Source organism: Eschrichtius robustus, chromosome 10, assembly GCF_028021215.1.
Source record: "Eschrichtius robustus isolate mEscRob2 chromosome 10, mEscRob2.pri, whole genome shotgun sequence".
Taxonomy (NCBI): domain Eukaryota; kingdom Metazoa; phylum Chordata; class Mammalia; order Artiodactyla; family Eschrichtiidae; genus Eschrichtius; species Eschrichtius robustus.
The window spans coordinates 13,364,647-13,471,925 of NC_090833.1; the positions used below are offsets into that span (position 1 = coordinate 13,364,647).

Consider the following 107,279-nt stretch of genomic DNA (forward strand, 5'->3'; position numbering starts at 1 on the left):
TCCTGTGTGACTGGGGGCTGGAGAACCGGCAACATGGGGGCAGAGGGAGTGATGGCAAATGAGGATAGAGAGGCGGGCTGGAGCCCCGGGAGCTGAAAGGCATGAATGTCTGGGCAAGGGACTTGCAATTTTTCCTGCCGTTAATGAGGAGCCATGGGGGTTTTTTGAAGTGACGTGGCCAGTTTCCAGATGTTCTTCCCCTCCCTAACGTTCTTGATTCCTATGATTATATGTTTATTATGACCCAAGCCCCAGGCTGGGTCCTGGGAGAGAAACAGAGAGGGTAAGACATGGGTCTTGCCCCCCAGGGGCTCATAGGTACATAAGAGTTATTTCTCTCACTTGAAGAAGGACTTCAAGGCAAAGAGTGGTCAGAACAACAGGAGGAGAGCTGGCAAGATAGTGCATTTCCTCAGCTAGAATATGACTTTCTTAGACCGCATTTCTGCTGTACTTCCCCTTCCAGGGTTGACTAAATAGCAGTTGCTTCTTGGATTGACTTGAAAACTGCTGGTTCTCTCTTTATCAGAAGGAGACAAAAAAAAAAAAAAAGTCTTAGGGGTTTATACTTAACAAACAGAGGTTTCAAAAATTGTCTTTTCTTTCCTTGTTTTCATTTACCTAAAAGTGTGGGTGAATCTGGTTATTAACAGGGGATGGGACAGGGAGACCATCAGCCCTGTGTGCTGGGGGTCCTGACCGATCAGAGCTGGGATTCAGACACCTTAGTACGTGTGCCCACTTAGGCAACACCCTCCATCCAGCCTCATGCTATTGTACCCACTGATTTACACAGGGTTGAGGAGCAACCTGGGAGGGATATCTGTGTTCACAATCAGGGTTCAGACGTGTACGGGTATGTGTGGCAGAACGGGGTGGAGGAGGGAGGGACCGGCTGGCAAGGCCCTCAAGGGCAAGGGATCTGGTGTGCTGTAGCCGACTCAGCCCCAAGGCCAGGGAGGGGGACACAGGGGATTTAGTGGCTGCTGTTGGAAACTGCCCTCATCCTAGTGGTCCTGGTGGGAATGTAGGAGCTGCCTCTCTAAACTCTGTAACACGTGAGGGCCCAAGCAGCCCTGCTGTGGGTCTCTGAGACAGTGTGCAGCCCAGAGAGGAAAGAGCCTTCTCTGTTACAGCCACGTGACCAGCTGTGGTGGCACTGTGAGGTCTGTGAGTGTGGGCGGCAGTGCTACAGGCTGACTCGTGGTGGCAGAGCCCTGGAGAGGATAGGGGTGGCTGTGTCAGAGGATGTCTTCCGCTCAGCTAGTGGCAGTGTCACCATCGGCATTAGTCACTTTCTACCTCCGAGAGCCTTGGCCGTGGCGGTGACATGGAGTGGCAGCCAGGACTAACTCTTAGGTGACTGTATCACACTCCTTGGGACTGGAGTTCCTGTGTGAGCAGGTAGAAGGCTTCCAACTTGCAGAATTGAAGGTTAACTGTTAGTGGGACATTGCTCATACCCAGAGTTGGCAAGATCTGGGAACATTGGGTTACACTAAAATAAGGACGGAGGTGGTGAAAGGATAGCAATCAGATGGGGAGAGAACTGGAACTCACGTCTTGGGTGCAGGAGGAGGAGGTAGGATATGGTGGCCCCTGGGGAGGGGAAGCAGATACATAGGTTGGGGTAGGGGTGGGGGAGAACCATGACTCTCTTGGTATAGAAGGTGCAGACATTCTACAGCACCCAGCGGGTGGGGAGGAGTTGGAACCAATGGGAAAAAGCCATGGGGAGGCAGATTCTCCTTCAACTCAAGGAAGAACTTTCGAGAGCCCAGATGCCTTCAGGTTATAGTGGGTACCTGGCCCCACAGGATTCTAGCAGAGGTGGGACGACTGAATGATGAGGACGCTGAGGACCCGCAGACCCAAGCTCCGGGTCTCATAAAATTCAAAACATTATTCTTGGTATCAACATAAGTTTAACACCAAACAAGGGGGGAAGAACATACACATAGGTTTTCCCAGGAGAAGATTTATCAATCATATACCAAGGAGGGAAAAAAACAAAACGGAAGAAAACATAACTTATGTATCCAGTTTCTGTTCCCACAGTGGACTATCATAAAGCAGTGAATATGAAGGAATTACAACTGGAAACAGTAGCGTGGATGAGCCTTAGAAACATAATATCAAAGGGGAAAGAAGAATCACAGAAGGCATACAACATGATACCATGTGTATAAAAGTTTCAACATGAAGCAAAACCAAAGAATATATTGTTTAGGGATGGACACATCTGTGGGAAAGCTATTTTTGAAAAGCAAAGGTATGAGAAACACAACTTCAGGTAGTGGTTACAGGAGGGTGGGGAGGAAGCCGGGGGCTGGGATGGGGGAGCACACAGGTGGCACTGACAGTATCAGCAACTTCTAGGGTCTAATGCACGTGGTTGAAGGACAGACATTTGCTTTGTTGCAATGCTTCATGACTTCATAATGTGACATATGTTTTCGTCTGTGTAACATGTGCAATGCAAATTAGAAAAAAAACAAAAACAAAGGATATATGCAGAATTACACAGAAATGAGTATATGTATTTTTAAACTTTTTTTTGGTATTTTCATGTTTGGTAGTTTTTTTGGTAGTAACGATTTTAAAGAATTGTTTTAGACACAAAATTCTTTCCACTTGGGCATTGACATTGACAGTGACACAGAAACAAAGGTTGAATGTCCAACTTGTTCTAGAACTTCTACTTTTGTCAGTCCTTTTCATCAATTCAGTGTCCCGTGGGTATGCAGATGCCCTTTTGCTCACTTGTGCAAACGCAGGAAATTGAGGAACCATAGCTCTGGCTGGCAGAGCTGGCAGGAAGGGGGCCACAGGGCTGGCTGGGGACGCTGTGCAAGGCGAAAATGTGAACCCAATTTGAAATTTGGAAACCATGGTGGTGGAAAGGAAGAGAGCGGTGAGGAAGGGGCAAGGGGAGGGGAATGCTAAATGACCTTCAGGGAGGTGCTCTTAGACCCGGGGCAGATTCCATACTGTGTGCTGGCTCTCCTCCAGCTGTGCCCTCTCTGTGGGGTGAGGAGTCCCTGAGGCCAAGGGGACACACCCTCTCAGAGCTTGCATCGTCCTCTTCTTGGAAACATATCCTGGGTACCTGGAACCCTGGAATTCTCTGCCCAGTGGTCCCCCTGAGGGCAGACCACACTAGCCCATGTGCCAGCGTGCACAGGCCTAGGCCCGCGGTGGCTGTGCAGGGAGCAGGTGCGGACGCGGCTGAGACCAACTGAGGACGCACGTGCAGGTAGGCAAGGCCCCTGTCGTGGTAGGGATGGAGCCATAGGTAGGGAGAGGAGGAGGGGCGAGGGCTGGGGACCTTCATTGGTATTCCTGGCCCAGCTCCACAGCTCTTAGGAGTGGGCTTGTCCAAAACTGTCTCAACTTCTAATATTGTCCCCATGTCTGGGAGCCAGTCCCAATAACTGAAGGCAGGAGGTTGGATTGAGAGATCGCTCAGGCCAACATGCCCATGTCAGAAGCTTCAGGGGGCAGAGATTGGGATGTTCCACGTGCCTGTGTTTTCTCCTGTCCACAGCACAGGACAACTTAGGTGTGAGATGCTCTGTAGGTCCCAGCCAGACGTGGGTCAAGGGCCCTGAGCTCTGGGTTCTCCCTGACTCTGCCACCACCAAGCTTGGACAAGTCAGTTGCCTTCTCTATACAATGAAGGTGTAAGAGGCGGGTGTACACCCCTCCGCAGCCACCCCTCTCTCGCTCGGGTCTGCCCTGTCGCCTTCCAAGATGGCTGCCCCCAGCGAGCTGAGCCCATTGCCCTCTTTACACCCCGTCTCAGCTCCATCCCGAAGAAATATTTCAGCAGCAACGATTAGATGGCTGTAGCAGACAGCCTCTAAGATGACCCCCAAGAATTCCCACCTCTAGTATCCATTTCCTCATGTAATCCTCCCTCTGAGTGTGAGCTGCACCTAGGAACTCGCTTCTAGTGACCAGAATATGGAAAAAGTGATGGATGTTCATCTGAGATTAGATTTCAAAACACCTGTGGCTTCCATCGCTCTCCCAGTAGGGACGGCAGCCCCAGCCAACACCTCGATTCCAGCCTCCAGAGAGATCTGAGCCAGAGGCACCAGTTAAGCTGCTCCTGGCTTTCTGAGTCTAGAAACTGTGAGATAATTAATGTTTGTCATTTTAAGCCACTAAATGTTGGGATAATTTTTAAGCAACAATAGATAACCAATCCAATGGCTTTTTCTGTTCCTTTCCAACACTGATGGCCCTTGGTCTTCTACTTTGCTTGCCGTCATCAGAGCAGTTCTCTAGCCATCTGTCCCTCTATTTTCTGGGCTCTTCTGGGGCAGGGTCAGAACCCGTCTATCCAACATGGTCTGTCTCTGCCAGCCTCTGATTCTGGGGCATCCTACTTTGATGGAGGGTGACAGCCCAGCCCAGAGTTGGGTGGTGGGAGGGTGCTAATTCTGAAAACCTCTGCAGGTTTGCTGTGTAGTGCTGGGTGCCCTCCATCCAGCTCCCTCCCTCTGGGTGGCAGGATTGCCTGACCGCTCTCTCGTTATCGTTGCAACAGAGAGCACACTAGTGTCCACAGCTTCTCCCTGGTTCACTGGTCTCCTGGGCCACCAGCTTCCACTCTTGCCACGGAAAGCAAGGATTATCAAGGGAAGCTCAGGGAAGTAGCCAAGTTGTGGGGCGTGGGGATGATACGGCCAGAAGCCAGCCTCCTCTTTTTACCTGCAAAGCTAAGTGCCTGTTCCTCATTTCCTCAGAAATGCTCCTCTGAGACCACCTCTGCCTCATTTCTCTACCACCCTCTTCACTGTTCCTAGTGCAGGGTCTACCTCAGAGTAGAAGGACCTTTGGAAAGAAAGGAGGGAAGATATTAGAAGAAAAGGACCCTGGATTTAGAGTCAGAACTGGGTTCAAATCCCAACTCTGCTATTCCCTAGCTGTGTGATACTGGGCAAGTCAATCAATCTCTTTGAGCCTCAGCTTCCTCATCTGTAAAATGGGGTGAATCATCTCTGCTTTAGGGTATTTAAATTTTTGTATCGTGGTAAAATATATGTAACACAAATTTACCATTTTAGCCATTTTTAAGTGTACAATTCATTGACATTTGTACATTCACACTGTTGTACAACCATCTCTATCCTCTATCTCTGGAACTTTTTCATCATCCCAAACTCTGTACCCATTAAATAATAATTCTCATTGCCCCTTCCTGTCACCCCCTGGTAACCACCATTCTACTTTCTCCCTCTGTGAATTTGACTCCTCTGGGTACTTTATGTAAGTAGAATCATACAATATTTGTCCTCTGCATCTAGCTTATTTCACTTAACTCCTTTAGGGTGTTTTGAGGGATCATTGAAAACTATGTGTGTGGGACTTCGCTGGTGGCACAGTGGTTAAGACTCCACGCTCCCAACGCAGGGGGCCTGGGTTCGATCCTTGGTCAGGGAACTAGATCCCACATGCATGCCGCAACTAAGAGGTCTCATGCCGCAACTAAGAGATTGCATGCCACAACTAAGACCCAGCACAACCAGATAAATAAATAAATAAATAAATAAATAAATAAATAAATAAATATTTAGGGGGGGAAAAAAGAATAAAACTGGCTAATTAGCTTTAAAAGGAAAAAGAAAACGTGTATGTGACAACTCCGACTGGGGGTCAGCACATTATAAGTGCTTAGAGACATTTGTGGATGAATAACTGTTGGGACTGTCACATCTGTCTCCTGTGTCTCCAGGCAGAAGGAAGAGGGAGGAGCCCACCCTACATGTGGGGAATCCAAGTCCCGGGAAGGGAAGCCCAGCTGCCCAGGGATGGTCCTGTCCCAAGGAGGCCATGTGGTTGATGACGAAACCAGGGAGGTCTCTCATGCATTCGGCTCCACTGCCTGATATTCTGCCATTAGGACTTCATTGTTCTGGGTCTTAATGGGGTTTGAGTCCCAGCTTGTTCACATCTGTTTCTCCTCCTGCCTAGAAGCTCTTCAAAAGCTGGGGCCCTCGCTTCTTCACCACCGTGTCTCTGAAATCTTCGGGGCAATGCCGTGATCAGTACCTACCAGCATTAACCGGTGTGGACATTGCCCTTACAGGATGCAAGTACTCCTGGGACAGGCCTATGTCCATTCGGGGCCCCTAGAGCAGTGCCTCTTCAAAACCAGAGACCTCTTTCACCAATACTTCCCCTGCCTGGGCTGGAGAGGTGTATTCCTACAGCCAAGCTGGGCTGGGAACTGCACTGCACCAGCGTTATCAGGGCTCTTGTGGGTTTGTTTTCTACTGCTGCTGAAACAATCACCAAACACTGGCTTAAAACACACACATCTATTATCCTATGGTCCTGATGTCCAATATCTGACGCAGGTCTCACTGGGTTAAGATCAAGGCATCGGCAAGACTGTGTTACTTTCCAGAAGCTCTAGGGGACAATCTGTTTCCTTGCCTTTTCCAGTTCCAGAGGTTGCCGGCATCCCTTGGCTTGTGGCCTCTTTCCACCCTCAGATCAGAGATGAGGGTTTGAATCCTTGCATCTCATCACCCCAACCTCTGCTTCCTCCTCAGTTTCCTCTTCTGCCTCTGTCTTCCACTTTTAAATACTCTTGTCTTGGGCTCACCCAGATAGTCCAGAATTTTTACATTTTATTTTTAAGATCAGCTGATTAGCAACCCTAATTCCATTCACTACCTCCGTTCCCCCTTTTCTTTTCTTTTTTTTTTTTTTTTGGTGTGATAGAATTTTATTGAAATTTTGCTTGAGACAAACGGAATTACTCTGCTAGGAACCTAATTAGAAATAAACTTCGAGAGAGTCAAAGATTATAGATAGATTTATACTTTAAAAAATGCCCATCTCCCCAAATAAAATTATTACATTGTCTTACTAAGAAAATATAATCTTTACATAAACCCTTATGTGACATTTCCCAGAAATCAGAAGGAAAAAAGTTGTTAAGCCACAAGAAGTGAGTTGAGGATCTGCTGTGAAAGCTGAAAATGAGACTGTAAAAATAAATGAAAATTTTCTATAAATCTAAAACTAGGTTGTAAAAGATCTTAAATGATAAACCCATGCAGATTGGCTTTCCTTTACTTTTATTCTTAGAGTTTTTGTTTGTTTGTTTCTTTCTTTCTTTGTCAGATATGTTGCATGCATTTGAGGGGGGTCTGTTTTCATTTTATAGTGAATTTATGATTTTCAAATTATTTTTGCCAAATCATATTTATTTTTACAAACTGTATTCCTTTGCCATGTGATGTAACACACTCACAGCTTCGGGGCTTAGGACGTGGATGTCGTCAGGGGCCGGGATTCTGCTTCCACACCTTGTTGCATTGCAGACTCCTGGGCCCGGCTGCAGACATGTGTGGAATCACAGGCTCAGGAGTCTGTGTTTTACACCCAGGCAGTGGGAAGGCAGGAGGGGGATGTGGGAGAAAGCAGAGCAGGTGGAGCTGATGTGAGGGTTTTCCTGGTTCCATTAGTGTCCAGTGGGCCTCCTTCCCCCGTGGCCTCAGCAGCCGTGTCCTCCTCCCCCAGAGACGGGCCAGGGCAGGCCACGTGGTGGGTCAATTAAAACCCAGGCCTTCTGTGTGTCTATGCTTTCACATGGGAGGTGGGTCATGGAGAGACAGACAGGGCGCCCAAGAGGAGAACCCCAGGCTTCTCAGGTGGGTTCTTCTGACTCCCGGAAACTTGCTTTTGTGTTCCCAGGCCCTGCATCACCCTGGTCTCCTTCAGGCTGTTGAAGAGACCCTGGCCTTTGATGCAGCTTATGGTGGCAACAGTCATTTCTAGGTGTGTCTCTCTGAGATCTCGAAATGCCTGTGCTCTGAGTCATGCAGGGGTGGTGAGGAGAGCCTGCAAGGGGCCTGCCGGAGCTGGTGGAGGAATCCCGGTGGTAGAGGGGATGTCGCAACCAGGTGGAAAGGAGTCCTTTTCTCATGAGAAGAATTGGAGGACGAGACTGATGATCTGAATGAGGAGGGCCCTGCCTAAAACCCTCAGGCCTCCTCTGCTCTCAGGGCCACACCCCACCCCCATCTTCCGACCCATCACATTGTCTCCCTTTCAGGCCACTGGTGTGCCATTCTTCTTTCCTGCCCACCACTGGCCTTTGCCTATGCTGCTCCCTCCTTCTTTAACACTTTTCCCTCTCTCATCCCCTTGTTACACTTTCTACTCATCCTTCAGAATCCAGCTGGGGGTCATCACATCCTCAGGAAAGCATTCCCTGTCCTCCCGACGCACATCTGGATTTCCCCACTATGAAGCCCTCAAGGGCACCCCGGACCCTCTCTCACACCCTGTACCTCTGTTCCCACACCTTGTAGGGTTGCAGTGTTTATCCCTGCAGTTGTTTCTCCTTGGTTTTCTCTCCCGCCGGTCCATAAGCTCCATGAGGACAGGAACGGAGCTGGCTTTAGCTCATCCCTGCATCCTCAGTGCTTTGCATAGTGCCTGGCACACAGTAGGTGCTTAAAGAATATTTGCTGAGGTACTTCCCTGGTGGCGCAGTGGTTAAGACTCCATGCTCCCAATGCAGGCGGCCCGGGTTTGATCCCTGGTCAGGGAACTAGATCCCACATGCATGCCACAACTAAGGAGCCAGTGAGCTGCAACTAAGGAGCCTGCCTGCCGCAACTAAGGAGCCCACGTGCCACAACTAGCCTGCTGCAACTAAGACTCGGGGCAACCAAATAAATTTTTTTTTTTTTTTTAAAGAATGTTTGCTGGATGAAGGAAAGGAGATGAATAGTTGCACCCTCTAAAAGCAGAAGATGCTTCTTTGGAGGGAGTGAGCTCTCCAACATCAGGAGCATTCAAATACAACTGGACGTTTGCCTGGAGAGAACATTTGTGTAGAGAGGAGTCAAGCATGAGATGCATGTCCCAGATGAGCTTTCAGGTCCCCTTTGATCCCAAGAAGCTTGAGGGCTGGGGAACCTGCGATGGAGCGGCACGCTGGCTGTTGTCTGAGAGGCCCGCATTGACAACTAGCTCAAGAGACATTTGTGGATGTCACTCTAAGCACTTTTCCCCTCCATTATTTCATTTTTTCCTCCATCAGCTTTCATCTTCTCATCTTAAAACTAGGATGATACTAAGCATGCCCCAAACATTGGGGTGATTGTGTGTAAAAATGCTTTCATACTGTCCTCAGCTAGGTTTCCTACAAGCAGAGCCTGGGATGGGCTTCTTGTGAAAGTGATTTATTAGGGGCATGTTCTCAGGAAAAGGGGGTTGAAGGACACAGGTGGGGCAGAGAAAGAAAGTGATGGAAGAGTATGGTCTTGACTGGTGATTATCTTAACCTGTTCCCTTTGGGGACCTCTAGAGAGTGAATTGTATCATGGAGCTGGTTGCATCTTGAGACAAGAGGACTAACTTTCTGTAGCTCATAGGAGTCAGGAGTCATTGGGTGCTGGGTGCTCTGAGGGGCATGTGACCTCCCAGGCAAGCAGCTTGCATTTGGCCGAGGACAAGAAGAGGGCAGCTGAGACTTAGAAGCCAGTACTCACAGAGGCTGGGGACAGGTGCACCAGCGGAAGGAGATCTGGGTGGGCTCCGGAAGCCTCCACTCTACATATTCATGGTCACTGGGACCAGAAGGGGTCAACCTTGATGTCAGGTGTCCCATTGTGCCATCAAGGAAGTGGAAGCTTGGAGACTTTCAGCGACTTGTCCAAAGCCTCCCAGTTCAGCCAAGGGTGGAAGCTGAACTTGAACCCAGGTTGTCTGCCTCCAAATCTCTTGCCCTGTTCAATCCTGCTCCGGATGCTGAGGCTCCCCTGGCGGGGGGAGGGACTGGTCAGCAGGGGGATCTGGGAGTGCCATGGGATGGGGCAGAACAGGGGCTCCCTCCTTGGGGCAAGAGCCATGGTGTTTCCTCCAGACCCTCAGCATCAGGGTGTCAACCAGCCTCAGTGGAGCTCTTGCAAGCTCACCCCTTCTGGTTCCCACAAAGGAAGTCCAAACAGGCAGGTGAGTGAGCTGCTAAGAGGCTACCCTGAGCCCCCACTGAAATGAAAAGGGAACCGACTGATGGTACAAACCACAGGCGTTTCCTGACTGGGGGGAGGGAAATCAAGCCCAGGGCTACCAGGCTCCCTGTACATGTGGGTGCCTAGGTGCACACCCCCTCACAGCACACACGCATGCACATGCACGCGCAGCCATACACCAAGACGCTTGCTCAGGCACCACCCTTGCAGGCAAGCTCAGGACTGCACACAAGCACACACTCCCTGACACTCAGCCCTGCAGCCACACACACTGAAACACACACTCACCCTTCAAAGGCACGCACACAATTATGCGTGCAGACACACAGTTACAACACACATCCAGACACCAATATGCATCCCTGCCTCACCTCCATCACAGGCACGAACAGGCACGTTCAGAAGGACATACAAGAATGCACATGCAGCCACACGCGCCTGACTATCAGAGTCACTCAAGGAGTCACACATGTATTCTCGTGCATATTTGTTCAATGATCAGAACCAGAGAGCAGTTAACGTGTGCCCGGCACTGCCTAGGCATGCGGAGACACAGACTCACAGACACACGTGCAAACGTATCCGTGCACATACACATGCATACTCAAGCATACACACAGTCTCAAAGACAGACACTTATGTGCACACTCACACACACGGAGACAACAAATACACACAACTGCTCTCCAGGCACACAACCAGGTTTTTTTTTTCCCCAGCTTTATTGAGATATAATTGGCCACACACAGTTTGATTTCTCAGTGAGTGAAAATAACAAGGGGTGTTGTTTCTTGAGATGTCTTGCCTTGGTGGCCTCTTCCTGCCGCCCCTTCCCTCATCCTTTCTCCCTTTCCTGCTCTCCCTTCCCCTTTCATGCCTCCTCTCCTTCCTTCTTCTCCCCAAGTCTGTCTCCTATTTTAGTCAGGAGATGGGTGGCTACACCCGTTACAGTTATAAGAAATTCAACCTGAAAATCTGTCGGCTTGGATCTCTTTCTTCCCTTGCGTTGCTCCAACACTTTTTCTTTCTTTTTTTTACTGAAGTATAGTTGATTTACAATACTGTGTTAGTTTCAGGTGTACAGCAAAGTGATTCAGTTATACATACATTTTTTTCAGATTCTTTTGCATTTTAGGTTATAACAAGATATTGAATATAGTTCCCTGTGCTATACAGTAGGTCCTAGTTGATTATCTATTTTGTATATAGTAATGTTTATATGTTAACCCTAAACTCCTGATCTATCTCTCCCCCTCCCTCTCCCCTTTGGTAACTGTAAGTTTGTTTTCTATGTCTGTGAGTCTGTTTCTGTTCTGTAAATAAATTCATTTGTATCATTTTTTAGAGCCCACGTACAAGTGATACCATATATTTGTCTTTCTCTGTCTGACCCACTTCACAATCTAGACAATCTTCACAATGACAACCTCTAGGTCCATCCACGCTGCTACAAATAGCAATATTTCATTCTTTTTTATGGCTGAGTAATATTCCATCACACACACACACACACACACACACACACACACACACTCTACATCTTCTTTATCCATTAGTCTGTTGGTAGACACTTTGCCAAACCTTTTTTTTGTTCAGATCAACCTGACTGCTTTTAGCTGAGGGTAGGGCCAGATACTGATGACATCCCGGGAAAAAAAAAAAAAAAAAAAAAGTAATATCTGTCCTGGAACCCAAAGTTTGAAGAATTTGGTTGGAAAGCTAGAAGGACGAGAAAAGGATCTAATCTTTGGCCACAGGGTACACCCTTTGCCCCAACTATCAGACCCAATCCCCTCACCTTAGGAAGAAAGGATTGAGGCTGTGGAAGATGCTGAAACTTTGCTTAAGCAAGGGCTTGTACCCAGGTGTCTCTGTATCCTGTTCTGAGCAATTTTCCTCACACCAGGCATACCAACCAACAGTCTAATGAGGCTGGATGATGAGGATGATGGTGGTGTTGGTGATGATGGTGATGTTGATAATGGTGATGTTGATGATGGTGATGTTGATGCTAGTGATGCTGATAATGGTGATGGTGATGATGGTGATAATGATGATGATGGTATTAGTGGTGGTGATGTGGGTATCAACTCACATATAGTATCTACTTCATGCCGGGCTCTGTTCTACACTCTTTAGTAAATTATTACTCACATTTTGCAGATGAGGCAGCTGAGGCACAGAGGTGACATCACTTGCTCAAGATCACATAACTGGTAATAATGGCTGCCAAATTCAGAGAAGGCATTGCCTTGACCCATAAATGCTCCATAGGCAGGACGCTAGAGCAGAGAGGGCCTGGGGAGACTGTCCCAATCCATGGGGTCACTGTACAGACCGGGCATCTGGAGTCTAGGGGAAGGGACTTCCTCAGGTCACACAGTAAGACAGCAGCAGAGTCTCTTTCAGGGAGAGTTCCAGTGCTGACATTCAACAAAGCCAGGACTCTCCAAGATGGAGAGTCCCACTTTACAGAAAGAAGAAAGCCATAGTTATAGTCAACTCCAGGCTGGACGAAAGCGTTGACATCCTCTAGAAATGATCCATGGTCAAGGCAGCCGTTCAGTTTTGTCCAGGACCCCAGCAAGTGCAGGGTACAGCATGGGGAGAGACCAGTTGCCATAGTGAGCATTCAAAATGAGGGACTTCCCTGGTGGTCCAGGGGTTAAGACTCCACGCTTCACTGCAGGGGGCGCCGGTATGATCCCATGTGTTGCAAAGCTCGGCCAGAAAAAAAAATGGAGGTCATCCCCCCACCTTCTGTGCAAAAAGAGACACAGGACTGGATTCTTGGGTACCTTGGTTTTGCCTACAGTTATGATTTGAGATGACCCAAGAATGCCCATCCACCCCTTGTATCTTCCCAATCGCCCCTTCTAATTCCTGACATTCCACGATTTAAGGTTCATTCCTCTGTGTCCTGATAACCATCACAGCCATCATACACTGCCGGGTGTCTCACATACCTCATCTCATTGGATCCTGGGGGGGAGGATTCCTCATTACACAAATACAGAGACTGAGGCCCTGAAAAGGGCTGCATCTTGACCAAAGACCCCAGCTAGTAATGGTCAAGCCAAGATGGGGGCCCAGGTTTGTTAGAATTCAGGAGTTTCTCTCTTTACTGGGGCAGCCAGTGGTAACTTGGGGTCTTCCTGGGTATGACTTCTGCCTCTAGAAGTAGGGTGGCATGGAACATTCATGTGGGATGCCTCCAGGTGTGTGTGGGTCTGGGGGCATGAAGACTGGTAAGACAGAAGGTGAAGCACGGGAGGAACTAGGAAGCTGCCTAATGGGGACATACAGAACCAGGCACAGAGCCTCAGGGCAGGGACCTCCTGACAGGGTTGCAAATCAGAAAAACAAACCAGGTTCCCAGTGCGTCTTTCTTTGACAGCCATAGATCAAAAGCCAGGACCAATGGAGACAGATTTTAATCAACTTTTATAGCTAAAGAAGGGTTTGTGTTTGTTTTTTTTTTTTTTTTTTTTTTTAAATATTTTCTTCATTCATTCTTTTTTTTTTTTTAAATTTATTTTATTTATTTTTTTATGGCTGTGTTGGGTCTTCGTTTCTGTGTGAGGGCTTTCTCTAGTTGCGGCAAGTGGGGGCCACTCTTCATCGCGGTGCGCGGGCCTCTCACTGTCGCGGCCCCTCCCGTTGCGGGGCACAGGCTCCAGACGCGCAGGCTCAGTAACTGTGGCTCACGGGCCTAGTTGCTCCGCGGCACGTGGGATCTTCCCAGACCAGGGCTCGAACCCGTGTCCCCTGCATGGGCAGGCAGATTCTCAACCACTGCGCCACCAGGGAAGCCCTGTGTTTGGTTTTTAATAAAAAAAAAAATCGCAGAAGTACACGCTTACAATAAGCAGTGAAGTGACTGTGGGTGGGGGGAGCATCCCAGGCAGAGGGAACAGCAGGTGCAAAGGCCCAGGTATGGATCGTACTTGACCTGTTTGAGGAACAGCACAGAGGAGATTGTGGCTGGAGCCTAGGGGGCCCAAGAAGAGTGGTGGGAGGTGAGGGACCAGGCAGCCAGGTTGTGCCCGAGCTGAGATCTACAGGGTGAGGAGGGGTTAACAAGGTGCAGAGGGAATAGCATGACCGGGGAGGGGGTGGAGGGACCTCATTCCTACTGGGTTTAGTGATCCAAGAATTCAAAGAAAAACTTTATATAATTGAAGATAGGAGCTCACATTTCTTTGGTGCCTTATTATATTTCGAACCTCTTTTGCAAGAACACACTTTATCTCATTTTTTATCTTAACATACCCCTGGGAGGTAGAGATAATTATCCCCATTTTATAGATAAGATAACTGAGGCTCAGGAAGTTTAAGTGATTTTTTTTTTTCCCCTCAAGGTCACCTGGCTTGTGGAATTGCAGGAACAAAGCTTGAACCTGAGCTGATCCCAGGCTTGTTCTACTACAAATTTTATTTTTTAATTTATTTTGGCTGCTCTGGGTCTTAGTTGCAGCATGCGGGATCTAATTCCCTGACCAGGGATCGAACCCAGGCCCCCTGCATTGGGAGCGCGGAGTCTTAGCCACTGGACCACCAGGGAAGTCCCTACAAATTTTATTTCTAACGCCCAGAAGATAACACTCAAACCCTTGAGAAGACCCAGGACATTAGCTTCTTTAAGTTGTGTTTTTATTTCATTTATGTGCTTAATTTTTAAAAATAGAGGAGAATTCCCTGGTAGTCCAGCGGTTAGGAATCTGTGCTCCCACTGCAGGGGGCACGGGTTCTATCTTTGGTTGGGGAACTAAGATCCTGCATGCCATGGTGTGCCAAAAAAATAAAAAAATTAAAAAAATTTTTTTCTTAATAAAATAAACTATTAAAAAAATTAAAAAATAGATAAGACATTCCCAGGGAATAACAATCCAGAAGTATAAAAGGGTTTACAGTAAAAGTGTCCTCCCACCCCCAGCCCTTCGCTCAAGTGGATTATTTCTTTGATCTTTTTCGAAGGTTGAGAGGAACACACTTTTAACACTGGTGGAACGTAGCTTTATAAGTTTTGGTTGCAAAGGTAAAATTTTATTTCAACTGGTAGAATTCTTTGGCCCTGGAAGCACTAACAGTTTTCCAAAATGAACCCAAGAGACTTAAAATATTTGGCTTTCTCCCTGTTTCTGCCTTTTGAAATTAGATGTATGTAAATGCCAGAGGTGGAATTTAATATCGTTAGAAAACAAATGACTTCCAAGTACAAAACGAAGGAAAAAGGATATTTCCACTCCTGGAGATGATGATTTTTAATAGTATTTCCTTGGATCAATAAAGGATGGAGAAGCTGATGGGCCTGTAAGGAGCCAAGTCAGCCTCTGCTCTCCTGGGCTTGTCAATTCCTCCCACCTTATTTATTGTCAATTCCTCCCATCTTATTTATTGTCAAACTGGAAGGAAAGCAATTATCTGATGCCAGTCCCAAGTCAGAAAGCCTTTCTTTCCTTCCCTCTCTCCCTCCCTCCTCCCTCCCCCGCCCCCTTCCTTCCCTCAGTAGGGGAGAAAAACACTTTTCCTTTACCCTCTTATGAGCTGTTAGTACAGCCTGCAAATTAAACTGACAAAGACAGATTAACAGGAGAAAAAGGCATATGTTCTTTCATTGATGCTAATATTTTTACGTGTGTGGGGGCTTCACAGGAAAAAAAGTGAAAACCCAAAGAGGTGGTTAGACTTGGGGGGCTTATCCACCATTTTAACACAGGGCAATAAATGGTGGTGAAGTGACTAGACAAAAGAAAAGGAGTTGGGGCTACTAAGGGCGGTAAACTTCGGGAAGGTAAATATCCAATATCTGGGAGAAGTTAACAGAAGGTAAGGGTAATTTCAATCAGGTTTGTTTATGCAGACTCACCTTGATCTCTGCTGATAAAGCTTGTTCTCCTCCTCCTGGTATGAGTGGGAGGTGGGGAGGTGGGGTACCTCACAAGGAGAATTCATGTCACCTTTAGGAAGGGAAATTTATGCCCTGCTTTTAGGCAGAAAGGTAAGGGGGGAGGTGGTGGCAGAGAGTTCTTCCTGTGTCTGCTGCTTCTCACTTGCCTTCAGCTCAAAATAATCTTTATTGCCAAAGTGGCATATTTTTGAGGGTGGCGTATTCTGATTACCTTAACTAACTTCCTTCCTTCCTTCCTTTTTCCTTCCCTCCCTCCCTCCCTTCCACCCTTCCTTCCTTCCTCCCTTCCTTCCTTCCTTCCTCCCTTCCTTCCCTCCTTCCTTTCTGGCTCCCGCTCTCTCCTTCCTTCCCTTGTGACCTTATTTTTCAGTGACTGTGACAGCACTGGTGGGACTGTCCCTTCAGACTCAACCTCCATCATGCCACCTCCCTTCCCAGGGACACTCCAGAGGCTGCCTTCTAAGGAAAGGATAAAAGGCGAATCCCTGGTCTTCCCCTTCCAAGCTCCTCTGCTTCGGTTCCTCAGCCCCAGGCTGGTGGCCCCTTGGCCCCCAGGGAAGACCTTGCCTGTCCCGCCCTCTGACCTTTGCACGAGCCGCTCTCCTCCCAGCTGCCGGCCCGCATCCCCGCTTCCTCCGTGCTCAGAGTCACCTACTTCTCCTGACCAGCTCAACCACTTCTGCAAGCTGCTTTAAAACATTTTCCCCCTCTGGCCCTGGGAGTTTCCCCTCCTGTCGGGCTGAGGAGCATGTGAGAGAATTAGGAATGTAACCCAGCTCTGAAAAGTTCTACTTAGTGATTTTGAGGAAGTCGCTCCCCCATCTGAATCTCATTTCCTCATCTGTAAATTGAGGGGTGTGACTGGCCATCTCCTGGGGCGCCAGGGCCCTGGGTGTCTCTGGTTCTGAGGAAACTTCACATTTCCTTGAGCCAGGATTCCTGTGGGAAGGGCTCACCAAACTGCGGACCCTGGTCCTCCCCACCAGACCACCCTCGCTGATAGGCTCGTCCCCACAAACCCTTCAAGGAGGCAATTTTCCTTCCACCGAGAACCTTCTGGATTCACATTCCAAACCCTGCCTGCCAGAGGTCACCTCACCTCAGTGTTTCTGACATGGAGAATCTGAGGAAGAAAGGGACCTTGGTAAGAGGGGAGGCCAGGGTGACAGAAGGGAGGCTTGCTGACCTGACCGTGTGGATGAGGCAGCGTATGAAGACTCTAGTTAAGTGTTCTTCATCCATCTGGGCACCTGTCTCTCCACTCAGTCAGCACGTGCCCATCACACGTGTCTTGTGCGCCAGGTATGTGCTGGGGGTACGATGTCACAGGATAGATGTGGCCAGGGACGGATGGGGCATGCAGCCAAATGGAAAGTTCTGTCCATCCAGTGATGATAAGTGCCACGAAGGGGACACCTGGGAACACTGACCCAGTGACATTTCACTCAGGACCTTAACCAGGTGTAAAAATTGAAGAAGAAGATGTGTCTTTTCCTGTTTATTTGCGGGGGTTCCTTGTAGACTCTGGATACCAATCCTTTTTCGTTTTCTATGTTGCAAACGTCTTCTCCCAGTCTCTGGTTTGCCCATTAATTCATTGTGGTATCTTTCCTGTATGTTTTGTATTTTAATGTACTCATGTATCCATATTATACTTTAAGGTCAGCACACTGTGTGTGTGTGTGTGTGTGTGTGTGTGTTTAAATAAACTCTTACCTATCTGAGGTAATAATGATACTTTCCTCTAAAAGTTTTAAAGTTTCTCTTTTCTTTTAGATGAGTTACCCATCTGTTAGGTGGCGTGTGTGTGCGTGTGTGTGTGTGTGTGTGTTAGGAATCTGATTTTATTTGACTTTTTGTATTCATAGCCAGTTGCTCAGAAACACTTTTTAAAATTGTGATAAAATTTATACAACATAAAATTCACATTTAAAATGGGTAAGCCATGTTTACATGCTCAGGTCAGTGGCATTTAATGCATTCACCGTGTTGAATTCGCCACCTTCACTACTATCTAGTTTCAGAGTCCAGGAGGAAACCAGTACTCATTCAGCAGTCACTCCCACTCTCCCTCCCCAGCTCCCGGCAACCACTTACTTGCCTTCTGTCTCTGTGAATTTGCCTCTTTTGGATATTTCCTATAAACTGTGTCACACAATATATGGCCCTTTGTGTCTGGCTTCTTTCACTTAGCATAATGTTTTCAAGGTTCATCCATGTGGTAGTGTGAATCAGTATTTCATTCCTTTTTATGCCGAATAATATTCCATTGCATGGATGTACCACATTTTATTTATCCAGTCATTGCTTGAAGGACACTTGGGTTGTTTCCACTTTTCTGCTACTGTAAATAGCGATGCTATGAACATTCCTGTACAAATTTTTGTTTGCACACCTGTTTCCAATTCTTTTGGGTCCAGCAACACTTTCTGAAGTATGTTCTTCCCCTGCTGATCTGCAGCCCCACTTCTGGTCGACACTGAGTTTCCACATGTGTGTGGGTCTCTTTCTGTGCTCCTTATGCTGTTCCCTTGGTCCAATAATCCATCCTGGCACCAACCCTATACTGTTAGAGTTTCATGGTATGTCTTGATATCTGGTCAAGCAAGAGCCCTTCTCTCCCCTCCCTGCATTGCCAAGACTGTCTTGGTTACACTTGGACCTTTGCTCTTCCATTCAGATTTTAAGAGCTGCTCCTCGTCAAGTTCCACAAAAACCCTGTTGGTATTTGTTTTGAGTGTATAGGTTGATTTTCGGAGAATGGCTTATCTTTGTGATGCTGAAGCTTTCCAGCACATACTCATGGCTCTTTTTCCTCCCACCTAAAGACTTTTTGCACATGGCTCTGCTTGGGTCACTCTCCCCCAGGTCTTCACCTAGTGAACTCCTCCTTCTCCTGGTCTCAGGGTCCTCTGCACCCTGTATTTATCCCTCAGAGCCCTGAGCACAATGGTCCTGAAATCATTGATTGGGTGGGTCTTGGTTTTATGTCTGGGCTGCAGACTCCTCCAGGGCTATAATGCTGTCTCGCTTGTTTGCCTGGGTGTCCTCAGCTTGAAGAACAGGGGCTGAACAGATAGTAGGGTCCCAATAAGTATCTGTTAAAAGAATGAAGGAGGTAAGGGAGGAAGGTCTTCTGGCCCCAGAGCACTTTGGTCATACCTGGAGAGAAGGTTGAACAAAATTACTTAACTTGCCTGTGCCTCGGCTTTCTTCCCTGGAAAATGGGGATGTGATTAGGGTGTGCAGAGGATGAAGTGAGCTCAGGTGTGTTCGAGGCGCTTGGAGCAAAGCCTAGCAAGTGATCAGAGCTACCTGTGTTTACCTGCCCCGCCATTCCCCTCCGTGAACTCCTCGAACTCCTGTGATGATCCTGTAGGCTCTAAAGCCTTTTCTCCAACAGTTATCCCATTTTGATTTTGCCCCTCCCATGAACTAGTCATCTTATTCCCGTTCAGTATATGATGCAAAGGAGTCTCAGACGGGAAGAATGACTCATCTAAGGCCTGAAACCTAGAAGTCCTGATCCCAAAGCTAACGTATGTAATCTTGAAGGTGTTTTCCAGCTCAGCGATCCAGTCAGTGGAATTGCCAGTTAGATTTTGAGAACTATGTATAGCTCCTCCCAAAACAAAACAAGACCAAACAACAACAACAGCAACAACAAAAAACCCTTCCAGATCCGTAGTATTGACTTAAATTATTTTTATTTTATTGTTACTGAAATAGGTATAAACCTAAAATTAAGCAGGAAGTCCTCATGCTCAGAGCTCTATAAACAAACCATGAAACCAAAACAAAATTTCTTAGTAGATACAAACACAACCTCAAGACCAATAAAATCCAAACTAACAGCAATTAAATTAATGTGACTGATGATGTGTTGCCGAAATCAAATCTCTTGCATCGAGTTTAATGGTAGCATCAACATCTTCAGTGGAGTATAATTGCTTTACATTGTTGTGTTAGTTGCTGCTGTATAACAAAGTGAATCAGCTATACGTATACATATATCCCCGTATCCCCTCCCTCTTGCATCTCCCTCCCACCCTCCCTATCCCACCCCTCTAGGTGGTCACAAAGCACCGAGCTGATCTCCCTGTGCCATGCGGCTGCTTCCCACTAGCTACCTATTTTACCTTTGGCAGTGTATATATGTCCATGCCACTCTCTCACTTCGTCCCAGCTTACCCTTCCCCCTCACCATGTCCTCAAATCCATTCTCTACATCTGCGTCTTTATTCCTGTCCTAGGTTCTTCAGAACCTTTTTTTTTTTTTTTTTTAGATTCCATATATATGTGTTAGCATACGATATTTGTTTTTCTCTTTCTAACTTACTTCACTCTGTATGACAGTCTTCACTCTGTATGACAGTCTCTAGGTCCATCCACGTCACTACAAATAACTCAATTTCGTTTCTTTTTATGGCTGAGTAATATTCCACTGTATATATGTGCCACATCTTCTTTATCCATTCATCTGTCGATGGACACTTAGGTTGCTTCCATGTCCTGGCTATTGTAAATAGTGCTCCAATGAACATTGTGGTACATGACTTGTTGAATTATGGTTTTCTCAGGGTATATGCCCAGTAGTGGGATTGCGGGTCATATGGTACTTCTATTTTTAGTTTTCTAAGGAACCTCCAAACTGTTCTCCATAGTGGCTGTATCAATTTACATTCCCACCAACAGTGCAAGAGGGTTCCCTTTTCTCCACACCCTCTCCAGCATTTATTGTTTGCAGATTTTTTGATGATGGCCATTCAGACCAGTGTGAGGTGATACCTCATTGTAGTTTTGATTTGCATTTCTCTAATGATCAGTGATGTTGAGCATCCTTTCATGTGTTTGTTGGCAATCTGTATATCTTCTTCGGAGAAATGTCTATTTAGGTCTTCTGCCCATTTTTGGATTGGGTTGTTTGTTTTTTTGATATTGAGCTGCATGAGCTGCTTGTAAATTTTGGAGATTAAACCTTCATCAGTTGCTTCGTTGGCAAATATTTTCTCCCATTCTGAGAGTTGTCTTTTTGTCTTGTTTATGGTTTCCTCTGCTGTGCAAAAGATTTTAAGTTTCATTAGGTCCCATTTGTTTATTTGTGTTTTTATTTCCATTTCTCTAGGAGGTGGGTCAAAAAGGATTGTGCTGTGATTTATGTCATAGAGTGTTCTGCCTAAGTTTTCCTCTAAGAGTCTTATAGTGTCTGGCCTTACATTTAGGTCTTTAATCCATTTTGAGTTTATTTTTGTGCCTGGTGTTAGGGAGTGCTCTAATTTCATTCTTTTACATGTAGCTGTCCAGTTTTCCCAGCACCACTTATTGAAGAGGCTGTCTTTTCTCCATTGTATATTCTTGCCTCCTTTATCAAAGATAAGTTGACCATATGTGCGTAGTTTTATCTCTGGGCTTTCTATCCTGTTCCATTGATATATATTTCTGTTTTTGTGCCAGTACCGTACTCTCTTGATTACTGTAGCCTTGTAGTATAGTCTGAAGTCAGGGAGCCTGATTCCTCCAGCTCTGTTTTTCTTTTTCAAGATTGCTTTGGCTGTTCAGGGTCTTTTGTGTTTCCATACAAATTGTGAAATTTTTTGCTCTAGTTCTGTGAAAAATGCCATTGGTAGTTTGATAGGGATTACATTGAATCTGTAGATTGCTTTGGGTAGTAGAGTCATTTTCACAATGTTGATTCTTCCGATCCAAGAACATGATATATCTCTCCAGCTGTTTGTATCATCTTTAATTTCTTTCATCAGTGTCTTATAGTTTTCTGCATACAGGTCTTTCGTGTCCTTCGGTAGGTTTATTCCTAGGTATTTCATTCTTTTTGTTGCAATGGTAAATGGGAGTGTTTCCTTAATTTCTCTTTCAGATTTTTCATCATTAGTGTATAGGAATGCAAGAGATTTCTGTGCATTAATTTTGTATCCTGCTACTTTACCAAATTCATTGATTAGCTCTAGTAGTTTTCTGGTAGCATCTTCTTTAGGATTAGAATTACTGTCATAGTTTTCTTTAAAACAAAAACACAAAAACTCATTTATTATCCAGTTTGATGGGCTGAGCGATTTAGACAATGCATCCTCAAATGCAATAATGAAAATTGGGAAATAATGCGCTTGGTATAACATCACTCATTGTATATTTACTGTGATACTCACCACTAATGAACTATTACAAGTGACTTCTCCAAAGACAATAATGGAGCATTTTGTGCTTTTGCAAAGTATTTATTGTACTGATTGTCGTGGAACTCCTCCTTCCTGAGCCACTGTGTGGGGTTGAAGATTCAATTCTCCCACTGTTTACTCCACTGAGCCCATCAGGAAACTTTGTTCTCCCAAGCTCCAAGACCTCACCTGGCCCCCTGCAGCCTCTGTGTATCCTTCAAGTATTCAATCAGGCCTCTGTTCTTTTCTCATTAGCACAAAACAATTAAAATTATACATCACACCCAGGCTCTGTGCCATTTTCATGGTGTCAAATCATAGTTCCAATGCATTAAAATACTTGAGAAGCTAATTTCTTAGTCTCTGAAACTGAAGTTCAATGGCAAATGACCCTGGCAAAAGAAAATTTTGAGTTTTGCACCAGCAAAATAGATGGTCTGGGATCCCAAGAAGTGAGGTGACAGTCATGGTTACCAGTGTAGGACTAAGTGAGCCGATGTACCTGCATCAACTCACCAAAGTGAATCGTTGTCATACTGGCCACAGAAGCACAAACTCTGAAATCGATTTTTTTTTCTTTATTTCCCTTCTAAAATAATTCTAGTAGAGAACCCCAGGGCGTGTGTAGAGTTCTGTTTGAGAAACTCTGGGCCCAAAGACCACTAAGTCTTCGAACAAACCCGGGCAGGGGCCGCGCTAGGTGCCCAGTGACCAGCCCCTCCAGTCCGGAGCTCAGGACTTGGAGGACTTGGGTCGGGGGAAGCTCAGAACTTGGCTGGGGGGGTGGGGGGCTCCCGCGAGAGCAGCTCCAGCCCGCAGGCCTGTCGCTGTCTACCTCTGCGCCCTTCCTTCCCCAGGAAACAAATGGTGGATCAGACCTCCCAGGCTCTCCGCTCCCCACGTGTTTGGCCGGGCGCCAGGGCACCGGGGCCCCTCCCTGCGGTACGGGGAGACAGACCCCGCCCCGCCCCCCGATGCTCCGGGTCCCCGCCACCCCTCCCCCACCACATGCAAGCCCGGGAAGGCAAAGAGGCCCAGCCACCGTCACCAGGGATTTTCTTTTCTTTTTTTGCTGGTTTCAGGCTTTTTTCTGCCTGAGTGAAAATGAAACAAACACCCCCTGCGCCTCCCCGCCACCAGACACACACGCACACCGGCAGTCGCGCACTCGCGCGCCCGGCCTCCCAGCCGCGGTGTCCGGGGCGGGACCCTCTCTGCACAAACAGCCGCGGGCCGGGCCGAGCGGGGAGCGCCCCGCCCGCTGCCCAGCGCCCACCCGCTTCCTCGCGCCCCTGCCCGCCGCGCGCTGCCCGCCGCCCCGGAGGAGCGCCCGGCGGCCGGCTGGCCCGAGCGCAGGCGGCACACCCCGCCCCGGCACGCCCAGCCGGGCTCGGGCAGAGGCAGCGCGCCGACTGTTCGGGCAGCCGAGGACGACGCCGGGGCCGGGAGCCGAGGCTCAGGCCAGCCCCGAGCGCGCCCAGCTTCTGCGGATCAGGTGGGTCCCGCGGGGCGCCGCCCGAGCCCCCCAGAGGCCGCGAGCCCGGCCCGGCCCGGGGCGGCGGGCGCCGAGTGAGGGCGGCGCGGGGAGAGGACGGACCACCGCGCCGGCCCTGCCCTGTTGCTGCCCTGCCTGTGTCCCCGCTTTTGTTCTTGTCGCTACCACTGCGCCCAACTCCGACCCCGTCTCTGTTCCCATCCTGTCCCTGTCGCTGCCTCTGCCCAGCCTTCCAGACTCCGGGCGGAAGGGCCGCGGGGTGGGCTTCCGACGGGGTTCGCGAGGTGGAGGCGGGAGAGGGCAGGCTCAGGGGGCTCGGGGCTGGACCACCGAGGAAGTCTCGAAAAGAGAGAGGGTTCTGCCCCCGTGTATGGAGCAGGATGGGGGAAGGGCGCCATAGCCCAGGACCAGATGGGAAGACGGCGCCTCCGGGGAGGGGGAGCCTGGGAGGGTGAAGTGAGGGGCGCAGGAACCCCCGAGAGCCGGGGCACGGAGCGGGAGAGGTCGGGGAGCTCAGAGAGACGAGGATCAACCCAACGCCCAGCACTGGGAAAGTTTCAAACGTTGTAACTTTGACAGCTACGAGGCCTGCTGCATCGGGGTGATGGGAGGCGAAGGGGGCCCTTCAGGTCTTCAAACCACCACGTTCCCACTCAAAGGGACACCACTCCGCGTTTGAAAATGGCAGAAAAACAGCTAAACAGAATGATTGCACAAACTCTTGAAAGGCGTCCAAGAAACAGTAAAGTGGAAAAAAATGTCAGCGCGCGAAGAGAGAAAGCAGAGCGACTTGAGATTCCCCAGTCTTCCCGCGGGCCAGGGAGGGAGGGAGGCGCGTAGGCTGTCAGCGAGCGCGCTCCTCCCCCAGGAGAGACCCGAGACCCCGGCGGCTGCGTTTGTAGCTCTGCTTGTCGTTTGCGTTCCTTCTGGCCGCTGAGCAGGCCTTGCTGCCTCCTTCATTTACTTAGAAATAGGTGGGTCTCAGGGGACAGGAAGTACGGGGTGAGGGTTGGGGGAGCCCTGGCCTCGCTGCCTCCTAGCTGGGAAACCATTTCCCAGGGAGAGCCTCAGTTTCCATAACCACGAAATAGAGATACTGCAGTGAGTAAGGAAATGCCAAGTGGCAAGGGGCTGTGTATGTGCGTGTGTGTGGGCGCGCGCGTGTGTACGTAGGGGAAGGATGTGGATATTCTGTTGTACTTCTGCGCTTCTTTGGCTACACTCAGCACTTTCTACCTTGCTCGGAGTGAATTCTGGGTGTACCTTGCCTCCCCTACCAGGCTGGGGGGCCGGTGCAGATTCCCAGTTATTGTTACATGTAACAGGTGCGCAATGACTGAATAAGACAGAGCTGAAAAAGTCCCTAGGGTTTACCTGGTCAGGGAGATTTCAAACTTTGCTCCTGAGAAGCCTAGGGTCCTGGCTCAAGGGGCACCATGGTGGGGGAGGGGAGCCTAGGCGGCAGGGCTCTGGTCCTTCCCTTCCCTCTTTCAGACAGAACCGGTTCAGTTCTGCCTTTGCCTCTTCTATATATTAGGAAACCCCAGAGGCTGTTTTTGGTATCAGATTCTTCAGATCCAGTCTGATCTGGCCATCTTTGGTGGAGAAACTAAATCTAGAGGTGTGCAGAGTGATTTGGGCAAGATCCGACAGTGGCCACGCCTAGCCAGGAAACCTGTCCCCTTAGTCCTAGGTCAGCAACGCCTTTTCCTGGCCCTGGTGGCTCTGAGCCACCGGCTCACCTCTTAGCACCAACCAGCCTAGACCCTCACTCCAGGGCCCCGGGGCCGCCTCCCTACCCTTGAGGGAGAAGAAGCCCAGGAGTCTCATCCTCTGAGCTTTTCCAGGCCTTCAGTGGGCCTTTCACATGCAAGTTGGTTTCACAGGCTGAGGTCAAAAGAATTAGGTTCCCCAGAAACTAATCAGCACACTGCCCCTTTCTTAGCCCAGCCCAACAAGTATCGTCAACCTCCTTTATAGTTGGGGAAATGAAGGTGCAGAGAGGCCAAGTAACTTGCTCGTGGGCACTCAGCTCCTCAATTGCAGCCGGGATTTGAAAGCAGCTCTGTCTGGCTCGAAGGCTTCTGCTCTTTGCATTACATCATCTCTCATGATGGCTAGAAAACGGCTAATGGACAGATGTCATTGAGATGCGGGCAACAGTGAGGGGAGAATGGCTGAAAGGGGGGCTGGGTTAAGGGGGAGGCTGGACATTAATGTAAGTGCATTCACAACGTAAATATAATTATTGATATATTTGAACTGAATGTGTTTTCTGCCCTGTACATGGTCTTTATTTTAGCTTTTATTTTCTAGACACTTTAGAATTATTCTTTTCCTAATTTTTTATTTTTTTAATTTTTTATTTATTTGTTTATTTATTTATTTTTGGCTGTGTTGGGTCTTCGTTTCTGTGCGAGGGCTTCCTCTAGTTGCAGCGAACGAGGGCCACTCTTCATCGCGGTGCACGGGCCTCTCACTATGGCGGCCTCTCTTGTTGAGGAGCACAGGCTCCAGACGCGCAGGCTCAGTAGTTGTGGCTCACGGGCCCAGTTGCTCCGCGGCATGTGGGATCTTCCCAGACCAGGGCTCGAACCCATGTCCCCTGCATTGGCAGGCAGATTCTCAACCACTGCGCCACCAGGGAAGCCCTCTTTTCCTAATTTTTAACTGAAGTATAATTTCCATATGATAAAATCCACAGATGGTAAGTATTGGGTTCAACAAGTTTTGAAAGTTGTTTGCACCTATGTAACCACCACCCAAAATGAGATATGAAATATTTGCATCATCTTAGAAAGTTCCCATTTCCAATGAATTTTCCTTCTGCCCTTCCAAGCAACCATCTTCTGATTTTCCTCACCATTGATTAATTTTGCCTGCTCCTGGACTTCACATAAATGGAATCATACTATGTGTCTCTTTCACGTCTGGCTTATTTCACTCAACGTGATGTTTGTTAAATTCACCTGTGTTATTGTGTATATGAGTAGTTTGTTCTTTTTTAGTGCTGAGTAGTATTCCATTTTATGGATATACTATCATTTGCATATTTATTCTCCTGTTGATGAATATTTGGGTTATATCCAACCTGGGCTATTATTTCTTTCTTTCTTTCTTTTTTGTTTTTGGCTGCACTGGGTCTTCGTTGCTGCGTGCAGGCTTTCTCTAGTTTTGTCGAGCAGGGACTACTCTTCATTGAGGCTTCTCGCTGCAGTGTCTTCTCTTGTTGCGGAGCACGGGCTCTAGACACGCGGGGTCAGTAGTCGTAGCGCATGGGCTTAGTTGCTCCGCGGCATGTGGGATCTTCCCAGACCAGGGATCAAACCCGTGTCCCCTGCACTGGCAGGCGGATTCTTAACCACTGTGCCACCAGGGAAGTCCCTGGGCTATTATTTCTCGTAGAAATCTTTTGTGGTCATTTGTTATCACTTAGAAGTGAAATTGTTGGGTCATAGAGTATACCATTTTACATCCCCACAGCAATGTATAATATATAATTATTCCACATCCTTGACAATATTTGGTATTGTCTGTCTTTTTTGTTTTAGCCATTTTAGTGCCTGGTTAATGGTGTCTTATACCTTCTGTTTTTATGATGGAATTATAAGAGTTCTTGAGGAACACAACATGATCGGGGCAAAGAATATGAAAAAAGATGGTGGTGTGGAGGCCACAATGACCATGACTCCGGAGGGAAGGAACCAAATGGTGGCTGGAGTTGTGACCTTAGGAACAGGAATTTATGAGCTCGGGAGAGCTCTCTATATATCAACTGAGATCTAAAGATCTGGTTCTTGTACTCTATAAATACACAAGCTGACTCATGCTCATGGCTTTAAATGCTACCTGTATAGCAATCATCTTTATCTCCAGTTCAGATCTCTGTTGTAGGCTCCCAAGTCACATGTTTTAACTGCCTTTTGGGTATCTCTTCTTGGGTGTCTCAAAGGCACTGCAGACTGGACAAATCCAGAACAGAATTCATTATCTCCTGTTGGCTTTTTGTCGTGGGTCATTGGATGGTGCCACTAGCTGAGAGAATATGGAAAGAGGAATGTCTGAGGTTGGGCAGGGAGATACTGAATTTAGTTCCAAGCTAAAGGGTGTGGAGCAGTCTAGGAAGATAAGGACTGGATTGCACTGGGCAATTAGGAGATTACTGAAATATACTGCGAGTGGTTTTGGTGGAGTGGAGGGCAGGTAAGATAGGTTGCTGGTAGGTGAAAGAGAAAGAACTGGAGATGGTGAGTAGAGTCAACTCTTTGAAGAAGTTTGTTTGAGAAAGTCAGAGGTGGGATTGAGCTATAGTTGGAGGAAGACAGTGAAGAAAAGGATTTTAGGATGGAAAAGATAAGTGAGATATAGGCTCAGGTGAAGGATTTAGTCCAGGAGAGGGAAGGGGTGGCCAATACAGCAAGGTGCTGGGAGGAGTAGGAGGGAGTGGGGAGGGTTGGCTTTGAAAAAAGATGGAGAAGCTTCATCAACTACAAAATTCTCTGTTGACCCTCCATGTGGACAACTCCTAATCATGAGGTGTGAGGTTCTTCACCACCTGCTTCCTTCTCATCTCATATATATAGTGTATATCAGTTAGCTTTTGCTGTATAACAAACATCCCCCCAACTCGTAGTTTATGACCAAAAAGGTTTATTTATTACTCACACTACACATCAACTGGAGGGCAGTTGCAACTGCATGGTTTTGTAGATCTGCTCTGGGTGTCAGCCAGACAGAATATCTGCTCCCTGTATCTTCTCCTCCCAGGACCCAGGCTGAAGCTGCTGCTTCTACCTGGTATATGTTATTTTATGGTGAGAGCTGGAGGAAGAAAGAGATGATGTGATGCTTCTTAAAGTCTCTGAACTGGCTCATGATCACTTCTACCCATATTCCTTTGGTCAAAGCCAGTCATATGACCAAGTCCAAAGTCAATGGGACAGAGATATATGTCCTCTACCTATTGGCCTGGAGTGGATACTTGGGAACAGCAATCCAGTTGACCACATATATTTGTTAGAAACTCCCTCACACAGGTCCCCACCTATCTTTATCTCTCCAAACTAATCCCCATCACACTGCTCTTTGGTACCATTGTTCCCCTTTTCTCAAGCATGGCAATGGCCTTTCAAGTCTCTATATCCCTCTAAGCATCGTCATCCCCCCCGCCCCCAACCCAACTGCCCCTGCTGAGTTGGCGTGCAGCTCTTTCAACCCGGACCCTGCTGCTGTGTGCTCCCTGTTCTCTGCTCCAGACTTGCACCCTCCTGCACACCCTCTCCCTGCAGCCCAAGTCCACTTTCTAGACACCAAATTGATTGGCATTTTCCATCTTTCCAAGGCTCCCCTCTGCTCTCAGGATAAAGCACATATCCCTTTAGGTGACATCCAAGGTCTTTGAAATTCTCATCCCTCACCACCCCACCCCTTGGAACTTCTGCTCCAGCCTGAGGGAACCACTGCAATTCCTGAAACCCGCTCTGGGCTTTTCCCCATGCTGCTCCCTCTGCTTAGAACACCCTCCCCGCCTCCCCCGCAAGCCCACTCACAGACTCCTACTCATCCTTCAAGAGCCCCACAAACCTACTCACAGACTCCCACTCATCCCTCAAGACCCAGCTTAACCATCACCCTCTCTGAGATGGCAATCTCTTCATCCTGCCCCCCATGAATTAGGCATTCCCCTTCCTCCCCCCAGGTCTCTGGGCATCCTGCAGTACACACCCCAGATACCTTCTGTCGCATGTCATCATTCCTCCGCTCCTTGACTATAAGCTGCTGGAGCACACCGTGCACATGACCACAGTGCTCTTTACCTGACCCACGCTGCCGGCTAAGAGTGGCCTCTGGAGGCCCACTGCCTGAGTTTGCACCCTTAATGCCTGTCAGACCCAGGGCAAAATACCTCCCCTCTCAGCCTGGGCTGAAAGGTCTGCTGATAAAAGCTTCACCCTCAGTCCTGTGAGAGGGAGGACATGTAGGCCAGTCTGGGAAATCAAAAAGTAATGTACATTTGGACTGTGGACTGACGGCAAAGGGGTCATCATTTAGTATACTTAACTCAGAATTATTTATAAAAGTCCTTGCAGGGACTTCCCTGGCAGTCCAGTGGTTAAGACTTCGCCTTCCAATGCAGAGGGTGCGGGTTTGATCCCTGGTTGGGGAGCTAAGATCCCACATGCCTCACGGCCAAAAAACCAAAACATAAAACAGAAGCAATAAGAAGGAAAAAAAAAGAAAACAGAAGCAATACTGTAACAAATTCAATAAAGACTTTGAAAATGGTCCACATCAAAAAAATCTAAATAAATAAAAGTCCTTGCCGTTCTAAAAAGGGGAAGTAAAAATATGTCATCGAAATCTCCAGCCAAGGAACTAATCTGCTCACCTTGTCTCAACCCTGGCGTGGAGGCCACAGACCTCAGCTGCCTACGGTCAGGCTGCAGCTCTTGCCAGGACTTGGGCTCTGGCTTTATTGCCAAACAGAGTCTCCTAAAGGAGAGGTGGCGAGGGCAGCAGGGTGGGGACCCGAGGCAGTGTGCTTATGTTTTGTGTCCCGGGGGAAACCGCACCCAGGCGTTCTCCAGGGAGCTGGTACTGTAGGGCCTGTCCTTCCTGCAGTGCCTGTCTTAGGCCGTGTGTGGTGGGCAGATGTGAAGGGCAGGAGAAAGCATGGGGCTGCTGCTTGGGCCAGGTCCTAACTGAAGAGTGAGTGATCTGAGACAGAAGGAGCACATCTGGGAAGGCAGAGGGAGAAAGGATTTCTAGAAGGATGTGGTCAAGAGGGTTGCATGGCTGAGAGGTTGGATAGAGGAGTGGGCCCTGGAAGAGGTCGGCTGGCTGTGGGTTTATCGCAAGACCCTGGAGGGAACGGAAAAATACTGTAGAGTTGTTCTTACTAGAGGTCCCTACACTAGTGGACAGTTAGACAAGTGAGATCGTATATCCACCTTGCTTGAGGCTCACAGAAGCCCTGTGAAATCGGCAAAGCAGGAATTATTCCCCATTTTACATGTGGGGGAACTGAGGCTTAGAGTTTTGATCTTTCGGCCAAAGTCTCTCAAGAACGAAGTGGCAGAACTGAGGCATGAAAGCCCAATCTTGACTCCAAACCTAGTTTGGCTTGGAGACTCTGGTGGGCTGCGGGCAGGGGGAGTGAAGGTGATTCTGAAGGGGGGCCAGGGTGCTGGAGTACAGATCCATGCCCAGCCCAGCTGAGGGCTCCTGCCTGGCTCAGCCCGAAATTAGCCAGAGAGAGTGAAAAGTAGCAGCTGCAAGAGGTTGGAGAGCGGTAAGGTCTTGTAATTAGTTTTATTTATTTATTTATTTGGCTGTGCCGGGTCTTAGCTGTGGCATGCAGACTTTTAGTGGCAGCGTGCGAAGTCTTAGCTGCGGCATGCGTGTGGGATCTAGTTCCCCGACCAGGGATCGAACCCGGGCCCCCTGCATTGGGAGCGCGGAGTCTGGACCACCAGGGAAGTCCCTTATGATTAGTTCTTTTTTTTTTTTTTTTTTTTAAATTATTAGCACCTTTAATTATTATTTATTTATTTATTTATTTGGCTGTGTTGGGTCTTCGTTTCTGTGCGAGGGCTTCCTCTAGTTGTGGCAAACGGGGGCCACTCTTCATCGCCGTGCGCGGGCCTCTCACCATCGTGGCCTCTCTTGGTGCGGAGCACAGGCTCCAGACGCGCAGGCTCAGCAGTTGCGGCTCACGGGCCCAGCTGCTCCGTGGCATGCGGGATCCTCCCAGACCAGGGCTCGAACCCTTTTCCCCTGCATTGGCAGGCAGACTCTCAACCACCGCGCCACCAGGGAAGCCCTACGATTAGTTCTTAATAAAAGTTTCAAACTCCATCCCAGTCTGGGTGTTCTTGTCTTCTGTAGACTTGCTTCACGTGCCCTGGACTTGGCCCCATATGGGGGGGTGGGAGGGACACTAAAAAGAGCTTTGGGCTGAAGGTGAGCTGGTCTCGCCCCACTGAAGCTGGTGCTGCCAGCAGCAGGAGCTGTCGGAGCCTCAGTTTCTCTGTCAACAAAATGATACAAGGCTATGATCTGGCAAACTTCTCTCTGAGCAATATCTGCTGTTAAACAAAACGCAGACAAGTCCAAACCGACAGGAAATGAACATTCAAACTAAAAATGTGCGAGGGAGAAGCAGCTGCTTTGGGCAGAGGGATCAAGTTTTGAGCCCCCATTTGTGAGTTTGGGTACCAGGAACTGTGGTTCTAAAAGATACGCCTCTTGCCAAGACTCGTGCTTTGAATCACATATTCATTCAACATTCATTGAGCTGCCAGAACTTCATTCACTCATTGTTAAGGCATCCAGAATTTATTGAGCGTCTGCTATGTGCCCTGCTAGACACCTGAGATTAGCAGTGAACAGAGAGGGACAATCCCTGCCTGTGCAGAGGTAGAATTTAGCTTGGGAGACAGTCATTAAACAACCAAGTGCACAGAGAGAGCCAAGAAGGAGAAGTACAGGGTGGAGGGTCACAGGGGCCTGTAGCTGTCGGGGCAAGTAGTCAGGAAGGGCTTCCCTGAGGAAGTGACCTTCAAACTGCAGCCTGCAGGAGTTAGAGGCTGAAGAGGGAAGAGTATTTCAGGCACAGGGAAGAGGCTCTGAGAAGCAATCATCCTGATCTTCCCCATGGCTGTTCCAGAATCCAGATGGCCCTGGTGTCTGGAGCGACACCGAGGAGGGAGCGAGCCTGGGGCAATGGGTCAGCTGCCCAGCGGGGTGAGGTTGTGTTTGGTCACATCTGCGTGCAGAAGCGCAGCTGTCCTTTCTCCTCCGTCAGGGAAACCACGAGCCCTCAAGGGGCCGGCCAGCTGTCTCTGAGAGGAACTTGCCTGGCATCCGTGGGGAACGACAAGACACTTTGCAAAATCAAGGGCGGGGTTTTCTTTAAGGGGAATATGGCTCCCGGAGAGCAGGGACTGGGTCTGGATTTGCTCTCGGTTGATCGATGTTTGTCTGTAGATTGGTATTTTTATCGTAAACTCTATTTTCATATGTTAACCAGAGCTGTGCAGAGGAAGGGGGAATTAACATTCTCATGTGCAAATTGAGTGCTTAGGAATTCATTCCCTGGCATGAAAAGGCTTAGTAAATGTTTGCGGCTGGTATGTTAAGAAGCACCTGAGAAGAGGTACCGGTCAGAAGTCATGGCTGCAAGCAGCCAAGGGAGATTATAGCTCACTGAGGCAGAGGAGGCATGCATGGGAAGAATTTTTTGTTGTTGCTCACAGTATCCCTGGGGAAGCTGGAAAAGCAAGCTGCGCAGAACCAGTAGAGGTTGGACATCAGACAGCACAGTGAGGGTCTCCCAACAGGAGCTAATTGTAGCTTTTGCTGCCACTGGAGCTGCTGTAACATTTCACTGCCATCTGAACCTTAGCGCTACTTCTTTATGACGCAAAGCTGCTAAGTGACCAGGCCTGGGTCACTCTCCTGCATTCCAGGTGCAGATGAATGACCAGGGCGAGTGTTTGGTTCGTTCTCCTCTGGTGGTGGAAGAGGGTTCCTGACGCTAAGCTGAGAAGTCACAAAATCCTCCAAAGTCACCAGAGATAGGGGGTCCAGTAGTGTCACAGAATCCTGCAGGTCTAAGGAGAGTCACAGGACCACAGCTATGGGAGGGAAAAGTGTTCTGGGGAACTTCCAGAGGGGCAGCCTGGCCTTAGTCAAGTTATTGAACCCCTGAACCTCAACATTCTCATGTGTAAAATGGGTTGGTGTGGATGTAAGAGATAACCTGTGTCTAGTGCCTGACATGGTGCTAGTAAATGGCAGCTACTGTTATCATTATTATTGGTAGAACAGTAACTTCACTCCGCCGTTATCAGAACAGTTATGTTCTCGAAGGAAGAAACCCAACGTACGAAAATCTAGAGGAATTCAGAAGTGACCACACACATTTACACAAACAGATTCTCTGCAGGGTGTTCCTTTAAATTTTTACCTCCCCAGTATACTTAGGATAGGATTTAACTTATCAAAAATAAACCAGAGGAATGAATCACCATCTTACAGACCCTCGTTAAATACTGTTGAAGAGAGCAGTTCTTTTGCAGGAATTGACAGATCTGTTTAGAGATCCCAGACTTGCTTCCTCGCTGTGGAAGCCTTAAAAAAGGAAGAGGGACGTTCATGGCCACAGGACTGTAGCCACCGCGCTCACACACAGCCCCAGGAGGGTTGGGCTGTACCACCATACACTCTCTCCAGAAAAACAGACTCCCACAAACACAGGAGGCCTGGATTAGAGCTGGAGCCCGTGGTATGCTGGTAAATGTTTCATGACCAGCCCAGGGACTTCCCTGGTGGTCCCGTGGTTAGGACTCTACGCTTCCACTGCAGGGGGCACAGGTTTGATCCCTGGTCAGGGAACTAAGATTCCTGCAAGCCGCATGGCCAGGCCAAAAAAAGAAAAAAAAAGAAAAAAGAAAGCCCTGATACATGGTATTTGCCAATTCCCATAGTATGAATATTTCCACTGTGACCAGTTTCAAGCTACCACTGGAGGAACTGGGAGTGTGCTGCTGTAGAGTACTTTCCACTATGTCTAGATACAGCAGACGTAAATAACCTCAAGGGTACAGCATGTAGTAAAACAATTAGGAAGTGATGAGTTTTGATGATTACCTTTGATCTTACTGTAACTCACTTAGTTGTGAGTTTACAGAATTTAATTTTTAATAATGGCTGTGTTTAACAACTTGCTCGCCAAGTTCCTGAAAATTTAACAACTGGCTCTTGCAAGCCAGCATGAGCCAGCTCCAGGATGCAACTGGCTTGGGAGGTCCTTGGGGACCCCAGAGGACCCAGTGAAAGTAGGCCATCTCCCCAAACAGCAGCTTCCCCTACCCTCAGGCAGCCTCTAACATGCCAGCCTTTTTATTGGCTTTATTACCCTTTTCCCCACCTGAAATTATGTCTTTAATGACTTGTTAATTATAATTATTGATTTTGTGTATTTGTTTACCAACTGGAATGTGAGTTCTGTGAGAACAGAAGACTTTCCTGGGTGGTTCGTCGCCAGATCCCCAGTGCTTAGAACACTGCATGTGTGTAGTTGACCCTCAATAACCATGGATCAACTGCACGAGCAGAGATAGGGCTAGGACCCTTTGAGGGTTCAAATCCTGCCTCTGCTATGAAGTGCATCTTTTTTTTTTTTTAATTGAAGTATAGTTGATTTACAATTGTGTTAGTTTCAGGGGTACAGCAAAGTGATTCAGATATATATGTATATGTTCTTTTTCCTTATAAGTTGTTGAAAGATATTGCATATAGTTCCCTGTGCTGTTCAGCAGGTCCTTGTCGGTTTTCTGTTTTACATACAGCAGTGTGTGTATGTTAATCCCAAAAGGGTGCATGTTTCCTTGAGCCTCTTCATCTGTAAAAGAAAAGAGTTTGAGCAGAGACCCCTAGGGTTCCCTTCAGCTATAAAAAGTCTCTGTGCCTGATAAAGGCATCCCTTCCCCACAGTGCAGCCAAACAGGGATTCTCAACTGAGCATCCTCAAGGGGAAAAGCCAGTGCACTGGTTGTTAGGACCGTCGGTTTTATTCTTTTCCTCCAAGGACAGCTTTCAACACTGAGTGCAACATGGCTTCCCTTCAGCTGCCATGACTGGCCCCATCCAGCCCAGCCTTCTGGGCTGTGCAGAGAGAGAACCAGGCCTTGCCTGTTCAGGGGCAGCAGATATTTTGAGGCCTGTGGCATTTGCAGCTGGGTGAAATGCTCTAGGGTGAAGGAGGGAAGTCTGTCTGGGTGAGTCGTTCCAGCAGGATGGGCGCCCATAGCTCCACCTGGAACACAGAGCCCACTGGAGCCAAGTGGGGCAGCCCTAAGAGGGAGGCAGAACAGGGACCCTACGTGTCTCCTGCATCACGTTTTACATCTTAGGACAGTGAGGTAAAAGACCGGTCCCTTCTTTCTTCCTTTATTTCTGGTCTCCCGTGGACCGGTCCTTTGGTAAAATACCGTAAACGTGAATTACTCTCAATTTCTGTCCCTCTTGTGGAGGAACAAACAGCATCTGTCTGCAGCCCCACTTTGAGACTCACAGCGGCTGGTGGAAACAGGTGTTGGAGTCTCCTCCCTTTGCAGGTGAGAACACTGAGGCCAGGCGGGGTTCCGGACCCTCCCTGGGTCCCTGAGGAGTGGAGGGAGATGGTGAGGCCCACACCTCCATGTCCCCAAGGGGAGAGGCCACCAGCGCTGCGCTGTCCGAGGGAGTCATCCTCACCCCTTCCCTGTTCCCTGTTCCCCTTGAGGCTGAGATGACTGAACCCAGCCTCCTCTTCCCTGGGAGGTTCCGGGCAGAAGTAGGAACAGATAAACCCAATCCGCATCTTCTTCTGCATCTCACTGCCCTCCTCCACAAGGTCGTCCCCCTCCAGGGCAAGGTGGAGATGGGCCGGGACCCTCCCTCCACTACTGACCCTGGGTGCCGCTGGAGGCCTTCTCTGGTGCCCAGCGACCCCAGGGAGCAGCCAGTGCCCCCAGTCCATCTGCTTTGGGGCAGACTCTGGGTGCCGCTGGAGGCCTTCTCTGGTGCCCAGCGACCCCAGGGAGCAGCCAGTGCCCCCAGTCCATCTGCTTTGGGGCAGACTCTGGGTGCCGCTGGAGGCCTTCTCTGGTGCCCAGCGACCCCAGGGAGCAGCCAGTGCCCCCAGTCCATCTGCTTTGGGGCAGACTCTGGGTGCCGCTGGAGGCCTTCTCTGGTGCCCAGCGACCCCAGGGAGCAGCCAGTGCCCCCAGTCCATCTGCTTTGGGGCAGACTCTGGGTGCCGCTGGAGGCCTTCTCTGGTGCCCAGCGACCCCAGGGAGCAGCCAGTGCCCCCAGTCCATCTGCTTTGGGGCAGACTCTGGGTGCCGCTGGAGGCCTTCTCTGGTGCCCAGCGACCCCAGGGAGCAGCCAGTGCCCCCAGTCCATCTGCTTTGGGGCAGACTCTGGGTGCCGCTGGAGGCCTTCTCTGGTGCCCAGCGACCCCAGGGAGCAGCCAGTGCCCCCAGTCGTAGGTTTTTCTGCCTTTCCCTGCAGAGTTCCCTGTTCCTACGGTGCTTGGCTCACACTGAGATTCAGATTTGCTTTCCCTGAGGGATGGGGCTTGGACGTGGACTGCCACTCCGGGCAAGTAGGGCTCTCTGGGTTCTGCCTGCCCCTCCTACAGTCGGCAAACTGGGAAGGGGAACGATTCAGAAACCAGAGATTTCATCAAACAGGGACAACTCACGCTTACTGGGCACTTACTCCAGACGCTGTTCTAGTAGCTTCACAGGAGCCCTGCCTTTTCATCACCCAGAAAGCCGTTCTGTAAATGAGGCAAGGAAGCACAGAAAGATTTAGCAATTTCCCAGGGCCACATGGTAGGGGAGAGATCTGGGACTCAGATACGGGTGAGATCATGGGGCCCTTCATCAGGGCCGCGCACTGCCTTCATAAAGAAGATGTCAGAGCAAGCAGGGAGCTGGCATAGCCCCCAATCCAGCCCTCTCCCTCAATGGATGGGGAAACCCAGGCCCAGAGAGGGGTGGGGACTTCCCTAAGGTCACACAGGGCCTGCGCTGGAGCCCAGGAGTCCTACACGCCACCTTCGGCTCTGTCCTGAGGTTTTACCACCTTGGGTCAAGCATCAGAGTAACAATTACAAGGTAACATCGCCAAGAGGGCTCATCTGCTGGTTCTGTGCTGCAGGGGCCCCCTGTGGATACGCCGGGGCGGGGAGGGCATGGGAGGCCCAGCCAGACCCCAACAGTGCCCTCTGCCTACACTGCTTGAGAAAGGTCTTGGGCATGGAGTCCCGGCGTCAGTTGGAAAAGTTCAGAGACTCTTTGCTCCCCCGCCAGCCCCCCATGCTGTAGAGAAACAAGCGGCCCATCCGCTCCTGGATGTCACATTTCCTGTTTGTGAGCCTGGACTGAGGTAGAGTCCATGGTGAAGGGCAAGGGGAGGGCGGGGCCTTCCTTTCGGGAATTAGAATAGTTGGAGGTGGAAGGAGCTGGAAGATTTTGCCTAAATGCTTCATTTTGTAGATAGGGACACTGAGGCCCCCCAGATGTAAGAACCTGGCCTAGGTCATAGAGGATGCTGGAATCACCCTGGCTTTTGGTTTTTGGTTTTAGGGTTTGGTTTGGCTTAGGTTTTTTTGTTTTGTTTTGTTTTTTCTTTTTGAGACAATGCAATCATAGAATGTGTGAGCTGAGCTGGCAGAGATCTATTTAGTCGGTGCCCCAGTTCACCTCTCCAGGTTGCTTAGGTGAGAACGTGAGACTGGGGTGGAGGTGGGCGGGGATGGAAGAGTACTTTCTTTTTTTTTTCTTAACTGTGTAATGCTTTATTGGATAAATGTTTTCATAATATATTTAGTAATTACTTTATTGTTGAAAATTTGGGCCACTTAAGAAACTATTGGGTTGGCCAAAAGGTTCGTTTGGGTTTTTCCATAACATCTTACAGAAAAACACAAATGAACTTTTTGGGCAATCAAATATAATTTTTTAAATTAATTTTTATTGGATTACAGTTGATTTACAATGTTGTGTTTCTGCTGTACAGCAAAGTGACTCAGTTATACATATATAATACATATATCCCCTCTTTTTAGAGTACTTTCTTAAGATCCTAGAGCTGGCTGCTGGCAGAGCCCTGAGGAGAACTGTTTTTTGAATCAACGTACAATAAATACCATTGAATGCCACCTCTCAGCCTGATGCTGATTAACAAGGAACTTTCCATCTGGTGGGGAGGTGGATATTAATCAAATAATCATGCATATATGTCCAAAGAGTGTTCACTGCCCTCAAGGAAAAGAACGGGAAGCTACAAGGAGAATAAGACTCTTCCCTTAGGAAGTGACATTGGAGCTGAGACTTAAAGGACAGGGAGGGAAGGGGTAAACGGGTGTGAGGGGGGTGGGAAAAGGTGTCCCAGGCAGAGGGAAGAGCACGTACAAAGGTCCCGAGGCAGGAAGTGCCTCATTTTATAAATGAAAAAACCGAAGCCCAGAGATTGGAGACGGACCTAGGTTAGTGCCCCAGAGAATCTTTCTCTTCCCCCACCCCCAAGTTCTTTAAAACTTTTTTAAAGGAAAGAGACAGAAGATAAACAACTAACTAAACAAGTGAGTCAGTGACAGAGCTGAAAGTACTGGGACCCACCCCCCTCTGCTTTCACACCAAGGGAATTTTAGAAAACCCTCAGACTGGCTGTTTACGAACTGTGGGACCTTGACTAAGACAGTTAGCCTCTTTGAGCCCCTGTTTCTCCATTTGTAATATGGAGCCCACCTACCTGCTCTGTGGACCCCACACAGACTTCTTGTGAAAGGGCTCCGTGCTGGCCAGTCAATGTGGGAGGGAGACCCAGGACAGCGGACTGCTGGTTCCCCTCCTGTGTCTCCAGGGCCGGCCCTGGGCCCCAGGTCTGAAGGAGCCTCTCTCCACCCCATCATTTGACTGTAATCCTATAATCCACCAGTCAGCATTAATCACATATGGTACCAATGCCCCACCAAGACACATATGTGTCTTGGACAGTGAACTTATAGGAAATAAAGGAGGAAGCTTGGGAACACCTGTTGTGCCTCCAGCATATCAGTAGACACTCCACACAAGCAGCACTGCTTAACCCTCCCAGCAACCCTGCAAGGTGGGTGCCCTTCTGCCCATTGGCTGGGGAAGGACACTGCCTAAGGTCACATAGCCAGGGAAGGGCCACTCCAGGGGCAGCCCCAGCCTGCTCATCTTGGAGGCTACCTTCTGGTCTGTCTGCCCTTGAGCCAGCCCGGAGCAGAGGGCCCAGGCACCAGGAAGGTGGACCCACGCGGCCCAGGGCAGAGGGCACCCTGGCCGGCAGACACATTGGCTGCCCTTCAAACCAATAGTCTTTATATCTTTGTTCGACATTTATCTGGGGTGAGAGGTGCTGGAGGAAGTGGATTTGCAGTGAATGCAGATGGTGAGCTTCTCCTGGATTCTGAATTCATTCTACACGAGAACGTTTTCCAGAAGCAGAAGGGATAGAAATTCACTGACAAAGTCACTTTCCCAGCTGCAGTGAGTTAATGTCCTAAAAAAACCCCAGCTGTTCCCCATTTTTCTTTCTCTCTTCAGTTTGCGTTTGAGCTTTTCCAAGCCAGACAGCTTCTTGGGAGGCTCGTTAGAGGATTTGTTTTGGTTCCTTTTTTATTTGAAATTTATTTAAATATAGACAAGAACAACTAGCCTTAGAAAGGGGGACTGCTGTGCCTGTCGTTTATTTTGACTGAGCAGCTTGGTGTATTCTTTAGATGGCATCCTTGAACTTGGCTGCTTTTATTAATTAAGTACAGAAAGTCTTGCTTACATTTACATAAAAGACAACAATGCATCTTGGGAAAGTACCAGAGAACCGCTAGTTTTATTTAATTAAATCGCTCTTCATCTGGCTTTGTTTTTGGTTTTTTATGGGGGGCCTCACCGCTCGGCATGCAGGATCTTAGTTCCCCGGGCAGGGTTCCGCCAGGGATCGAACCCGTCCCCTCTGCAGTGGAAGCGTGGAGTCTTAACCAGTGGACTGCCAGGGAAATCCCCGCTCTTTGTCTGGTTTTAAAAGTAACGTATTCTCATTGTAGAACATTTGAAAAATGCAGAGAAGTGGAAAGAATAAAGTAATCACTTTGCCGCAATCTCATTGCACAGAATTCACCGCTTTTACCACGTGAAGCTAGGTTTTGTTTTTGTGGTAAAATAGAACATAAACCATTTTAACACTTTTTGAGTGTACAATTCAGTAGCACTGAGTACATTTACAAGTGGGACAACCATCACCAGTGTCCATCTCCAGAACTTTTCCATCATCTCAAACCAATTAAGCAAATAATTTTCCCAATTCCCACTCCTTACAGCCCCTGGTAACTGCTATTCTACTTTCTGTCTCTATGAATTCAACTACTCTAGGTACCTCATCTAAGTAAAATCATAGAATATTTGTCCTTTTGTGTCTGGCTTATTTCACTTAGCATAATGTTTTCAAGTTTTGTCCATGTTGAAGCGTGTGTCAGAATTTCATCCCTTTTTAAGGCCAGATAACATTCCACTCTGTGTCTAGACCACATTTGTTTATCCATTCACTCATGGATGGACATTTGAGTCGTTTCCATCCTTTTGGCTATTGTGAATAATGCTGCTTGAACATCGGTGTACAGGTATCTCTTTGAGTCCCTGCTTTCAGTTCTTTTGGTATATAACCAGAAGTAGGACTGCTGAGTCATATGGTAACTCTGTGTTTAATTTTTTGAGGAACTGCCCTACATGTCCAGTAATTCTGATGTATAAGATCCGTAGTGTAAATCATAGTCTCTGTGCAATTTTGTATCTGATTTTCTCACTTCATTTTCCATTGTATCAACTATTCCTCAACGACGTTTTCTGAAGGTTGCGTAATATTCCACTGTGTTGTTATACCACATTTCCTTTTTCTCCACTCATCGATTTCTGGGCCACAGCAAAAGATTTTAAAATACAATGATAAAATAAATAACTTGCTTCTGATAAACAGCCTTATGTTCTGTTCGTACTTGTTCAAGAAATACTCACCAAAGATAAGTTGCTGCCCTCAAGAACTTTTTAAATTTCTCCTTGGGGATTCTTGGGGATCATCCAATTCAGTGGTTTTAAAAGTTCTTTGAAGCCAAGGAACCTTTACTGCAAACAAAACAGCAAAGAGATAAAAGGAGAGACGATCTAGAGAAGGGTGGCTGGGGCTCAGAGTGCTGTTCTCTCAGCCTTTCCAGCTCCTCTCTGTGTCTCTGAGGGACTCTGGGAGATTCTGGGGTTTTTTTGGAACACAGTTTGAAAACCACCAGGCTGATCCAGCACCTTTATTTTAACAAAGGGTAGGCATCTGGAGAGAGGAAGGGACTTGGCTGAGGTCAAGTTCATTTTTTAATTCATTGATTCATTCATTTCATTCATTCATATTTTTTCTCAACCCTTAACACCTGCTGCATGCATGTCAGTATCACTTAGGGAGCTTGTTAAAAATACAGGTTCCCAGGGCTCTTCCTTCCAGACTCCAAAGCAGTAGATGTATGGAGAGACCAGGACTGGAAACCCAGCTCCACAGTCCACACTGGGCTCCATTGGGGGTCTTCGCCTTCCAGCCCCTGCGTTTGCAGATGCTGGCTCTTCGACCCAAGTGCCCTTCCCCACCCACCAGACTCCTACTCACCCTCTGAGGCCCACTTCAAACGTAGCCTTTTCCTCTTTGAAGCCTTGCCACACAGCCCGTACACCATGGCTTAGTCCTTCCTCTGTGGCCCCAGAACACAACACGGGGCTTCCATCCCCACTCAGCCACTCACACTTATATCTTTCTGTCGTGCATAATAGCTAATTGCTTCCAGGCCTGGCTCCCTGACTAGAATGTCAGCTCCTTAGGGAGTTTGTATAATCTCTGCATTCCCCACAGTACCAAGCATAGAGTGGGTGCTTTGTTATTGTTTATTGGCTGGACTTGGATCTAGTACAGCCCCATATTTGGAGGATAAGAAAACCGAGGCCCAGATAGAGCCTGCAATTTATGGAAGGTCATACAGCCCATTGGGGCAGTGCCAGACTGCCACCCGGGTGTCCTGAGGCTCAGCACTGAGCACTGGCCCCATGAACTACCTTATCCCTGACTCCCATAATAGCCCTGGTTTTCGGAAATCCAGAGAGCTCTGCCTTGCTTATGATTCAGTGTACATGTTTGGATGCCTTGAATTCAGTAAATTCTAGTTTCAAAAAGTTTTATAAAATATAAAACTTCAACATATACAACATGGGATATTATGTGAGTGCTGCTTGGACCAAGCCAGTGCTCAGAAGCTAAGAAAGCAAATCTAATAGGGACTGTCTGGGGGCGGAGCCAGCCAGCATTCTATCCAGAAGTGGCTGCTACAAGCCCTCCTGTTGTCCTAATTTGTGATCAACAACTGATGCTTTTCTAATTAGCACATGGGATGCTAAAAATAGTTTTTTTTAAATTGGGGAAACAGGTGCTTTGTTTATTATGATGAATGTTGTACACGGGCTCACACTGCTGAAATCAAAGTAGTTATGTTATTTATGTATTTACGCTGTGGGGATGGGATAAAGTAACCTCTATTCACTCCCCACTGTTGCATGAAGATGGTATAAGGTCTCTTACCCCATCCCAGCCAGGAACTCTGGGTTCTGTGGGACAATGCGGGACAGAACCCAGCCTCTGGAATCCTGGCATCTGCCTCTGCAGGGGTTCTTAACCTTTATTGTGCTCCTTTATGGACTCCTTTGGCATCTGGGGGAGCCTATAGACTCCTTCTGGGAAGGTTTTAAATGTGAAAAATAAAATGAATAGGATTAGAGAGAGAAAGACTCAAATTGAACTATAGTTATTAAAATATTGGGTTGGCCAAAAAGTTTTTCCATACCATCTTACGGAAAACCCATACGAACTTTTTGGCCAACCCAATATTAATATTAGGGATTGAATTTCAGCTCAACCAAACTGAGATGCTTCCTCATCTGTAAAATGGGGATGATTCCAGTACCTATCTCTCAGAGAGCTTAGTGAGAATTGAATAATGAGTGTAAAGTGCTTAGAACCCAGCTCAGCATTCAAGAAATAGTAGCATATGCTGCTGTTCCTGCTTTGTTGCTGTTGTTATTATTATTATTATATAAGGTACAGATTCCTGCTCTTCAGGAACTCACAGTCTGGACTGAGATATATATATTATATGTAAGTAATTAAAGGTAGACGTAAAGGTGCAGAAAAGAAGCCTGACAAGGGGCTAAGGGGAGCTCAGAGGGAGTGAAATGTCTTCTGGCTGAAAGAGTGCTGGGTGGCGGCTAAGCTTTTGTGTCAGCCAGACTTGGATTAGTTCTGGCTCTGACCCTTAGCTTGAGCAAGAGATATCACCTTTCTGAGCCTTGGTTTCCCTCCCTGTAAAATGGGAATACCAGTAGAATCTACAGGGATGCTGTGAGCGCCACCTCCTTCCCTCCCACGATCAGCCAGTTAAATCACACATCATTTCCTTGAACCACATCCCCTCCTTGTCTTTCTAGCCACCCTCACCGCTGCCCACCCCGGCCAGACAGTCCCTAACTGGGGAGGAATCCAGCCAGTTGCCATCCCTGCCACTGTCCTTGGGCTGGTGTGGCTGGCTCGGTTACAACCCCAGCAGGGTTGCAGAGCTGCTTGGCACCCTATGTCCTCATTCCTGGTCAGTGTTCTCTCCCAGTGCCCAAGGCATCTGCTCCTAACCTGGGTGGCTGTCACGTGGCAAGCCTGCAAGACGTTTTCATGAGTGACCTAGCGTCCTATCTCATAGGAAAGGGAAGCCACAGAAGACAACACGCTGAACTTCCTTCTCATTCCTTTCAAATGTAGCTGAATCTTCACCCATCTTTGAAACCTAAGGAGGAAAAAATTTCTACAGGACACTGGAGAGACGCTCTTGCCTCCACTTCATTTTCCTTTGTTTATGCCAGGCTCTCATTGAAGAGGAGGGTAAAGATTTTTATAGGGAAGAGGGCAGACTATTATCTAGAGAATATCCTACTCTGTGTGACATGGGCAGTGTATCAGTCAGGATGGAGTACGGTGTGCTGCAGTAACAAACAACCCTTGAATCTTAGGGGCCAAACCCATAAAGGTGGTTTGTCTTTTTTTTTTTTGGCTGTGCCTCCCAGCCTGTGGGATCTTAGTTCCCCAACCAGAGATTGAACCTGGACCCTCAGCAGTGAGAACACAGAGTTCTAACCACTGGACCACCAGGGAATTCCCTAAAGGTTTATTTCTTACTCTAGTTAATATGAGCATCTTGGGTCAGCTGGGGGCTGTGTTCCTCATTCAAGGAATCAGGCTGATGGAGCAGTTACCTCCTTGAATGTACTTCATGGCACTGAGAAAGAGAGCCCTAGAGGGTCTTCCACTGGCAATTAAATGCTTGGGCCATCTCACATCTTATTGATCGGACTAGTCACATGGCCCTACTCAGTCACAAGGGGACCAGGAAATGAAAGCCCACCATGAAGGTGGAGAGCAGGAAATATTTAGTAGAACAGCATTAACGAGTACCCCAGGTGGGCTACTCCTTTCTTTGCTTAGTGTGCTAAGTCAACTCTGCAAGCTGAGATAACCAGGCAGGTGGCACAGATAGAGTGGGCTGTAGGCTGTACTTTGTGAGTGCTAGGAAACCACACCCAGAGAGGAAAAACCCCAAAGGCACTTCTTAGCCCCAAGTGCTAAGCAGAACAAAAAGGCACATGCAGCTGCCAGCCTCTCTGGGGGAATAAAAAGCAGAAGCTCAGTGAAGAAGGCAGCAGCCCTGAAGAGGGCAGGTGATACCTGCTGGGAGCTCCAGGTGCTAAACGCACAGGGAAGGCAGAGGCAATGGTATTGAACTGGGGTTCTCAAACCACATTCTTCATCACAGACCCATATGACGTTTTGTAAGTGTGGCACATATTTAGGCGTTCTCCCTCCGTTTCTGAGCTATTTGATGTTTATGAGAGGGATGTTCTTTCTGAATTGGATGCCTCACTTGTCTCCAGTCCACACATGATGCTCACCTTTTCCCTATGATGCTCACCTTTTCCCAGTTGCATTTCTGTTTCCCATCGTGGCATCCAAAATCATTCAAGAGCAGTGAGGGTAGAAGGGAGAGGGAAGGACAGAGACATGGCCATCCCTGGCAGAGGCTTTTGGGGTTTTCTTGGGCATAAATAAGGAAACTCTGGGAGAAGACTACTGACTGCAGCCCTCAGCCCCTTCCCTGAGTTCTTGATTTCCTATGCTGTAGTTAAGAGGCTTCTCGTCCTCGTCCCGGAGAGATGCCGGACACCTGGGTACTAGCCCCAGCCTCCTCACTTCATTGCTGAGTGGCCCTGGATAAGTTATTTCCCTGCCTTGGTGCCTCAGTTTTCTCATCTATAAAATGAAGCAGCTCAGAAGACTGAGGCCAGGCTTGAAAGGAGAGTGACCCTGGGTGGCGGGGGTGTTCCTGCAGCCACATGGGCGAAGAGGCAGGTGAGATTGCTCTCTGAGTCCGCCAGAAGTCCGTGGAGCCTGGAGTAAGGGGGTGACTCATTGCTGTCACAGGACACTCACCTCGGTTGCAGGATGTATGTGGTGGCATGAGAGTTGGATTCTGGGCTCCACTTCCCACTACACTGAGCTCCGTGCGAGGGAGGCCGTATTGGCTAATCCTTGTCGACCTAGCAGCCTGGACAGTGCCTAGCACTTGGTAGGTGCCAATGTTGACATTAAATAAGTATTTGCTTAATGAATGAATGAACAAACGAACACATCATTCCCTTCAACTCTGAATCAGTGATTTGCAGACTTCCTTTGGGACAGGAGGAGGTTGAAGAAATTCTGGGCTCTACCCAAACACAGCTTCCCACCTTGGGCAAGTCACCAGACTCCCTCTGTATGCAGGGACCCATCCTGCCTCACGGGCTGTGTCAGAGGCTCCAGCAAGCGGGAGGCCTCCTAAATGCCCCGTGTAAAGGAAGAGCTGGTTGTTTTTAGGACATGAGGACAAGTCCTTGTTTGACACAGAGCAGGTGGTGCTGGAGCCTGTGAGGTGGAGAGTTCTGGAATAATCATCATTAGGAATTGAGTAGCTATCGTCTATTGGGCACTTGCTCCAACATCAGGCCTTATACCAAGCGCTTGATGTGCACTATCTCATTTAAGATGGTCTAAAAGGAAAATTGTTATTCTCATTTTACAGAGGAGAGAAATCAAGTCCCAGGAGGTCAAGTGACTCACCCAAGGCCACACACTTAGTCAATGCCCAGGCCGGGCTCACTCAAGTGCAGGCTCTAACCTCTATGCTGTACGGCCTCCTGCTGCTATGATGAGGTGGGGACAGTGCTTGTCTCTTAGGAACCAGTGATAATAATACAAGTTGCCTTTTCCTAAGTACCTATGAGGTACCAGGAACTTTACAGGTGTTATTGTTCATCCTTTCAACAACTCAAGGAGTAAGGAATTATTATCCCTATTTTACAGGTGAGTAAACCAAGGCTCAGAATGTGAAGTGACATTTCCAGGGCCACACAGCAAGAAAGTAGGGAGCGGGGCTGGAATTTGAACTCAGTCCTGGCTCATCCCAAGAACAGGCAGAGAAAAAGTCATCTCCATTGTGGGCTCCATTAAGAGGTTGTTTTTTGGTTTTGTAGCTGTTGTTGTTGTTTTTTAGCTTCCCACTTTAGGTTCCTAGAATGTCATCATTAGAGATTATTTCTTGGAAGGCCTTTTACGCTCAACTTATTACAAGAAAAAAATCTAGTGGAGGGGAAAAAAAAAGAAGCCCGAGACAAAAACAACCTCAGGATTTTTCAGTAAATTCTTAGACTCTTAATACCTCCTAGCCTACACAGGGGAAGCAGGGTGAGCTGAGATGATCCCAGCTGCAGGCTCTAAGGGGGACAAGTTGGGGGTGGGGGCAGAAATGCGTCTGGAGGGACTGGGCTTGTACCACCTCTTGTACCACAAGCGGCCTCAGAAAAGAGTCTGGCTGCTGAAGCGGGTATCCTAAGGCACCGGTTGATAGTAAACACAAGCTCTGCATCCTAGAGGGTCCGAGGGGACTTCATTGAACCCTCTTTATTTTATTGAACAGTTTTTACATAGCGTGACCCTATGATTTATCCCCCAGACCTACACACCTTTGAGAGTGAAAGGGGGCACTAAAACATTGACCTGAAAACTGATCCATGACAAGCATAAATCAGAACTGTCCTAGGGAAAGCACCTTGATTTTACAGGCTCTGAGAAACTACCCACACCAGGAAGGGTTGCTGTGAAAAGGCAAAGCCCAGATGTCAAAAACAGGAGAATGGTAAAACAAAACAGAAGAACAAGACAAGGGGTAGAGAGGAGCAGTGACTTCCGCCAGGGGACACCTATGCAGCCCTGGCTCTGTGCCAGCCCCAGCCTGGTTAACACAATGGCAGTAGCCGAGGTCCGCAGAGAGCACTTGGCATTTGTGGGCACACATGTCCCTCTCACCAGACTTGGGCTTGACAAGCGCAGGCAGTGGATGTGATTCATTCTGTGCCCACCCCAGTCCCAACAGTCCCAGGACTGAGTAAATGTCCTCCAAGTGTTTACTGATGGAATAAATGCTTGTGGGCACGGCTTTCCTGAAGTGTGCCAGGGAAGATGATGTTTTGCTTGGAGAGGAAAGAGTCAGCGGTCCTATCTCTGAGGAGCCGTTAGGGTGAATGGGAAAGGCAAGGCTACACGGACAGGTAGAACTTACTGGTTCTGCTGTCTGCTGGTCTGTGTGACTCAACCTTGGAGCCTCAGATTCCCTGTCTGGGGAATGGAGGGCTCATTAGTGATTGTAGAAAGGATTAAATGAGATGGTGTATGTAAATGAAAGGCAGTCCTTATTATTGATAATAACATTCTGGGAAGCAGAGCTCAGTTCCACACTGAAAAGATGTGTCTTACAATCAGAAAAGTCCAGAGATGAACCAGACTACTCGGGTGGGTGCCCCTCAGTAGAAGGCTTCAGGCAGAGGCTGTCCGCCATGGAGGCTGTAAATGGTGTGACCACCTTTAGGAGGGAGGCTGGGCTAGCAGGACAGCGGGAGAGGAGAGCTGACAGATTACCACTGGCGTAAAAGCCTGAGGGACTTGAACTCCTTTGGATGAGAGTGACTTGTTTATGCCACTGTTCATGTCACCTGGAAGACTGTGCTGTCGGCCAGCCAGGGGAGCAAACGGGGGCAACAGGCTGCGACTGGGAGCTGGCCCCTTGAGAGGGGGGATCTCCTTCTAGGAGGGAGAACAGGAAACAGGCAGGGGTCCCTGAAAACTTTCACTTCTTCCCACATGAAACGGCCCCTTGCTGGTTCCAGGGCCTCCTATTTTGGCTGAGGGGGAAGGAGTCTTCTTTAGACCTTGACTGCTCAGCTGTTCTGATGGGAACCAGGTAGAGCTTTGGATTCAGCACGCCTGTTGGCTCGGGCTCCCCGCTCCCTCCCCAGAGTGCCCTCCCTCCACCCAAAGGCTGTGATCTCCTCTCTGACTCTGGTTTCTGTAGCCGCATCACATGCTCTGAACGCACCAACTGCTCCTCTGTGGGGGTTATTCGCTGAGAGCCCGTGGCTGGGCATGAGGGGTGCCATGAGCCCCCAGAGCTGGCATGCGATGCAGAGTCCGAGACACCAGCCCCACCTTTTCATCTGATTGGGGAGGGGGGTGGGAAACAGCAAGGCACACACAGGGAGTTGCTCAGAGTTGGAGGCACAGCGGGGGACAGGACCTCTGTCTGTTGTCACTCCTCGTTTGCCTGGCAATCCCACTCCTTGGGATTCTCAGGCAGCAGCACCCTTGCCCGGGGAACACGACCCTCCCTCCACAGCCTTCCCTCTTCCGGGGGCAAGTGAGGCCAGAGGCAGCCAGAGGAGTGTCGGCGGGTGGAGTTGAGCTGAGAATTCAGATGGGGCTAATCCCAGCATTCTTTTTTTTTTTAACATCTTTATTGGAGCATAATTGCTTTACAATGGTGTGTTAGTTTCTGCTGTATAACAAAGTGAATCAGCTATACATATACATACATCCCCACATCACCTCCCTCTTGTGTCTCCCTCCCACCCTCCCTATCCCACCCCCTAGGTGGTCACAAAGCACCGAGCTGATCTCCCTGTGCCATGCGGCTGCTTCCCACTAGCTATCTGTTTTACATTTGGTAGTGTATATATGTCCATGCCACTCTCTCACTTCCAGCATTGTTGACAACTTTTGCGCCTGGCTCTCCTCCTGCCTCTCTGCTCTGCCCCTCAGGTTTCAGGGCGGTGTCCATTAAGGATGCCCTGCTCTGTTCTCAATGCTCCCCTCCCTCTTGCCTCACGCTGGCAGCTCCCAAATCGTGCTCTGCCCAGGCTCTCTGTCTAGGACAACATTACTGAGCTGGCTTCTGCAGGTTCTTCAAACTCAACGCTTCTAGAACAGAACTCACCAGCCTCCCCTCCTCCCAACCCCTCCACTTTATTTTTCAGTCAACCATCCACTCTCCTACTTCCACCAGAAACCTGGGAACCAGCTTGGTTTCCAGATCACCGGCAGGCCTCTTGCAGACAGATTCCTGGGCCACACCCTGGGCATCCTGATTCATTAGGGCTGGGTGGGCCTGAGGCTCTGCATTTCTAACAAGCTCCCAAGTGATGCTGGTGCTGCTGGTTGTTTGATCCACACTTTGATACAAAACGAAAGTAATTTTAAATCCGGGACAGTCTCTCCAAGAAGGTGACAGTGAAGCAAATTTTGAAAGAGAATTTAGTTCCTGTAACCCAAGATCTCAAGATGCCACTTCTTTCTTGTCTTCCAGCTCACCCCGTGGTGTCAGGTCTCTACTCTTTCCCCTGGACATTGGCCAGCAGCCTCCTGGCTGGGCCCCCTGGATGGAGATTTAACTTCTCCCACCCACCCTCACCTTGCAGCCAAGGAATTCTTCTAAAAAGCGAATCATGTAACTCTCTTTGCTTAGAGATTCCCCAGCACCTTCAGGAGGAAATGCAGATTCCTCAGATACAAGGCGCGGGGTGACAGGATTCTGCACGGCCCTGCAGCTTCTTTGTCCCCCTCCCCCAATCCCACTTCAGCTGCTCTGGATTGGAGCTTGTCAACTTCCCACTTTATCCCCCCACGTTACCAACTCACCTATCCTGTCTTCTCACTTTTTTAAAGTCATTAGTTAATTAATTAATTAATTTTTAGTTTTGGCCGCGTTGGGTCTTCATTGCTGCGCGCGGGCTTTCTCTAGTTGCGGCGAGCGGGGGCTACTCTTCGTTGTGGTGCGCGGGCTACTCTTCATTGCGGTGCGCGGGCTTCTCATTGCGGTGGCTTCTCCTGTTGCACAGCACGGGCTCTAGGCTCGTGAGCTTCAGTAGTTGTGGCTCGTGGGCTGTAGAGCGCAGGCTCAGTAGTTGTGGCGCACGGGCTTAGTTGCTCCACGGCATGTGGGATCTTCCTGGACCAGGGCTCGAACCCGTGTCCCCTGCATTGGCAGGCGGACTCTTAACCACTGCGCCACCAGGGAAGTCCCCTGTCCCCTCACGTTTTGCACAAGGGGAAGCACCTTGTGCCTGTCTTGGTGGCATCCCCACCCCCATCCTCCCTGAAGGGATGCTCTTCAGCACCTGTCCTTTCCCTCCTCTGAACCTTCAAACCCTCCTCTCCACGGCTCTGTCTCATCAGGGGTTTCCCATCGTCAGCAGTGTACTCAGGAGTATTTCCCTTTTTCTCCATGGCTTCTCTAACTGGATGCTCTCTCCAACCCTTCCCAAGGCAAGTTGCTGGCAAGAGGTCCTTGCACTCAACTGACGTCACTTCCTCGCCTGAGGTTCTTTCCTCAACACTGCAATCTGGTACCCGGCTCCAGGCTTCCATGGGTTTTTGATGCCAGCTGCCCCGGGGGCCCCCTCTTCTTTCACATCCTTCCCCTCCTAGGGTGATCTTATCCACTCACATCTCTATGTTGCCCAGAGCTGAATATTGGCTGACCTGCAGCATCTCTACTGGGCATCCCACAGAGCCTGTCTCAGGGAGGCATTTCGCTTCTTCCTATAATCCTGATCAAATAGAGATGCTCTAAGGATTCCATCCACTTTCCTCTCTCTCAAGACCACCTCCACTTCCCCACCTGCCTCCAACTTTTTGCGTTCGACTCTGTAATTATACGCAGGTGGTTCTGCGAGTGTTTACAGGCTCCCAACCAATAGCTATTTGGATAACTGTCTCTAGTGGGTAGAATTTTGTCTACCAAAAAGATGTGTTCAAGTCCTAACTCCCAGTGCCTATGAATATGAGTTTTTTTGGAAATAGATTCTTTGCAGATGACTCAAGCTAAGATGAGGTCATACTGGATTTGGGTGGGCTCCAATCCAGTGACTGGTGTCCTTATAAGAAGAGGGAAACTTGGACACAGACACACACGAACACTGTGTGACGATGTAGAGAGCGTTGGGTTATGCTGTCACAAGGAACGCGCCAAAGGGTGCTGGCAACCACCAGAAGCTAGGAGAGAGGCGTGATGGGTTCTCTCTCATGACCTTCAGAAGGAACCAGCTCTGCCAACACCTTGACTTTGGACTTCTGGCCTCCAGAATTGTGAGAGAATAAACTTCTGTTGTGTTAAGCCACCCAGTTTGTGGTACTTTCTTACGGAAGCCCTAGCAAGCCAATATACCATCCATCTGTCCATCCATCCACCAATCCTCAGGACCGCCTCTGTACTGGACCCTGTGTGAGGACCACCAGGGACCTGGAGTTAAAGCCGAGCTCCCTGCTGCCCTTGAGAGCTTGCACATGGAGGGCGAGATGGACACTTGCTCAGCAACCTGTGCTCCAAGCAGGCCGCGCAAGGGCAGTGGCAATTTGGGAGAGAGAATCAGCTCCCGCCGGGAAGCAGATCTCGGAGGAGGTGGCGGTGAGCTCTGAAAGCTGCACATTCATCAGCCAGGTTTGCAGAGCAAGTGAGAACAGGCCCTTCACAGCCACCGAGCCCATGTGGGTCCCCGCCAAGGAGCCATAGGGATCCTGGGAAAGTTCTGCTTCAGCTTGGTCAGCGCCCACATGGGGTGTAAGGCCCAGATGGGGAAAAGAATGTGCCTGGAGCCACATGGCCTGTGGAAGCAGGTCATTGGATTTAGAAAGCACTTTCTTGGGCTTTCTTTTATCTGGTTGTATTGTTAGTCTTGACTTCAATTTTTAAAACATTTTCTTCACTGCAATCCACCCCCTTCCACAGGCTCTTTGGAAAGAAATGCTTCTGGGGCTGGGCTGGGCTGGGCTGAGTGGGGCAGGCCTGCCTATCCTCCTTATCTGCACGGTTGCTTGAGTCCTCACCCCGGCCTTGCAGTGAGCCAGGGTGGGAGAAAGTTCTCTGTGGCTCTGCCAGACTCGGAGTCCCCTCTCTCAAAAAGCTGGTTTCCCCTCTCTTTGCTTGGCTGAGTTTCTCTGTTTTGGGGCCAGAATTGTGCCCCATTTCCTCTTTTCTTTCACCGGTGTGTTTGGGGCCTCCTTTGGGAGGGTTCAGTGGGGCTCCTGAGTGCCTTGGAGGTTCTGTAACATCCTGTCCCCTGCCTCCAAAAGCCAAAGCTGGTTGGTTCATAAGATGACCCCACAGGACCTCCTGAGGGGACCCGGCCTGAGCAGAAGAGGATTTACAAATCCTGAAGGGCGGGGCTGCCTGCCAGCCTGTCTTTAGTGAGAAGGAAGAGAGGGGTGAGGGCCGGTGCAGACAGACATGCCAGGTCCCTGGGAGGCAGGAGAAGCCCACCTGAAAAGGTCCAGTCACATCACCTCCTCCATGAAGGCTTCTGAGATGCCCCTGGTCAGATTTTTATAGGAACCCGATTCACAGCTGCACCCCCAGATTCAGGCTCAGGCAGGGCAGAGTGGAATTGGGAGGGACCCTCCACTCCACAGATGAGAAAACAGAGGCACAGAGAAGGGAACTGGACATGCCTGCATCACACAGGCTGGTGATAACGGAGCAGGGGTTCAAATAGTACTTTTAGTTTCTGGTACAAAACGATTTCCCTTAAAAAAGGAGTCATCTGTGGCCCATATATCACATTCCGTAATCAGAGAAGTGCTGTTGAGGTACAGTCATTTTTCTCTTATTATTTTTTTTATTTTTGGCCGCACTGGGCAGCTTGCGGGATCTTAGTTCCCCGACCAGGGATCGAACACAGGCCCCCTGTAGTGGAAGCGCAGAGTTCTAACCATTGGACCACCAGGGAATTCCCAATTTCTTTTTTTCTCTTTTTAAAATCTGATTTCGATCTGATTTGGGCAGAAGTTCCCCAGTTTACCACAGACCCCATCACTCCCTATTGCATTATACCTGGTCAAATTCACACAATTCTGCTGCCCACCTGGCTCCTGGGTTTCACTCAGCATTCATTCAACATATATCTATTGAGCATCTAACAGGTGCCAGGTACTGTTCCAGGTACTGGGAAAACCCAGAAGTGACCAAGATGGAAGACAAGCACCCCCCGCCCCCCCAATAGCGCTTGGGTTCCAGTGGCATTTGGTTCACAGCCCCTGCCTTCTTCTACATCCATTAGCATCCCCAGTTTGGTCTGGCTTCACCACCGTCGGGGGTGTAAGAGGTTAAGGTGGGATAGAATCATGGAAAAACCCTAAACTTGTCTTCCATTCCAGGGTTAATGACTCAGACCATACACTTCTGTAAGGTTCTTACTTTATCTTCAGTTCCCTTCCTTATAACTTGGGACTGTACTCTTCACCCTACTTACCCTCCTAGGGTTGTGTAAAAGTATATGGGTCGTTGTAGACAGCAGTGGGCTCTAAACAGGGCATGATTGTGACCTTGAGGGACGCTGAGCTTCTCACCTGTTCAGGAAGCAGTTCTGCTCTGAGGCAGGGCACTGGCCTACTGGCTTCAAGCCTCTCTCCATTCAGGGAAGGGTGAGAATTTCTAGGGGAGTCGAGGGCACCCCCGGGCACCCACCGCCCAATTGTGATAAGAACAACCAGGTGCCTCTTCTTCACCTCCATCTGGGGCCATCAGCCTGAGGAAGCGGTGAGAGGAACCAGGGGAGGGTAGAGGGGGAGGGGAGACTCCTCGATTGGGGAAATCCAGCCACCTGTATTGGGGGCTCAAGCCCAGGCTGTCATCAGAACCCAGTCCTTGCTGCTCGGTGGGAGCTCCTCATACCTTCCAAGCTGTCAACAAAGCCAGCATCTTCCTTCTCCAGAAAGAGTCTGACCTACAGCATGAAGAACCAAGGTTAGCCCCAGGGAGGGACTTCCTGGTACAAGGGGTGTGGCTGAGGCTCAGGACGGAAGCTTGTGGAAGCAAGGGGAGCGCTCCAGCATGGCTTTGGTGGAGTCTATCCTGGAGTTAGGTGGGATGGAGGCACATCTCAAGAAGGTTTGCTATGTGTTGCTTGGAAAGAGTCATCATGATTTCATTTTTCCAGCTCTTCTCAAGGAAATAGACTTAGAGGTGCGAACTCTCCTGAGTGCAGTTATTTACTGCTTGGGCTTTCGCCAAGATCATTTCAGCACTTATGCTCACAGGTGTATGGCAATACTTAATGGTAATGGAATCACTGGCCGGAACCTCTCCTTCCCCACGTTTCCCCAACCTGGAGGAATACATGATCAAAATTTTTATTTCATACACCAAGGTAAAACCGAGGGAACGGCAACCTTGGATTAATTGAACACTAGAGACTATCAGTGATTGAGAACCTCAAGCACTTTTCAAGGAGTATCTCCTTAATTCTTGCAATAATGGCTAATAGGTATCTCTATACCCTCACCGTGTGCCAGCTACCATACAAGTACTATTATCCCCATTTTATAGCTGTAGAAACAGAGACACAGAGAAGTTAAGTAAATTGCCCAGGATTGCACAGCATACGGGGCAGAGCCAGGACTCAAACCCAGGCAGCCTGGGCCCAGAGTCCAAATTCAGAACCACCGTGCTCTAAGCTCCTCGCCTACCCTGAGAGGTGGGGATTATGATTATCCCCAACACAGAGAAGAGGAAACCAACCAAATTGCTCCGTCACTCACGAGCATCAGCGAGAATGTCTTTTATAACTGCCCTGAACACATTCAGGATTCAGCAAACAGTGGCAGCCTGAAACTCCTGTGTCTAGCATTCTGTGCCAAGAACACTTAATCCCCACACTTCCACGGAGGTAAGCAGGGTGGGAATCTGATCCTTCGTGATTCCGGCCGGAAGGGGTCTGGGATGTGAAGCCAGGGCACCTCCACACCTGGGCTACAGCTACCTTGGCTGCAGCTCTGAGGCTGTGCGATCCTCTATAACTCGGGGGTGGCAGACGGACAGGCGCTGAACGCTGGCTGTCATCTGACAGGCCCGTGGACTGTTAGGGCTGGAAGGGACCTTGGTGACCATCGAGTGATGAGATTAGTCAGCCTGGCTGGGATGCCAGGCTCTTAACCTGGACAGCCTCTGGCCTCCTTTGATCAGCAGAACAGCATGGCCTGAGGCTCCCTTGCTCCAGTTGCCCGCCTCTCAATTAAAAACTGACCACAAGTATGTGCTCCCTTGTTTTGAGAGTCTGCTTCAGGGAAGGAGGAATTTCATGTTGGGTCCTCTGGAAGTTGAATTTTCTGCCTTCCAGGTTTGCATGCTCTGTCGAGCTGTGGTTAACCAACCTGGACCTTCTGATTCCACTAACCTGTAGAGTGTCCCCCGGGGGCAGCTCAGGAGGAAGGGTAGCATGAGACCCACCAGCTGGTGACCTCGAGCAAGTCACAGAGGCTCTCAGAGCCTCCCTCCCTTCCCTGACCACTGGGTGGGTGAGCCTGAGGATTCACTGAGATGAAGGAGAGAGGCTGCTTTGTAAACTGTAAAATGGAAGACCCATGTGATCGGTGCTTGCTTGTTGGAGGACCAGTTTATCTTAGCGCAGCTCCTTAGCCTCCGAATGCTGTCGTCTTTCCCTTCCCTGTTGACCACAGTACAGATGCCTGGATCATTTAATGCAACAGATCTTCCCTGAGCCCATAGTGAGGTGCTCCGTGGTGCTCGGTATTGGGGTGTCCACCCCAAGAGAAGGAAAAAAGCAGGGTCTATCCGTGACCCTGTGTCCTGAGAGCCAGAGTCAGGGAAAGACAGAATGCCCCAGAGAATGCAGGTTCCAGCAGGAGGGTTTCTGTTCACTTTTGCTCTTAACATACACACAGAGAAGGCACATTTGTGATGAATTTTCACAAAGTGGACACACCTGTGTAACCACTACCTGGCTCAGGAAACAACATGGAACTCCCCCGGGGCCCCTTCCCAGTCTCTACCACCCCCCTCTCTGACTTCTAGCACCACAGGTTGGTTTTGCCTATTTTTGAACGCTCAGTGAATGGAATCATCCAGGCCTTCTTTCGCTCAGTGAGAAAGAAGTGTGTGTGAGATTCATCCTGCTGATGTCAGGGGCTGTAGCTGGTTACTTCTCGCTGATGTACGTGGGCTCCCATGCTCGATCACACCCGATCTGTCTGATGGTGGGCCTTGGGGTCGTTGCCAGTTTTTGGTGCACTGTGAATGTCCCAGTCCGTGTCTCTGGGTGAGCTTATGTGTACTTTCTTTGGGGTATAGAGCTGGGTGGAATAACTGGGTTGTAAGATGTGGCTGGTTTAGCTGTAGTAGATGCCGGCAGGAAGGATTTAAGTAAGTAGTTAAGCAGGACTTCCAGACCCTGAAGATTGTGGTCGACTAGCTCATGCCCCCAGAGGAGGGGCCCGTGAAATCTCCTCTGGAGAACAAGAGGAAGAGGCTGGATTAGGCACCCCTTGGAGGCTGGGGGCAGTCCTTGGCCCCTTTCTGTCTGGTTTTGGTCCCATCTCCTTGGTCTGTCTGGGGTTTCCAGTCTGTACTCCCAAGGAGGTGTCCAGGGCCACCTGGGAGGGATGGGTAGGGGGGCTTTAAGCTTCATTTCCCTGCATCAGCCACAGCTCCCTGTGTCCTCTGTTTCACATAGGGGTTCTGAGAATGACTTCATGTGCTTTCTTTTTTAAAGCTTTTGCTGTTTCAACATTTGAAAATCCGCCGCTGTGAGGTCCCTTCCAGCTGGGAAGTTCTATTTTGGGAGCAGGAGGTGGGTGTGGGAAGGGTTAAGCATTATTCAGCCAAAGAGCAGGGTTGGGCCTCAGTGACCTTTTAAAGTTCTTATAGCTCGGCTTGCAATGCGGGCGATCTCAGAACATTCTATAAAAATAGCGCTCAAACAAAACAACTTCCGAAGCCTAAAGGATGTGGATGAGAGGCTCGATGTGGAGGAATGTTTAGGTAGCATTTCAACAGGAGTCTTGAGGACTCTCTCCTTCAGGCACCCCTCTCCATTTTTTTTCCTTCCTTTTTAATCCTCCATCGGCTGTTCCTGGTAGCTGTCACTTGGGGTTGTTTGGGTTCGGAACAGTTCTCATTTTCGCCCAGGAGCGGGTGACGCAGGTGGCCTGTACGTCTCTCCCAAGGGTGGTGGCCTTCCCTCCTGCAACACCAGCCCTAGTTTGGACCTGTAGTTTCGCTTGGTGAGGGAGGCCGGGCCGTTCCCGGGCCCAGAGAGGAACGTCTCTGCCTTGGCATGCAGCTCTGAGTCAACAGGCCCGATAAACGGCCCACTTCCCAGGGCCAGCAAGGAACAAAGCCCTGACTGCTGCTGCGGGATCCGTCTGCCCCCCTCTTCCTGAAACAGCTGTTTATTCTTTTGACAGGAGTTGGAACAGAGCACCTTCCCTTCCTCCCAGCCCGGCCTCCTTCTGCAGAACGGAGCTCAATAGAACTTCGTTGTTTTGCCTTTTACTCTGGGGGGAGAGAAGCAGATGATGAGGTACGTGACATGTTGAAATGATTTACCTCTGCCTTGTCGGGGTCGCTGGGGGTTTTGTGAGCCGGCTGCGGCGTGGATGCCCCTGGGGGAGGAACCCCGCTCTCCCCCTAACTGCTCGCTGGTCCCCTCGGTAGTTCTAGAAGAAGATAGCGTCCTCCTCTCCCCGGCGTCGGATCAAGAAGTGGGTGCTGGCGGGATGCTGGTCCAGTCCCTGTTAGTTTGCTGCCCCTGGCAGGACCTCACAGGGCGTGGCTGCAGCCTGGGGTTTTCTGTGCAGGACTCAAAGTGCCATGGCGGGGGCAGGAAGGCGAGTCTCGGGGCCCAGGACCTGCGTTGTGGGTGGATGCAGGGCAGCGCCCACCCTTCATTTACCTCCCCTTATTTCTCTTGGAAAAACTCTTGCACACTGATTTCGGGGCCAGGCGGCAAGGAAAAGCTGGCTGGATCCAGGCTTCAGATTTCCTGAAGGGGATTCAAGAAAGGGCACTACAAGACGTCCCTCCGAGAACAGGTTATTCCATCTGTGATGGCTGGAGCGACAGCTAGTTGTATATTTAGTCTGAAGCTTGTCTCTTATTTTCCTCCGTCTGTGTTTACTTTGACCCTTATAATGAAAAACATAACTGGAAACAGCCCTCCATGCACTTTTTTCCCCCCACGAATTATAACACGTTTCTTCCAACAGGGAGCATTTCCCCGTAATGCCCACCAATTTAGAGAGGTTTTAGGATAAAGCAGCATTCTCCCTCCTCAACCCCAGCACCAGCCCCCTGCCAAGAGCTGGGCCTGGGAGGCAGAGGGTCTGCTTTTCAAACACACCACCCACCTTGTGGGTGAGCCCAGTGATCTCAGCCTTTGCTGAAGCTCAGTTTCCTCAGCTAAAAGCCGCTGCGCTGACCAGGATGAGGGATGAACAGGATGGGGTGAGTGCGGAAGGCTCCCACACCAGGCACACAGGAGGCACCTGGAAATGGCAGAGGAGTTGAGCCAATGCTCACCAGCTGGTCCAAGGAGAAGCTAGCCCCTCAGTGAGTCTAGCCTGTGATTAGCTGGCTTTGGGTCAATTGCTAAGTGGTAATCATGAAAGGCAAAATGAGAGGATGTCGCAAAGAGACATGGGTGGTTAGTCCATGGGTAAGCCTGCATGTTCACTGAGAACAAAAGAGTTAAAAGGGTGGGCACTGGAGGCCAACTCTCTGGACCTGAATCCTGGCTCCACCACTTTATGCTGTGTGGCACTGGGCAAGTCACTTAACCTTTCCGAGCCTCCATTTTCATAACCGTAAAATGAGGATAATACTAGAGTGACTTCACAGGGTTGTTGCGAGGCTTACCTGAGAGATTGCTGGTAAAGCATTTAGCCCGGGGCCTGGCCTGGTTCAGTTGGGGGGCATCCAAGTGTTGCAGGGCCAGAAGCTTATTCAATTTTCAGGGTCCAGTTTAAGAAAAAGAATGCAAAGTTGCAAATATAATATTAGGGTGGAAGTGAATGCAGTCGTCCCTCGGTATCCACAGGGGATTGGTTCCAGGACCTCACAGATACCAAAATCTGAAGATGCTCAAGTCCCTTACATAAAACGGCATAGTATTTGCATATAACCTACACACATCCTCCTGTTTACTTTAAATCACCTGGAGATCACTTACAATACTGAGTATGATGTAAATGCTATGTAAATAGTTGCATGTACGCAGCAAATTCAAGTTTTGCTTTTTGGAACTTTCTGGAATTTTTTGTTTTTTAACATTTTCGATCCGTGGTTAGTTGAATCCGTGGATGTGAAACCCATGGTTATGGAAAACCATTTAGTATGTGAGGAGACATCCCAACAAATAACAAAAACTGACAAATACTCTACATAGGACAAAATCCAGAAAACATCCTAATAAAATGTGAAAGTAATATAAAAATGATTAGTATTACTCAGCTGTCTGATGCACCTGTCATATTTTGGCTGCATACTCCTGGATCGCCTCTTTGTCTGCTGATTTTGTAGTATCATTTTTAATAGAGACAAAAGGAAGACAAATCAGTTTTGCCTCTAGCATGGTTAGTCAATGGTTGCTTTTTATAACTGCGAGTTTAGAAGTTTCTTTCAGCTTTACAACTTGTTATCGGTGATGCCACGGCTGTGAATCTTTTGGCAGTTTCCTGCTCAGGCGGCTCCAGCCAGATCTCTGAAGAAGTCAGCTCTTCGATCCTGGATGGCGGGACGGGGGTGTGGGTACCAGGTGGCTGTGAGGTCTGGATCACTGGGACCCCTGAGCAGGGAGCAGAGCAGCAGCGAGTTCACCTTCTTCTCTTGTGGATCAAAGTGGGAGGCTCCTGGGAGCTCAGCAAGGCCTACCTGGGGTAGGTTGTTACTGGGACCCAGGTAGGTCTGCAGGGGGTGGGGTCAGTATTCAGGCCCCACCTGCAGCTCTGGGACAGGCACCCAGGCTGGAGCGATTCCCCCAGGCAGGAGCAGCGCCTCGCCTCGGGGCAGCATTTGGGCCTTCCCCACTCTCCACCCCAGTGGGAGAGCAGGCCCAGTCTTGCCGGGGGTCCTGACTCAGAGGTTTCATAAGCTTCTGGATCAGTTGGCCTGTGGGCTCAACATGAGTTGGTTGGCCATCCTCTCTCTTGATCGTTACTTCCAGGAATCCGCGGGCCATTGCAGCAAGACGAGCTCCATGTGGCTGAGTGAACTTGTCCTCCTAAAATAGGACTTCCAGCCCTGTGGCTGATTTCTCATCCAGGTCCTAGGTCAATCAGGAAAGCCTGTCGTGGAAAGTTAAGTCCACAGGACTTGTTTCAAGGATGGGGAGACTGAGGCCAGAGGAACCCGTGACCCTGGTTCACAAAGCCGCTCTGTGTGGGAGCTGGGGTGACGTTTGAGCCTCCCCTTTCTTCCCTGCTCATGGCGAGCCATGGGGGCAAAGGCGATGCGCAGCGGGACCCTGAGCTGGGGGGCGGTGGGGAGCCGAGCTACTGTCACAGCAGTCACAGCGTGGTGTGGAGGGCTCTCGCTTGACTCTTCTGTGTGGTGCTGCCCTGGAGGGCTAAGACTCCTCTCAGAGGGAACCACAGCTCTGCCCTCAGAGCCACGCATTTCTGAATCTCTCCCCTAAAAAAGCATCATCCTTGTTACCGCTGCCATTTGTGGAGCATTTACTGACCACCAGGCACAATGTGCTGTGGAAACATGTCTCCTTTTGTGCTTTCAAGAACCCTAGAGGCGGGTGTTTGAAGCTCCATTTTGTCTGTGTAAATAGAGGCTCAGAGCCAGAGAACTTGCCCGGGGTTGTGCATATAGGGCTGCACATTCTTAGTGCCGGCCTAATTTCTGCCTGGAATGCTGGATCTAAATGTTACAATGGAGGATGTGGAAGATTAAAGATAGGAGTTTTGTGCAGAGTGACTAATACCCAGTCAGCTCCTGAGCCCTCTCCCCACCCCCTTAGCTGCTTTGTTTTGTTTGCAACACTTGTGGGTTCCAGGGGCAGGGGGAAGAATCACAGGCAGAGAGGAAGATTCTTCAGCCTGCAGGAAGGTTTGGTTTCCTCTGCCGCTGGTGTTCCCATTCTCTCCCAAGATAATGGCTTTTCCAGGGCTTCTGAGTGCTCTGTGATTCAGCTGAGATGCTCACCTTTTCCCCTGACACGGGATGGAGAAAACAAGGGCCACTATAATTCCTTTCAGAGAGGAATTCTGTTTGAAAGGAATACCTTGACTTAGATCAGTTGGGGTGAAGCTATGAGATTCTCTGAAGTCGTGGGCGTGTGTATCATTCTGTGCGGAAGAATTAATTTATGGGCCACATGGAAACGTCTGACACTCCAGGCAAACAGAAGCGGAAAAGGAGGCAGGGGGAGGGGGCGAGGACGGCGGAGGAACGACAGGCTTACAGCGTGACTCTGCCTTGCGAAATGCACCCAGGTTTTTAGCACAGTCTGCACCTGTTCCAGGAGTGGGGACGGTTTCCTGTGGAAACCGTTGCAGGGGCTGAGTTCTGGGAGTGGCCCAGGAGCAGCCCGTGTCGGTGGTGGTATGGATTTAGAGGGAAATCGCAAACACCATGACAAGAGGGCCTGGGAGATGCTGGGAGGGCTCAGGTGGGACTGGGCCTGGCTGGGGTCACATGATCCTCTGAGGGGTGGGGTCCAGGTGACTCAGCTAGTTACACTCGCCCATATAAGGCAGGGTGTTAGTACTCCGTAGGTTCTAATTCTGTGCTCAGCCCCTTGAATGGGATATTTGGAAGCAACCCCAACTTTCCTACTTGGTGGGTAAGATAGTCAACCACGAATCTTCAGAATGACACAGTTTTGAAAATTCTGAGAGACAAACACATCAGCGAAGGGCTTTTAGGTCGCATTGGCTGCCAAATGCCTCATTTTATCCAGAGAGAAAAATAAAAATGTTTTAAAAGACCCGCTGGCCACCCTGCCAACCCTTCTGTCCCCAGAGACTTGGGTTCCAGATTCCAGGAAGCGTGTATACACCCATTTCCAGTGCTTTGCTAAAGGATGTGAGATTGGCTCATTTGCACAGCTTCCAACTGTAAGTTTCCAACAAGAGTGATGCTTGGCCACAGCAAAAAGTAAGCAGATTCAAGTCATTTATAGAGTCCAGAAGGAAATGGGCTTCAAGAGTTGCCTCTGAGGCTAATTTCTGAAATTAAAAAATCAAACAGCTGCATTTGGAGAGGGGATTAGGGGGTGTGTCTGATTTTATATCAGGCTCTCAATGTTCTCTACCATGAGAGCCTGTGTGTTTCTCCATTTAATGTTTCTTACACCAGGAGAAAATTTGCGTTTGATCCTCAGCAGGTGGGGTTGATAAAGCTTCGGATGGCCTGGGCTTGATCAAAGAAAATAAAAGTCGCCTGGCATTGCCAAGGAGCTCTTAATCAGGCTGCAGCACAGAACAGATGGATAAATCTTTATAGAGTCCCTAATTTGCATCAGTTTGCGCTTTATTGTTTAACATGTTCTTATTCCAAAACCCTATTCTTTTCTCTCGAATATGTTTTGAGCTCTTGCTAACTACCAGGCACTGTGCTATCTTCATTGGATCCTCCCAACAGCCTGTTTTATGGATACCAGTAATAAGAACTAGCATTTTTTGAGCATTTATATGGTGCCAGGCACAATGCTAAATATTTTATGGATGCCAACTCTTACAGTCATCATTTTTAACCCCATTTTAAAGACGAGGAAACCCATCTAACGTGATCCATTACAGGTCCACCATCCCTTTTCTGAATCCCTAGGGCCAGATATGTTGGAACTCAGAATTTTTTAGATGCAGAGTATTTATCCTATTATGTAATGCTCCCAGTGCAGCAGCAGCAAGCACATAAAAAAATACATCAATATTTATGCAAAGAAACATTTAAACAGTCTCACTAAGTGGGATAAAGATTATAAATAGCCTCATGTCAGTTAGGGCCTGGATGCCAATTGAATTATAAACAGGTTTTGGTTTTCAGAACTTGGAGTTGGGTGAGGGTCTGAAAAGATGCTTACATGTTCGGAGTCACCCATTTTCATGTGTCTCAAATCCCCGCCTCATTCCCAAGCTCCTGTGTTCTATCACCATCCACACTTCTCTGCGAGTGAAGACAGTGGCAGAGAGAGATGGCCACAGTCTCGATCCAGATCTGTTTGCTTCCACACCCAGGCCTTTCCTTGCACTCAATGCTATGCTGTTGACATAGAAATCAAGTGGCTTTTTCCAGCAGTGGGGCCGAGTTGCATGCAGCCCTCTGTATTTCGTAACTTTGCTGTGGGCCCGGGCTGTCTGTGCCAGCTCACGACGTATTCACAGGGAAGAAGCTTGAGACCAAGGTTTCCCTGTGACCCAGCAGACTCATCTTCTCACGGTCTCTGGAACACCACCGATCACAGTTGTATCTGAATGCTGGAGGTTGAGTTATGACTTTGAGTTCAGCCCTGGCTTTTCCATTTCCAAACAACGCACCTTCTAAGCAAGAAGGAATAGAGTGTCATGGCTGATCCCATACTTTTTCTTCTTTAACTGGATTTAATAATAAAGGTGATGCAGCATGTGAGATCCAAGCCGGGAATCATCTCAGAACACTCTTTGAAAAGAATTGGAGAATAACCTGTCCCCTGAAAGGACACATCTCAGTGCCATTCTCATTTTATTTCGTGCGCTCACCAGACATTTATTGACAGCCCCCTCTGCTGTCTGTGGGGCACTGGGGATTCAGGGTTGAATAAGAAGACATCCTTCCTGGGACTTGCCTGCCCGTCCAGTGTTTAAGATTCCATGCTTCCAATGCAGGGGACATGGGTTCCATCCCTGGTCAGGGAACTAAGACCCCACGTGCCACGTAGTGCGGCCAAAAAAAAAAAGAAGAAGAAACATCCTTTCGGCCCTCAGGAAGCTCAAACGAATGATTAGGGGAGACAGAGCCAAATGTGGACGTTACCACATGAGCCGCCTCCCAAGGTGATGTGTACAGCAACGTAAATAAAGTGATGGGGGAGCTGGAGGAGAGAAAGGGGGCTTCGCCGGTGGTCAGGGTGGAGGTGGGAAGTGGCTTCACAAAGGCGATGACATTGGCTCCCACGTGTCCACTCCTGTGTTTTCTCCACCTCCTGGTCCTCTCCTTCTCGCCCCCTCCTCTATCCTACCTCTAAGTGTCGGCATCTTCAAGCTTCAGCCCAGGGCCCTCCTTCCTTCTTTTCCCTCTACATTCTCTCCTTGGTAATCGAATTCATTCCCTTCACGTTAAATACTGTCCTGGGTCCGTGGACAGCTCCTCCAACGCCACGGCCCGCCCACATCTCTCCCATGAACTTCAGACTCAGAAGTCCACTTGCCTACTCGTCTCCATTCAGGTGTTCACACACGCCTCGAAATACACACATCCAAAAGGCAATTCATGATCCTTATCCTGCAAGCCCGTTCCTCCTCCAACCCATTTGAGGAAATGCTACAACCCACCTGCTTAAGCAGAAACCTTGTTTCTTCCCTCATCCCTGATGACTAAATTACCAGCCAAATCCTATCAATTCTGTCTCCAAAGTATATTTTGAATGAAGCCACCCTTTGAGCCAGGCCACCTCCTCTTTGTGGCCATTAAAATAGTCTGCCCTTGTCCTTTTATCCGTTCTGCATACCCAGCGCCCAGATGGATCTCTCTGAATGAAGTTGGATGAAGTGATTCTTCAGCTTCAGATGCTTTGGTGGGTCCCCACCCACTTTCCATGCCTTTCCAGGCTCTGACTGCCCCTGCCCACCCTCTGACTGCCTCCTACCACCACCCCGCCCTCGTTCCAGCCGCTCAGGTGGGACAACTTCACTACTTTTTTCTTGTCCAGGTTTTTTGTTTTTGTTTTATTCCAAACACAAGAAGCTTTTTCTCGGTCAGCCTGGTATAGATGCTGTTTCCGAAATATTCTCACCCTTTCTCATGGCACTTTTCATCCTTTTCCATCCTATCTTCATCCCGTGGGAAGCTTTAAAATCACCTCCCCAGTGAGGCCTTCCCGGACTACCCAAATTAAGGTACTTCCCAAACCGTTATTCCCCACCCATCACCCCTTCCCCCTTCAATCACAATTTCATGCAGCACTCAAGAAATATTTATATACCTACTGTGTGTCGACTGTGTGGGTGTGGTGGAGAAAAGCTGGCTGGGAAGTGGTTGAGTCTAGATTGTAAAGGACCAGGGTGTTTTGCCCTCTAAGGATGTGCATATAGGCAGTATATCAAGGGCAGCAGAGCTCAGGAATGGATGGTTCCCCGAAATCACATGCCAAGAGGTGGGGCGATCTGAGTCAGAGGCAGCTGGCGTCCATGGGAAACATTAGCTAGACCCTCACTCAAGAAAAATGGTATGGATGAACTTATTTGCAAAGCAGAAATAGAGTCACAGATGTAGGGAAAAAACTTATGGTTACCAAGGGGGGAAGGGGGGATGGGATGAAGTGGGAGATTGGGATTGACATATATACACTACTATGTATAACTAATGAGAACCTACTGTATAGCACAGGGAACTCTACTCAATGCTCTGTGGTGACCTAAATGGGAAGGAAATCCAAAAAAGAGGGGATATATGTATACATATAACTGATTCACTTTGCTGTACAGCAGAAACTAACACATCATTGTAAAGCAACTATACTACAATAAAAATAGGTAAATAAATAAATAAACAAACAACCCCCCACTCTCCCACGTCCATGGTGAACCTTGTGATCAATAAGGATACTTTCCCTCTGAGCCTCAAAGTGGCCTTAGCGTCCTTCCCAACCCAAGCAGCCCCGTCAATTCATTGAACTGGCTGATTTGCCATCACAGGCCTATGCAGTTTAGGGTAGAACATGCTCTTTAGCTCTCGTTAAATATTCATCAACTTTTCCTTTTAGAAAGGATATGGGTAGAAGCATTTCTTAAAAACCATATCCCATTCTCAATATTTAATCTATTTTTCCCCCTCTTCTTTTCTTTTCCCAGGAGAAAATAATGAATGTCAAAGGAAAAGTGATTCTGTCAATGCTGGTTGTCTCAACTGTAATTGTTGTGTTTTGGGAATATATCAACAGGTAATTATGAAACATGATAAAGCGATGTTAATGAAAGTCTCCTCTAATCTCCAGGTATCAGCCAAGTCAGCAGGTTGAATTAAAATTAGGATTAACTGACACCATAAAGAAGGGATTCCATCCTTCCTGTATCCCTGAGCCCTAGACTGTCTTTAAAATCATTAGATCTTCATGCACCTTCTAAGTAATTAATTATCTTCCTTCCTGCCATGTTCCTAATGTCTTGATTTTTATACCTTTGCGGTTCTGGGTAGGCTAGAGCCAGAAACAGTAAGGTCATATTAAGAGCAAAATGTCATATTAAATTATTTATATGACCAGATATGGAAATTATCTTAAGAAATTTCAGACAGGAATTCCATGAGAAATCCACCCTGATTTTTGCAGTCCTAAAATATTTGCAGAGTTTAAAGGAACAACTCAAGGTTGTTGACTTTGGTGTAAAATACACTCTGAATTGCTGGTGATTCATTTGTGCCTGGCTAAAACTTTTGGGTATTTTGTCTTTCTTTTAACCCTGGAAAGCAAAATGAATTAAATATTTCTGAGTTTTCAAGTTCATCAGTGGATTCACCCCAAATATTTGAGCTGCTTCTGTGTTTTTGGAAACTACCAGTGCCTCGGAGTTTCCAGCTGCAGAGGCCTCTGACAAAGGAGTCTCCACAAGTGGCTACAAAAATGCACGATGGTTTTGACTTAAGAGGCATTGGTGCAGCTCAGCCTTTCTTTCAAAAAGGCCACCTTACAATTCTGGGCCAGGAGAGCTGTCTCGTCACCATTGATATTTTCATGGTGAAGTGTCTTAGAAGCCTCCCAAGTTCAAGATGATGGCCTGGATGAACATTAGAATGTCTCTTTCAATTCTTAAATTCTAAGATTTGATGAGCCAGCAGGACAGTCTTGGCCACTTATAAAGGAACTGCACCTTCAGGTACATCAGTAGAAGGAGGATTCTCTAGACTCCAGAGCTGTTATTCCCCGGGGTGCTGCATAGATCTAACCGCTTCTGGAGTGTTATCCTGTTTCATTCTGAACAACTCATTTTAAGAAAAACAAGACAAGCTAGAGAGTGACCCTGCTGAAGGGGTCTATAAATCAGGTCTTTCGAATTGAAACTGTGGGTACTTAATCCAAAGAAAAGATGACTCAGTGTTGGATGCAGGGACCCTGGGGCTTCCTTAGATACTTGAGAGCTGAGGAAATATCCTCGCTGGAGTCTGGAGCTAGGCTGCCTGGGGCTGGTCCTGTGCCACCACTTACCTCCTCTGTGACTTTGGGCAAGTTACTCAGCCACTCTGTTCCTCAGTTTCCCTATCTTTAAAAATGGGAGAACAAACTTATGGTTACCAGGGAGAAGGGTGGGGGGAGGGATAGTTAGGGAGTTTGGGACTGACATGTACACACTGCTGTATTTAAAATGGATAACCAACAAGGACCTACTGTATAGCACAGGGAACTCTGCTCAATATTATGTAACAACCTAAATGGAAAAAGAATTTGTAAAACAATAGATACACGTATATGTATAACTGAATCACTGTGCTGTACACCTGAAACTATCACAACATTGTTAATCAACTATACTCCAATATAAAATAATAAGTTAAATAAAACAAGAGAAATGACTGATGAATAGGGGGCTGTTCTCCCTGTCTTGGTGAGTGTATTTGTGGAGCAGACCAGTTTGTATACCTGTAAAAGCTTTAGTAAACCTGGATTTTTTTCTTTTTTAAATGGGCTTGACAGTAGTACCTGCTTCATAGGGTTGTTGGATTAAATAAGTTATTGTGTATAAAGCACTTAGGGCAACACACTCAGTAAATGCTAGCTGCTATCACCATTATCATCATCATCATTACCGCCATCCTCATCATCTGCTCAGAGGGCAGAATAGGACAGGGGATTTTGACAAATAATAGAAGGAAGAGCTCTAGCAGTTGGAAGAATCCAACAGAAGAGCAAGCACCCTTTGGGTTCCTCCCCTGAATTGAGATGCTTGTGTAGGTAACCTTCAAGCTCTGAACGCTTGGTTGGATAACCTTGGTGTTTTGAATTGCAGCCAGAGTCATACTTCCATATTTTGGGTACTTCACAAAATTAAATTATGGGAGCCAAAGGCCCAAATGTGCATGTTGGCACTGGCCTCCCATAAAGAGGGTTGTTTTGCAGTGCTGGGCACACTCTTCTCTGCACGGTAACGGGAGCAGGTTCTGGCTGCTCTTCAGGGCCATAGTCTGGCACCCAGACTGCGGCCACATAATTCTTCAATGTGAGGAATCTATTTGAACGTCTGCAAGAGTTTTAAAAGGCAGCAGATTCTTTGCCACCCTGTGAATCGGCCATGTGATGATCTGAGGTGAGCTGAGGGCACCAACCTTAGACAGGTGGGCAGCACTGTAGCTAAAAAGGGTTGTAAAATAACTCAATCGAACACATCAACTGATCAGGAAAGAGAACTGTTGTCAGTAGAGCATCCTGAAAGAAAGTTTGATTTGAGGCTGGATAAAAAAAAATTCTTAGAATTTTAGAGATGGAAGAAACTTTAAAAGTTATAATAAAGTAATGATAGTGAGGGTGATTTTGACGATAGCAGCTACTAGTTATTGAGCATTTGCAGGTGCCAGGAACTGCACTGTGCATTCCCTCCAGTTCTTAAAATAGGCCTGCAAGTAAGTATTAGTCAGCATTTCCAGATGAGGAACACTGAGTCTCCACAATGTTAAATGTGAATGTTCCAGATCACATTTTCAGGAAGATTTAGGTCCGGAGCTGTCTGATTGCAGCCCATTCTCGACCCACGATACAACCCTTCCTTTAGTTGAGAGTTGCCATTTTTCAAGTGACAAAACGGAGACCAAATAGGTGAAATGACTTAACAGTGAATTTATGTCCAAGTTCTAACTGGAACTCAGATCTGATTTCATCATCTGGGGCTCCTTCTTGAGCTAGTTGTTCATGCCGAGTGCTGTGAGGGATACAGTGTGAGTCAAGGAGAATTCCTACCCTCAAGGGGTTATGCTTTGGATGGAGCAAGCAGACATACACACCAATAAACCAAAAATGTGGGACTTCCCTGGTGGTACAGTGGTTAAGAATCCGCATGCAAATGCAGGGGACACGGGTTCGATCCCTTGTCCGGGAAGATCCCACATGCCGTGGAGCAACTAAGCCTGTGCACCACAACTACTGAGCCTGTGCTCCAGAGCCCGTGAGCCACAACTGCTGAGCCCGCGTGCAACAACTACTGAAGCCCGCGCACCTAGAGCCTGTGCTCCACAGCAAGAGAAGCCACTGCAATGAGAAGCCCATGCAATGCGGCGAAGAGTAGCCCCTGCTCGACACAACTAGAGAAAGCCCGTGCGCAGCAACAAAGACCCAACGCAGCGATAAATAACTAAATAATTTTTTTAAAGTTAAATTTAGAAAATCAAACCAAAAGCCTAGATAAAGTTAAATTTAAAAAAAAATAACCAACAATGTGAAGTGGAGGAAGGACATCAGAGGGAGAGAAAAGGGACCATGAGAGTTCAAGAAGACAAAGATTATATTTGGCTTAGAGAGGGATCTATTTTTTTTGCCTTCATTTACAAATATTTATTGAGCACCTACTATGTGCCAGGCACTGTGCTAGGATTGTACCAAGGAAGGCACAGAAGAGGTGGCATTTGAGCTGTGCCTTGAAGGATGAATATGTGTCCAACACCATACACTGCGGCGTGGGTGTTGCTGTGACCTGAGATGTCGAAGGCTTCTGGGAGAGGAGGGTGCAAAGTGCAAGATGGCAAATTAAAAAGTTGGGACAAGGTGGCGAATCTGAATCTACAAATCGACGCCCTGAGTGCCAGGTGGGGGTCTGAGTGCTGAGTTGCAGTGGGCCCGCCCCCTCCTGTCCCCTCTCCCTTCCTCCTCTTCTAGGGCGTGGAGTCAGATTCCCCAGGTTCAAATACTGTTTCTTCTCCTAGCAGTATGACCTTGAACAAAACCACTTAATGTGTCGGTGCCTCTGAGGAAGAATAGAACCTCCTTCACTGATTGTTGTGAGGATTTAATGAGCTAATGCATGTCAATTGCTTAGAACAGTCCCTGGCCAAGTATTAGCTATTATGAATATTGTCAGATCAATAAACAGATTTAGAAACAAGGGATGTTAGAGCTTGGTCCACAAGTACTGAGCTCAGAGGGGAAACCATAGGTGGAAAGAGGACATGCATTTTACTCCTACCAGGAGATGTGGACTTCCAGCAGGGGCAGAAGGCAGAGTCTGAAACAAATATTAATCATTTATTTTTTTCAGAGATGAGGGCAGCTGGGGCCAGAAAGGCGCTGAGCCAGGGCATGTGCCTGAGCCCAGGTCCAGAACTCTTTCTACCAGGCTCTCTCCCTTTTGTTCACAGGGAGGAGAAGTGAGCAAGTAAGGTTTAGCCATTGGGCACAGCTTCCGTGCACAAAACAATGGAGGAATCTAGTACTACAAGTCCTGTCCCTTTACCCCCCAGATGTCTCTCAAGTCAGTGCACTCCTCTCCCTCCATCTCCTTGGCTGCCTTGACCTGGGCCTGGACCACTGCCAGCACCTCATGACTAGTCACCCATATCTACTCTCACAAGGCCTACAGATAGGACCCTATTCGTCTCCTGCCTAAAACTCTTCAAGGGCAAAATCCCCAGCAGGCCTCAGCGAGGGGACCTCTGGCTACTTCTCTGTTTATTTCCTTGCACAGTTAAATGCCTCCTTCCTTTCTCAGGGCCTTTGCATATTTTTGTCTCTGTTAGGGACACTCTTCCCAGTTCCTCTTCCCCTGGACTCCTATTTATCCTTCAGAACTCAGCTAAAACATTATCCCCTCCTCTGGGAAGCCTTCCAGGTCTTCCTGTTAAGTGCTCCTGGTTACTTATGCTTTTTTTTTCTGCTCTCCCCACTAGCTTGTCTGCATCACAAGGACGCATAGGGACTGTGTCTGTCTCAGCCAATACCATATCCCCAGCACTTGGCATGTAACACACTGTCAGCAAGTATTTGTTGAATGAAGGGAGGTGGGCCCCTAGAGGAGTCATATAGTCGCTGGTCCAGTCTTGTAGGTGCCTTCAGATGGTCTCACTGCCTTCGTTAACTAAAGAAATGCCCTTTGAGGCTGCTCTGTAGAAGGCTCTGAGCTGGTGGTGTGCTGGCTGTGCAGTCGTTGGTTTTAAGATAATCCTGGGTGATTCCTGAGCAGGTGGCAGGAGGGGACCTGTCTGTGGAGCCTCTCCCTCAGCAAAGCCACCCTGGACAATGGAGAGCTGCCATCTTTTTTTTTTTTTAACTGAGATTTGAGATTCTCCAGAGACCTTCTTCCCGCCCCTTGTTCTGAGTAATCCAGAAGTGACTGAAGTCCCTTGATATCATTGGTTCTATCTCAAAGGAAGGTGGAAACCTGGGAGTAGACAAAACCCAAGCTCTCAACTCAGCCCAGGGCTTCAATGATAATGGTTTTCTCCAAATTAAAAGTAACGTGATATGTTTTTATTTCTCATTTGCTTTTAGCCCAGAAGCCTCTTTGTTCTGGATAAACCAGTCAAAGTAAGTGCTTTGAATTCTAGATATCTATGGGATGCCTCCCATGTCCACTCTGGCACCCCTACAGTCCATTCTTAACATGGCAGGTGGTGATGCAGCTCTGGTCACAGGTGGAGGGGAGGGGTCCCAGGGGTCTGGCCTGTACTCCTCCAGCCCCCTAGTCTTGCCTTTACAGAGCCATGACTCTTGTTTTGTCCTTGCTTCTCATCAACTGTCTATCTCTTTAAGTAGTGTTGTCTGGAGGACATTCCTGCCTTGCTCATAAGAATAATCAGGGTAGGTATTGTCCATTATGCAACCCACTACATGTTGTATAAAGACCCCTGCAAGAAATTTTGTTGAGACAAAGGATCAGGAAAAAAGTTTGGGTTTCCCAATGAACTAGTGTGTGTAGGAGGAGGATGATGATGATGATGATGATGATGATGATGATGATGAAGATTGGCAGTTAGGACTCTGTAAGCCTTCGTTTTTCTGTCTTTGTCTTGGTTGCCAAGAAGCTCAGAGCAAAGTGTTGTGCTTAACTTAACTTGTACTTGCCTCGGCCTTCATTTCTGATATAATTTCTCCCCTGGTGTTAAATCCCGGCTTTTGTGCTTACATGCCATGGGATCTTGGCAATTTGCTCAAACCCACTCAACCACTATCTCAGCCATAAAATAAAAATAAAGGTAAAACTTTTATTCTCACAGAGTGGCTGAGATGACCCAAGTCATGTGAAAACACCTACCTGAGTGACTAAAATGTTCCTCTGTTTCCTTTTGTTTTTGTTTGGTTTGTTTAGTTTTGTCTTTATTCTTGTATTGTTTCCCTATTTATTGAAACCATACCTTTTTTTTTTTTAATTTTGGAAAATTTATTAATTTTATGCAAGTGGGGAAAAGAAAAGAAAAGTAACCATACCTTCTTAATCATAAACCATCTCAAGCACTTCTTGAAAGTAGATGGGCTTTAAAATAGGTTTCTTATTATTTATACCCATTCATGCCTCACCACCTTATTTGTCCAACCGAAGGGCATTGTATCCCCTGGCTTCCCCCTCTTTTCCCTCCTCCGGAAGGTGCCCACCTTGGAGAGACTCTCACAGTGAATGTGGACACTTCAGCATGTGCGTGGTGAAAGTGGTTCTGATTACAGATTGCTGAGCTTCTTTCTGGTTTAGAGACCCTCAGATTTCCTGAGTCTGTCACTGCTGACCTTTGTAGCAACTCAAATTCTCCTCGTTTAGCAAAAGACATCATTCTTGGAAACGTGCACTGTTTTCTTGAAAGACGCCAACTTGCTACAGTAATTTTCAACTTAGAAAGCTCTTTTACATATGCTATTTTGTTTAGTCTTCAAAGCCACCTTCATGGTAGATTTATTATTGTTGTTGTTATTATTAGCATCTAACTTTTCAGAGGAGAAAATCAAGCTTCAGAGAGGGAAAATGTCCGATCACAGTCACACAACTAGTAAGTGGCAGATCCAGGACCCAGAGTTATGTATTAGTTACCTCCACATCTTGTCATTCTTCTTCTCTCCTTCTCTCCCTGCTAGGGCTCCCTGGATGAGCTGAGTGCCAGGGGACGCCCAAGGGAGGGGAGATCCAGGGAGTGTCAGGTCCATCCTCTCTCATTCAGCTAGAGCGGCGTCGCTTCGGTTCATTTTATGAATTAGTGATTTAAAAAGAATTTTTTTAAGTGACCTGCCATAAAAAGTGTTTGGAAACCCCCCAGTTTGGGACTGCCTCATTTTCTAAAAACGTTTGTCATCTTTTTCATTTCTTAGAAACCCAGAAGTTGGTGACAGCAGCATTCAGAAGGGCTGGTGGTTTCCGAGCTGGTTTAACAATGGGTAAGGCGGTCAGACGATGATCTGTTTATCCACCCGACGCTATAGAGTCCAAATAAAATGGTTTCATATGGGGATATTTGTATATGTAGAGCTGATTCACTTTGTTATAAAGCAGAAACTAACACACCATTGTAAAGCAATTACACTCCAGTAAAGATGTTAAAAAAAAAACTTTAAACTAAAAAAAAAAGTGGTTTCACAGCCATAAACTCAGTCACTTGTCTTTCTGGCCTATTGGAAGCACACAAGGACTCTATTTCATGGTTGGGACTGGGACGTTAAGTTTGGTTTTCATGTTTTTGGTTTTTCCCATTTAACTTGAGGATGAGTGAAATTCAGGCTAAAGTTGGGATTGCAGGAAAGACTGTCATACGCTAAAATGTTTTCATGAGGACGGTTTTATGAAGTTTCCCTCCCCCTGAAATAGCCTGATGGTTGTTGGGTCATTAAATTGCTCACTGTGCTGACCTGGGAGGATAATAAGAAAGGTGAGTACTGCACCTTTGCATCAAAAGTACGTCTTTATGAATAAACGTTTAGTATCATGAACCTTTCTCCAGACATTCACTTGGTGCACGTGTTCTCTGCCTTGGCACCCATTTTTGCAGGATCCTCATTCACCTTCCTGCCTTCCTCAGCTTGTTTTCCCTCCCTGCCTTAGATCACCCTCCCTGCCTTCCTCAGCTTGTTTTCCCTTTGTATGTAGGACCCACAGTTACCACGAAGAAGAAGAAGACATAGACAAAGCAAAGGAGCAAAGAAAGGAGGACGAAGAAGAGCTTCAGCTATCGGACTGGTTTAATCCACAGTAAGAAAAGAAGCATCGCCCCAAGTCCAGTAAATCCATAGCTCAGCAGTGGTGGGGGGCTGCATAGGCAACAGTGCCGTGGAGAACGTTCCTGACTGAGGAGACAGAGTCTTAGCATCTATTAGACCTTGAAAACAGATTAGATGAGAAACTGAGAGGCTGGATATTTTGACTTAAATGCTTGAGCAACAACGACAGTGATTCTGACAGCAGTGGCAGCAAATGAATCACAAAATACTGGGGCTGGAAGTGTTCTTACAGGCCACGGGGTGTTGTGGAAAGCCTCAGAATCTAGAGTCAGAGCAAGAAAATTCTGTGATTCGGTTAACTCATCTGTAAAATGGCAATGATGATCCAGAATCTCACAGGGCCATGCACACATTCTTCAGCATACAACAAATGTTTATCAAACACCTATGATATGCTAGCTGGTGTTTTTCAAACTACTGGTCACTACCCATTAATGTGTTCAGAAATTAGCTGAATGGGTTAATAACAGCTTTTTTAAAAATCGAAATCAAATGGAAAATCAGAAGGTATCACATGAAGTAAGGATAGGTATTGTTTAGTGGAATTTTTGCTTCCGTATATATGTGTATGTGCATAAGTGTTTGTGACAGAAGATGTATTTCTCACTATGAGTCATGGTCAGAAATTCTGTACTAGACATTGTGTTAGGCACAGGAGACAGTAGAAATCAATCAGTATGGTTATATTCAAGAAGTTCACAGTCCTATAGGGGCACTAGGTATGCAACTAGTATTTGCCATGATTGGTAAGGAGGTGTGATCAACCTGACTTAGAAGGATGCGGTTTGGGGGTAAGGAGGTAGGAGCTGTCCGGGATGACCATGAGGCCTGAGAGACTGGTGGGTGGTGGTGCCATTGACCAGGAAAGGGTCTAGGAGTGGTGGTGGGGGCATGAGGGGCGATGAGCTCAACTGGGGATGTATGTGGATTCAGGTACTTGTGGGGCATCTGGACAGAGATTCACAGGGTGCCTGTCTTGGTCATTCAGGCTGCTATAAAAAAATACCATAGACTGGATGGCTTATAAACAACAAAAATATATTTTGTACAGTTCTGGAGGCTGGGAAGTCCAAGATCAAGTCCCCAGAAGATGTGGTGTCTGATGAGGACCCACTTCCTAATGTATACACGGTCATCTTCTCACTGTTTTCTCACGTGGTAGAAGGGAAGGGGGAACTCTCTGAGGTCTCTTTTCTAAGGGCACTAATTCCATTCATGAGGGTTCCACCCTCATGACCTAATCACCTCCCTAAAGCCCCACCTGCTAATACCATCATGTATGGGATTAGGTTTAAACACATGAATTCTGGGGGGACACAGTAGTCAGTCTATAGCAGTGCCCATAAGTGTGGCAGGAGATATGCAGTAGAGATGTAGGAAGAGGAGCCATCAGAGTGCAGGTGGCGATGGGATCTGCAGGCCTGGATGAGGCCACCAGGTGGATGTCTGACATCAGCATTTAAAGGGCCAGTGGAGGAAGAGAACTCTGAAAAGGAGCAGGAGTGGCTGTAGAGGTAGGAGGAGGACCAGGGGAGAGTAGTATCTATTCCAGCATGAGGGGTCTTGGGCTCTGGAAAGACTGAACATGTTCTGGCAAGTTCTCTTATTGTTTTGGGATAAGGGATCCATGTCAGTGTGAAAGGATGGGGAATTTTGGCCTCCCATGTGTCATGTGAAGAGCTGGACAATGACATAGGGTAGCCATCTATGAGATGCTAAACCATTCCTGGAAATGTAAGATTATGGAGGCACTGTAGCTTTGACAAGCTCCTTAGATGTGTTGGGGGGGGGTGGTGAGACACCCCTGTCCCCGTGCCCCGCGCCAAGGGCCAGCTAGATGAGCTAGAGATGGTCGCCAAGCTCCCTTCAAAGGAGGGCGGCACGCTTTTACTGTGGTACTTGTGCTTTGCGGAGTGGGACTTGGGAGGCGGGGCTGGGGCTGAATTACTGGGGTCAGAGAAGAGGAACAGCTCACAGCCACCAGCTGTCACTCTCTCCACTCTCCCCCACGCATGGCTCAGTTTCTCCTCCAAACAACTGGCGAGCAGATATTTAAAGAATATTGATTTGTAGTGACACCAAATCTAAGTCTTCTCAGGAACTAAAGTATATTTCTTGTATAACTGAATGAAAGATGAACAATTGAATTAATAAACAAATATATTTATAGAAATGTATCCTTTTCTGTAAACTGTCTGAAACATCTTAAGTATATTGTGTATACATTTTTACATCAGTATCACTTACTCTCTGTATCATCACATCCTCTTAATTTTCCTCCTGCTTCTCCCATCTCCCTTCTCAGTCTCCTTAACTGGGGCCTCTCCCTCTTCCCAGCCATCAAATATTAGTTTCTGGAGGCTGAGTCCAGTATCCTCATCTCATTTCTTTATACCATCTTCCAATGTGCTCTCACCCATTTCCATGGCATTAGATACCATCCATGGGTGAATGACACCCACATTTATATCTTTAGTCCAAAGGTTTTCCCTGATCCCCTGCTTGTGTCTGACTGCCTGCCTGACATCTCTGTGTGTCTCACGTGACCCAGATGGAGTTCTTGATTCTACCCCACCCTCATTCTTCTCATTCCCCATCTCAAGCCAGAGTCCAGGAGACCTCTGATTCCTCCTTCATCCTTTCCTTCATCCATCCCACAGTCTAATTCATTTACATGTTCTGTTAATTCTTCCCCCCAAATTCTTCCCACATCATCTCCTTCTTGCCATCCCACAGCCACCACCCTTGTTCATGTCACCATCAGCTCTTGTCTACGTGCTGCTGCCTGGAAGGAGTCCAGTAAATAACACATTGTATGCATTCCACACCTGTTTTGAACTGCTGCATGATTCATAGAACTTTAACACTTCCTCTTCCCCACCCTTGGGGACCACAGTGTACCCATAAATAAGTACATAAAATGTAAAAGCTACCAATTACCTAGCTAGGTGTGTGTTTGGGTTATGGAGGCCCTTTTATTTTGTGGGAAACCTTTAGTCTGTATTGGTGGAACCCCACAAGCTGAAGTAACACCAGTGGGTGCCCTGCTTGGAAAGAAGGCATTTGAGCAGTTTCCCATCTTTCCTGGTACTTTTTCCTCCTTTTAGAGCCCCATCTTCGTAACCTTGGACATCTTTTGCTCTTACACATGTGTGGTTTGCCTGCTGTCACTTGTCTTTTTTTTTTCAGGGTTGGGTGGGGTGGGGTCTGAGCAGAGGTTCATCCAGGAAGCTGATCTCGATCATCTTCCCACCCCATCTTCCTCCCCACGGCCTGCGTTTTCAGCCTGTCATCTGGCTTCCTAGTCAGGGTCGCTGACATGTTGGAATTGCCAGTGGAATTTAATAATTAACAGCTGGGAAATAGAACATTTTAATTTTTAATGAAACGTTAATTTTTAATATTACTGCTTTTTTTTTTTACCTGCTCAAAGGACTCTTCCCAGCCAAGTAAACAAACTGGACACTGGTGTCTTGACTCAGTCTTTCTAGAAGGTGTAGACTGAGTGGTCGTGCAGTGGAGGAGCATGTGGTAGGCTGACCACCTGTCAGGACTGTGAGACTCTCAAGGGGTAGGACGGGTCTCATTCCTCTGATCTCCGTGCTCAGCCCTGGGCCTGGCACAGAGCAGAGACTTAGCAGATGTGCATGGTGGGGCTGAGGGCCCTGGTCTGGCCCCTCCTGTTGATTAAATGGCTAAAGGTGTAGTTCCCTTCTCCTTCTCGCCTACCCCTGCTTTCTTTATTTGTGAAATGGGTGAGGACAGCACCCGCTCTAGAAGGTAGTTGTGAGGATTCAATGAGAGAATGAAAGTCAAGGGCAGCCCCTGTACCCCGAAGTATTAAATAAGAATACCGTCCTTTCCTCCTTTTTCTCTTCCTCTTTCTCTTCCTTTTCTTAAAAATAATATAACCAGCTTGCCAAATGTTCAGCTCACGCATGGCTGCATGGCTTAGCTGATGGGCTGGGACAGAACTGCTAAGAGGTCCTTGACAGACAATGGATGAGGTGACAATGCATGGGAGGGTTTGTGTTCAGAAACATTGGTTATAGAATGATAAGCCGTGTGTGTGTGTGTGTGTGTATGTTGGTTTGAAATCCAGTCATTCAACAAAGCTGGGAGTTTTATGTGACTAAAAGCATCACATAAGCTTCTAAAAACAAAACAAAAAAAACTCATCATTTCTCATTCTGCACTGATAAAAAATGCTGAAGTAGTAAGTTGAGTGGAAATGACTGACAAACCTGTGTTTTAACCCCAGTTCATCAGCCTAGCAAATAAATATGCAGTATAAGAAGCAATAGATATAGTGGTTCAGAGCACAGACTACAGAGTCAGGTTATCTGGGCTCAAATCCCAGCTTGGCTCCTTACTAGCTGTGTGACCTCAGACAAGTTATTTAACTGCTCCGTGCTGCAGTTTCCTCATTGATAAAATGGGACTCAAAATAGCAGCTACCTCTGAAGGGTGAAGCCCTTGGTACTGTGCCTGGTCCCATAGGAAGTGTCCAGTGTGTGTTCGTTACATCATTAGCTGTTTGGCCTCCGACATGTTAACAAGCCTTTCTGAGCCTTGGTTTTCTTATCTGTACCATGAACATAATACATGGCAGGGCTTTTGCAAGGACTACATGAGAACGTGTATGTGAAAGTGTCTCATGCAGGTTGGTGCAGAGTCCAAAATAGCTTCTTTCATGATGGAAGGAAACCAAGAGCAGCTTGCCCTGTGCAGCCGTGCAGCGGTCTGACCCAGGTGGGAGGGCAGAGCTGGGTGGGCTTTGAGACTCCAGACAAGATGGGGAGGGCCGCGAGGGCAGCCTGGCAGTGTCCCTCCCCATCTCTGCAGGAGATTCACTGTGTGGGGAAGAAGGAAGCAGCCCTGAAGCAGGGCACAGGGCAGGGGTGGGAGCGCTGAGTCAGCTCCAGAATAGGAGTGCAGAACTTGGGGACAGAGGGACAGGAGGCATGAGTGAGGCTCTACTGGGGGTTGGGGCGAGCAGGGGGTGACCCAGCCTTGCCCAGCCTCACTGGAAAAACTCAGCTTCGCCCCTGGGGGTTGAGTCTAAATGACTGTTTCAGTTGCTACTTCCAAACAGGCAAGTGCAGTCACTTCCAGAGCAAATGGGGGTCGGAGCTGAGTCTCCGCCATCCCCTCCCATCCCCCGACCCCGCCTCGGGCTGGGCCCCAGCTGCTACTCAGCCTTTCTGCATTTACTCTTGCCAGTTTGGTGTTTCGTCGTTGCTCTCACGTTGTTTCCGGTGTTTGTGTCGGCTTTGCCAAGTCCCTTTCAAGTGTTCTGAGTGCAGAGGACATCCTCCCCTCCCACCTCCCCCTGCTTTGTGCCTTTAGTCAAGAGGCCACGTGGTCTGAGAGAGGTCGGAGCAAGAGCCCCAGCCTGCAGGGTCCCTTCTTTCCTGGGTGACCGTCTCCTTGTTTGTCAAATGAATGATAAACACCAGAACCCCCTTAGTCTGGGGCCCTTTTTGCCCTATAACCAGGTTCCAACCCAGAGATCCCCTTCTAGCAAAAGGCAAATTGAAATAGCGGCTTCTTCCTCTTTCAGCTCTCATGGCACTCTCTGGTCCCCCTGCATCAAGCACTAGGGCCTTCTCAGGGTCAGATGGCACCCACAGGGATGAAGAACACCCAGAGATGCCACTGGCAGCTTAGGAAGGGGCTGGGGAGACAGCAGGAGAGATTTAGAAGGAAGATGAGGACAAGGAAAGCAGGAAGGGTAGGGGGGGACAGAGGGTTTGAGTTGTACAGGTAAGGTCCCCACAGGGTCCCCCAACGCAGCCCTCAGAGACACCTGGGCCAGGGTCTCCTGTCCCTCACCCAGAAGATGATGCAAATGTCATACCACCAGCCGACTGTTTGAGGTTAAACTACAGTCGGGATTCAAGGACAGTCACCATAAGCCATGGCTGACCCGTTTTCCCTCAGACTGTCTCTGCCCAACCTTAAAAGCCATACTGATTCATGCACTCTGTTTTGTCACCAGTAAACGCCCAGAGGTTGTGACCATGACAGGATGGAAGGCGCCGGTGGTGTGGGAAGGCACCTACAACAGAGCTATCCTAGAAAATTATTATGCCAAACAGAAAATTACCGTGGGCTTGACGGTTTTTGCTGTCGGAAGGTAGGTGTTGCCAATAAAACTGACTTTAACTTTTTCTTGTTCCACTGTCAGAAGGTTGGCGAGGGGCCCCCTGGGCTTACGGAGGCTGTTTGTGACGTGTCTGAATTATTAGACAGGAGAATGGAGTAATAGGACCATTTCAGGCTCATTTCTGCTGAGGCCCCAAAAGGCTGAGAACAAGACAGTGATCGGGGAGTCGACAACTTCCCACCTCATTGAGGGCCTCGGTTGCAGGTAAGAATGTCTGCTGCACCCACTGAGCCCGGAGTCTACAGCACGCCCACAGCCGCCTCTGCCCTGATCTCCACAGCTCTCTCTGGAAATTCCAAAAATGCCAGCTGTTAGACAGCCCGAATGGGCGTCATTGTTTCTCCTACGCTCCCAAGACCCCGGACCAAGGACCAGGGAGAGAAGTGACCTAAGTGCGGTGGTTTTCCACATCAGCATGGCTCACCACTCCTCCATGGGTTCCTGGGCTGCTTCCTGCCCCATTCGTCCTGGAGACTTTGGCCCCAGGAGATTTGGCTGGTCAGAACTTCCTCTTCCAGAGGTTGGATAGGTTCCTGTTTCAGCTTCCATTTCCTTGTTTAGAACATTTCTCCCCAAACTGCAATCATTCTTACTTAAAAGTAGTAGCAGGACTTCCCTGGTGGCACAGTGGTTAAGAATCTGCCTGCCAATGCAGGGTACCTGGCTTTGATCCCGGGTCTGGGGAGATCCCACATGCCACGGAACAACTAAGCCCGTGCGCCACAACTACTGAGCCTGAGCTCTAGAGCCCGCAAGCCACAGCTACTGAGCCCGTGTGCCACAACTACTGAAGCCCATGCACTCTAGGGCCTGCGTGCCACAACTACTGAGCCTGCGTGCTGCAACTACTGAAGCCCACGCACCTAGAGCCTGTGCTCCACAACAAGAGAAGCCACTGCAATGAGAAGCCCATGCACCACAACAAAGAGTAGGCCCCGCTCGCCACAAGTAGAGAAAGCCCGTGCGCAGCAACGAAGACCCAATGCAGCCAAAAATTAAAAAAAAAAATAGTAGCTGTAATCTTAGTTTAAAATACAATATAACCCATTTTGTTCTTTTGAAGATTTTTTTTTTTTTTCCAAAACAAAATTAAAAGTTCACTTTTCCTATTAGCCTCCGCCCCCCCCGCCCGCCCCCTCTATGGGGCTTCCCATCTGTACCTTTTCCAAAAGCCACATGGAGAGTTGACCTCTCGCCTGTACAAAGAGAGGTGAAGGCCCAGGATGATCTGAGTGAAGATCTGAGCGTTCTCCCGAGACCTCCAACCCAGAGCCCAGAAGCCATCGCCATCACAATACTGATCAAGTCCTAATGTCACTGAATGTGCTGATCCCAGGGGCCTAGGCGGCATCTCTAATTGAGAAGGGTGACTGGAGTTTTGACATTTTTACTAGAAGAATCTGTACTGTTATGAGTCGGGAGCAGATGCTCAGCTCCCCTTATCCTTTGGTACGAGAGGGGACAAGCCAGCCACACTGCTGACTGATTTAATCCTGATGTTTCCAAAAAGAACAGAACGTTGCCGGCGGCTCCACAGTGGTTTCTGCCATCTCCTTGCAGCTTCTCAGAACTAAACTGAAAATCGCATATCCTGGTGAAATCCATGTGCTCTCCGCTCGGGGGCATGAGAGGACTGTTTGTACTCAGCAGCAATAAATCCTCCCAAGAATGGATTTGGACTATTAGGAGATATGATGTTTGGTTTGTTTTCAAATAACGATGCACAGAGCCAACCGCAGTGCTTTAATCTCTAAACAATGTTAAACCTCACAAAGGCCCCCTCCCTTCCCCTGGGATTGTCTCCCAGGCTTCAGGGTGCAATAGATTGTTCTTAAAGTTCCAGAGTATGGAAGAATTTCCTGACCACCAGCCCCAGAGCCATGTTGAAGTCCCTCTTTATATTGCTCCAATATATTCTCTCCATTTAAAGAATCAATACTGTCAATGCTGGGGTTTCCAGAGACCAATATTAAAAGCACAGTTTATTTTTGTAGTAACGAAAGGGAATCCAAGCAGCAACCAAAAAGCAAAAAGAAGTGCCAGTTATTATTACTCACGAAACACCATAATTGGCCGTTAGTGTGGTCAGCAAATTACACTCATTCCACATTCACTGAGCATGAGTCTGGGGGTGGCATGAGTTGTGTTAAGCCAACCAACTACTCCTTCTTCCCCTTCTCTATCATCCCCATGGCTTCACAAGATAGCGTGTAGCTTGGCTTACAGAAGACACGAACATGATGTTTTGTTTTGTTTTAATTTATTTATTTAATTTTATTTTTGGCTGCGCTGGGTCTTCGGTGCTGCGTGCGGCCTTTCTCTAGTTGCAGCGAGCGGGGGCTACTCTTTGTTGTGGTGCGCGGGCTTCTCATTGCGGTGGCTTCTCTTGTTGCGGAGCACGGGCTCTAGGCGCACGGGCTTCAGTAGTTGTGGCTCACAGGCTCTAGAGCACAGGCTCAGTAGTTGTGGCGCACGGGCTTAGTTGCCCCGCGGCATGTGGGATCTTCCCAGACCAGGGATCGAACCAGTGTCTCCTGCATTGGCAGGCGGATTCTTAACCACTGCACCAGCAGGGAAGTCCCAAACATGATGTTTTTTGAATGAATAAGTAAATAGCTAAAATACCACTGCATATCTATTAGAATGACCCAAATCCAAAACACTGACAACACCAACTGCTGGCGAAAATGTGGAGCAAGAGGAGCTCTTATTCACTGCTGGTGAGAGTGCAAAATGGTACAGCCACTTTGGAAGACAGTTTGGCAGATTCTTACAAAACTAAACATACTTTTATCATACGGTCCAGCAATTGCACTCCTTGGCGTTTACCCAAAAAAGTTGAAACTTTATGTCCACACAAAAACTTGCATACAGATATTTATAGCAGCTTTATTCATAATTGCCAAAACTTGGAAGTAACTAAGGTGTCCTTTAGTAGGTGAATGGATCAATAAACTGCGGCACATCCAGGTGGTGGAATATTATCAGTGCAAAAAAAAAATAAAAACTATCAAGGCTTAAGAAGACATGGAGGAACCTTAAATGCACATTACTAAGTAAAAGAAACCAATCTGAAAAGACTACATACTGTACGATTTCAACTATATGACATTCTGGAAAAGGCAAAACTATGGAGAAAGTAAAAAGATCAGTAGTTACCAAGGGTTGGAGTGGGGAAATGGATGAATAGGCATAACACAGAATTTTTAGGGCAGTGAAAATACTCTGTATAATACCATACATAATGGAAGATACCTGTCATTATATATTTGTCCAAACCCATAGAATGTAAACTGTGGACTTAGCCTGATAATGATGTGTCAATGTGGGTTCATCGACTGCAATGCATGTGCCACCCTGGTGCTGGACGTTGATATTGGGGAGGCTGTGGGAGGGACGGGGGAGCGGTGGGGTGTATGGGAACTCTCTGCAATTTCAGCTCAATTTTGCTGTGAGCCTAAACATGCTCTAAAAAATAAAATCTATTTTTCAAAAAGGAAATGAGATAGTTAAAATAAGGTTAAATCAGAGCTTGTTTGCTCTGGTATTGGGTTTGGGTCTTATAATGGCGGTATCTGGTTAATGGATTGGTGTTTGGGGTGACCAGAGGGAAATTCACAAGGTGCATGTGTAATATGGAAGGATATCTATGTCCCATAACCCATTCTCTGGGTCCCAGAGAAGGATAAGAGAGTGGCGATGGTTAGACTTAATGCATCCCCAAAGGACCCAAGGGTCACGTCACCCTTGCATCTGGTAGGGCAATAGCAACGTTGGAGTATAGGTTGGGGTTTTCAAAGGAGGCCTAAGAACTAGTGCCCCCTGATGTTGATTGAAGGGTACAAACCTGCAGTTATCAGATGAATAAGTTCTGGGGATCTAACATACAGCATGGTGATTATCGTTAATAATATTGTATTATATACTTGAAAACTGTTCAGAGAATAAATCTCAAATCTTCTTGCCACAAAAAAGAAATGATAATTATGTGATGTGATGAAGGTGTTAACTAATGCTACAGTGGTAATCATTTTGTAATATCTGTGTACCAAATCAACACTTGGCACACGTTAAACTTACACAGTGATATATGTCAATTATATCTCAATAAAGCGGGAAAAAAAAAGAACTAGTACCCCCTCTGCCTACCCAAAGTCTGAATCAACTGATAAATAAGACAAGGGGCTAAGTAAGGCAGGTGGTAGTGAATATCACCTTCATTACAGTGAAAGCTGATACTGGAGAATGTGGCTTATATCTGAAGGCCCTGGGCCTCCTAATGTTGAACCACAGAATTAGAAAGACTTGGGCATCCAGGCACCTACAGCACAAGAAACTGCAAGCCTCTTGTTGTGGGAGCAGGGCCTGTACCACTAAGCTACCAGTACAAGGCCCAGAGCAGTTGAGAACACATGTTCTTTCCACCTGGCAGGCTTCCAAGGGTGAGAGAGGAGGGGGCGGGGCTGGGCATGCCCAGTCACCCTTCTAGAATCATCAGTCAGGTAAGTCACTCCACCTCCCCAGAGTTGAGTGACTGAATGGTGGAGAGTGGCCAGGAATGTCCTTCTGTGTGAAAGCACTTGTCTGGGATGGGGGAAAAAATAATTCCTTTCCTAAACTGCAAAATACAGACAAGATGATGAGAATAGCATGTCGCCTCCTGCAGAAGTCCTAGAGGTTACATTTATCCCATTCTTCTTTGTTTCAGATACATTGAGCATTACTTGGAGGAGTTCTTAACATCTGCTAATAAGTACTTCATGGTTGGCCACAGAGTCATATTTTACATCATGGTGGATGATATATCCAGGATGCCTTTGATAGAGCTGGGTCCTCTGCATTCCTTCAAAGTGTTTGAGATCAGGCCTGAGAAGAGGTGGCAGGACATCAGCATGATGCGCATGAAGACCATCGGGGAGCACATTGTAGCCCACATCCAGCATGAGGTCGACTTCCTCTTCTGCATGGACGTGGACCAGGTCTTCCAAGACACCTTTGGGCTGGAGACCCTGGGCCAGTCGGTGGCTCAGCTACAGGCCTGGTGGTACAAGGCAGATCCTGACGAGTTCACCTACGAGAGGCGGAAAGAGTCCGCAGCATACATTCCGTTTGGCCAGGGGGATTTTTATTACCATGCGGCCATTTTTGGGGGAACACCCACTCAGGTCCTAAACATCACCCAGGAGTGCTTCAAGGGAATCCTCCAGGACAAGAAAAATGACATAGAAGCTGAGTGGCATGATGAAAGCCATCTAAACAAGTATTTCCTTCTCAACAAACCCACTAAAATCTTATCCCCAGAATACTGCTGGGATTATCATATAGGCCTGCCTTCAGATATTAAGCTTGTCAAGATATCTTGGCAGACAAAAGAATATAATTTGGTTAGAAATAACGTCTGACTTTAAATTGTGCCGGTAGGTTTCTGAATTTGAGAGAGTATTATTCTGGCTACTTCAGAAAAGTAACACTTAATTTTAACTTAAAAGAAAATACTAACAAAACACCAACACAGCAAGTACATATTATCCCTCCTTGCAACTTCAAGCCTTGTAATATGGGAGAATGAACCTATGGTAATCAGATGTAAATTCCTAGTGATTTCTTATCTATTCTGGGTTGGGGGGATACACTATCAGCTAAACCAAAAAAAAAAAAGAAAATTGTCATGGGCAAAGAAAAAGCCAGAAACACTCTACATGCGTCAGTTGACCTACCATAGGAAAGTATGCATAGGGAAGTGTTTGGCAACAAGATACAATTGTGAGCGGTTGTCCTCTTGATTTCAGTGTCTTCCTGTCTCTGCTGAGTCTAAAGCAACAGAGTTGCTTTGCAAACAGGAGAACTCTTAGTAGGACACAGTTAACCTTGGCAACCCTCAAGTGGTTTCAACAGCAGAGTACTTCAGGCCATTTGTAGTCCACGTCCTTTTCTTATCAGGACGTTGTTTGGCTTCCGTGCAAAGACTGGTCAAGACTCCCAGTGGATATCACAGTGACGAATGTTGGGAGTCACAGGGAATCTGATGAGCCAATGGGTGCTCAGCATGAAATGAAAACAAAGCCTCAAAGTAAGTTTGCCATGAAATAGCAAAGAGAGAGTAGAAAGACAGGGGACTGATCACTGTGGGGGCAATGCCACCTCTGAGGGGAACAGGGCATGGGGTTGGCACATAAATACAGCAGCATGGATCCAGGCGCTGAATGGGAGGCAATGTGGGTGGTCTCCAGTCTCCTCAACCGTTATGACACCAAGAGAAGTGTTGTCTTAGAAGATGCTTCTTGTTTTGGCCAAGTCATATTCGGTCCACCATGCTCTGGAACTTGAGTCTTCAAATCCTTGGCCAGAGGAAGTGGGTGGTGTCAGAGTAGACAAAGACCTGCAGGGGATTGAAGAGGCTTGCAAGGGGTTACGTTTCCCAGACCTGGCCTTTATGACAGTCAGTCATCAGCAAATCCTGCCACCACCTGCTCTAACCCTCAGCCCATCATGCCCCAACTTGGAGGGCTGACATCAAGGAACCTCTTGTTTTCCCCTGCCCCATCTGCACTACTGAAGTGTAACAACCAGATGTGTATAATAAAACAGTTCATTGATTTTATATCAAAAGTAGAGGGGATGGCAATGGGAGACCCAGTCTTCGTGACTAAACAGCTTAACATTCAATTCCTTTCTCTAAGAGAAGCTATGAAATCTTACATATTATTTAAAGTTAAGCAATTCAATGTAAAGGAAGTTAGGAGGCAACATTTACACATGCAGGCACGTTTATATTTTGCTTGTGTTCCAGTTTAGGTCACTGGTTTCCATTTTCAAGCAATTTACTTGAAGAGCCATTGCACTGGCTTGATGTTCAGCGCCATGGGCTTCTTTGATAAAATCAAACCTCCATTTTCGCTACTGTTTCACTGTGCCTCCTAGCCTTCAATTCTTGCCAAGAATGTTCACAACCCAGCAAAACAAAACAAAACCAACAAAAATCCTGAAGAAGTGCTCTTGTAAAAGAAAAAGGAGATTGCAGGTCAGTTTGGACTCTTGCTTCTCTATAACTCAAGTTTTCTGGGATCCATTCTGGAGTAGGGAGAGTTCATGGTTTAATTCCCAAAGCAAAGAAATGATCTATCCTCAAAGATTAAAGGACTGATGTTTCCTTTTGAAGGAATCTTGATTTTTTTTTAATTCACTTAAAATTCCAAATGGACAAACTCAAGATGTTATTAATAGTTCGGTATTAAAAAAAAATAAATAAAATTCCTGATTTCCAATTGAATAAATTATTTTCTCAGTATATTCTGGTCTAGTCATGGAGTGTGCATTTTCTCCCAAAGATGTTCAGAATTGTCAGTTGCAGAATTTTAAATACTTAGACTCCAAATAGTCCTTGTGTCCTTCTAAAAATTTGTCCACTGTTACAAAGATAGGAAGAACATGGTTGAGATTCGCTAACTTTTATAACAACGAATGCTTATATAGAGCTTCCCAAAGTGATACGCTGAAGTAATTAAGTGCCAGTAAAATAAGGCTTGCCCATGAAGGTCTGGGTGGGGCACGAGGGCAGAGGGAGAAAACAATGCCATAACCATATCTGGTGGTTACTAGTCCTGACCTCTGGGGAATATATCTGGCCAAGGGAGCCCTGGGAGAGACTTGCTGAATTTCCAGCAAGACTTGGGGGGGGGGGTGTATTTATAATAAATACAAAAATTGAAGTGGAGCAGCCTGATGTAGTGTGGTGCATGGGATATGCAACAGGGCATGATTCCCTCATAGCAGAGAATTATTCCCATTTTGTAGATGAGCAAAGTGAGGTTCAGAAAGGTTAAGCCACCCAGCTGGGAAGCAACTGAGCTGAAACTCACACCAGAGAAGCTGATGAGGATACATGTGTTGACACCATGCGTATGGAGGGCCATGTTTCCTATCAAGGAAAATGCTGCTTTATAGAAGAATCTGATAAAGGGGAATTTTTGCCATAAGAAGTAATATTTTAAAAGCTAGGTATGCTCCTAGGCCCGTACCACTTCCCACTTTTTCTGCATGAAACCTGCCCCAAGTGCATTAAATTAGTTAAAATGGATCATGTAAAAATAAATAAAAGACTCTGCGATCATTCTCAACTTTATGTTGTGCCTGCAGGGCCGCCATAAGCCCAGTGGGCACTCATAAGCTGTTATACCAAGGAAGTGCCTCAGAGGGTAAAGCTGGGTGAGGGGGTGGGTGGAAGGGACAGCCATGCCTCCTCCTTCCACTCTGGGGGTTCCATGCAGCTGGAGGGGGAGAAGTTTCTGTAAGGCTAGAAGGGCCTGACTTCTCTTGTCCTTCTTGTAATGACTCATTTTCTCTCTCTCAGCCAAAGTCACTATGTGATTTACTGATAGCTATGGCAGTACTTACAGTTATAAGAATTTATTAAATCACTGTTAATTAAATGTACCTTATGTAAATGAATAACACAGGCATGGTAGCATACTCACAAGTGCGAAACATCATAGAAAGCATGAATGCATAACATACAATGCATACTTCTTTTAAGGTGAGAAAGCTGGGTTAAGTGGGGATCCATTGGTCAAAGCCTCAGGTCTGTAAGGGTGCAGAGCTAGGATTCAAACCCAGGACTGTCTGACTCCAAATCCTTTGCTCTTCCCACAGCTTCCCTTACTCTCTCTTTCACGTATGTGCACACACACACACACACACTTTAACCATCTTGTTTTTGAAATCTGGACAGCAAGGAATCACCACCAAAAGCTCTCAATCCTTGTCTTAGGAATTAGAGAGAGAGAACTTAGTAGACCCAGACTCTTCAGAGGCAGAAGGTAGGTCTAAACTCAGCCTGGAGCCACGCTGGAGAAAGTCAAATGGAACCTGAGCAATACGAGGCCCAGGAAAGTTCATGGGCCAAGGGGGTACAGAGGAGGAGAGGACGTCTGGGAGGTGGAAATAGCCTCAGAGGGGCTGCCTCTGAATTGAGCTTTGCGGGAAGAGAAAGGGGTCACTGTGAGGAGTGGAGGTGGAGTGAGGTTTCAGAGGGAGAAGCAGCAGACACAAAGCACAGAGGACTGTGACGAGACCTTCACGGAGACCCACCCAGACGGCGCCAAGGCCTTGGGACTGGATGAAATCTCATAGCAGAGCCTGTGTGAAGAGCAGCAAAGAGCTTGCGAGGGCTTTGGCTGCTTGAGGGCTGCACATTCGCCCAGCATCTGTGGCTCTCTTTCTCCCTCCCCAGCAAAGCCTGGTCTCCTCTATGGAGTCTGTGTGATTTCTATGGAAACTAGTGCCCTAGTTGGACCAAGTGACCCAGACTAAGCCAATCAACACTTTCCCTCCCCCTGGTGGCAATGACTGATTCGGGGGTGGGCAGGTGATCTAAGCTAATGCAATCAAATTGAATCTCAGGTCTTTTACTGGAAATACGGACACATGTAACATTAGAAGCCACTAACACTTCTGGGGATCACAAGGGAGGTCAGCCTTAGGATGAAACTGACAATAGGACAGGAGGAGCAGGGACACACAGTCCTTGATGACAACCCTGAGCCACGGGCTCCAGCCTTACCTAAAGCCTGAACTGCCTGTGGACTTTTCGAATGCGTGAGCCAATAAGGTCCCATTATTAAGTCACTTGGAATCGGGGTTTCTCTTACAACTGCAAATATCCCCACTGAACCCTTCTAGAACTGTGAGTTCCTTAAAGGCAGGACCATAGTCTGCCTTTGCATCAGCTCCAGCACCCATTACATCACCTCTCTCAGAGGCGCTGCTTAACGAATATCTACTAGGTGAATGAACGAATGAATCGTTACGTCCACTCCCGTCATGCCTCATAAGAAGTGCTTTTTTTAATCAAAAAAAAAATTTTTTTTGACTGTGGACTCTGTGTCCTACTACAAAGCAGATGCTTTTCTATCAGTATGGGAACTCGAGTCGAGCTCTGAGCTTCAGGCTCTAACCGGGTACCCTAACCTACTGAGTTCAGTGCTGCTTAAGGTCAGTGATGCATGGGACGAGCTTACTCCATCAGAGTAGAGCCGCCGTTCTCAACCAGGATGATTTTGTACAACCACCGCCACTGCTGCGCGCCCACGCCCACCCCCCTGCACTGACCCCAGGGACATTTGGCAATCTCTCAAGATATTGTTGGTTGTCACAACTTGGGGGGGGGGGAGGTTGCTATGCAACTCTAGTGGGCAGAGGCCGGGGATGCTGCTAAACATCCTACAATGCACAGGGCAGGCCCCACATCAAAGAATCATCTGGCTCAAAATGTCAATCGTGATGAGATTGAGAAACCTGGTGTAAAGTTCCCTTGAACTTCATGAAGAAAGAAACGTGGGGAGCCAATCTGCATAATACCCACCTGTCTATACCCAGGGAATAGTCCCTAATGGGTGCCAAAAGCTTCGAACTCACCTGGTCTTAGTCCCCCTGTAACATTTCACAGCTCAGACAAAAGTAGTTCCCCATATTGGACACCAGAGGGCAGGAATTTCCCAAGACAACACTGTTATCCTAAGCAACTGCTTAGGATAAAAACATCGAATAGGGTTAAAAAGTCTTTTCTGGACCTGGCGAGGACTGCACATTTGTAGAAATAGATATGAGTTTTGCATATAAATGAATATAGCTATAAATATTTAAAAATCAGCCAAAGTTAGAACACACTTTTAGTAAGTTGGCTGTAACTGTTCAGAATAAAAGGTGGTTATGCTAGCTAGGTGTTTTAGTTAAAGATACTTTGGTTGCAAAGAACAGACATTCCCCTTGAGCTGTATAAACCCAAAAGGGAGATTACTGCGAGGCTACTGGAGAGTTCTACTAGATACAAGGGAGAGCTGGCGGCCAGACAGTGGTATACTGAAGCTGGTTCGTACCTGCTTGTGAGAACGTGTTGTGCGCAACACTTCCCAACCCTGTTCAGTGACTTCACTGTGGTAGCTTGATATCGGCCATGGTGGGAATGTTTGCACCATGGGAATCAGCAAACACTAGAAATCAGGGTTCTATCCCCTTCCCTTCCCTTTCCATCTTTCTAAGGAGGTGACTGTGTAAAAATTTACTAGCACATCACTACAACCAGGCCATAAGCAAGAGCCAGGGAAGTACAAGGGCTTCAACAGTTGAAAATTGTAAACTTCCCCTAAAGGTCTTCAAATATGACCAAGCTCCAACTATCTCCAGACTCAAGATTTCTTCCTTCAAAACTCTAAATTCCTGGAAAAGAAAACCCATATGGCACAGCATCCACTCATGCTCCCAGCAGCTGCGCCACGGGGTAGGTTTACTGGAGGGTAGGTTACACTCTGGGGAGGTTCTCAGAGAAGGATATACCGTTGTGAGCTCGGTAGATGCCTCTAAAAGTGTCTACAACATTCACTTATAGCTGTCTGGCTGTCAATCACTTCTTTCCACGTATCTAAAATATTCCCTGCTACCATGATTCAAAAACGTTATGCACAACTCTAGCACAGACCCCTCTCCTAATAGCAGACCACAGAATCCACAGCCAATGTCAGAGGGCTAAGCCTCTCAGCGCCTAGTATCTCCAGGTAATAACTATTTATCCTTTGGTTCCTTAGAAAGCCCATCTGACTATTCTGCAATCTGTGAAATAAATGGTAAATTTAGCTCACACCCAAATATACAAGAGTCAATAGTGAGAGACAAGGAAGGAAGAGGGGGGAAAGTTACAGTAACTCCTACTTAAAAGGAGGGGGAAAAAATGAAAAATAAAAGGAGGGAATGATGGTTACCTGCTCAAGGGGCATTTCCTTACTCTGGAATTCAGTTGACCTCAGCAGTTGACCTCTGTTGTTAAGTTTTCTATCAAGGCTAGCAACAGTCTTCATCCATCATCCCAGTCTACCTCAGACCCTTTTAGCTATGTAAGATATAATTGGTCACAAGAGTCCAGTGGCAGGGTAACTTGTCTGCAACATGGACCAGCTGGAGAGCTTTCTCTTGTCCAAGGTCCTACTGGAAGCTCACTGCTTTTACACTTATCAGACAAGTGGGAGGTAGCTGGATACCCTTATGTGTGGGGACACTGCCTCCAAAATGAAAAGCATCACATAAGAGTTATGTGTCCCTTTAGTAGTAGGAGACATAAAGCTGCATTCTGGTTCTCAAACTTGGCTGCATTCTGGAATTACCTGGAGAGCTAATATTGATGCCTGGTTCCAACTCCAGAAATTCTGATTCAGTTGGTATGGGTGGGCATTGGGACTTTTTTTTTTTTTTTGGCTGTGTTGGGTCCTCGTTTCTGCGCGAGGGCTTTCTCCAGTTGCGGCAAGTGGGGGCCACTCTTCATCGCGGTGCGCGGGCCTCTCACTATCGCGGCCTCTCTTGTTGCGGAGCACAGGCTCCAGACGCACAGGCTCAGTAGTTATGGCCCACGGGCCCAGCCGCTCCGTGGCATGTGGGATCTTCCCAGACCAGGGCTCGAACCCGTGTCCCCTGCACTGGCAGGCAGACTCTCAACCACTGCGCCACCAGGGAAGCCCCTCATTCTCTCTATTATTAATGTTAGTTCTCTTTAGCATCAGGATTCTATAGCCTTAGCATAGTAATACTCATTATCCAAGGCATCACCATCAGTGGAAGCTGGTGCCTGGTAGAATGTCATGTCTCAGCCATACTCTGCCGTAGCAGTTACTCCCATCTGTGTACATAGGCACAAAGACAGTCTCATGACATACGACTCAGCTCCATAGCTGCCTCATCCCCTCATTAACTCAGCCCAGGATCAGCTCTCTAAGGGTGTCCTAGCCAGGGTGCTATTAGAGTATTTAGGAAAGAGGAAGAGTAAGGACTCAGGCATGGTTGCTTGTCTTTCCACCTACTGTGCAACTATGGACAAGATAATAAAAGCTCTCTGTGCCTCAGTTTATCTCATAGTGGTGGATTAAATTTGATAATATAAGTATTCAATAAATATTAGTGATTAATGAAGGGAATCTAAACTCATCTGGCAGATTCTTTAAGTGTTTGGTAGAGTTCAACACTTAAGCCATCTGGCCCTGTGCTTTCTTTGTTAGGAGATTTTTGATTGCCTTTACTTGTTATAGGTCTATAAGATTTTCTAGTTCTTCTTGAACCAGTTTTAGTAGTTTGTGTGTTTCTAGGAATTTGTCCATTTCATCCGAGTTATCTAATATATGGTGTATAGTTGTTCATAGTATTCTCTTATAATCCTTTTTATGTCTGTAAGGTCTATAATAATGTCCCCACTTCCATTCTTGATTTTAATAATTTGAGTCATGTCTGATTTTTTCTTGGTCAGTCTAGTTAAAAGTTTGTCAATTTCATTGATCTTTGCAAAGAACCAACTTTTGGTTTCATTGATTCTATCATTTTTTTTTCCTCTGTTCAGTTATCTCTGCTCCAATCTTTATTATTTCTTCCTTCTGCTTGCTTTGGTTTTAGTTTTCTCCCCCCTTTTTTCCTAGTTTTTTCTAGTTTTCCCTTTTTTTCCCTTAAGGTAGAAGTTTAGGTAATAACCTAAAAAGCTGTTTCTTCTTTTTTTAATATAGATGTTTACAGCTATATATTTCCTTCTGTGTACTGATTTTCACTGCCTCCCATAAGTCTTGGTATGTTGTATTTTCATTTTTATTCATCTCAATGTATTTTCTAATTTCCCTTATGATTTTTGGGTTTCTTTGCTTTTGTTTTTTCCCTTATGATTTTTCTCTTTGGTGCATTGGTTTTCTGAGTGTGTTGTTTAATTTCCAGATATTTGTGAACGTTCCAGATTTATTTCTGTTACTGATTTCTAATTTCATTCCATTGTCATTGGAAAAGATGGTTTGCATATTTCCAGTCATTTTAAGTTCACTGAGATTTGTTTTATGACCTAACATGTGATGTATCCTGGAGAATGTTCCATGTGTATTTGAGAAGAACATGTATTCTGTTGATGGGTAAAGTGTTCTGTGTGTGTCTAATTCTTTCTTTTGCCTGCTCAGATCTGCTGTTGAAACCCTAAAGTGAATTTTTTCATTTCAGCTATACACTTCTCAATTTCAGAATTGCTATTTAGTTTGTTTTTATAATTTGTATCTCTTTATTGATATTCCCTATTTGTTGAGACATTGTTCTTTTGGTTTCCTTTAGTTCTTTGTCCATGGTTTCCTTTTGCTCTTTAAGCATATTTTAAATAGTTGATTTAAAGTCTTTCTAGAAAAGCTCAATGTCTGGACAGTTCTCGTTAATTTTTTTCCTGTGAATGGGCTGTACGTTCTTCTTTATTTGCATAACTCTTAAATTTTGGTTAAAAACTAGACATTTTGATTATTATAATATAGTCACTCTGGAAATCAGATGCTTTTTCCTCCTCAGAGTTTGTTGTTCTTGTTTGCTGTTGGTTATGGTTGTTTGTTTGTTTAGTGGCTTTTCTAAACTATTTTTAAAGACTGTATTCTTTGTCTTGTTTGGTCTCAGAAGTCTCTGTACCCTTAGCTTGTGGTCAGCTAGTGGTCTGACAGAGATTTCCTTAAGTGCCTAAAGCCTGAGAGAGAGAGATGTATTGGAGGGCAGAAGGAGGAGGAAGAGGAGATGAAGGAGGAGGAGAAAGAGGAAAAGAAGAAGAAGGAGAAGAAAAGAGAAAAGAAAAGAAAGGAAAATAAAAAGAAAAAAAACACTTACAGTCTGTGAAGATTGGCTCTGTGTTTGGGCCCTCCTTCAACACAGCCCAGCTGTTTACAACTCTGCCTTGGCCTTCACTTCCTGTGTGCCTTGAGCCTAAATATCAGCCAGAGGAGAAAGCCTAGGATCTTCAAAGATCTTTACTGAACATGCATTCTGCCCTGAACATGTGCATGGATTTCTCAATTCCTTGTTATGCATGGGATCTTGTCAAAGCCCTTACTTTCCAAAGAACTGTCTTCCAAATGTTTCCTCCCCAGGCTTTCAGCATATCTAGTGTTTATTCTAACTGTAATCTTTTGACCCAGGTGGCAGGGACTTGTTCTTTTTAAAAATGTTTTCAAGGAATACCCTCCACTTAGCCACTTTTCTATTCTGAGAGAGTTCTGAGGTAAGTGAAAGAAAAGAAAGCACTATGAGTCAATCCTTCAAGGAACTCTCAGATAGGTCAAAACTGACAAACATAATGCCTTGGGAATTAGATCTACTCTTCTCTCCTCAGAATCAGATACACTGAGAACATGGTTTGATGTTTTTAATACCACAGCTATACTGGGAAAGGAGTTGGTGCAAGTTAAAATACCACAAAGCTTTTCTACTCCTAGGATGTTGAGTCTTTTTTTTTTTTAAGATAACTTTTGCTTGGCTGCTCTAAACCTTTGGCTATCTTCCAAAGTTCTGACAAAGTTGATTCTGACAGTATGCAGCAATATTAACATTGGTAGAATTTCAGATTATGAAAACTGGGAAGTTCATTTAAAAAAAATATGGCCTCTGTAAATAATCAATGTCCAAAAGCCTAAGACAGTAGATTTTGTCCAAATATAAGAGAAATTGTTACTTTAGACTTTGGGCAACATTTCAACTATGCGTCCTCAAGGAAGGATCTTGGAAGCACATTATAACTAATCAGTACATGAACTTTTGTAATGATCTAGCCATTTCTGATAAACTGTTTCTTCAGTTTATCATGACCATCAAGGCTTTGGGTTAGAAGTAAGGAAATGCTGCAATCAGACACAGGCTTTATACATTAGCAATATCTACTACAGTTTTATTAAAAAGTATTTTGTTCATAGTTCTTATGTCTTCCTTACAGTGCATCAGATCTCTCAAACATACTACCAACTGGTCAGCTCCAGTTGTGTGGCATGGCACTTACAATGAAGTGGCACTGGAAAATTATTATGCGAGTCATAAAATTACTGTGGGGTTGACTGTGTTTGCTGTCGGAAGGTAGATATTGCCAAATGTCCTCTACATTCAGGCTTTTTATTGTAGAAAATGGGAGATTATCAATAAATTCCATCTCAAGAATTTATAAAAAGTAGAGCAAAATAAAACCAAAGAAATCAGAAGTAAGGAAATAATAAAGGTAAGAGCAGAAATCCATGAAATTGAAAACAGAAAAGCAGTAGAGAAAAATCAATGAAACAAAAAGCTGGTTCTTTGGAAAAAATCAATAAAATCCATAATCATCCAGGAAGACTGGCAAAGAAAAAAATTAATGCAAATTACCAATATCAGGAAAGAAGCAGGGTATATCACCTCAAACCTTGCAGATGTCAAAAGGATAATCAGGAAACACTATAAAATACTCTACACACATACATTTGACAACTTAAATGAAATGGACCTTGAAAAGCACAAACAACCACAACTCACCCAACATGAAATAGATCATTTGAATAGCCCTATAGCTACTGAGGAAATAGAATTCATAATTTTAAAAACTCCCAAAGTCTCCAGGCCCAGATGGTTTCACTGGAGAATTCTACCAAATATTTAAAGAAGAATTAACATAAATTCTACACAATCTCTTTCAGAAAAGAGAATAGGAGGGAACACTTCCCAAATAATTTTATGAAGCAAGTGCTGCCTTGATATCAAAATCATACAAAGAAAGTACAAAAAGTATTAAGTTGAACAATGTACATATCACCCATTAAAATTATAAAGTTTATCAACCTTACAGTAACTTGTTATTAAATACTGATAGTAATTTATTGTTAAAAAAAAAGAAGTAGAACACAGAAAGAAAGAGGAAGAAAGGAAGGAGGGAGGGAAGAATCCTTTCAGAAGAAGCTTCCCGTGTACCTCCTTGCTAGACCCATTCTGATCCCTTCAAGTTGCTGCCCCAGGATCTGTAATAGGGCATAGACAGTGACCCCATGCTGGGGCAATGCTCCTACCTTCAGGACACAGATGGAGTTTCTGCTTCCTTCCCACCCACCCTCAATAGAACACACTGAGTCTTGGAAGGATCCTCTGTAAGGGAAGGGGTGCTGAAACAAGAACCTCATTCACCTCACCATGAAACCCCCTCTCTGTGTTAAAGAACCCCCAAAGTTTCAGGAATAATGGCATCAAGTTCCCCTGAAATTAGGAATATAGGTGGGACTGAAAATGGGAGGATAGATTGAAAGTATCTATATGGAACATTTCGACATGAATATCTGCTACAGGGATGAACAAATAAGCCAATATAATAAAACAGAAAGCCCCATGCAAATGTTAAAGACTTTCTATTTATTGACAATGACATTGTAGACCTGTAGGGAAAGACTTCCATAAATGATGCTGGAGAAAGTCAGTGTCAACACAGGAAAGTTGAAATTGTACCTCTATAGCATATCATGTACAAACATATACAAACATCAAATACCAGTTAGTTTAAAGACCAAAAGTTAAAGGAAAAAGTATAATATACCTTGATGAACTCAAGCTAGAAAAGGATTTCTTAATCAAGACATGGAAAATACTAACCATAAAGGAAAAGGTTGATAAGTCTGACTGTATTAAAATTAACTTTACCTAAGAAAAACCCAAATTGAGGGCCGCTCTACAAAATAACATGGTCAGGGTCATGACCAACAAGAAGAGAAATTGACAGAGGGGAAGAGACTAAGGAGACATAGTGACTAAATGCAGTGTGTGTCCTGGATTGGATCCTGGAAACTAAAAAGGCCATTAGGGGAGAAGCTGGTGAAATCCACATAAAATCTGTGGTTTAGCTAATAGTATTTTACCACTGATAATTTCCTAGTTTTGACACATGTACTATGGTTATATAATATATTAACATTAGGGGAAGGTGGGTAGAGTATAGATGGGAACTCTATAATATATCTGCAACTTTTCTGTAAATCTAATAGCATTCCAAAATAGAAAGTTTTTAAGTTGAAAAAAAAAGTTTGCCATTGTAGTGACAATAAGCTTTTTTTTTTAAAAAAAAGTAAATGCCTGACATTAAGCTTTTGATTGATTGCTGAGACATCCATTTTCTTTTATTTATTTTTTTATTTTTTAGCCACCCCTCGCGGCTTGTGGGATCTTAGCTCCCTGACCACGGATGGAACCCAGGCCCTCTGCTGTGAAAGCGCGGAGTCCTAACCATTGGACCTCCAGGGACTTCCCTGAGACATCTAATTTAAAGACATCTATCTCAAATAAAAATATTGCCAGCTGTGTGGCACGCTTACTAGCTAAACAACTAGATAAACAGCCAGGTCATCCCACCCATGAAATTCCCCATTTAGAAAGCCCTGGGTGATCTGATCTACATAACTGATCACATGCATGACCCCGCTTTTTCCCTCTCTTGCCTTAACTGTTGCTCTTATGTTTAAAATTTGCCAATAAAGAGTGAAGTTGCAAAACCCTAGGCATCCCACCCTCAACCCCAATAAAGGCAGAACTCCAGGTCCTCGTGTTTCTCTCTCTCTCTCCGCCCCCTCCAAACTGTGACCTCCCTGTGTGGCCTCACGCATGCCAGGATTTGTGATTAATAAAGCTTATTTTCTCAAAGTTCCCTGATGGTTGTTGTTGAGGTGTATCTTGAAATTATAATAAGAATGACAAGTGCTGGTCCAGCCATAATGTAGGCTCTGGTAGTGTCTGGCGGGGAGCGGGGTTGTCTCACCACAAGTAGTAGGGACTCCAGTGAGTGCCCCTAGGCATTCCTAGCCAATAGCATCACCATCTATAGGCTGAGATGGACACAAAACAGCCCTATATCACACTATACACAAAAATTAATCCAAATGGATATAGACTTAAATATGAAAGATAAAACAATAAAGCTACTAGAAGAAAATGTAGGAGGATATTTTCACTACCTTAAGGCGGCAAAGATTTCTGAAGTGTGACACAAAAGCACTAACCATAAAAGAAATACAGATAAATTGGACTTTGGATTTGAGTTGCTAGCTTCCAGCTCAATACAATATTTTAAGTGATATTTTTCATAATGTACCTAATAATTTTAGATATTCCAAACTAGAAAGTTTCTCCTGATCCCATCTGTTATATTTCTTAAAACTCTGATCAATATCCAGATCTTATTTTTAATGATTATATGAACATCATTTGAACTAGTTGCGTATATTACCTTTCCTTTTTTGAATTTACCTGAGGCCATTTATTACTATGAGAATCTTTAACTGGCTGGAGAGACTGGAAATGAGAAAGTTTTGTTTTCCAGTCCAGCAATCTTAGCAAAAATATGGCAAAATAAGAAAGACAGTGCAGACAGTGGATACAAAGCATGTCACCTCTGACCTTTTATGCATAACTAACTACTCTAAAAGCAAGCCATGGGCTTCCCTGGTGGTGCAGTGGTTAAGAATCACCTGCTAATGCAGGGGACACGGGTTTGAGCCCTGGTCCGGGAAGACTCCACATGCCACGGAGCAACTAAGCCCGTGTGCCACAACTACTGAGCCTGCGCTCTAGAACCCGCGAGCCACAACTACTGAGCCCGCATGCCACAACTACTGAAGCCCGTGCACCTAGAGCCCATGCTCCACAACAAGAGAAGCCACCACAATGAGAAGTCCGCGTACGGCAACGAAGAGTAGCCCCCGCTGGCTGCAACTAGAGAAAGCCCGCTCGCAACAACAAAGACCCAATGCAGCCAAAAAATAAATAAATAAAAATAAATAAATAAAAGCAAGCCACAAACATCAATAACTGCTCTTGCAATGACCCATGACCTTTCCTGCCTACATCCTCCAAAGCAAGCCCCCACTGTTCTGATAACCCTGAAAACTCTGGCTTTTGTTTTGCGCTGGGTTCTGTGCAGTTTCCTGATCTCACCAAGTTTCATTCTCTCTCATGAGGAATTTCTCTTCTCTCCTATAATCCATAAAACCTCATCAACGAGAGGAAAGGCAGATAATTTCACTTTTATACTACTTAAATACAACTCAAAAAGCATATCTAATGTTTGGTTGCTTACTAGAATTTTTGGATAAACTACAGTGTAATTTAAATAATATGTGTTCCACTAAACTATAAGAATATGAACTTAATTACTTCTTATTTACTTCACAGATACACTGACCGTTATTTGTACACATTTATATCATCAGCTGATAAATATTTTATGGCTGGCCAGAAAGTCATAATTTACGTCCTGATAGATGACTTCTCCAAGTTGCCTTGGACAGAGCTGAGTCCCCTCCGTACAGTGAAAGTTTTTGAAATAAAGCGAGAGAAGAGATGGCAAGCTAGCAGTAGGATGCGCATGAAGACCATCAGTGAACATGCTGTGGATCACATCCAACATGAAGTTGATTTCCTCTTCTGCATGGATGTGGATCAAATCGTCGTAAGAAAATATGGACTGGAAACTCTGGGGGAGTCAGTAGCTCAGTTACATGCTCATTGGTATAAGACAAGTCCTACAGAGTCAACCTTATGAGAGAAGTCAGTTATCAGAAGCATATATACCTATTGGTAAGGGAGATTTTTATTACCATGCTTCTGTATTTGGTGGTACTCCCATTCAGGTTCTCAATATTGCCAGGGAATGCTTCAAAGGAATCTTGAACGACAAGAAAAATAGCATTGAAGCAGTGTGGCAAGATGAAAGTCACTTAAACAAGTACTTCTTTCTCCATAAACCCACTAAAGTCTTGTCACCAGAATACTGCTGGAATATGTTTGGAATTAATAGTGAGATTAACACTGTCAAACTCTGTTGGGCTGTTAAAAATTATGACTATCTTAGACAAACTGTAATTTTATAGCCCTTCCTTTGTGTTTCTAAATTTAAAAGCATCATTTTGTCTTGTCTTTAGAAAATTAGTATTGACAAATTTTAGCACTAAAAAAAATCACTAACAGAATGACAAGCTCACCAACACAGTATATTTATACTTTTCCTCACATTCTTTTTGAATCATATAACAAGGGACATAGCAGTTGCAGAATGAATGTATTGACATCAGATGGAAATATAGTGTTTTTATATTTTGTGTGAATTTTGAGGAAATATTATTTTTGGATCACATTGGATAAAATAGAATCTGTCAGGAGAAAATGAAAACTGAAATATTTTCATTGATCCAAGTAGACATATATTTCTTATATTGCTTAAGGAAAGGGATTGTCTAAAGGTGTGGATAAGGGAAATCAGTGCAACTATACTAATCTACTCTCTCTGTAAAATTTTGAGGACATTAAAGCTGCCACCAGAGGGGTAGACAGTTACTTAGAAAACTTTGAGTCATTCAAAAAGAACTATGTGTTTTGAAACTGCAAAGTTGTTTGTTGTAAAAACTAATGATAAGAAAATTTTAAATATAGAGAGAAAATTGAAAGTCCTCCTGTACTCTCCCTTTGAAAACCTATCACTCGATGTATCCTATATATATATATGTATCCTTTATATGCATTTATATGCATTTATATCCTTTATATCCTTTATATGCATTTATATGCATTTATATGCCCACCACATGAATATACACACACATATGTGGGTGCACGTGCATATATGCTTATATACTATTTTATACAAATTGACTTATATCACATACTTACACATGTACTTGCATGCATACACGTTTTATCGGTAGTCAGGGTCTAGTTAGGAAAATAGAACTACTGTTCTAGGTATTTCAAACAGTGGTAATTAAACACAGGGAACTGGACATATAGGTGATAAAAGAGCTGAGGAGCAAATAAGTTATATATATATATATATATATATATATATATATATATATATATATATAATCTCACATCTTCTTTATCCATTCGTCTGTCGATGGACACTTAGGTCGCTTCCATGTCTTGGTTATTGTAAATAGTGCTGCTATGAATACTGGGGTGCATGTATCTTTTCAAATTAGAGTCTTCTCTAGATATATGCCCAGGAGTGGGATTGCAGGATCATATGGTAACTCTATTTTCAGTTTTTTAAGGACATTCTCATAGAAATGACTTCCATTTGATAATGGATTGTAGCTGCATATAGCTAAGCTTTTAGTTTGTTGGATCAGATAACATTAAGTTCATGGTGGGTAGGAAAGGTCATAACTCACATTTAGAATCCCATGTGTCCAGCATTCATTTGCCACCTGAGCTATGCAAAATGCTCCATACAGTGTATTTTCCACTTGAATCTGCTAAGGGGCACAGAAGCGTCCTCTGCAGATTCTACCTTATATAGAGCCTTCTCTCGCCCTGTGCATCACTCAAAATTGTCAGGGTTACCAATTTCTCAATAAATTGGTCAGAGCAGTGCACTCAAATACAATATATGTTGCTTCCAATATCCAAACAGTCCCACTGAGCTTGATGCCCCTGGTTTGGTGGTAAGTGGTGCAATGAGCAGGAACTTGTTCAGAGCAGATACACCCTGCATGCTCTTCAGAAACATCAGTGGTGTGGCAAGCCACTGAACTTTGATGGGGTTTTTCTTCCACCTTCTGGTATACATATGTATTAGCATGACATCTGGGATTCTTGCTCTTTTCTGCTCAAAATATTCAGCATGATGCTAACAATGATATCCTGTGAGTTGCCCAGGTGACCAAGGACACTGTGGATTATGTTATGACAATGCAGGAGAATTCACATAGCTCTAAGGTTTGTCGATGTCTCTGCCAGGTAAAAGCAAGCTGCTTTTGATAATCCATATAATTGATATAAGGAAAAACATCTGTCAGCTACAGACCAAATACCAGGGACCATGTTCGTTCGCTCCAGGAAAAAGGTGCAACACCTGGAAAAGTAGCTGTAATTGGAGTCACCACTTAATTAACTTTATAATGATCCACAGGCATTCTCCAAATTCATCTGGCTTTTATACTGGCCAAACAAGCAAGTTAAACAAGGATGTGATAGGGATGAACAGCCTGTAATGTTCAAGTCCTTAATCGTTGCACTAATCTTTACAGTCTCCACCTGATTTATTATTTAGTAGGAGAGCCTTTTACGTTGGCTTCCATTTGACCCTGCTCACCACAGTAGCCCTTACACCATGGGTCAGAGACTGATGTAAATATTCTACCAGTTGCTAAATATCAATATTTCAACCGTGAACTTGATAGGGACACACAATTCGATTTTGAGCCTTATCCTCAGCTCATGATCCTTATCCTCATGATGGCCACTTACACGCACACATCCGCACACACAAAATGACACCGTAAGAGTGATCTTATTCTGTGCCCATGCCTTGAACTGAGAGTTTAAATTTCTAGACTTATTATTTTATTTCTCTAAGCTCTCCAGAACAGTCAGAAGCAGCAATCCCATCCCACAGACCTTGTCCTCATTATAACCATGAGGGCTAGTACAGCAGCTACATAATGTCTTCCCTTTGATTGACACTTCCTACCAAGCAATAATAGGTTATAATTTAAATAATTGTGATGCCACTATATACCACAGATTTCTAGTAACCCACAAGTAGAACAGGGTTTTGATAGGGACAGAGTAAAGGGACAAAGTAGATAATTCAATACTTAATCCCACTAGGGGATTGTAAGTAAAGAAAAAGTATGGGAGAACCATGTAAGTTAATGATCACTCCAGAAAGCAGGTTTGCTTAACCACAAAACCAAGCAGGCTTGCTTAGCAACAAAACCATGCAAGAGAAGCATGCGACATGCCCAAAACAATAAAACAATGGTGGCATGAGACCCACATCTTGCCCAGTGAGCTCAGTAAGTTAATGACCCATAGGACATGCTCTCTGCACACATAAAAAACAATAATTTGTGGAAAGGTGACATTTCAAAGTGAAAGACCCTCATTGTACTGAGACCTGAAATAATTTTTCCATAGTGCCATGACAGTCCTAGCTTGACCATGCAGGGACAAGAAAACTCCCCTGCCCAACCTGAAGCAGGAGCTGATGATGGAAGTGTGACGTCTACTCAAGAATGAGGAAGGAAGTGGTCTTTTCCCCCTCCCCCCTTTTCCTTTGACTATAAAACTGTAGCCCACTAAGTTCTCGGGGCATGGCACCCTCTCACCTGCCCGCTTGTAAGCCTCACCTGTGTCCTATTCTAATAAAATGCTTCTTATCTATCACTTTGCCTCTCACTGAATTCTTTCTGCACTGAGACATAAAGAACCAGAGCTCCTTGGAGCCCCCTGAAACGCCACCTAGTGGTTTCAGTTTCATGGTAGTCAAACTTAAATAGGTGAGCAACCCAATACCAGAATCCCATTTTGACAGACAATTGCTTAGGGTCTTTGGCAGATAGTTTGCAAAATGGACATTATTATCCCCTCTCTGTATCCATGGCCTTTTTGCATTGCCCTAGCTAATGTATTGAACAGCCAGATACGTGAATATAGACCAGCAATCCCCCAACCAACCGACCAGAGTATTGTAGATACATGAGTGCTTTCCCAGCTGAGATCAGCTGAACCTGGCCCAGATCAGCAAAAACGATGCATGGCCTCATGAGCAAATATCAAGCATTGTTGCTTTAAGCCATTAAGGTTTGGGGTGGGTGTTTATACAGCAAAAGCTATTTGATGCCAGAGTACCCCAAGTATATACTAGGAACTATATCAATCAGGGTCTAGTCAGAAAAATCTGGGTTTTTAAAACGAGGGATTTTAATTCAAGAATTGGTTACACAGGTGAAGGAATTCCTAGGGAGCTCAGTGGGACAGTGAGGTGACTGAGAAGCTGTGACCAACCCAAGAGCCAGAAGGAGGTGGTCTTACTAAAGGCCCAAAACCAGGGCCATCAGGAGAGTTGGAACCCCCTACAACTATGAAGGGCACAGCTATCTGATGGAAGGTGGAATCACAAAGGAGATTTTAACTCCAGCTTTGTGATTTTTCTTTAAGCTCTCTAGTGCCTTTAGATATAGCCATTTAACCTGCCAGTTGGTCCTCGATCTCTTTATGTCCTTCATTTCATTATATAAGTTAATACATGTATGTAGTGTAGTGCCTGGCCCATAAGTCAGTGTTATACCAGTTATCATCTTCATCATCATCATATTTTTATGGCAGGAACTGTTGTTCCCCAAAGCCTTTGTCATCAATGAGCACCTCACACATGGGAGTCCAGGGATAATTTAATTAGCTGTTTAATGCCATATTTCATAGCCTGCCACATACCTCTCTCTGAATACTAATGTGATTTCTCAGTTGCCTTTAAGCCCCAAACAAGGCCTAATAACCAATTCTAGAGTCCCCCAGTTTCCCCAAGTTTATGTTGCCTACAACCCCTCTTTCTTGTAGCAGTACCTGAATTTGTCAGGACATTGAAAATGATTCTGATTCATCTAAACAGAGAAAAAAATTATGGAATGGCATGTTGGGTAGGAAAGTTGAACCCTCAAACCTTAGTGACCTTAACACAAAAAAAACCTTCCTTACTCACCATACATTACCAGTGAGGGTTGGAGCCAAGCAATCTGCTCCATATTGTCACTTGGGGACCCAGAATGATAGTGGGTCCACTATTTGTGATATTGCTAGTCGCAATGTCAGTGGAAGAGAGACTTTTCAGTGCCTCAGTCTGGACTTATCGCATGCCCCTGCCAAGTGCAAAAGGGCTAGGAAGTGCTATATGCCATCTGCCTGGGAAGGAAGAGGGAACTAGATCATAGTGAGTAATAGCAATGTTTACTACAGAATGGTAGGAAGCAGTTCACAGTACTTAGCAATCAGCAGCTGAAGAAGTATAAAGGGACTTAGGAAGGAAATGCACAGAGAAGATTATGCCATAGATATAAATCTCTTCGAGCAACAACCCTGACCGCATCACTTATTATCTCCCTGCTGACCTCCAAACCCTTGGAAACATCTGCCATAATGTTAGTCCTTGACTGTATTACAAATAATCTCAAAATGAACTCCCTTAAGTCTCAAAGTTCCAGGTAGCAGAATCTGATTAGCATGGCAGGTAGTTTAGATCACGTGCCCATGTTTTAGCTGCAACTGGCAGGGAAAGGAAATTTCTGCCTATTTCAGTTTCCATACTAGACAGAAAGATGCTTTTGTTTCTTGAATTTAGGATTCCCTCTAAATGAAGGGTGTTCAGGTTTTGGGCAGCCAAAATATAAAAATGTGCATTGTATGGTTTGAATGTTTTGCATATTTAAGGATATTATATAAGTAGAATCACACAATGTATGTTCTTTTTTGTCTGGCTTCTTCCACAGTATAACTATTTTGAGGTCCATTTATGTTGTTGCATATATCAATACTTTGTTCTTTTTTTATTGCTGAATACTATTCCATTCTATGGACATTCTATGCCACAGTTTGTTTATACATTCACTTGTTGTTGAACATTTGGGGTGTTTCCACCTTTTGGCTACTACCAAGAAAGCTACTGTGAACAGTCATGAACAGGTCTTTACATGGCCATATGCTTCTGTTTCTCTTGGGTAAATGTCTAGGAGAGGAACTGCCAGATTGAATGGTAAGTG

General features: G+C 46.6%; 2 protein-coding genes across 2 annotated transcripts; both read left to right on the plus strand.

Moving 5' to 3' along the window:
• The first annotated feature begins 23,115 nt into the window (after positions 1–23,115).
• On the plus strand, positions 23,116–88,208 carry LOC137769877 (N-acetyllactosaminide alpha-1,3-galactosyltransferase-like). Its single transcript, XM_068551959.1, has 7 exons — positions 23,116–23,586; positions 57,856–57,971; positions 66,448–66,536; positions 73,863–73,928; positions 74,635–74,736; positions 80,767–80,904; positions 85,643–88,208. The coding sequence occupies exons 1-7, from the start codon at positions 23,196–23,198 to the stop codon at positions 86,334–86,336; spliced, it is 1,596 nt and encodes a 531-aa protein (XP_068408060.1). The 5' UTR covers positions 23,116–23,195; the 3' UTR covers positions 86,337–88,208.
• Positions 87,209–101,612, plus strand: LOC137770905 (N-acetyllactosaminide alpha-1,3-galactosyltransferase-like). Its single transcript, XM_068553964.1, is given in 4 exon segments — positions 87,209–87,373; positions 96,680–96,816; positions 100,915–101,272; positions 101,274–101,612. Coding segments are annotated over 4 exon segments (999 nt in total).
• The last annotated feature ends 5,667 nt before the right edge of the window (positions 101,613–107,279 follow it).

What these genes read in the sequence shown, in the direction of transcription:
- LOC137769877 (XM_068551959.1), top strand. Translation starts at nt 23,196, where the DNA reads ATGAAACAAACACCCCCTGCGCCTCCCCGCCACCAGACACACACGCAC. An exon ending in GGAGAGAAGCAGATGATGAG is followed by an intron (nt 57,972 to 66,447) that starts GTACGTGACATG and finishes TTCTTTTCCCAG; the next exon opens with GAGAAAATAATGAATGTCAA. An exon ending in CCGAGCTGGTTTAACAATGG is followed by an intron (nt 73,929 to 74,634) that starts GTAAGGCGGTCA and finishes CTTTGTATGTAG; the next exon opens with GACCCACAGTTACCACGAAG.